The sequence below is a fragment of the Mixophyes fleayi genome, chromosome 1 (assembly GCF_038048845.1).
Source record: "Mixophyes fleayi isolate aMixFle1 chromosome 1, aMixFle1.hap1, whole genome shotgun sequence".
NCBI classification, from domain to species: Eukaryota; Metazoa; Chordata; class Amphibia; order Anura; family Limnodynastidae; genus Mixophyes; species Mixophyes fleayi.
In genome coordinates, this window is record NC_134402.1 from 374,742,488 (window position 1) to 374,886,666 (window position 144,179).

General features: G+C 40.6%; 1 protein-coding gene and 1 long non-coding RNA gene across 3 annotated transcripts; one reads left to right on the forward strand and one right to left on the reverse strand.

The window, feature by feature from the left end:
* Nucleotides 1-1,124: 1,124 nt before the first annotated feature.
* Nucleotides 1,125-83,379, reverse strand: SRFBP1 (serum response factor binding protein 1). 2 transcript variants are annotated; one of them, XM_075179217.1, is made up of 10 exons: nucleotides 83,240-83,379; nucleotides 47,101-47,189; nucleotides 37,538-37,610; nucleotides 24,859-24,930; nucleotides 12,237-12,318; nucleotides 8,857-8,973; nucleotides 6,972-7,094; nucleotides 5,741-6,509; nucleotides 4,523-4,560; nucleotides 1,125-1,450 (listed from the first exon to the last, which is right to left on the reverse strand). In XM_075179217.1, exons 1-10 carry the CDS (start codon nucleotides 83,270-83,272, stop codon nucleotides 1,272-1,274), a joined length of 1,575 nt encoding a protein of 524 aa, XP_075035318.1. In that variant the 5' UTR covers nucleotides 83,273-83,379; the 3' UTR covers nucleotides 1,125-1,271. The 2 variants fall into 2 exon arrangements, with proteins under 2 accessions (XP_075035318.1, XP_075035308.1); XM_075179207.1 differs by having other exon boundaries at nucleotides 8,809-8,973.
* A 30-nt stretch (nucleotides 83,380-83,409) lies between these two features.
* Nucleotides 83,410-84,120, forward strand: LOC142097429 (uncharacterized). The gene is made up of 2 exons (XR_012678182.1): nucleotides 83,410-83,495; nucleotides 83,939-84,120. It is a non-coding gene; the product is annotated as an uncharacterized LOC142097429 (long non-coding RNA).
* The last annotated feature ends 60,059 nt before the right edge of the window (nucleotides 84,121-144,179 follow it).

Genomic DNA, 144,179 nt, shown 5'->3' on the forward strand with positions numbered 1-144,179 from the left:
GAATACAGCGACGTTATGGATATAACAGCTTCATTCCACTTTCATATATATTTTTGTTTTAGGCATTTTCGAACTCAACTCTATCTTATCTATAAGCATTTTCTATATACACTCGCTAGCACAGTTTATATACCAAAGTACTCAGTATCTGTTGTCCAATCGTCGCTGGCACCAGCCACAGTGAATCTTGACCTTGCCGACATCATCTCTATCTGCATTGCTCAGTTCGAACCCAATGACTGAACCAGTATTGAGGTAGGAGCTTCAGGACATGCAAGTGCTGTATACACTCTACTGCAAACGGTGACAGACAAGATGGGGCCTATTTTGCACATATAATCCCAGGAAAAAAAAGCTTTCATGCTTATATTGGATATTTAAAATCCATATAATGATAAATACTTAAAAACAAGAAAAGTTCATCCCTAAAAAACATACATTATACTACATATAAATGTGGTGGGAGAGGTAGGATTTCCAGCCCTTCTCTCTGAATGAATATTTGTGCAGTAGGAAACTGTATTGGTAAATGTTTTAAAAGTATGAGTGATTTCCTCTACTTGTACAGTTGTCACAATACTCCCATGGGAAATAAAGGAACCCTTCATATAAAAGAAAGGGGGTTTCTTTTTGCGAGTATGGACTAAGTTGTCCGAGTGTTTTCCCTATAGCTTAGTAAAAATAAGAAGCCACTGTCATCAAAATATATGCTTTTAAGTGTTTTTTTTTAATATGTGTAAGAGCAGGTAAATGGGTATGCGTAGGGGACCCACTTACTTGCATTTACCAGTGTACCCCCCTTCGACCACCAGACTGCAAGTGTTTGTTACCACCGCATGTCAAATGCAATTGAGTTTGACATGTGGTGTCACTGACGTTTAAAGCAACGCCAGCGAGTAACCAGCTTTAATTGCAAAGTATTTACAATGTAATGTCAGCTGACAAGGTTATTTAGCAACGATTACCAATGTGGGATATGCTGTAATACAGATTGAGTTTATTCCAGTTGACAATAAAGGAGTTGTGGTTTTCCTGCTTGATATGAAATTGTAATCACATTACTTCTCATTAGTCATCTATATCTGCACAGCATACCAATTAGCCAATATTAGACCAAACAAATCTTGAAATTGTGAGGTTAGTTTATTGTTTCTGACACTCAATAAAGGATACAGAAATATGCACAATTACTTTATTATTATAAGACACGTTTAACAGGAATGAGCTGTCCATTTTATTAAAATAAATCTAGGCTAAACTTGTAAAATAGTCTAATCATCGAATACTATCTTCTTCCCCTGGAATACTGCAATCTGCGACTGTTCTTTGCGTTTCCTGCTGGCTTCCCACGACGGGTGAAGAGTCTGACCTTGCGGTTTACTCTGTTGCCTGACAGCTGCACCTCTGGCAGGGTGCGGGTTCCGTAACAACGTGTTGGCCTGTGGAACAGCTACCAGAAACAAGGAGAAGTTATACATAGTTCTAGACACACAATCAAACATATCATGTTGGTCTAAATAAATAAACAGATTAGAAAATGTTTCACCCAGTTAAAAAAGCTAAAACAGATTGTTTCATGCGGCAGCATATTGACCTAGGAGCATTTTGAGTTGACTTGGTGTTTTGGGGGAGATTTTAGATCGGTGAGATAGTTCACACAAACTAATAACATAAATGTGCAAAAACAACAGCCAATGTGGCGCTTCACTATGTATGCAGCCAAATAGGTTTACCTGAAGACCCACTGATACTTCAACGTATATTAAACAAATGGATACCTACATATAGCGCTGCCTTCACGCACACAAGGTATACGCTGGGGGATGGATGTTTGAAAGGCAAATTTCAAATGTTTCTGTATAGCATTGCCTCCACATGCACTTCTAGAAGATTGTGAGCGAACTTGCACAATGACTGTCCTTAACAATTCTCTGAAATATATGGTATTTGCATAGACAAAAACAGAAAGAAATGATAGTGCAGTCTGTCTGACACAAAGCATCAAAACATCAAAAAGACATATGTCTTAAATGTCCATAAGTAATCCCATGTGCAATAGTGTTACACAACACCCTGATTTACACTCGTGACACCTCCCTTTCGGGTATGTGCTTACTCGAACACAGCTGTAATCTCGCTCTCAAACAATGAGTGGATCTCCTCTCGTCATCAGACTCCCCACTGATGATCAATATTGATAAATATTGGAGGACAGCGGGACCCGACAGAGTGTGAAAGACGGATGTCACTCGCGGCGGTGAGAGGATTCTGATGTAATATACTCACCTGTTGTATGCAAATTCATCATCTTTCCCCGGTACGGGTTCACTTTTATGTTTTTACCCTCATTGTTTTAATAAAGGGCAATATGCTAGATTTGCTTCTTTTATTTTTGAGTGAGGAAGATCGTCAGTGGGGAGTCTGATGACGAGAGGAGATCCACTCATTGTTTGAGAGCAAGATTACAGCTGTGTTCGAGTAAGCACATACCCGAAAGGGAGGTGTCACGAGCGTAAATCAGGGTGTTGTGTAACACTATTGCACATGGGATTACTTATGGACATTTAAGACATATGTCTTTTTGATGTTTTGATGCTTTGTGTCAGACAGACTGCACTATCATTTCTTTCTGTTTTTGTCTATGCAAATACCATATATTTCAGAGAATTGTTAAGGACAGTCATTGTGCAAGTTCGCTCACAATCTTCTAGAAGTGCATGTAGAGGCAATGCTACACAGAATCATTTGAAATTTGCCTTTCACACATCCATCCCCCAGCGTATACATTGTGTGCGTGAAGGCAGCGCTATATGTAGGTATCCATTTGTTTAATAACATAAATGACTTGGTTGCAGACGTGGCAACCACTTTTTCAGATAACCTGTTTATTGTCAGGTGTCTGTAAATGAAACAACATAAAACCGAGGCGCAGATAAAAGTGTAGTATATTAATGTAAAGGCTACCATTCCTGGGATGTGATATTTATACCCATGAGCTTACCTGTAGGTAAAGTTGTTGTCACTGGATCTCCTTTATGGTGTAGATGTCACAGTGATAAAATCAAGGGATACATACCAGCTAAGTGACCATCATTGGGACATCTTCACCATAATGGAGATCCACTGACAAGAACGTTACTTACAGATGAGCTTTACAGCTAAGACTATGTAGAAATAACCTAAAAGACCACTACACCTAAAGTTGCATAAAAGCAAAAAGGCCTTTTTTTCATTTGTACACCAGACTTCCTTTCAGTAAACCCTATTGAAGGACTATGCAGGGAACCTTTCTGAGCGTAACATGGCTGACAGAGGAAATACAGCTTGCAGTGAGGTCAAAACAAGGATATATTCTATGTCAAATTTTTATTTTTCACTTTTCTGAGGACAAGCCCTTCCTGCAACTAATATACACTGTTAGTATAAATGTTCAGTTAACTGGTTTATGCCAATGCAGGATGAGAGGGAGGGACAGATAGCTTACTACACAAACATGCTAAAGTCTGAAAAAAAGAAAAAAATATGTGCAGTATTATACACAACATACATAGGGTTCAGATTTCAGAGAGAAAAACAAATGTCCTGTTTTGTTTTCCCAAATAAAACTAATCTAACACCATTCTGTGTACTGTATGATGCCCCTATTGTACAAAGGAGGAGAGTCTAACCCAGTGATTGTCAGACACAGACATCCATGTGTTTCAATTACATAGGGCCTGATTCATTAAGGAAAGTTAAGCAAAAGTAAGTAAGGCAAAACCATATTGTATTGGAGGGGAGATAAATTTAAAAGGTGTTGGCAGATTTATATTTGGGGTAGGGCATGTCCTAGATCAACTTTAAATTTCAGTGTACAAATAAGCTATCAAGTATTTGTGTGCTTCATGAAAAAACAGACAGTATTTTCCTAATGTGCAAAATAATAAACTCAATTGCACCCCTTGCATTGCAACATGATTCTGTCCAGAAAACTTGAGTAAGAAAATGTACTCAATTTTTTGCTTAACTTTCCTTAATGAATCAGGCCCAATGTGTGGACACAGAAACTCAATACCGAAAAGATTCCCGTGAAAAGATGAAGACTGTCATTTAGGTAAAGTCTGTGTAACTCTGTTTTGGAGTTCTGAGTAGCGAAAGCTCATATAATACAAACTACTAGTCACAATAAATTGGGCACAAGGACAGTGTCATGTTGGGCAGGTTAAACAGCCACCAATTAGTTCAGTTAGTGTTGTCTCAGAGTTTGAGTCAGTTTGCCCAGATTGTAATGCTAGGTCTTTGCATGTATCTGTGGTACCACAAATATTATACCATGTCTACAAAGCATTGATAAATTAAGTCAAGTGCCAAATATTTCCTAGTGCTTCATATGGTAAATACAACAAGCGGACTGTGTAAAATAACACCAAAAGTAAGCAGGTCACAAGCTTAACATTAAAACACTACTGACCATGAGGAATACCCCTACTCATAAACATAATATAACATATGTATAGGACATAGTACGAAACATCTCACATACCGGATTTCTTATTTCTGACAGGTGGAAATTTATTTTCTCTGAAAAACAAAATTGTAAAGTTGTGTTACTATGGCAATATAACTAACATAAAGATCAGTCTGTCAATATACTGCATTGACCTCACCGTGGTGTTTAGCACCAAACTATTTTCATCAGGGTCAAGGTTACTGTATGTAGTAAAAGTTGAATGTATTGGTATGGGGAACTGGAAGACTCCAACCCTATCCCACCCACATTCTTGTGGCAACAGATCTAATAACCAAGAAATGTAGTATATGAATAACCATGACTACAGCAATGCTAACTGCATGCACACAAGAATTGCAATTCCCATCTGTTATAGAGATGAACCAATTCCAGAATACTGTGAAAAACTTAATTGTATTTAGCAAGAATATGTATTGGATGAATCCGTGGGATGTGGCCAATCAGATCCAAGTTCTGACTTCCCTCAGAATTAGTGCACAAGTCAGAACATTTTCTTCCAGGAGCTAAAATTGCAGATAACTAGGCCCATCCTTCTAAAATGAACATGTAAAAAAGAGGTTGGTTTGGTTCAGTATTTATCAGCATTTTTACTAAATCCCTTCCCAATAACAGTACTTTTAGTACCATAAGTTTCAGGGTGCCGGCACTTACATGTAGCCGGGACCTCTGCCGCCAATCATTGGAGCTTCTTGGCTTACTCTGTAGCATAACGGATTTAATACAGCTCTTCTAATTGAAAGCCAGAATATAGTAGGGGCAAAAATGTCAATGTGCTTTATTAACAGGAACATAGCAAATATCATCCTGCAAGTTATTTATTTTAGTAGCTACTGTAATTCAGGTCATTCAAACTGCCTGCTCCCCATGGCATAAATTAAGCAACTGAAATCGCCATATAAAAAATAAAAATAAAAATGACATTATAGAAAGATACATTCAAATACACATAATGTATATGAAAAACTGTCATTTAAGTATATTCTTGATGCAATGCATGTGATAAAGCTATAATCTGAACAACAAATTAGGTTTTCTTTTTATTGTTTGCTAGGAATGAAATGAGAAGTCAAACCTTCCCTGTATGGTGGTTTTCTAGTGTGTACTGTTGCATATGAAGTAATGTGATGGAGTTGTTGCAGCTTGTGTGGCCAGGGATGATTACACTCTATGCTTCATTGCAGTTTTCACATTGTATTCATTTTTAAGCAGACTATTAATACAATTTCTTACCTCTTCATATAGGACGACTTCTGTTTTGTTTCTGATAACGATTTGCAAAAGACCGATTCTAGTTTTCCAGCTTTAGGAGCGGCCCTCCCTTTCTGCTCGTCGGTACTGAGAGCGGTGAATTTTGTACTTTCTGGTTGTACTTTGTCTTTTTTCATTTTACTGTCAGAACCATTTTTATTTGACCTCTTTTTTTTAGTTCGTCTTACTTTTCCAATAAAAAAGTCATCCTCGCTGTCACTATCACTGTCGTCAAAATCAGATGGTTTCTTGTAAAATCTTTCCTCTGTGCTATCATCAAAATATTCCTTATCTTCTTTGTCTGACTCTTCAATATCGCTGGAGTCAGGTTCATATACAGAGGGAACTTTCTTTTCTGAGATAATTTCTACTGTTTCTTTTTCACATCTATTTTCTACTGCTTTTATCTCTGGGATACTTTCTATTGTTTTCTCTGCAGTATTGGTATCTTGGACAGATTGTGAAGGCTGTATTTGCACAGTCTTCTCAGGACACACATCATCTTCATCATGACTTGGAATCCTACCAACAAAATCTGCTTCTTTACGTAAACTGCAAGAATCGTCCAAACTTTCCTTTTTTTGGTCTGTTTCAACTGCTTTTTGTTCCTGCTCTGCTTTATTTTGCTTACAGTTGTTCTCTGCCTGTGTGCTCACAGTTTGTGTAGGTTCAGATAACGTGCATGATTGTTCTTTTTCACCCTCTTGAGCGACAAGGTTTTTTCTGGCTTCTTTAAAAGTCTTCACGGTGTCTGAAAAATAAAGATGTCAAAGTGAGAGTCATACATTTATGCAGATTTATTAAGAAAAAGGGAGCAGACACAAAAATACCACTGTAAGGAATGGAAACAGTCAGAATAAATTAGTAACATATATATTAATATTATCTAATCAATATACTGTGACTGACATTTTTGCTAAGGTAATTAATGTATTAAAGCTTTTCAAAACAGAAATATAAAAATAAAGACTAAAGGGTATGTAAATGTTTTCTGGGATACTTTCTATTGTTTTCTCTGCAGTATTGGCCCCTTGGACAGGTTGAAGGCTGTACTTGCACAGTCTACTGAGAACACACATCGTCCTTATGACTCGGAATTCTAGCAATAAAATCTGCTTCTTTATGTAATCTGCATGAATTGTCCAACTTTTTTTTTTTTTTTTTTGTTTTGTTTCATCTGTTTTTGATTCTGCTTTTCTTTTCTCTTTCTTACATTTGTTTACTGCCGGTGTGTTCACAATTTGTGTAGGTTCAGATGGCAGCTTGCATGATTGTTCTTTTTCACCTTCTTGCTCTACAAGGTTTTTTCTGGCTTCTTTAAAAGCTTTCTTGGCATCTAGGAAAACAGAGAGACCAAAGAAGTTATACATTTATGGAATGGAAACAGTTGAAATAAATGAACAACCCTTTTCTTATTAATATTATCTAATCAATATCTATGATTGAGATTTCTGGGCTATCTAATGCATTGAAGATTTCAAAACAATATAAACCCCCTCCCCCACAGATTAAAAGGTATGTCAGCTTTCAGACACCCCTCTTTCCAAGCAGTGCTGTTTATCCATATATAATATATGTTGCATTTAGGGAGGTAATTAGGGGTATTCCTCCACTGGGAAATCTGAAGTTACCTAAATATTGAAGTACTCGTTATATTGTTAACTAATCCAGGGTTTCCCAAACCCAGTCCTCAGGGCTCCCCAACAGTGCAGGTTTTCTGGATCACATGTGACATAATTATGACCACCTGTGGATCTGTTACAATGTATCAGTCAGTAATGAATACACCTGTGCTCCAGCAAGGAGATATGGAAAACCTGCACTGTTGGGGATCCCTGAGGACTGGGTTTGGGAAACCCGGAACTACTCTATCAAATATTCTTATATATTCTAATTATGGAAAAATCCATATGTATATAATTTAATTTTATATAGTTTTGGAAAGGGAACTATATTGATATACATTCAATTTTGTGTATGTATAAAATTATAACAATAATGAGAAAAAAGAGTTTCATTAAAATCAGAAAGGCTGAAGAAGGAAAAATAAATCAGAAAACCATAGAAAAAGAGACGTGACATAATCACATGAATAATTGGAAGATAAACCCTACATTAAAATAAGCTGGAAAGAAAGGAGGATTGCTCATGGACTATAAATTGAGCAAGCATTCAAATAAAATTCCAAAGAAGGCAGCATGCAGTACGTGAGTGGAAAAAATGTATACAGGTTATGACAGACAGGGACTGAGAAAAAACAATAATTATGGAAAGGAAAATACAAAGATGATACTAACGGAGGTAGGAGAGGAAATGTGAATATGCCAGGAGACGATATTTTATATTTATTTCTTTAACAAATGTTCAAAACCACAGTAATGCCCTGGCAAAGTCTTACAGACATGTAATAGTATTTTATGTGGGACTATGAACTTATTGTATGTGTGAATACAGAAACAGCAAGTGCCAAAAAATATTATAATGCAGGGCATCACGGTGGCTAAGTGGTTAGCACTTCTGCCTCACAGAGCTGGGGTCATGAGTTCAATTCCCGACCATGGCCTTATCTGTGTGGAGTCTGTATGTTCTCGTGTTTGCGTGGATTTCCTCCCACACTCCAAAAACATACTGGCAGGTTAATTGGCTGCTATCAAAATTGACGTCTGTGTGTGTTAGGGAATTTAGAATGTAAGCTCCAATGGGGCAGGGACTGATGTGAGTGAGTTCTCTGTACAGCGCTGCGCAATCAGTGGCGCTATATAAATAAATGGTGATGATGATAAATTCTACTGCCATTGTATAGCCCAAGCAGTACAATTTCTCTATGGGTTACGTTCACATTAAACACTAAACCATTATTTTACTTGCAATATTATGGCTAACTGCATGGTTTGGTGTTGAATCATTGTATCATTCTACAGCTAAATGGACTACGACGGATCAGTAAAGGTTTTTTTTTTTTTAAATTCAATAAAGTGGTAAACTAGGGATTTTGGTGGTTGCTTAATCAAGTAAAGTTTATTTTAAAATTATGTGCTATTTATTATTACTCTTTGTTTCCACTGCTTTTTGATTCTGCTTTGATTTATTTTGATTACAGTTGTTCTCCGCCTGTATGTTCACAGTTTGGGCAACTTCAGATGGCTTGCGTGGTTGTTCTTTTTCCTCTTGCTCTACAAGGTTTTTTCTGGCTTCTTTAAAAGCCTTCACGGCATCTGAAAAATAAAGATGTCAAAGAAACAGTCATACATTTATGCAGATTTCACTATGAAAAAGGGACCAGACACAGAAGTACCCCTGTAAGGAATTCTTTGGATACAATGGGCAAGGCTGTTGGGGACCTAATCATGCTAATTTCCCATGTAAGCATAGCCAAGAAGGGTCAGCCTGAGCCTCAGCTCCATCCAGCGTGGAACTGGAGAACTCTGGGAAGGGAGTCACACATTTTTTGCTCCCTCCATACTGCAGTGCTGCATCTGTGATCTGACTGGAGACAACTCATTTATTTAAGATTTAATGCAAACATAATAATTTGATTCACACACCACAGTGCGCATGTGTTACATACTTTTAATTAATTGATCAGTCATGCGTAGTATGACTGTCACAGTGCCATCTTGTGACATAAACATATATTGCAGGGACTGATGATTAATTAAGTTGTGCTTTGCTGTTACTTTAATGCTTGCTACATCTTTGTATTATGTAAGTATGTGATCTACTATGCAGAATGCTGGAGATTCAGATTTTTCTGCAATGTGATTTTCTTGATTTGGAGAAAAACACATTTTTAAATATCACCATGCTTTAAATATACATGCTTCATATATCCTAAGGCGCATTTAAAAAGTACCTGTCTTTGCCTCTGCCACTACCTGTCTCACTAAATTGTTTTGCAATGCTCTTAACAATTACTGCAGGAGATGATCTATGCCAATGTATGTATGATATTATCACCAAACAACAGTAATCCTTGAAAAAAAAAAAATCCTGCTATCCTCTTCTTCTCCCCACTCTGCAATCTATCCTCTTGAATCTATCACCTCATAACTCAGTTGATTGCTGTCTTTTGCTCATCCCTGCCTTAAATAACATCTGTAATCCTCTCTCCCCACTGGTATCTTTCAAATCATTATTCAAGCATGCGGTAATTACTCCTAATCTGAAAAAACAAAACAAAAACTATTGATACCCCCTACTATCTCGCTGATTACTGTCCAATCTCTCAACTCCCATTTCCATCTAAGTTTCTCTTACTAGAGTCACCTCACACACTTTGTTTACTTACAATACCAACCCTCTCCAGTCAAGCTTTCGTTTTCAACACTCAACAGAGATTGCACTGTCTAAGGTGGTCAATGGTTTGATCACTGTTAAATCGAAAGACTACTGCTCAATTCTAATTCTCCTGGACCTCTCTGCTGCATTTGATACTGTTGACCACTCTCTTCTCATACAAACACTACATTCCCCAGGTCTTCAATACCCTGTCCTATCCTGGTTCTCATCCTATTTATCAAACTACTCCTTCACTGTTTGTTTCTCTGGATCCACCTCATCTTCACTTTCTGTCAGTTTGAGTACTACAAGGTTCGGTGCTAGGCCCTCTAGCCTTCCCTATCTATACCACCGGAATAATAAGACCATTGGGATTTCAATATAATCTTTATTCAGATGATACCCAAAATTTACGCTCTCCAGATCGCACACAATGGACCACATTATTGAATGTCTCTCTGCCATTTCATCTTGCCAACTCAAACTCAATCTTTCTAAAATGAGCCAATAATGTTCTCACCAGACAATATCTTTAGACAAACATAAACCAATCCCCTGAAACACGTGCCCAAGTGTCATCCTTTACTCAGAACTGTGCTTTGTTACCCACATCCAATCTATATCCAAATACTGTTGGATACACCTAATAAACATTTCCAGAATATGCACATATCTCACACAAGATGCAGCAAAAACATTAATTCAAGAGGACAGAAGGGAGAGGAGCAAATCATGATAATACTAGAGATAAGCATTAATAGAGAATGGAGAGTCTAACAGAAAGAAAGGACGGTGGCAGGTTAGAAATGAGGTAATGGTGATAAAGGAAAAAGTGAGTGAAGTTGGATACTGTAGAGATAGCAGGAGAGGAAAGCGGAAGAAAAGAGGTAATAGGATCAGCATGGAAATGGAAAGCAGTGACAGGAGTGGAGAGGGCCTATATAACATTAGGCAAATAACATTAGGCAAAATGGAAGGTGCAATGAGCTACATGTGTATGATCACTGGGCTATGGGGAGCCAGTTAGAAAATCAGGGTAAGTGGAGCTGCAATCGTCTTCTCCTGCACCAATTACTGTCCTCTCTTTCTTATAGGTATTCCCATACCAGACTTTAAACCATACAATCTATTTTGAATTCAGAGGACAGACTAATTTTCTTTGCATATTCTTCTACTACTACTCCTCTATGTCAGCCCCTAAACCGGACACCTGTATTTTACAGACTCAAATATAAAGTACATTTCTAACATTCAAAGCCATTAACTGCACCAACTTACACCTTCTCCCTCGTCTCAAAATCTCTCTCAGTTCAAACCCTCCACTCTGCCCAAGACGTATGCCTCTCATACACAGTCAATACCTGCTTCCATTCCCGATTCCAGGACTTTTTCTGACTGTACCAAATCTGCAAAATCCCCTCCCTCGTGCAAAAAAACTTTATATGCCTCCAAACCATCAAGCATTCCCTGAAAGCTTACATCTGTAGGCAAGGTTATTAAATTCCTGAGCCATCTTAACTTCCCTGGGTTATTCTTCCCCATTACCACCATTCTACATTGTTTACTCAAACTGGATCACATAGCATCACTATGCACTTTTTTCCATTCCTATATGGCTGAACTAAAATCATACTTGCCAACGCTCCCGAAATTCCGGGAGACTCCCGGGAGAGCTGACAATTCTCCAGCATCTGCCCACTTCCTAGTGATATGGGCAGATTTCAAGCCTCCATGATGCGATTCTCCGGGAATCGCATCATATTGGCCCTCCCTGGTGGTAAAATGACACGTTTGCGTAATTACTTTGCAGGGGGCAGGGCCAAAATGACACGATTTGCGGAGCCCCACCCCCTCACCCCCACCTTCACATCAGTCTCCCGGAGACCAATCTTCAAAGGTTGGCAACTATGATTGAAATGTAATAAGTGGCACTTATCCTCATGTATCAAACTCCTATATCCCCATATATTGTAAGCATGTGAGCAGGGTTCTCTTAACATTTTGTGTGTTAATACCCAGTGTTGCTTTATTACTGTGTTTGTCCCCAATTGTAAAGCGCTACAGAGAATGTTGTATATGCTATATAAATATAAAAACAATATTGTTAATAATAGATAAATATCTTCTACCTCTGCTGTAATTTGTGCAAAGATGTACTGTAAAAATGTCATTAACAGATATTTTAGTTCCTATGTCTTACCTTTGATAGCCGTTATTTTCTGTTTCAGCAAGGGGTTTGTGGCTAGTCTGGCTATTGCTCGAGTTTCAGGAGTGCTGTTTGCCTAACAAAGAAATAGCAGAAGAAAGCTAAGAAATATAATATATAAACCTCCATCAATAGGGCAGATGCAAAGACATAAAACAAAATAAATGTAATGTAATAAAAACAACATAAGTACTAGCAGTGGTTGAAATGGAAATTTAGGAGCGGCGGTATGAAAAATGCATCCATTTCGAAGCAGTGAATGAAAAAGTTCATCACTTTAGGTAGTAGCCCGATATATCAGCTTGACTATAACAAGTACATTTTAGGAAGTTACAGTTACGAACCATCCTAGCTGACAAGCTTAAACTATCCAATGTTGCATATGTGTACATATTTCTGGTTGGTGGTATTAGTACTTGAAAATCAGAGCGTCAATTCAATGAAAAAAATGTAACAATCATTGCTTGTGTCAAATTATGTATTAAATTTACTGTGCTAGTGTGTCTGACACTGTGGTGCAGATTTAATTGGACGCGTTACTGTAAAAAATGTGCAGGCCACGTTACTATTAATTATTACAGTAAATGTGCGCTTAATTAATATTACGGTAATTTCAATGCCGGCTCAGGTAGCCACGAGCAGGGCCCTGGTTAAATTTACCATAATAACGGTAGTACATTTATTGCAGCGCTATTCTGGGGGGAATTGAATTCCCCCCCCCTGTGTGATTCTTATATTATAAAGAAGGACTGAAAAAAATACCCCGTTATGGCATAACCTTGCCACTGAAGTGTGTGTTTCTTATGATCACTTTTCTGCCTTTTGGCTAAGACCTAGTATCTTAACCGTGCTTCAGCTTGCAGCAGTTGAGCTTGTGTCGTTGTAAGGAAGGTTTGTATAATAACTGAATATTTCTATACAAGCAATAGCTAACAAAAACTTGGTGAAGAGAGAGAACATATGAATAACCCTAGTAAGAGAATATGCATAGCCTCACTCAGAGAGCTGAGACTTCACTTCTACAGTAAGAAACCTTTAGCCCTGAGACTGGAAATAATGGTTTCCACTGCTCTGGCCTCTGCGGCTGGCTAGAGAGCCAAGGATCTCTCTGATGCAATGAAATTGTGCCCAGCCACCTCACCGTACTCAGACCCTCTAATGCCTGCAGACGGTGGTCCTGAAGCTCAAGGTAGTGGATGGAATCGCCTAATTTTAGATGCATGCAACAGATGTTGGGTTATAAAACACACAATATAATGATACATTTTACTCCCTTAGATTTATAGCTCTGTAACTTTGGTCATGCCGGTTTCAATTCATCCTTAGGTAGTGTTTAACACTGCATGTATGCTTCTGTACACCCGGTGGGACAAATAAAGCCATACACTAAAATATATTCTGTACTGCAAATTTTGTTTAGTTTTATCGGTTTTCTAGATGTGTTTTCTGCTTTTTGTTCTTGTTTTGCTGAATATAGTCCGTGTATGGTAGTTTGTACATATTTTTGTATAGTTCCTTATTTACTTATAATGATACACTAAAAACTTTGTATACCTAGAAGAAGAAAAATCTAATAGAATCGTTAATTTAAATTGAGGTTTCCCTTTAAAATCTTGCCCAATGATTAGATTATATAACATATTAATAGAAAAATGAATTTCAAATCAAAGTTGGACTAAACTTGAAAACATCACACTAATTTATTGCTCCATTATGTCATCAAATCCATTCCCTGTAATCGCCTTAGTCATAATGACAAAACGGTTTTCTACGTTTTTAAACTTGGAAAATACAATTTTGCCAGACAATAGTACCTTATGTTCTGTCCAGTTATACAAACTAGACCTGCACTGTCTGGCAGAGTCAATACACAAACAGCACATACTGTAAATAAACATGAGGCAATGTCTTCCGACTGCTGCAAATGAACAGTATTTTGTGCTACACAGCAATATATTCTTAGAAATAGACAGATTAACTTGCAGATGAATAGAACAGTATTGGGATAATGAGTATACAGCGTATACAAAGATGATATTCATAATTCTAAATATCCATCAATCAGGTTATATGTACTAGCACACTGAGGTGGTTTATAAAGCAGGTCAGTTTGTTCTTACATGCTCCCTTCATATCTCTTCAATAGGGCACATTGAACAATTTTAAACAGAAGAATATCAAACTGTCACTGTTGCTTACATGGAGTAGAGACAGTCCTTTTGTAAGCTGAACGTATGCAGGTTATTGAATCATTAAGAACTAGTGACATTATCAAGACATGAGCTGACGGGAAGACTTTAAAGTTGCTTTATGGTAATGTGGGTCAACATACATGATTAACGTAACTTAACTCTATATCGAACGCAAATCCTAAAGCCTCCCCTTACCATATAGTTACTCTTTTCGGTATAATGTAAGCATGGTTATAACGCTTCTAAGTGTTTGCTTGGCTTATAATTTCAATTCGTAGTCAAATCATTGCTATAGCTGGAAAATGACTGGGAAGTTGCAAATGAAATACACAATTTGCCTGTAAATTTTAGAGTAGGAAGGGCTAAGTTATTGATGGGTTAGTTGTATTTAGTGTGGAACATGTTAGGGCTATGAACTGGGTCCCCAGTCGTCTGGACAGTGTAAACATCACTTTCTCGAGAGAGAAAGAAATTGTTACTGCTGCATGAGATCTATTCATGTGGTTACTTGGTATGGAAGTTACTTATACAGAGCAAAAACCACAGGTTCCCGAGAACTTTCCTTGGTAAATAAAAAAAATAAAATAAAAATAAAATAAAAATGGGTTTACATAAGGATAACTGCCTGTATCAAATAGATATATATATATATATATATATATATATATATATATATATATATATATATATATATATATATATATATATATATATATATATAAAAAAAAACAGGGATACTCTGCACTCTCCAAACACATAATCAATGCTATACCAAGTACTGTTCTATATTAAAAACAGGGAATGTTAGTTCCACATATTGCAATATATGTTTAAGCTGACCAACTCACGCCAAAGTTAAAGCTTAAACATATATTGCAATATGTGGAACTAACATTCCCTGTTTTCAATATAGAACAGTACTTGATATAGCATTGATTATGTGTTTGGAGAGTGCAGAGTATCCCTGTTTTCTTGTCTATACAATGTGGGCAACCACCTCTTGCACCCCAGTTTGTACATGGTGAGTGCAGAGGACCTAAGTCTGTCATATATAGATATATATATATATATATATTTTTTTTTTTCAATCTCCAGAAGTGGGTAACGCAAGACATAAGAAACAGGTTCCACACATGGAAATTTACCAGTAAGAATAACAAAAAAAAACTTTCACAGATTTGATATTGGTTTATAATTTTAAATTTGGAGCTTTTTATATCAAAACTGGTAAGAAAATAACATTAAAAATACATTATTGTAAAGCCACCCCTGGCATTTTTATTGACACCTCCCAGTGACAATGTGTATCCCCGGCACTTGGACCCAGAGGAGACATTCAAGAAACAGTTGCTTAGCAACATAACGCTGGTATGAGCCCAGAGGAAGTGTGTGGTGAGAGAGTGACAGACAGGGAACCAGGACAGAGGGGGGAGATTCTGGGATCCCCCAGCAAATCTGGGAGCTAGTCCGTGGCCTGCATTACATGGAGAATATGAGAGAAATGGGTGCTTAATTGGTTTATTTAAAAAATGGACCCTAGTCTGTGTCATTGAATTTACACTGTAAGCTCTAATTGGGACAGGGACTGATGTGAATCACTACATATCCTCTGTACAGTGCTGCATAATATGATTGCTACTATATAAATAAATTATAATAATTGTGGTATATATGCTGTAAGTAAATTTAAAGGTCCAAGCACCATTTTTAATCAATATTAATCTCCTATATGCTCATGTGTTCCCAGTTTCAAAGAGGTTTGGGATAGAGCAACCTGTAGCCAATCCAATCTGAATCTAGATAATTTGTAGTCTGCGCTTCTTATGAGTATATATTGTTTCTGCTGCTTCAAAAGAAAGGGGGTTCCAAACCCTCCAATAATCAAGACACAAGGAAAATCCCAAGTGCAACGTGAGTTTGGTGCAAAGGAGCGTGGTGTTTTATGGCAGTGTACCAGGGGGAGGAAAATGTATTCTCCCTGTGTTAGCTAATATTGTGTGACGAGCCAACTCGGGAGACGGCAGAGGGCTGGGATTTTTGGGAACAAGTACCTCCAAGGGAAAGAGTATACACCCCACTCCCCGTGTTCTATACTTATTCCTTTTTAAGAAACTGCATTTGAGGTCCTATTAGCAGCAGACGTTATATTCACGTAAGGAATAGGTGTCTATACAAAGTAAGACTTTGTTGTGACAAGAACTGCTTAACAACCACGAGCGGGAATGACAGTCGAATTGATATTCACCTTCACGATTTGAGCATCTGGACCAAAAGACTAACACAAATCAACATCAAATTTCCAAGTCCGATCTCAAGAAAAGGGGAAAGAAACTTATATGGTTTTGGAACTGGTTTATGCTTTTCTCCAGTGAACAGAGTTTAAAAGCATTTGGATTCATTTCATTTTTCCCAAACTTTGATTAGATCTCCATACAGGGGTATTTTCCTACAAAGGTTCATAACAACCATTGATATATGTCACAGTAATCTGTTTATGCCAATGCACTTACGTATGTGTTTTGTTCTTTTTGGAAAGTACGTGGTTAATTCATATACAATTGCAATGGTATTTTACGTTTATACCAACCGTTCATTAAATAGAATAAAATTAATGTTACAACACTTTTAGTAAGAAGAACCACTGATCTGAGACACAATTTACAACTGTGACATTTTCTTGAGAACACCTGATAGCCAAACATCTCCACATCTTCCAGATCACCTGAATATTTACAGCGGCACAGATTATTTCAAGAGATGAGTGTGTTGATCTTGTGGGAGGCAGAGACCTGTTCAATGGTGTGATTGCATAAGTGACTATAGGAACGCATGATGTGAATGGAGATAAGCAGGGAGCCACAGACTGAGAATTGAACAGTAAAAAGTGCATAGCGATATAAGGGTTTCATGTCAAATCGATGCTAGCAGATTTGGTTGTTAAAACACCTCTACAAGAAATTAAATGCATACATCGAAATTGATTTAGGATACTGGGTGACATTTATAACACAGTATTTTGCACACATGGTATCACAAGACTCCTTAATCCCAATTTAATTTTCTGCTTTAATAAGTTCTTTAGAAAGGTCTTCCCATCGATGAGGTGGTTTCCTCCTCAACCATGATCATAAATGCAGCTGCCGTATTCGTCTACGGCCTGAAAATGTACTGTATTTGCGTGGCTACATGTCTTTAATGCTCATGTTTTACGAAGAAATTACCTCCTCCAAGAATCAAGTTAATCAAATAATAATATTGAACAGCATGTTAAATCTTGAAAATCAATCCAATGTTAAATTTCTTTACGCTTGTAAAAAAAAACAAAAAACCCTAAAAGCAAAAAAAAAAAAGCAATGACCATGGCATTCCTAAAATAGCAATGAATTCAAACAAATGATTTACAAACTACAAAAGACTATTGCTGAGAATAGCAAGTATGTGACTTTTACTTTGCTGATACATAACCTTAGCACTCTGACCCCAAACATAATCTCACATTGCAATCTAGTCAATCACCACCTGTGGTTATTTACAGATTCATAAAATTGGACTTGTCTTGAAGGCTAACCACTTACCAACGGATAACCATTTATCTATGTCCTGTGAGATTTTACAATTCCTTAACATAAGATAAATGGCAGCAGTGCAGTGTGTTTAAATCATGCTGCAGTGAGTCATTGAGTCTTCAACCAGACGCCATTCCATGCCGTTTCTGGTCTCACAATCGTTAAAACACAGCGCTCAAGCTGAGTGCGTGTTTCTCAATACTTACTCTAGTTGCTGTTTAATCACGGAGACATCATTGTGACTACTTTTCCCTTATACAAACAATATAAGACTAGTTTAACCCCTGTCAAATATGCCGTAACCGGTTAATTCGTAAGAACAGAGATGTCTGGGCTAAGTAGATTTAAAAGAAACTGATTTATTTCTCACACATTACGGTGGGGAGAGAATTTGTGAAAGCTGGGGAGAAAGCTGAGGTGATGAAGTATCAGACAGCCATGTAGTTCCAATTTCTGTCAACAGTTAATAGTGCTGTTGCCTTGGCTCCCAAATCTTAAGATCACATCAAATAATCAATGACAGCTTGTTGTTGGGTGCTGGAAGAGATGGGTGCAGCAGGTATGGAAGTGCTAGTGCATTAGTAATGTGCTTAGCAAAATGCCCAATGTAACATTAAAAAGGCATCTTGCTTGCTCACACTTTACTAGAAACATTACAGAATACATAAGAACATGTATTGAGCTTGGCACATGCATGGATACTTTTTCTAACAGATTTGGCAATTTTTAAAGAAATACTCCATCATAAAGGGCAGAATACGTCCTACAGAACATAATACGTAGACTGCAGCCATCTCTAACTGCTGTCCGCATGCTGTAATATGCATATCAGGTTTCTGATCTACTGCCAACATCTTCTCACAAATATAAAATCAGTGGGAAATGACAAAGTGGAGCTGAGGAAGGTCATTATATGAATGACGGTGGTATTTAGAAGATCTAATACATCTCAGATTAGCTGCTGGCATCAGTGAGTTCAACAGCCATTGCTATTGCCATTTGTGGATCTCCACAGCCTACCTGGTGGCAGCAGCTGCCGCCGCACACATGTCCGGGGCTCTGCTTCTAGTAGCAAGCATGACAGTAAAGTAAGACACCAGGTTACTCACAGCTACTCCAAGCTACCAGTTAATCACAAGAGTGCCCATGCAGCATGAACACAACCAGAAGAGAGGATGAAGGCTGGTAAAGGACAGTTATGCTGTAAAGGACAGTTATGCTTGACAGCATCTTCTGCTGTCTCTCCTTGTTTCATCCATAATGAACCAATGGTAGCTGCACAGAAATGCCATCCATCAAGGACTGCTTTACTATTGGCGGATGATAACGCTGCTGACTTTTAATACCAACACACACTTTCCAGTCCTGTAACTAGAACTGTTATTCTGCTTCCCCTACAAGTATCAGGTGTTTCTCAAACCTTGTTTCATGTCATTGTATGTAATTTGTTTATGTTCTCCTCGCAGTACAACAATGCATAGTATGGGAACTCTTTATAAATAACACTTAATAACAATATTGCACTGTGTGGGTAACATTACATCTTAATTATTCATAAATGTATACACAAAAAGATCCAGCGCTTCCTGTTGTAAACATAAACTTGCACTTATGTTTGCAACAGCAAGTGCTGAATCTTTTTGTGTACACACTAAAGGGAGGGAAAACAGACAGCAGGCACGAGAGTAATCTGTATGAAACACAAGAGAAGCGCGCACAGGAAAGAGGTAGAAGGAGAAGAAAGATGGAGAAGGTTAGGTGGATGGCTTTGAGGAACTGATGGGTTTTGAGTGTCCGTTTAAAGGTGCTCAGATTAGTGGACAGACGGATGGAGAGAGGCAGCATGGGAGAATATTGGGGTTCCCATTTGGCCATAAACAGATGAATCACTGGCAGGAAGGAAAACTCAACACGCCACAAGGAATCCACACCAATGCCTGAGTTGTATATATTGGCCATGGCACTTTATATAATACTTCTTTACCAAATCAAGCCTGTTAAGTAGTCACCATTGCACCAACCTGCTCTGTGCTGTGCACAGAATAGTAAATATATTGTTTTCCGTATGTCCCAGAAACATTATGTTGCCACTGTAAGCTGGCCATTGATAGGTTGGTATGCTATGCAACCATTAAAAATGATAGTGTTATCACTAGAGAAAATACACTGCAATAAAACCAAACTCTTTTAGCATAGCCAGACCCTTAAAAAATTCTCCAATTCACTTCATGAAAACACTCATTAAACAATGTGCATTGGACAACATTATCTGGGCATTTGGAAATCTTTTGAGAAAACCACATCAGCAACACAAGTGTGCTGTGAATCTTGCCTGTATCATAATAATATGACTGACTATGGGCAGAAAGACATGGGGGAAACTCTGGATTGTCCCACCTTGGGCTAATGGGGGAGACTGCAGTTGATAGTTTAAAGTAAGATTTACCCATGTTCCATTAAGATAAGCAAAATGTAAGGGAAGGGAGAGAATGTAGCTGAGGTGGCCTATGATGTTTAGGTAGTCCCAAAATAGAAACAAGATAATTAGACTGACTAAATTTAGTTTCCAGATCAACTCATGTGATGGTATTGCATGAAGCAAATGTCTATTTGGGTCAGATGGGCCGTCAAACAGTATAACTTAATATCAGGGAAGCCTCCCCTATTCCTGGGCTTCTTAAGTATAGAAATAGAGATTCTAGGGAGTTTAGCATCCAAATACATTTAAGGAAAAAATAAATGTTAAGGAAGATTGTAATTGTTTAAAGATTGCACCAGCGACTTTGACTAGTAGGGCATGAAATAGATACAGCAATTTTGGACCAGGTTAATTTATACGGCAATTTTCCTACCCAACCATGAAATAACATTTACACCATGTTACCAAATCTGATTTTATTGTGGCACTAATTTGGAGGAAACTTTCCTTATTAAGGTATTGTAGGAGGATGGGATATAGACACCTAAATATTTTACATGTTTGCCACTTAAGTTTAATATTGGCCTGGATATTTTCTTTAATATGCATTGGGGTATGCAATAACATGACCTCTAATTTAGAAAAGTTGATTTTATATTCATAAAAACTGTCAAATGCATCTATTAGTGCATATAGAGTGGAGAAGGAGGTCTGCAAGTGGGTGAGAGACAAAACAGATATTATCCATAAATAATGAGTTTATACTATTTGCTGCCAACCTCCACTCCGCAAATGGATTTCCAGTTTCTAATTACACTGCAATGGGCTCTAATGACAGGGCGAACACCAGAGCCAAAAAGGGCAGCCTTACCTAGTCACATTAGATATTAGGATAGTATCAAATGGAGAGCTGTTAACCATTACTCTAGCTATGGGGGAAGAATAGCAGTGATTCCTGTAAGGAATTTGCCATTGAATCAAAATGCTTTTAGTGTTTGGAACATGAATCACCAGGATATTCTGTCAAAGGCTTTCTCGGAGTCTAGCGATAAAATGACTGCCGGAAATTGTCTCTTGTTTTTGATCTGTATTAGATCACTTTCTCTCCTTGTATTATCTCTGGCCTGACGCTTGGAACAAAGCCCTCTTGGTCATAGTGGATCAACTCTCGCAGGATTCTATTTAGACGATTAGCTACAATCTTAGCATACAGTTTGATATCATTGTTAAGCAATGAGATGGGTCTATAACTCCCACAATCACATGTATAACCACAATTCGATCATCCAGCATAGTTGGGGAAGTGGGATCCCTGGAGTACAGCATTGAACACAGACTGGAGATGGGGAAGCAAAGCATCAGCAAACTTCTTATAATAGGTTGCGGAGGAATCATCCGCACCAGAAAACTCAGCTGTTTTCTGGTCTTTGATAAACTGCAAAGTAAAGAAGATACCGTCGCACAGAAAATAGGGAGCTTCCCTCTATGTCATCATCCAAAGATAAACTCGTAATAGAGAAATGAGGGGTGCTATCTCGAAACAGCAAGAAACTGAACTGTGTACATAGAAGATGGAAGATTGTGTTTTTAATGGATGCACAGCAGCTCACCTGAGTGCTAGGATGTATATAAGATTTGTAGGATACATCAGGTCTAAAACTTAACTTTTATTAATCAAATAAAATAAGTAAAATAAATTAGCGAAAATAAAGTGAAAGGTATCTGCAAAGTGTTAAGTGAATGAAAATACGCTGGAAGCACTCCTTCGAAGTTCAACTTAAGGAGCTTTTCAAGTGGTATGATAGGTAGAAAGATAGAGCTTCAGACTTATGATTAATAACCTTATATCCATACATGAAGCCAAACTCGGACAGTTCCTTCAATGAATTAGGAAGGGAGGTGAATAGATTGGTAAAAGTCAAGGGGGCATTAAAAAAAGAGCAATTTTATACTGTGATTTACTGATGGTAATGCCCGATATGTCTGGGTTAGATCTAATTCTACTAGCCATGGGTTCGATGACCAGGGTAAATATCTGGGGGGACTTGTCTAGTCCCATTTGCTAGGCTAGAAGAACTGGACATCAAATGATTGGTGAGAACCCTAAAGGAAAGCGCTTATTGCATGCAAATATGCATCTCCAAAGCCCATATATGACTGGCCCATAAGAACATGTCAAAGGCTTTCTCTGCATCCAGCGCTAATACCAATGAAGAGATTTTTACTTTTTGTTGATATAGTGTAAACAGGAATGGTGCACCTACCTGAAAGGGACAAAGCCTACCTGATCTTTAACAGAAATCTAAAGGTCAGTGCTTAGCCGGGAGATAAGAGCAGACCGAAGCATCCATCTCCAGTTTCAGAATACTATTATCTTTACTCTAGTTGTAACCGGGTGAAGGCTTCTCTATTCAGTATGCGGTTAAAGACAGTCTTCTTGTAGGGGAACAAGGGGAGCGTACATCTTATAAGAAGACATAAGAAACATGTAGGTGGCCAAAAATTTAGAGAGTTTTTGAGATTTTAAAGGGTCTCCTATTTCCTTTTCCGTGATATGTCTACTCGGATATAGTAGAATTAACTTTGAGCTGCTTATTCGAGAATTGATACACGGCAATATCAGAAAGGGAATTATCCAGTGGGTGAATTTTGTGTACAGTACATAGTTCCTCATAATATTTTATTTTTAAATTGTGTTTAATTTGTCCGGATCATATACGGATCTTTAATTTATTGAATTGCATGCAATGCTTTATAAGATTTTAACTTATTTGCTAGCATGGCGTCAGCTTTACTGCTTTTTCCTAAAAGGAACAGCGCAGTAAATTTTTTTTGTCCCCGCAAGGATATTGTTAAGCTCACCCGTAACCAACAAACGTTTTTAGTAAATTTTGTAGAAGAGTTTTACTTGTGTATATTTTCAAGAGTCTGTGTTTTAATTGTGAGATATTCTATTTTATTTTCCTGTTCATTGTTACAGTGAGACACATAGCTAATTATGATTTAGAATTGTTTTTTTAATGTGATTTGTGTCATATTTGTGTTTGCTATTTTTCACTTGCATTTGATTTGACATCTTAGAAAATTATTAAAGAATATCTTAATACAGGTAAAAGTATTAAATACATAAAAAGGGTGTAGACAAAAATGACTTTTTTCCCTTTTTAAAAAACTCAAATCAGCATAAAAAATTAACGTTGCGTGTGTATACCTTCTAAAGTGTATAATTACATTTTGTCGGTTGTACAGTATTTATCATTTCAAAAGAATATTTGTAAATTATATGAAATTACCATTTGAGCTTCTTACTGTTCTCCAGGACAGTAAGGAACATTGAATTTAACTGTGATCAGTGGCCAAATTACCATAAATTACAGTCATTACACAGCCTACATAGACCTTCTACGTGGCTTTCAGCATGTCTCTTGCAGCTTGTTCAGACATGTAACAATGCAAAGTGTATTTAAGGTTATGCCGTTCGTTACACTCAGTAAAGTAATAGTTGTTATTTAAATCCATATTTAACACAGTACATTTTAAAACATATCTCTGATATGTGTATCATTTGCAAGCTAAAACATCTGCAGAAAAACCTTTCTTCTGAGCTAAACCATAGTGTATATTTTAAATGCCATTAAAAGCAAATGAAATACCTATGCTGCATTTCCTTGGGATTTGGATGAGAAGAATGAGAACAAAAGGAGAATAAACTATGGGATGGAGATGGAAGGTAACATGATACTATAGGAATGAAGCAAGAAGGATGATAATATAGGGATATGAATAAGGAGAAGAAGAATATTACTGCTCTAGGAAGGAGAAGAGAGGAAAATGATATAGGGTTGGGGTCAAAGCAAAATAAGAATACAGGAATGGTGTAATAGGTAGGATGTTGGTATAAAATTTGACAAGAGAAAAGTGATCATATAAAATTGGGCTAAAAGGAAGGATGACAATATATAATTGGGGTAAGAGACAATGGTGAAATTGGATGGGTATTGGCGGAAGTATGCTAATATAGTAAGGGGGTAAGACAGAGGATGGCGAGCTAAATTGTTTATGAGAGGAAGGATTAGAATATAAGAACAGGAAGGAAAGTGGAAGGATAAAGATAAAGGGATGGAGATGAGATATAGGGATAAGGGAAATCTGAGGATGGTGCTAAAGAAATGGCATAAGGAAAACCCGTATTATTTTAGGCAATTCATATACAAAGCATAAATGAATCATTGATGGTATATGTTTGTATGAAAAATAAGCACATACTAATGGTGCTGGAATTAGAAAGCTTGATGTTTATTACAGCCGAATTTATATAAATGCAAATAAATGTATTAAATCGCTACTAAAAATCACAATGGGTCGGCAACATCACAAGTTGAACAATAACCACTTTAGAATTAAGGTGAAGAAATTAAACAATGAATAAGAATTATTACCTTGTTGAACACTTTCTCAAAGTTGATCTCTTTTCTTAAAGCAGTTTTTGTCACATCATCTGGTCTCAGTTTCTAAAGGTAGAAAATAAATTACATTAACACATTTTAAGCTACATTTACGTATGATATTAACAGAAATCGCTTTTAAGATATTCATTAGAAGTAACTGACACTTAGAAAGTCCATAAGTAGTTATGTAGAAGAACTTTTGCCCACAAACTTACATTGTACCTGTAATACATAAAATACCTGTCTTACAATTTGTAAGTGTTCTTTCTGTTCTACCACACTAACGGATGTTGTAAGATGTTGTTCATAAGTTAAAATCACCCAACATTGCCAAAAATAGTCAATTCATTCCCCAAACTCTCCCACTGACTTAAAAATATATTTTTTTAAATCCAGGTGATTTTGAGTGATTTTAATCTTCAGTGGGCACAAGTGCAGGGAAATGAATTGCTCAATGAAATAAATGAGTGCACTGAACAATTATTCATCTGTCTGAAACCAGCGAGTTTGCAAATAGATTCCCCTTGTTCTACACTTTGCAACATGGAAAACCTATGATTTATGTGACTGTGAGGTATGATTTTTCTTTGGGGGGTGGGGGGAATTGATACCTGAGCAACACTCTCAGCAGGTGACCATCAGACACCCTTTATTTAACCTGTTGAGAGCATAGAAAATTAATTTTCCTCATGATAAACAATCGGTATACTTCACAGTGGAAGGGGCCAGATATACTCTCCTCACAGCATAGGCAAAATCCTAGTTATTCATAGTAACTCTTCTTTTTAGAATATAAAAAGGCAATAACTTTCCTTTACACATTCATGAGACACAGAAAAAAACTGTCACGGCCGTTAAGAGTTCACTCACCCCATGATTTTTATTCTGCATCAATCTATTCTACACTCAATGTGACAAAACTGTGGGGCTCCCATCAAAAACAACAGGACATTGTAATCCAAGACTTGTCTACATTAAATATGTCATTTCCTAGCCCTTTTTATCATTTTGTCTAAATATTCTGTACTATCCCACTATGTGTTAATAATCCTATAAAAACTATACATAGTTTGGGATCATAAGTGAATATGGACATCTTCCTTAATAAGCAATTAAAGGGCAAGAGGTAGCCCAAGAGCAATATGCTGCCTTCCTTGCTTTCGTCTTCTTCCCCCTGCCCCTTCCTGTCCTATTCTGCATTGGTTCTCTGCTTTTTGCCCCACATGCCTCAATGTTTATTCTCTGCCTTATGAACTGCCAAGGTTTTCTGAACAAGAGCTGGGGCCATAGGTGAAACTTGGCGAGTCATAAGGCAGGAATAAGACTGACTGATCATATTCTTTGCCCAGAGCAGAGGACTTCTGCATCCCATGACCTCCTCTGCACATTCATCCTACTCTGATCTCAAATGTTCTACTCTTTTGTGCAGTCTGCACTACGTGGCCTCCCTCCTTTATCTGTAGGAATGCTCATTAAAGTATGGAATATTTAGGCATTCAATTAATAGTCGATGGACAATGGTATTCCTAGTTAGGAGCAAAAGGTGGATTTGATAAACACGTTCTGTGGAGATGGAAGAACATGTAAAATTTGAGGGGTAAGTGGGGTTTTCGGGCAAGTAGAAGGTAACAGATATATTTTAGGGGAGGTTGAATGGCAAGTGGGTAAATCTGAAGAGTGTTCTGCGTATATGTGGTATCTATTCTAAGGGCATGTGGTGTCTCTTTCTTTGATACATGTATTGTTTAAACTTATTTAGGATTATATCCTTTTTGAAGGTTAGAGAGCAGCACTTTGGCCCTTGAAGTCTACCTGGCACCCCATCACTGTTCGACAGGGTCTTTAGTAAAGGGAATAAAAAAGTCAGACCCCAATATTGACATCTATACTACACCACTGATAACTTTATACTAGTCTGAATATGTCCCATTTATAAGTCCCCTTTGTGGTTTATCCTAGGAAGCAGTAGTTAAGCAGTAGTTAAGCCTGGAAGAAGACATATCTGCTAAGTGAGGTCATGGAATGACAAAGCCAATACATTATCATCTGTAAAACAACATTTCAATCAATAACATTGTATCTAAAAATAAACCATTAATGACTGTCAAGGATAAAGTCTCAACATAATTTGAGTGAGCAAAAGATCATGTTTGAGATACATTATCATCGACACATTAGAGCTTTTGGGCCTGAGTCATTAAGTAGAGCAAAGAATAAAAAATAAGTAACTTAGCACCTGGGCAAAATCATGTTGCATTGAAGGGAGAAGTACATTTAAAATGTGGGGAAAGATTTATAGCTGAGATAGGGCATGTCCTAGACCAACATTAAATTTCAGTGTAAAAATAAAGCTATCAAGTATGTGTGTGCTACATAAAAAACAGCCAGTATGTGCAACATAATAAACTAATTTGCACCCCTTGCATTGTAACATGGTTTGTCCCCGAGAACATTTACTCCTTTTTTTGCCTTACTTTCTTTAATGAATCAGGTCCTTTATGTGCAATTTGTTTTTTTATTCCAGAACCATAATTTTATTCCAGCAATTAATCTTTGGTACAGGACTACATTGAGCCATTGTTACAGAGTGGAATTATCTGTCATGAGATAAACTAATGTGTCAGTTGAGGCAAAATTGTTCCTAGAAAGTGGAAGTTTTAGTGAACAACAATAATTAGTAACATACAGTAAAGACAATGGAGAAAACATTGATCCACTAAGGTGCAAACTGTACCAGAAAAAGTTGATATAAGTGTTGGACAGCCTGTGGTAATAGTGACCTAACTGAATCCAAACATTAGCAGGAGCTAAACTGTGAGCAAATGTAACATGATGGCAAAATTAAAATGATGCACTTGCAAAGCAGATTTTCGGAGTATAGTTAAGGGAGTTTTTCACCAGAATACTTTGGAGCATTATGTTTATAAGCTACTAAAACACACCTAAAGATTACCTTTCGAAAATGTTAAATGTGTTCCTTACAGTGACTATGGAAGGAGACATTCATTGATCATGTTTGTGTATGTGATATATTTTTATATTATTATTACACTGGGTGATGCGCAATTTGAAGGTGCAAAATGTATTCTATTAAAAGCATGAGAAGAGACCTTCAGCATCTCAGAGGTGGTGGGCAAAATTTCTGGGGAGAAAAAGGCTGTGTGTTCTCCAGCAAAGTTTGGATCTCGCCTAAATGAGCATCTCTATCCCATAATCACATTTAAATAAATGCATGTTGATACAATGTACTAGGGGTGTGCACCGGCCACTTTTGGTGTCTCGTGTTTTGTATTCGGATTTGCTTGAGGTTTTGGGTTCGGATTTGTTTCGCAAAACACCTGACAAAAGGTTTTGGTTTGGATTTATTTTGAAAAAAACATAAAAAGTGTTAAAATCAAGTTTTTTGGTTTATTTTCACTCCTACGCTATTATTAACCTCAATAACATTCAATAACAATCATTTCCACTAATTCCCAGTCTATTCTGCTGAATCAGTGAACTTTGTAATATTGCAGCACCAATGGACTTATACTGCAGGATTGTTTTTGGATATTTTTTTAAATTTCTTTTTTTTATAATTCTTTTTTTTATAACTTTTTTTGGACACAGTACGAGATATAGCAGGACAGAGGACCACCTAACACAACCTCCCTCTACCCTGATCAATGCCCGAGTAAAGATGGCGGCGGCTAGCGGGGAATTTATAGAATACGAGTATCGCGAGATCAGACAGCGGGATTATGACTCAGAGCCTCGGTTTGTTTTGCAATAGGCGGGAATACCCGGATCTGTCTCGGATCGGCAACGTTCGGGTGGGCTTGGATTTCAGATATCCGAGCCCGCTCATCTCTACAATGTACTAGTTAGTGAGTAATCCCCATGAGAGGTTTATTCAGGCAAGCACAGAAAAGAACATTCCTAGAGCAGCCCCATTCTTCAACACTAATGCTTTTGCATGAATACTTTTGGGAGGAAGAACCTCTTCCTGGCTAACACCGTTTACATAGAGTTAGTGATGGGTGTGCTCTATTTCTGAGAGATCTATATTAAAGGTGCACAAATATGTAATCAGTAAGGAATGCCCCAGATCTGACAAACTGCTCCCATTGAACGAATCCAACCACAGCTGTAATTGGACAAACTAGTAAAGAGCAGCTGCACTGCGTTTGCACATTTTCCCTTCTTCTTATTTAAAGACCACACAATAATATTTAATACAATGTAGTAATATGACATATTAACTGAATCAATAAGAAAACACATTGAAATGATAACTATTTTTTTGGTGTAATTACTAGACAGTAGTCATTTTAACATTGCGGCTGCATTGTCCGTAGAATGCCAGAAATACTTTTAAAGACTATAATTTGAGGACGTGTACAAAGTAATGAATCCAGCTGGTAGAAACTAGCTACTGTACTATATTAAACCCATATTATATAAAGTCATGTTAGCTCACATTACAGATTTATACACACTAAGCATTTTAAACTAAACTTCTAATTAAAAGATTATTAAGGGGATAGTTCAAATAACATTGCAAAATCAGTGTTTTACTGTAGTCTACGATCAGCAGGAGATTCTCACAGAAGAGACTAGAACCAGGTGAGGATACCAAACGGTACCTCCTCCACCACTTGGGGGCAGAACTACAACCTTCATTTAAACTCACCTTTAACCTCCTCCTCCACAAGTAGTATTACAGGGGAACACAGCAGACTGTGAATGCTGGAAAGGAGTTGTATTAATATTGTATTGGGGTCACCCCCTTCAGTTAACTACTGCTTTTGCTTACCACAGTTCATAAGAACAATTAATCATGGAACAAAGCAGCATGTGGACTGCATATTTGATTAACATGCCCTTTTATCATCACAAACACTTCCCTGTGTGCTATTGCACAAAGGCATACCTGCTGTGCTGAAAGCAGGAACCATGCTGCAATACTTGCATCTGCTATAAGTTTATCATTTGCATTATGGATACAGGCAGCAGAACATAAACAAGAATGTGCACAGACATGTTAGCAGGATGGGGTACCCAACAAGGGTGAACAAAGAATAAAACCACTGAGAACATAGATAGGGATTATACCATAATGACCTCGTCATCATGTGGAATTAGATAACCTTCTTCTAAGCCTGAAATAGATGACCAGTTATATGACAATGATTCACATATTAAATGCTATGTTGCAATGGGATATATTTTTCTATACACAAAAGCATTCCTGTTTTGTTGAACATGAAATAACTACTGTGATTACGTGAATGGAAATAGGTTATTTGACCAGGGCTTCTTATAAAATTACAGAACTGTTACAAACTATGCTAATTAATTTCCTAAACAACCCACTAATTAAAGTGAGAAGGATCCCGTGACCAGGACCCACACAGTTCAAGGGTACTTTTCCCACCATAGTCTCAGATGGTAATGTCTCCCTGGTTCTTGGAATCGAGACCCTCAATGTTTCACAAAATATAATGGGGGTTATAGGTGACATATGATGTGTGGGTGTAGTTATCCTTTACAAGTAGTCAGAAACAAACATGGTCATGAGCACAAGAAAATGACTATTGACAGAACCAAAAATGGGCACTGACATGAAGTGAAGATCTGACACGCAATTTACAAAGACCCAACCAGCTATTCCCCTTGCTGTGCCCAGTCTTCCAGCACCATTCTTTATTGCAAACTATTTTATCTGTGTCAGCCTATTGACAACCAACCAGCTAAGGGTGCAATTCTGGAGAGAATTACCGGAGCTGGATACAAATAAGTATCTACAGGTGAGTGACCAAGTTGTTGGCTGCTCAATTATCTAAACATTTAGTATTATTACATTACATTCTATTTGTTGTGGGAAGGCATATTTTTATTAAGGATGAACACTGCCTTTGACCACACTACTACATAGCAATTTGTAGTACAGTACAGTGTTAGGACCCAGTCAATCAGACCATAGGGGGGCAATGGAGAAAATCTGAACACTAATTTATATGAAAATTTGTAGGTGTCAGACTTCCCCATGTCACTGTGTGCCAGCTATTCTCCATATTATTTTCATATAAACCTGCATTAGATGACGAGCAAGTCACTGTTATACAAACTAAATAAAAAATACTTGTGAACATTTAATACTTGAAATATGTACAATCCTGCACAACTGTACAATTCTCTAAAAAAATTTAAAAAAAAGCCGGATTAGGGAAAATGTAATGCTACTTTTGCATTTTTAATGTGATTAGTGAGAAATCAGAAAACATTTCAATTCTAAAGAGTTCAGCATTAGTGGAAACATCCTGCTTCTAAAAATACAATATTTGAAGGGATGACATCAAACCATTTGCTAAGATTATAAACAAACCAAATGAATAAATACTACCTTCATATTTCTTATTTCCATCTACAAGCAAATAGGATAGTTTTACACATCTGCTATTACAAACCACAGAGGTCAACATGGTAAACTAAAATAGAATAGCCCCCTCTAATTAGCTGTACAGAAGCTGGCCCAGCACATGGATGGCATAGCTGGTTTTCATCATCTAAAGAATAAAAGGTCTCATTCAAATACAATGACTCCATGCTACTAAAATATGCTTCACCACTTAGGATTCCCTTGTTACAATGTAAAAGGATCAGAGAAATTCAAAACAAAATACATAAGGAATTAATGTTTAGAAAATAAACATAATGACACTCAAAATAATCACTGGGAATTAAGCATACAAATCAGAAATATCAAGGTGAAAGAAGTCTGACAAGAACACATAGAGGTTCAGTTACAAAGGGGTTTAAGGTATCAGTCTTCCATATACTTGTATTGCTTCTCACTTGAGCACCTGTTAAGTTTCTGAAAATACTGTGTTGCCCATAACTGATCTGGATAGTAGTTAATATGGTTAGGCAATATTTTCATTTCCCATATAAAATAGCAACAAATACAAAAAAGGTTATTCTAACTTCAAGAAGAAAGATATTACACAATTTTCTGAACACATCAAATTACATTACAATGCAATGTACCAGTGACACCAAGGACAACATTTACCAATTTAGTTGGCCCGCGTGCATTTTATTTTATACTGCATCTTTGATAATATTTTGAAATAAATATCCAAAGGAAAGACAAAGAAAAAAAAATGCATCTTGATTCTATCCTGTTATTTTCCCATTTTAATACCAAGTAATAGACCTCTCAAATTTCTATATGAGGTTTTATTAACAGATATGATTGATTAGCCTGTAAATAAATATATGTATACATGTATTTTTTTATTCCCTTATGATCTTTGACCATGATGTCTATATGAAAGTTTAAAATACTGGAAATACGAATGTTAAGAGGTCTAGAAACTCCCTGGCCCAAGACACTAAAATGAATTATGTGAAAGAAGCAAGGAGATGTCAAATTAACCCATAATGTAAGATTGTATAATTCAAGGCCCAAAGAGCCATTAACAAGCCTATCTTTTGAACATCACCAGTAAGTCACTTAATGTTACTTAATATCCAGTTTTATGACTGTGAATGTGAGACACCACACTTTTCTACATGCATTCAATTAGTACGAGATTGATAAATCCCGTATGCACCTATTACTAAAGCTAGGTACACACTACAGAATCTTCCACCAATTTTTTTATGCCGAACGATTTTACATGCGATCGATGTTCCGTTCGCTCGGTCCATGGACTGCATACACACTAGCCTTGTTTAGGACGATAAAGAGAAGAGCGGACGTCCCGTTAGCGACTTTTTACAGCCATGTTGTCGTGAGCAATGACTGTAATTTTGTACTCACTGTTGTGGATCGGTGGGAAGTTTATACACACTACTCAGCGGAAACGAGATTGGAACGAAAATATTAAACGGTACGACCAACCAAATGAGGCGACAATCGTCCATTTGGGCAGACTTTCGACCATCGTGTCACTGCACACACTGACCCGAGTTTTGAACAAGCGGTCGTATGTCGGCTGATTTAGCCGATTATTGGATGAAAACTGTGTAGTGTGTACCTAGCTTAAGTCTACCCATTATATTACCTAATTTAGTGCCAGGTGCGGAGAGTACTAAGCTCTACCTTTTTTTCAATATTTAGCTATAGATTCCCAATAATTAAACTATTATTCTTCCAATACACATCCCAACTACCTGCTTTACTTTTTAACATACAGCTACTTAATGAAGATGACTTACCCTTGGTTCCTAAAACCATCTCTCTTGCAGAAAAGTAGTGGATATAAGACCATCCATGTCTTCCATATAATGATGTTCATCTTAAAGTTCCCACGTGGCTGTCTGCGAGGAAGATGGCTTCCCTTACCGAGCAAGGGGAACTGCAATAATGCTGGACCAGGGTGAAAAAAACCCCTATATTTTACATGAATCGCTAGTGAGAAATACCCTCTGTTCTCAATATTAAACTTTATTTCAATCATTAATTTTGTTTTCCATGTTTGCATTAGATTTCCAATATTCAAAATGCTGTTTTGGTTGAAGGTACAATTTAAACTATCCAGAAAATATGGCACACGTGTAGATGTAGAATTGCTCCCAGCTGTTTCTCCTTCTGAAAAGGTGAAAAACAGCTAAATATATTTTAAAGTTCAAAGTTGTGAAGGCTTCTGCTGTTGATTTGCCTTTGACTTGGAATTCTCTAACTCTGTCCAGATGAGGAGACATATTTTGGGTACGGATTCAAGATAAAATAAAACTTCTGAACGCATACTTTTAATTGCCTACAGTCACAATTCCTCTACCATAAGTATTGCACACTTGGAAAAGAGAAATGCTCACAGACCACTGGATCTGCCAAACCACAATTGTATAATAAGCTCTATGGATAGCTCTTAGCAAACAAAATGTTCTTCTGGCTTGAACCCAGTGGTCAAAAAGTATCCTATAACTGATCCAAAACAATAAAACAGTTAAGTGTTTTACATTCTCCTTTTAATTCTGATTATGCACCTTTAAAAACACCTACCTACAATTAACTATGTACACAATCAGGGCCGCCTGAACCATTAGGTGACGCTAGGCAGTTGCCTAGAGCACCAATGGTTAGGGGGCGACCAACACACAATGTCATCCACTTGATTTTAATGCTCCTGTGGCATCTCCACATGACGCTGACCACTTCTGAGGGTGGGGGGTGAAGGGTTGGTGCCCCAGCCCTGTGCACAGTACATAGTGAAAAAATTTGTTCGTAGACATGTTCATCTCTTTACCCCTGTACCTAGATCCAGTGAAGGAGAAAGGCAGCAACTAAGTGTAAACTACAATTAGATGTCTTGCTTCTTTGTATACAGCTTAAAGTATAGGTTTATTCTTGTTGGAAGGGAAGATAAATTGTTATTCAAAGTGCTCCTCGCAAGATACACTAGGAAGAGAGATGACGGGAGTGAAGAGAAGCTCTGCATATGAACTGACTGTATGGATGTAGTGCAGGCAGTACTGAGTAAATTGCTAGGGACAACATATACCCTAATAATAAGTGCATTTAATTTTGTATTTAGGATCAGTAACCATATAGGCATAGCTTATCTACATATATGCATTTATTAATTAATAGGAGAAAGTTGCTTGCACTGCTGAAGTTCAATTATTATAGAAAAATTCTGATGGAACACGTGTCTCCAATGCTATGTCTATACTAATACTACAATGAGTTACTTCACACCAGTTGCTAACACGCCATAAACAGAAGGGTGCAGATGTAACATATATGTGGCATTCCTCTGCTTCATGTTAAACGGAAAATGGTTAAAGAAACTGAAAAGGGTGCTCCCGCTCTTTGTACATACTTTGTGATATTAATTAATGATATATTTATATTATATAAATAGTTATTGATTTAACCTTGCTGATCCTGCTATTGAAGCAGGACCAGCACTGGGGTCTCTGGGCTTACAAACATTTTCAATATGCAGTAGTGCAGCATATATCACAGGAAAGCTATTAGGACAACAAAGATGTTTCTCCTTAGCAACCGATGGTCATGGCTGGCACAGCGCCCTCCCTGGTTGGTAGGACTTAATGGCATGAGGGAAGTGATGGTTGCCATAAAGACTGAAGCTCCTGGATAGCGAGTGCCGGAAAATGCAGTGCAGTCAACAGCCAGTGGTTGGGGCGCACATTACAGTAGTGGGCACGCGTAATACATTTTGAACTCATTTATTTTAATACTTTTAATATTTTATTACACATTCTCTTTCTTGATTTTAAAATATTTTGCTAATTTTCTTGTTTTAAATGTTCAATAAATGACTAAAACTGAATACTTTTTGAAAGTTAATTTGGAAAACCTAAGAGTGCATCCAATTTGAGGGAAACCTTTTTCTCTTTATTTTTGTTAAAAGTAAAATTTGTCTCTCTGGAAGCAACTCCTGAAACGAATATATATATCTATATATCTATATAAAGAACAATAATCTTGGAATAATCAGGTGGTTTATTTGATACATTAGGTTCTGAGCAGTGCCATTCTAATATTCTAGGCACACTTAACCCGCCTTTCTTCGACTTGAATTGGCTATAGCCTCGGTACAGGTATCGCCCCTGTAGGTCAGTCTGTCACTGTGTCCCGCTTAGCCTAGAAGGGTTGCGGTTTCTGTAGTGCCCGGGACGCAGGGTCCCGCTAAGGTAGATGTGTGTGCCCAGGGTGTGATTGATTGTCCCCCAGTTGATGAGGTCTCATGTTTAATGCTGGGACTTTTTGGTTCTGCCTGGCGGATGTCGTACTGACTGCTCTTTTCTCAACCACCATATTTATAAATTTTAATTTTGCCACATTCAGGTCTTGTATCATTTATTTAATAAGAAATAAAATAAGTGTAAGAAGGTAAGGGAAGTCAAGATATCAGCTGTTAAGCCTTTCATTAAACACACTGGTACTTGAATATTGCTGTCTTATAACCTACAGCAGCCATCAGTGGAAAGTTGCAATAGTAGTTATTACCATCACATGGCACGAGGTCAAGGCGTATGTAAAGAGGAATGCATTCTGTCTCTTGGCAGCAAAAGAGATAAAGAAGAAGACCACCTTTGGCAAACAAACAAAAGAAATAAGCAGCACAAAGCAGTGGTGTAATTACAACCAACTACATTCCTTCCAATATTTGCTAGATACAAACATCTTTTTGTAAAAAAACAGATTTTTGCCTAGACCATGGCTGTCCCTAGGTGTCAGAGCAGAGAGATCATTTACCATCCACTATAATATACTGCTCATTTAATCAGTTTTGAAAGAAACAGCTTCTGGCACAGGAATTTCAAATCTTGTCAAGTCTATGATAAAATGCAGTGTGGCCTGTAGGACTATAAATCAGTGCTTTCAAGTGTCAGGTTATCAATGAAGGTTTCATGGGAGGGACAAACACACCTTGAAATTATCCAGGGAAAGGGGCACTGAATGGGGATAGCCCATTTAAAAATCATAAGTTGGACATGCACAGAAAGAAAATTATACAGTCTATGGGCCCGAGTCATTAAGGAACGTATCTTTTTTTTTTGTGTGTGTATTGTACGCAATTCCCTTCTGCGCACGCCCAGAACGAGGACAATAGGCCGTCAACGAAAGCAAGTCCATTGCATATACCAACGAAAATGACAGTTACAATGGTCTACAATTTTGGGGAGTGAACGGGGCGGGGAAAGAGTGTGTGCCTGTACTTGATGCACAATATGGGCGTGACAAACTCAAGCGAATGCAGCCGCGTCAAATGAAACTCTGCGTGTGTGAAAGTTTCTTGTTTTTCCACCGTACCTCTTGCACCAGCTAAGGGGCTAGTCTAAGTCCTGATTCAGTCTCGTATGCATGCTATAACATGTGTCTGCAATCAGGTGCAACTGTAAAAATGTATTTTAAATACAGTAAACATTAAGGACAGCCTAATCCTAATGTTTCTCAACGGGACATAATTTTTTTTATAAAAACTCTTTTTTTGTATATAATTTCCATTTGTATATTAATTTCTAATCATAAATGACCATTATTGACAGATAACATTAATATTTTTTTCCCTGTGTGTTCCTTTGAGATTTCATATTCCACATACGTATTGTATGCATCCTGCTGTGTCTGGTCTAGTATACCAGAGTGAACCTACACCCATAGTCAACACCACACGCATCTTGAGTGCTTTTGAGGACAACTGCACGATGCGCTCAGTATGCGTCTTAATGACTCAGGCCCTATGTGTCCATTAGAACAGAGGGAAAAAGCCTTAGAACTACATTTGGTTCTTATCTTCAGACAAGAACGCTATTCTGTCTTCAATGCACTTTCATTCCAAACGCTACATATTTTCCCAAGTTCTGGGCACAAAACTGGATAATGACAACATCTTCTAAAAATGCATAAAGGACTGGCTATAGACGGAGCATGATGTCAACATGAAGTTCTGCTATCCACAAGTCTAGTAACACAGGAACTTTCCTCCTTTTCCTGAGGACTTACAGCAAATACTCCACTCATTCTTAAACAAATGTACATTTAGCTTTGCAAGCACACGTGCCAAATAAGTCAAGATCACAGAAGAAATATAACAAACACATGGAAAATGTTGGATTAAAATAGCTCAAATGTTCCAGATGATTTGCAACTGAAGTCAGAGTAAGTTACAAGTGGTGTAACAGACTGAATGTGAAAAATATATACTACCTTAATAGTGTGAATTTCTTCAAGAAGTCGTTGTGCCCGTCTCCGATTCTTCAGTATTAGTTCATCTGTTCCCCTGATAATGTAAAGTAAAATGAGATGAACAATTTCACAAAATCAGAAAAAAGTGCAAAATCAATTACATCAGTTATAGAGGTACACAAACGAATAAAGTAGCATTGTAGACAAACAGATTTACGCCATATGTTCTGAAAATGTACTTGGCAATAATAAACTGTAACACAAACAAAAACATGTGCAATTGTAGTTGTCTTGGCACTAGCTGCTATTACAGAATGGATGCGATTGGGAATAATTTCTTACAAAAGGAAATATATGCTATATTTTGGCTACCCTGAAATTAAGCTTTTTGTGACATGTGTTAGCATTACTGGGTTGTGTTAATTACTGTTAGTTGGTGACACTGTGGTCTCGCCTTGGTGACAATCGAGAGAACTCTTGAGCTACGTAGTGGTGAGTCGTCCACTGCGAAAGCTACAAAAAAGGCTAGATAATTCAATAAACAGTATATCTAGCAAGCAATTACACATGGGCCATTGGTTACATTTGTAAAATAGATATTTTGGTTTATTTTGCACATTTAACTCCCCCTAACAAAAAGTAGGAGATAAAAAAAAAAAGAGTGAACTGAGCAAAATTTTAAGAAGAGATGGAAAAGTCTAAACTAATTAAGGGGTGTCCAATGAAAAAGTAATGTGGAACATTAAATTTACCATGATAATGGTATAGAGGATATGCTTTAATGTATGTGCACAATGGAAAAATATGCCTTTCCATGTGACCCACATTGTATTGAGAATATCCTCCACTGCAACCTTCTGGTTGCATAATTAGTAAAGTTGAAAAAAGACACAAGTCAGCCAGGTTCAGCCTTTCATAAACTGTAATTCATAAATTCTAATCCAGAGTATTAGAAAACCCCTACTGATATAGTTGTCAAATTAATCTCAGATTGGAGTGGGGAGAGAAACCCTTCATAAACACAAAAATAGCAATTGGATAAATTCCCTGGATTTGTTAATACCATACATACAGTAGTTTAATGTAATCAGCAATTTATATTCCCCTAGACAGAGTACTCTCATCTTATGTACCATGGATTGTTATATGGAACAGCATCGAAGGCTTTTGTGAAATCCAGATCTATCAAATGCACTACACCAAGATCCAGTTTGCCATGACAGAAAGGAAACTCCAGGGGGTATTATTTACTAAACTGCAGGTTTGAAAAAGTGGAGGTGTTGCCTATAGCAACCAATCAGATTCTAGCTGTCATTTTGTAGAATGTACTAAATAAATGATAACTAGAATCTGTTTGGTTGCTATAGGCAACATCTCCACTTTTTCAAACCCGCAGTTTAGTAAATATACCCCCAAATCTATAATTTCCAGGTTCCCGTTTTGTTCTCTTTTTAAAGATTTGCGCGGCACTGACCCAGTTATGAGACAGTGCATAAATAGTGACCCATCAATTTACAAACTTAGTTCTTTTACCACACATGGGTGGATACCATCTGGGCCATATACTTTACCGATTTTAATCTTATTTAATGTAACTGCATCAGCTCCTGTATTAAACAGGAGCGCATGTAATGGTGTGCATAGGCTATCGCTACACAATCTATTTCCTCCTTATTAATACAGATGGAAGAGATCAGTTTCACTTTATCTTTTACAATTATTTTTCCTACTATCCTTCGGAGGGCAAATCATTTCCATTTTTCTTGCTGGTGGTGATTTGAAAACATTTTGGGATTAGAATTGCAAGCTTTTACAATTTGTTTCTCAATTAAAATTTCTGCTGACCCGATATAATTTTACGTATTTTGCTACATTCCTTTTATTTCCATAAGAGAATTTCAGTCCCTTCTAGCTGTAACGTTTTCAAACTTTTCTTTTTCCTTATTAACTACAATACTTTTGTATTGGTTGCATTTTATCCCTAGAAATGGTTGGAGGGCACCACAGCGCCACACTGCCTGGTTGGAGGGCACCACAGCCACAAACAGCCTGGTTGGAGGGCACCACAGCCACAAACAGCCTGGTTGGAGGGCACCACAGCCACAAACAGCCTGGTTGGAGGGCACCACAGCCACAAACAGCCTGGTTGGAGGGCACCACAGCCACGCACAGCCTGGTTGGAGGGCACCACAGCCACGCACTGCCTGGTTGGAGGGCACCACAGCCACGCACAGCCTGGTTGGAGGGCACCACAGCCACAAACAGCCTGGTTGGAGGGCACCACAGCCACAAACAGCCTGGTTGGAGGGCACCACAGCCACAAACAGCCTGGTTGGAGGGCACCACAGCCACGCACAGCCTGGTTGGAGGGCACCACAGCCACAAACAGCCTGGTTGGAGGGCACCACAGCCACAAACAGCCTGGTTGGAGGGCACCACAGCCACAAACAGCCTGGTTGGAGGGCACCACAGCCACAAACAGCCTGGTTGGAGGGCACCACAGCCACAAACAGCCTGGTTGGAGGGCACCACAGCCACAAACAGCCTGGTTGGAGGGCACCACAGCCACGCACAGCCTGGTTGGAGGGCACCACAGCCACGCACAGCCTGGTTGGAGGGCACCACAGCCACGCACAGCCTGGTTGGAGGGCACCACAGCCACGCACAGCCTGGTTGGAGGGCACCACAGCCACGCACAGCCTGGTTGGAGGGCACCACAGCCACGCACTGCCTGGTTGGAGGGCACCACAGCCACGCACTGCCTGGTTGGAGGGCACCACAGCCACGCACTGCCTGGTTGGAGGGCACCACAGCCACGCACTGCCTGGTTGGAGGGCACCACAGCCACGCACTGCCTGGTTGGAGGGCACCACAGCCACACTGCTTGGGGGGGGGGGCACCACAGCCACACTGCTTGGGGGGGCATCACGGCCACACTGCTTGGGGGGGGGGGCATCACGGCCACACTGCTTGGGGGGGGGGCATCACAGCCACACTGCTTGGGGGGGGCATCACAGCCACACTGCTTGGGGGGGGGGGGCATCACAGCCACACTGCTTGGGGGGGGGGGGCATCACAGCCACACTGCTTGGGGGGGGGGGCATCACAGCCACACTGCTTGGGGGGGGGGCATCACAGCCACACTGCTTGGGGGGGGGGCATCACAGCCACACTGCTTGGGGGGGGCATCACAGCCACACTGCTTGGGGGGGGTGGGGCATCACAGCCACACTGCTTGGGGGGGGGGCATCACAGCCACACTGCTTGGGGGGGGGCATCACAGCCACACTGCTTGGGGGGGGGCATCACAGCCACACTGCTTGGGGGGGGGGCATCACAGCCACACTGCTTGGGGGGGGGCATCACAGCCACACTGCTTGGGGGGGGGGGGCATCACAGCCACACTGCTTGGGGGGGGGGGCATCACAGCCACACTGCTTGGGGAGGGGCATCACAGCCACACTGCTTGGGAGAGGGGGCATCACAGCCACACTGCTTGGGAGAGGGGGGCATCACAGCCACACTGCTTGGGAGAGGGGGCATCACAGCCACACTGCTTGGGAGAGGGGGCATCACAGCCACACTGCTTGGGAGGGGGGGGCATCACAGCCACACTGCTTGGGAGGGGGGGGGGCATCACAGCCACACTGCTTGGGAGGGGGGGGCATCACAGCCACACTGCTTGGGAGGGGGGGCATCACAGCCACACTGCCTGCTTGGGGGGCACCACAGCCACACTGCCTGCTTGGGGGGCACCACAGCCACACTGCCTGCTTGGGGGGCACCACAGCCACACTGCCTGCTTGGGGGGCACCACAGCCACACTGCTTGGGGGGGGGCACCACAGCCACACTGCTTGGGGGGGGGGCACCACAGCCACACTGCTTGGGGGGGGGGCACCACAGCCACACTGCTTGGGGGGGGGGCATCACAGCCACACTGCTTGGGGGGGGGGGCATCACAGCCACACTGCTTGGGGGGGGGCATCACAGCCACACTGCTTGGGGGGGGGCATCACAGCCACACTGCTTGGGGGGGGGCATCACAGCCACACTGCTTGGGGGGGGCATCACAGCCACACTGCTTGGGGGGGGGGCATCACAGCCACACTGCTTGGGGGGGGGGGGGCATCACAGCCACACTGCTTGGGGGGGGGGGGGGCATCACAGCCACACTGCTTGGGGGGGGGGGCATCACAGCCACACTGCTTGGTGGGGGGCAATCACAGCCACACTGCTTGGGAGAGGGGGCATCACAGCCACACTGCTTGGGAGAGGGGGCATCACAGCCACACTGCTTGGGAGAGGGGGCATCACAGCCACACTGCTTGGGAGAGGGGGCATCACAGCCACACTGCTTGGGAGAGGGGGCATCACAGCCACACTGCTTGGGAGAGGGGGCATCACAGCCACACTGCTTGGGAGAGGGGGCATCACAGCCACACTGCTTGGGAGAGGGGGCATCACAGCCACACTGCTTGGGAGAGGGGGCATCACAGCCACACTGCTTGGGAGAGGGGGCATCACAGCCACACTGCTTGGGAGAGGGGGCATCACAGCCACACTGCTTGGGAGAGGGGGCATCACAGCCACACTGCTTGGGAGAGGGGGCATCACAGCCACACTGCTTGGGAGAGGGGGCATCACAGCCACACTGCTTGGGAGAGGGGGCATCACAGCCACACTGCTTGGGAGAGGGGGCATCACAGCCACACTGCTTGGGAGAGGGGGCATCACAGCCACACTGCTTGGGAGAGGGGGCATCACAGCCACACTGCTTGGGAGAGGGGGCATCACAGCCACACTGCTTGGGAGAGGGGGCATCACAGCCACACTGCTTGGGAGAGGGGGCATCACAGCCACACTGCTTGGGAGAGGGGGCATCACAGCCACACTGCTTGGGAGAGGGGGCATCACAGCCACACTGCTTGGGAGAGGGGGCATCACAGCCACACTGCTTGGGAGAGGGGGCATCACAGCCACACTGCTTGGGAGAGGGGGCATCACAGCCACACTGCTTGGGAGAGGGGGCATCACAGCCACACTGCTTGGGAGAGGGGGCATCACAGCCACACTGCTTGGGAGAGGGGGCATCACAGCCACACTGCTTGGGAGAGGGGGCATCACAGCCACACTGCTTGGGAGAGGGGGCATCACAGCCACACTGCTTGGGAGAGGGGGCATCACAGCCACACTGCTTGGGAGAGGGGGGCATCACAGCCACACTGCTTGGGAGAGGGGGGCATCACAGCCACACTGCTTGGGAGAGGGGGCATCACAGCCACACTGCTTGGGAGAGGGGGCATCACAGCCACACTGCTTGGGAGAGGGGGCATCACAGCCACACTGCTTGGGAGAGGGGCATCACAGCCACACTGCTTGGGGGGGGGCATCACAGCCACACTGCTTGGGGGGGGGGCATCACAGCCACACTGCTTGGGGGGGGCATCACAGCCACACTGCTTGGGGGGGGGGCATCACAGCCACACTGCTTGGGGGGGGGGGGCATCACAGCCACACTGCTTGGGGGGGGGCAATCACAGCCACACTGCTTGGGAGAGGGGGCATCACAGCCACACTGCTTGGGAGAGGGGGCATCACAGCCACACTGCTTGGGAGAGGGGGCATCACAGCCACACTGCTTGGGAGAGGGGGCATCACAGCCACACTGCTTGGGAGAGGGGGCATCACAGCCACACTGCTTGGGAGAGGGGGCATCACAGCCACACTGCTTGGGAGAGGGGGCATCACAGCCACACTGCTTGGGAGAGGGGGCATCACAGCCACACTGCTTGGGAGGGGGGGCATCACAGCCACACTGCTTGGGAGGGGGGGGCATCACAGCCACACTGCTTGGGAGGGGGGGCATCACAGCCACACTGCTTGGGAGGGGGGGCATCACAGCCACACTGCTTGGGAGGGGGGGGCATCACAGCCACACTGCTTGGGAGGGGGGGCATCACAGCCACACTGCTTGGGAGGGGGGGGGCATCACAGCCACACTGCTTGGGAGGGGGGGGGGCATCACAGCCACACTGCTTGGGAGGGGGGGGCATCACAGCCACACTGCTTGGGAGGGGGGGGGCATCACAGCCACACTGCTTGGGAGGGGGGGGGCATCACAGCCACACTGCTTGGGAGGGGGGGGCATCACAGCCACACTGCTTGGGAGGGGGGGGGCATCACAGCCACACTGCTTGGGAGGGGGGGCATCACAGCCACACTGCTTGGGAGGGGGGGCATCACAGCCACACTGCTTGGGAGGGGGGGCATCACAGCCACACTGCTTGGGAGGGGGGGCATCACAGCCACACTGCTTGGGAGGGGGGGCATCACAGCCACACTGCTTGGGAGGGGGGGCATCACAGCCACACTGCTTGGGAGGGGGGGCATCACAGCCACACTGCTTGGGAGGGGGGGGCACCACAGCCACACTGCTTGGGAGGGGGGGGCACCACAGCCACACTGCCTGGTTGGAGGGCACCACAGCCACACTGCCTGGCTGGAGGGCACCACAGCCACACTGCCTGGTTGGAGGGCACCACAGCCACACTGCCTGGTTGGAGGGCACCACAGCCACACTGCCTGGTTGGAGGGCACCACAGCCACACTGCCTGGTTGGAGGGCACCACAGCCACACTGCCTGGTTGGAGGGCACCACAGCCACACTGCCTGGTTGGAGGGCACCACAGCCACACTGCCTGGTTGGAGGGCACCACAGCCACACTGCCTGGTTGGAGGGCACCACAGCCACACTGCCTGGTTGGAGGGCACCACAGCCACACTGCCTGGTTGGAGGGCACCACAGCCACACTGCCTGGTTGGAGGGCACCACAGCCACACTGCCTGGTTGGAGGGCACCACAGCCACACTGCCTGGTTGGAGGGCACCACAGCCACACTGCCTGGTTGGAGGGCACCACAGCCACACTGCCTGGTTGGAGGGCACCACAGCCACACTGCCTGGTTGGAGGGCACCACAGCCACACTGCCTGGTTGGAGGGCACCACAGCCACACTGCCTGGTTGGAGGGCACCACAGCCACACTGCCTGGTTGGAGGGCACCACAGCCACACTGCCTGGTTGGAGGGCACCACAGCCACACTGCCTGGTTGGAGGGCACCACAGCCACACTGCCTGGTTGGAGGGCACCACAGCCACACTGCCTGGTTGGAGGGCACCACAGCCACACTGCCTGGTTGGAGGGCACCACAGCCACACTGCTTGGGGGGGGGGGGCATCACAGCCACACTGCTTGGGGGGGGGGGGCATCACAGCCACACTGCTTGGGGGGGGGGCATCACAGCCACACTGCTTGGGGGGGGGCATCACAGCCACACTGCTTGGGGGGGTCACAGCCACACTGCTTGGGGGGGCATCACAGCTACACTGCTTGGGGGGGGCATCACAGCCACACTGCTTGGGGGGGCATCACAGCCACACTGCTTGGGGGGGGCATCACAGCCACACTGCTTGGGGGGGGCATCACAGCCACACTGCTTGGGGGGGGCATCACAGCCACACTGCTTGGGGGGGGGCATCACAGCCACACTGCTTGGGGGGGGCATCACAGCCACACTGCTTGGGGGGAGGCATCACAGCCACACTGCTTGGGGGGAGGCATCACAGCCACACTGCTTGGGGGGGGGGCATCACAGCCACACTGCTTGGGGGGGGGCATCACAGCCACACTGCTTGGGGGGGGGGGCATCACAGCCACACTGCTTGGGAGGGGGGGCATCACAGCCACACTGCTTGGGAGGGGGGGGGGCATCACAGCCACACTGCTTGGGAGGGGGGGGGGCATCACAGCCACACTGCTTGGGAGGGGGGGGGCATCACAGCCACACTGCTTGGGAGGGGGGGGCATCACAGCCACACTGCTTGGAAGGGAGGGCATCATAGCCACACTGCTTGGGGGGCATCACAGCCACACTGCTTGGGGGTTACCGCGATCGGCATCACACTGCTGGTTTGAGAGGTGTTCTTGCGGGGAAAGTGGAAGGATAGAGAGAACAGCGGCCGACTGATCAAGTTTTTTCTGGAACCAGTAGCAAAAGTGGCCGTAAAATGGACCACTTCTACTTACAACAGTATTTACTTAAAATATCTATTTTTTTAAATTTAGTTTCTGTGTACACTTTACAAGCTTCAACGCTTCTCCTAGCTAATTAAACAGCGACCTTCTAAAAAGGTATAGCTCTTTTGTACCTCCCTTACAAAATGTTTTATTGAATCTTCAAAGTCCAACATTACCATGCTCTAAAATAAGTTATTTTCAGTAGAAATGTTTTTGTTAGGGGGTTTATAACAAACTCAAATCAGTACTTTACAGGTGTATTTTTGTGTATAAGGACTCTATATCGTCAAAGTTTTCACAGGTCACACACCACTCCCACTTTCCTATCCCTCCTAAACATGGCATATCATGCTAGGTTCCCTGGCCACTCATGACTTTCATCCTGCAAAATCTCAGTTATATCCAATACACCATAATACATAATGTGTATGCTCTACAGACACATTGTTCTATAGCTAGGAAATCTAAAAAAAGTTATACTTTGCTCTCCTTAGCTGGCTCTGTTCCTGATCATCCCAGTTCCTGGTTCAATTTTCCCCTAGCTGTCTAAACATCTTCTGGCCCAGCACAGCTGCACCCTCCCCACAGTATAGTTTGCCCCAACTGCAGGGTCTGTAGCCCAGTTCTCTTAAAGAAAAAAAATCTTCCTATCTACACCACTAAGGTAATATTTCTGAAAATACTACCTCTGTAATCATTGCTTTATGTGGGCAAGTTAAATCCCTGAAATAGTTTTTGAGGGCCACCTTCCTACATCTAACTTTGTAAGTGGTACAAATATGTACCATGACCATCTATGCCCAGTCTTGGACACAGATGACCCTGTCCTGCTAATAATTGATTCTCCTCTACCAGAACCTCTCTGCCCTTCACTACACTCCTGTTCCTATTTTCACTGGAGCAGTGATTCTCCTGATTGCTAGTGGAAGTTCCCTCCTTAACTGACATCTCCAATATCAGTCAATTTAGGTTGTGTCATATCAGTACTAAAGCCAATGACACTCTTCTCTCCACACCATCTTCTTACTATGACCCAGCAACCTTACTCAGGATTCTATTTTTTTAAGTCTTTACCCACACTTCACTGGCTCCAACCAGTGCCTGTCAGTGAGCTGCTAACTCAACTTGGTGTTGCTCACTTATATCCAGACTCTCAGCGTTCAGATGAGCAAGTTGCTAACATCTTGCAGAGCAGTATATTCACCTTCTACCATTATTACAGAAGTGCATGCAAAGCGCAAGACATATACTGTTTGGAATTATTCTACAAATATAGTTCTGAGTATCAGACAACTAGAACTAATTAATACAATGCATAGAATTATAGAGTATTTATCCAGTAGTGTTACAGGTACCAATAGACTACTAACAAATCAATATTTTAAAACAGAGTAAAAAAAAATATAAAAAAAAATAATATTTAATCTCCTGACAGCAATAGGACCTACTATGTGTAAATACATACATAGGTTTGAGTATAATCCATACAACAATAAAATTACTTACTTTTTCGATTTCAGTTTTGCCATGTGCCGTGTCAGCTTGCGAATTGTTAGAACTTTCACCTTCTTCACATCTTTCCGCATCTTCACTACCTATGGAAGTAAAACATAAATATCATAAATAAACAGCAACTGTAACAGAGTACATTTTGCTGTTTAATTTTCCTGAAGGCTTATGAAACGCTAGGTGGAAGCATACAACTTAATTTCAGTATTTACTTCTTGTAGGTTTACTGAGAGATTTAGTAGCCCTTAAGTGGTCAATATTTTTTTCAAATTTTGCTTTACTCTAACTTTTTTTTTTTTAAATGAAATTAAAACTTTAACACTATTTTTATTATTTATTAATGAAGACAGTTACGAATTTTGTGTATAAATCTATTGAGAACCTTAATCAAACTATACAGATATGCTTGGGATGCATCATCTGTAGTCATCATCCATTTCCATAAAAGTTTACGGGAAATTTACAAATGTCAGAAAATAGACACTGTGGTTAGCACTGCTGCCTCAAAATGCTGGGGTTATGAGTTCAATTCCCGAACAGGGCCTTATCTGTGTGGAAATTATATGTTATCCCCATGTGTGCATGGGTTTTCTCCCACACTCCAAAATATACGTGTGTGTGTGTTTAGACTGTAAGCTCCACTGGGGAACGGACTGATATGAATGACAAATATTCTCTGTACAGCGCTGCAGAATTGGTGGCGCTATATAAATGATGATTATAGACAAAACAACAAGGTGCTTTCACACAACAGGGAACCAAATAAAGCAGACAAATGCTTTTTTAACACTTGTGTGTACTTGCTCATCTCATAAAATGATCTATTTTCTAATCTTTTCACTTGTGTTTACTAAATGCAATGAAATGGGTGCTGGATGCTTATATAACTTGCCTGTGTACAGCAAAATATTGAAAATCAGTGTAGTGATTGCAGAATTAAGCTCCTACATAGCATGTAATGTCTATTGTCATTCAGGTAACAAATCACAAGCACCATACTTCTACAGAACATGTAAATCATAGCTAGTATTCCCCGATTAAACATCATCATCATCATCATTTGTTTATATAGCACCACTAATTCCGCAGTGCTGTACAGAGAACTCATTCACATCATAAACATGGCTGGTTTCAAGCAGTTGAAACAATCACAAAATATTACAAATCTCATGACCCAGATTAAAATATCCAAACAAATAATTGCACATGTACGTCAACTTTTTCTGTTTCCAATGAATTTAACAAATTCCCCATTGTTGTGTAAGCACATTGTAATAGAGGGGTAAAGGAGGGAGAAAAGAGTTGAAGAGTTCAAAAAGCCACACATTCTTAAATGTTGCATAATTTGTAACACATTAATCATTTCTTCAAACATTAGTTTTAGATTAGCAGGATTATCCAGCAAATCAACTTCAATTTGTTAAAATGACTATAGCTATAACGAGGTGTTGGAAACAGTTAAGAACCAAGGGATGTATATGCTTTGTAACCAAAGCATTAAGCCTGGCTTCATTAATCTATGATAAAGTTAACCTTTCTATGCCTATCCCTATATGAAAATATATTTTATATATAAATATGTAGATGACCGACGCATCCCTTTAAAAGGTAAAATTCCTCAATTATGGGTAGTGTCACGGAGGCACTTTTCACTTCATGTACAGTCATGCCCAAATGTTTTGAGAATGACACAAGTATTGGTTTCACAAAGTTTGCTGCTTCAGTGTTTTTAGACCTTTTTGTCAGATGTTGCTATGATATACTGAAGTAAAATTACAAGCATTTCATAAGTGTCAAAGGCTTTTATTAACAATTACATTAAGTTTATACAAAAGAGTCAATATTTGCAGTGTTGACCCTTCTTTTTGAAGACCTCTGCAATTCGCCCGGGCATGTTGTCAATCAACTTCTGGGCCACATACTGACTGATGGCCGCCGATTCTTGAATAATCAATGCTTGTCAGAATTTGTGGGTTTTTGTTTGTCCACCCCGCCTCTTGAGGATTGACCACAAGTTTTCAATGGGATTAAAGTCTGGGGAGTTTCCTGGCCATGGACACAAAATTCGATATTTTGATCCCCGTGCCACTTAATTATCACTTTTGCCTTATGGAAAAGTGCTCCATCATGCTGGAACAGGCATTGTTCATAACCAAACTGTTCTTGGATGGTTGGGAGAAGTTGCTCTTAGAGGATGTTTTGGTATCATTCTTTATTCATGGCTTTATTCTAAGGCAGAATTGTGAGTGAGCCCACTCCCTTGGCTGAGAAGTAACCCCACACATGAATATTCTCAGGATGCTTTACTGTTGACATGACAAAGGACTGATGGTTCATCTTTCCTTCTCCAGACAAGCATTTTTCCAGATGCCCCAAACAATCTGAAAGGGGATTCATCAGAGAAAATGACTTTACCACAGTCCTCAGCAGTCCAATCCCTGTACCTTTTGCAGAATATCATTCTGTTCCTGATGTTTTTCCTGGAGAGAAGTGGCTTCTTTGCTGGCCTTCTTCGCCTCACTGTGTGTGCAGATGCACTCACATCTGCCTGCTGCCATTTCTGAGCAAGCTCTGCACAGGTGGTGCCCCGATCCTGCAGCTGAATCAACTTTAGGAGACTGTCCTGGCACTTGCTGGACATTCTTGGGTGCCCCTCACAACTATTGAACCTCTCTCCTTGAAGTTCTTGATGATCCAATAAATGTTTGATTTAGGTCCAATCTTACTAGTAGCAAAATCCTTGTCTGTGAAGTCCTTTTTGTGCAAAGCAATGATGACTGCACCTGTTTCCTTGCAGGTTACCATGGTTAACAGAAGAACAACAATGATTTCAAGCACCACCCTCCTTTTAAAGATTCTAGTCTGTTATTCTAACTCAATCAGCATGACCGAGTGATATCCAGCCTTGTCCTTGTCAACACTCTCACCTGTGTTAATGAGAGATTCACTGACCTGATATCAGCTGGTCCTTTTGTGGCAGAGCTGAAATACAGTGGAAATGTTGTTTTTGGGTTAAAATTCATCTGATTACTCTTCATCACTTTCTGGAGTGGATGCAAATTGCCATCATAAAAAAGCAGACCTTGTGAAAAATAATATCTGTTATTCTAACTCAATCAGCATGACAGAGTGATCTCCAGCCTTGTCTGTGTTAACGAGAGAATCACTGACCTGATGTCAGCTGGTTCTTTGTGGCAGGGCTGAAATACAGTGGAAAAGTTCATTGTCATGGCAAAAAGGGACTTTGAAATTAATTGCTATTCATCTGATCGCTCTTCATGACAGTCTGGAGTATATGCAAATTGCCATCATAAAAACTGAGGCAGCAGACTTTGCAAAAAATAATATTTGTGTCATTCTTAAAACTTTTGGCCCTGACTGTATAAAGTACAGGGTTTATTGGCTTCAAAATTAAATAATTCATTTCTAGGAGTAAAACAGAGAGGATGTCACACAAACATTTTAATCGCTCAAGCGGTTCTCAAAACACCGACAGCGGTGTTTTGGACAATAGTCCAAAGCTCTTAATAATAAAGCTCTCCAATAGAAATACATTATATTTGAACAGATCCGGTCACACAGAGCTTTTTAAGTGCTCATTGTGAACTGAGAGAGTTAAAATACTGCTCTTTCCTAGCTGCAAACAAAAGCACTGTAAAAAATTGGCATGAGTGCTACAGAAGCTGAAAAACCACAAGAGTGAAAAGTGTCTGCTTATAAAACCAGAGTTAGGATGGTATCAAACAAATGCCAAAATCTATATTTTTTAGACAGGCATCATATTCACCCGACTGACCGTTTCTGACCAAACCACAAATGAAAGAGCTGTAAAAGGGACCCTGTAAAGGTAAATGCTTCACCTTTAAGGGGTCCCTTTAGATTTTAATTGTGCAAAAATCTACTCACATCAATATATCCTGTTTAAAAAAACAAAATGTCAAAATTTCCCACTCAATGGCATGTGACAGATTAAACTCCATGATGGCTTTAGAGAAACTTAATGCTCATGACTCTATGGAAAACCCCCATCTAATTTTAGGTCGATACCAACGGAATTAGCTTTTTTATACAGAGATATGTGGGAGCCCACTGAATTTCAGTTTTTAAGATTTACTTTAAAGCTGCACTACCATCCACTAAAAGATTTGATTAAGATACCGTGTCTCCTCTAGCATGAGCCCCATGCACTGTTTCTTCCAGGGTCCTCTGTCCCTCTTACAGCCTCAGCAGAAAACCAGGAAGGAGAGGAATGGGATGTCAATGAAGAGATTGATGCTTGTGATTGATCATCCCACTCAAGCTCTCTCTGCCGCCATTTTAAGCAGGTTAGCTTAATGAGGACTTGATTTTTCAGAATTACAGAATGGAAAGAACCCCAGCTGCATGTAATAGCCTCCGCGTCTCTGAATAGGGCATCTTAGTATAATATTTTACTTTGGTTGTAAATGCAGTTTTAATTCTTATTGTTTCCCTTTTTCTTTCCAGGGCAAAATACTTGAATTTAGGTTTAAAATGGTCTATACTACATAATGCTAATGTAATTGAAACGTAAATAAAACATGCTCATGCAATTACTGTCCTGTCTGAAAAACTTTAATAGAAATACCTGCATGTACTACAATCCCCAACAGTTCATACTTATACCCCATTCATACTGCCTACAAGACCTGGGTTTTGCCGGGGAGAGTCAGAATCTCTGATTATGTTATTATTGGCATTTTCATATAAAGCGAATAGCATTTTGTAAGTGATTAATACAAATACAAATGTGGGAGGTTTCAGCAACAAGGCAGTCATGGCTCCTAAATGCATAATTTTGGCCAACTCTGAGTTATGAAATAAATGAATCAACTTTATGAAATTAAACTTACCCTGCCCCCATTGAATCTTAAGTGAAATTATTTATCTCTTCACAATCACCACAGAGGGGAGAAAAGGACACATCATTAATGTAATGTACAATTTAGTTTCCGTGCAACATTAAAATCAGGGAATGAAGAACAACATTTGCTGGTTGCAGCTCCAGTTAAACGAAGAATGGTTAGCCAATGGCTTACTGCGATCCTCCAAACCTTTTTTCATTGAATGAGAAACTCTGTTAAACGTCACACATGGCTAGGATAGGTATCAAGCATATTGTAGCTAGATACGAAAGAACAATCACTACACAGTAGAGAAGTCAAGATGATCCTGAAGGTAAAAATGTTTTGAATGCATTATTTTTTTAGGCGCACTTGGATTATATATATAAAAAAAAAATTCACACACATACATATACGCAGCCTGAACGAGAAGTGCTACCACAGCATTTTGCAGCACCAGCGGTTCATCATATTAAGACCTGAAACCATCCCTTTCAGGAAAAGAACAAAACAGGAAGCTTCAAATCCCAGAATGGCCACCAGCACAGTCTCCTGACTTACCCCATCAAGCTGGTTTGGGATGAACTGGACAGAAAGGTGAAGGAACTGTAATCTACAAGGGCAACACATTTGTGGGAACTTTTGCAACAATGTTGGAAAAAAACTTCACAAACAATATTTGTTCATTTAGAAAGAATGCCACAAGTGGGTTGGGTGGTTATATCTGCAAAAGTCAAAAATTTAGATAAAAGTTTGTTAAACAAAATGATCCTTTTGATTTGATTTTTGTCTCCAACTGATCAATACCATGCCTTAATTTCAGAGTACAAAGAGACTGCAAAAACTGGAAACACGTAGGTGTTCTAAAACTTTTGACTGGAAGTGTGAGAGATACAGAGATATATATATATATATATTCAGCCAATCAGCCACAGCATTAGCACCACTGACAAGTGAAGTGAAGAACATTGATTATCTCATTACAATGGCACCAGTCATGTGGTAGAATATATTAAGTGAACAGTCAGTTCAAGAAGTTGATGTATTGGAAGCAGCAAAAATGGGCAAGTGTAAGGATGTGAACAACTCTGACAAGGGCTACACTGCGATAACTGGACGACTGGGTTAAAGCATCTCCAAAACAGCAGGTCTTGTGGGTAGTTCCTGGTATGCATTAATTAGTACCTACCAAAAGATCTCCCAAAGTTCACTGATGGTTGTGGGGAGGGAAGACTAGCCAGTCTATTCCAATGCTACAGCAGAGCTACTGTAGCACAAAATGCTGAAAAAAGTTAATGCTGGCCATGCCAGAAAGGTTTCAGAACACATAGTACTTCGCAGCTTGCTGCGTAACCGTAGACCGGTCAAAGTGAACATGATGAACCCTGTCTACCACAGACAGCGTCAACAATGGGCATGTGAGCTCCAGACTGTAAGCTCTATTGGGGCAGGGACAGATGTGAGTGAGTTCTCTGTAAAGTGCTGTGGAATTAGTAGTGTTACATAAATAAATGATGATGATAGAGATACACATATATACACGCACACACACACACAAAGCTATGCATACAACAAGTTTGCAAGTAGAAAGGATCGCTAAATACAAAAATTACATAAAAAGCAGCAAAATCTTCAGACAGATTAGAAATGTTTAACTGTATTTTTGCCAGGTCTCTGGAAAACAAATAGTGCATTCATATTGTCACTTCTCATGGAATGTTCCACCTTTGCTATGCTACAGAAACAGTAGTAGTACAGCCAGGTCTGTGTCAGTCAATACTGTGAAAGCTATGAACTTAGAAGGAAAAAAAAACAACAAACTATTTCTAAGCAGGGGGTGTTTTATAAAAGTGCAGTAAATCATGTGGGCATACAATATTCTACACAAAGACCTACATTTATTTACATACTTACACTTACTAACATAAATGAAAGCTGTTATAATGCTTTTTTATTTATCTTTGCCAAATTAAATATTAGCATAAAAAGTGTCCTCAGACGTATTTCTTCATTGTTTCTCTATATGTGGATAGCACTACAAGAGCCAGCTCACCCTACCACTTAATAGCAGCCTGGGCATGCTGGAACCTGTAGTGCACCACAAATAAAATGGTTAATTAATTAAATCTTTTACATGCGTTTTCATTTTAAATTTCATCCAACTCTACATAACGTCCAATGATCATAAAATTCCATGTGGTTAAACTCTTTAGTTCCTAGGTCATATTTTGTGTAAAGAAAAGTCCTATATACACCTTATTTTTGAGTCTATATAAAGGCTCACGGCTGGTGAATGTTTATCCAAGGTAAGTAACTTGAATTGCAGGGTAATGTGGCATATGGATTACTCCCCTAAGCACATAATTCAATTGGTTTTCAAACGCCCAGTGCAGACAGCTATTGGTGCTGAGACTTTGAAACCACAAATTATGTGGTTGGAGGCGTAGCCAATATATACATTCCTCTAAAATTCAAACGGTTTCCCTTCTCTTTAGGAACACAGACATGTGTTTCACCAACAGACTTCTAAAGGGGTCATAAAGTTTTATAGTCATCCAGATTTCAGTCTCTAATTTTTGATATTTTTCAGCACACTGTGATAGTAATGTACAGACCACCCAATATGCACAGGAAGCAGTACATTCTTTTTTGAACAAACATGCCCAGATAAGCAGGAAGCAGTCACTGGTCAACAAATTTACATGCTTTCCTAAAAACTATCTGTTCCTTTTTTATTTGATCCCCCCAACCCCCCATGGTACTTACTCTATGTGATGCTCCGATAATTTGCCCATATCACTAGGAATACTGCAGTGCCCTCAACTCACAAGTGTTTGAAGAATTATGTATATGCCGACCTAAAAACTCATCCATTACAAAGAATAGCAATAACAGATTATACTCTACCATAAGCATATTTCTGACCACAAACTGGGAATTAATTCCTTGTTCAAACATAAAACTAAATTAATCTTCTGCTACTTATAAATGTTATGAGTATTTGAAACTTGGAAAACTTTCCCTAGCTAGGAACTCCAAGATGCACTGTAATAGATAATAGGAACCGACTAAAGGAGCCAGGCTGGTGTTGGCTTACCATGAAATAACCTTTAGGGAATAGTAGACTATACTGGAGTTGGAGTTACAAACTGTGTACTGGAGGTTATGGCATAAAAAAGTTCAGACAATAGGACATTCATATAGTAGCACTGGTGACACCTGCATTTCCTGTTCAGATGTCACTGAAAACATGGTGCCCGAGCATGAAATGTAAGGTGACACCTGGGCACAAAGCAGTACTACATCCAATATGAGGATGGACTGGTGATTGGCAATCACTGGTTTAAGATAACCGTAATGCTCAGGTTGCTTGAATACACGCTTGTAGAATATGAAAAGCAAAACACCATGAGCTAAATCCCAACTAAAAACAAACTACCAACTTATTTAAACCATTATGCCTACACTTTACATGCACTTGATAATGAATTGCCATAAAGTTTGCAATAAATTATTCATCCGACATCAGCATGCTGGCAATTTATCATATTCCCACAACTGAACAAATAGGAAATCTCTTACTGAAGCTCAGAAAAACAAATTATTTGGCAAGAAACTTGAATTTCTTTCTCTAAACTTAGTTAGAAACACAGACATGTGTCCCACTAACAGAATCCTTAAGCGGCCATAAACAGTTTTAAAGTCATCCAGATGTCATCTCCATTATTCCACATGTTTTCAGCACGCTGTGATGGTCATTTCCAAATCACCCATTATTTTTTGAGCAAACATGCTTATTTATATGTCATGCATATACATAAGCCCCCATTACACTTTTTGTGCATCATTGTATATAAAACTTTTCTTAACGCAAAATATTTACTCACACCACAATGGGTGACCTTTTGTTGCGCAAAACCATGAACAGTTCAATAAAAAAAGAAATGCAGGGTTCACATCTACACTTTTTACAAAGGCAAAACCACCATCTCAGTGACTATGTGAAGTTAACAAATGATTATAAACACAAGCAGGAAGAAATATTGAACTGTGACCAAGAAAGCTTGTTCTGAGCCTGCATTAAGACACCCTTGCATCAACTGGGATGAAACCAACGCAAAGTGGACCAGTTGGACCAGGGTGAGGTTTTGGGGGGGGGGGGGGGGTTAGGGCCCCGGTCGGACCTCCCGTTTGGTGTACACTGGGCAGAACTTTGATCCGGGGGGCCTGTTCTCGGCCTTCCACTACATGGATGACATTTAATATAAAAAGCAAAAACAACACTGGGCAGCCACCTCATGGGTGTGTTGAAAAAAGTTGCTAATTTGCTAACTTGAAGACTTAAACTCGGGCAACGACGGATACTTCAGCTACTTATCCCCTAAAACTCACACAACACACATGGAGAAATTGGGAGAATTTGCCAATAGCACCAGGCAAAACTGATGTTACCATTTTCTGGAAATTCACAAAGAGTTAACAAGAGTTTAAAGACATATGTTTAACCCATCTAGTACTAGACTTAAGAGTATAATCTGGTATTTAAAGTTACTATGCTTTCTAATAGTATCATTAGCAAATGTTTGCCCGTATATAGGATTTAATTCCTCACTCGGACATAAAACTAAAACACACTCCTGCTAGTTTGTCAATGTTCTTAATGTCTGTGAATTAATACTAATTATATATTTCCCATCCATGCTTTTAAATGTTGTGGTGCTCTTACTACGATCTCTTCTCTTAATACTAAGAGGTATATTTACTAAACTGCAGGTTTGAAAAAGTGGAGATGTTGCCTATAGCAACTAATCAAATTCTAGTTGTCCTTTTGTAAAATGTACTTGTCACGAATACGCTCCCAGCTTCCGTGACTTTGGATGTTTGCTGTATGAGGTTACACACAATTCCAGCCCACAGTCTCTCTCTACCTATCACACAAGATATAGACCTACTGAATCGTCCCCACACAGCACTCTCACACCCCCACACACTTCAGGTTTGCCACCACCTATTGAATACGGGCAATAGGACCCCAATATACTGTCCCACACTGGCACACAAGGCTTCTGGCTACCCACAGATTAGCAAGGCCCACCCCAGCAATCAAAGGGTTAAATTCACACCTCCAGACTGTTGCACAAATGTAAATGAAAGCACACACTAGGCTTGTTAGTCAAATGTATTAACAAATTACACACCGGCATTCAAAGGGTTAACTTGATCAAGCTATATTCTTCTTAACAGGCTAATGGATTTCTTAGAGTATCAAGGACGCCACTTATTAAATTCTAGATTTAATATACAAAGGTACAGGGCATTCAGATATAAAAACAATCAATAAATAATTGACATAACATACACAAGCAAAATAGCTTAAAATGAAATCTGTTATATTCAGAGTATAACTTACATGAGTTATATAATCTGTGCCATGGGAAATTGGCTTGGAAGATTGACAGCTTATTAATGTGAATTGATTTTCCCATAAGACTGTTAATTTGTTGTAACTGGCCTCAGCTTTTTAAAGACACCTTTCCCCACACCTCCTGGGGGTTGTGGTCTGTGACACTTTTCAATCATTATTTGCATGTTGCCTGATTTATTACCCAATTCTACTATGTGACCTAACTTTTCTCTGGAGCATCACTCAGACTCAATTTTATTATTAACAGATCCTCTATGAATTTACCCATCTATTAATACCAAACAAATGTAGGTAGTCGGTGTCAGTTTGAGCTTATACTCATTTCCTTAACTTCTCTTTGTGACAGATTTCTTAAATTGACATATGAGCTGTCCTTCATCATGCTATTGAGGAATATGTGGGTGATAACAACTTTTATTGATTTTAAGTGGCATATTTTAAAATGGAATTATTCTTGTCTATATAAAATATAGCCAAGTCAGCATATGGTCTCTTTGAGCCAGATACCATGCTAAGCGGTTTCCAAGTCTAATCAGGTGTCAAAACTCCATCCTAGGCCAGCATATATCTCAACACAGGGGCCTTTGAAGCTACTACAGGTGACACTGCTATCTTCTAGCACTGGGGTGAGCCACCGAATACACACACAACAGTCTTTCTGAGTTCATATTTTTTACTTTATAGCTCAACTTCTCAATGGATTCATTTGATATACCATATTTACACTGCAGTTATGATTTCGGCCTTATTCTCCCACAATTATGTGATGGGTTAACCATTAGAACTGTAAATTCTCTATGTTCACCACAGTACTAAATAAATGATAACTAGAATCTGATTGGTTGCTATAGGCAACATCTCCACTTTGTAAAACCCAGAGTTTAGTAAATATACCCGGAGTGCTGACTATGATAGTCTCTTACTAAGCACATTTTTTTATGGAAAACATAGGCCCCGCCTCTCATTTAGAATAAAAAAATCTCCTCACAGACAAATCCACCACTCCTGTTTGTTTCATGCAACACCTTCTCAACAACTCTCCCGATTCCTCATGTAGTATCAAAACCCCCTCATTAACATTGCCAGACCTCCCGGACCCATTTCTTTTTCTCATGCAGCATATTCATCTCTAAACTCTGCCACTTCTCTTTTCCAATATATAGCTATCTGAAAGAAAATCAGTCCCTCCACCAGAATGTGAGGAGTTGTGGGGGGATATGTGGGAACCAAGAAAATACACTGGAGAAGAAGAAAAATATTTGTATATTGAAAAAAAGTGTACTTGTTAGATGCACAGTTCTATTATGCAAATTGGGAATGCATCCAAGAGATAAGCACCATGGAGATTGCCAATTCTTTTCAAAAGCCCATTAATTTTAACTGGGTTTCCATTGTGTATAAACCTCACTGAAATAAACAAAAAAAAAAAACCCCCAGACATTGCGCCCTGGGTACCCTCACCCATTCTACTTGCCCTGTTGTATAAAGATTTAAAGAAAAAAAAATGCTTGGACCTGGCCTGTGTGTACAAGGATAATGAGGAATATTGCAACTTCTGGAGTGGCAGGCAACTTTGCGAGCATGGGCGAGATGGTGCCCTGAATAGATATGGTTTTGCCAACTCCCTCCATCAAAACAGCACATCCTTGGACATCAGGGCTTCCCTGATGCCCACGGCAGCATTTACTTCCTAGAATGCACTCTGGGTAGCGTCTACACCATTCTTCATGCTCACAGACTGTGACCTAGGACTACATTTGCGGCCTAGACCAGAGCTTAAACTTGCAGCCTAGACGCCCCTAAGACCAACAGCTCTATTTGTGATCCAGTCGCCCTTGTGACAGGTGGCTCCATTTGCAGCAAAGTCCCCCTTGAGCATGGCGCCCCTATTTGCGGCTTAGTCACTCTAGTACCAGAGTCACTTTTTGCCTTCAAATTCCCGTACGCAACCATCCAGTCAGAGCATCGGACCTCCAATAGCTCTCAGTAGGCCATTGAAACACCTCAATCAACACAACTGATCTCTGCAGCTTAGTTCCATGCTTCTAACCAAGCATTCTGAACAGGCCTTGCTGACCACTGAATGCCATTAAGGCCCAGTTCAACTGCAGTGCAGCTCAGCACCCCATTGCCAACTCAAGCTGTATCCTACTGCAAGTGAAATCCCTCTCTTCACCGCTGCCTTTTACGATGCTTACACCGCATGGAAATCCTGGCCAAGACTAATGCTCCCTGGTGACTCCGGAGAGTACCTGAAGATGACTAAAGGAGACCATATATGCCTAAATTGTGCTAAATTAGCAGAAGGGATAAGTGTCACAGCCTGTATTCAGGCTCTGTGCAGACCAGTGAAGTTCTGCCCCACCAAACTCGGGAAACCATTTTTTTGATGGCCCTTGCTTTGTGTAAAGGGACACTGTCATATTGAAACAAGAAAGTGTCTTCCCAACACTGCTGCCACAAAGTTGGAATCACAATTTTCTAGTATGTCATGGTATGCTGTAGCATTAAGATTTCCTTTCACTAGAACTAAGGGGCATAGGCCAATCCATGAAAAACAGCACCAGACCATTATTCCTCCTCCATTAGTTGGCAGAACACATACAGATAGGAAGCGTTCTTCTTGCATTGGCAAACCCAGATTTGCCTGTCAGACGGTGAAGCATGATTCATCAAACCAGAGAATTAGCTCCACTGCTACAGAATTCATTGGCGGCATGCTTTACACTACTCCAGTCAATGCTTGGAATTGAGCATGGTGATCTGAAGTTCCTGTACAGCTGCTCAGCCATGGAAACCCAAACAATGAAGCAGTTTGGAGTCAGTTTGGAGCTCGGTATTGAGTGTTGCAACCGAGGACAGGAGATTTTTACATGCCAAGCTTTTCAGCACACAGCCCTCCCAATCTGTGCGCTTGTGTGACTTACCACTTTGCGGCCGAGTTGTTGTTCCTAGATGTTTCCTATTTGAAATAAACAGCATTTAAAGTTGACCGGCGAAGCTATAGCAGGGCATAAATTTGACAAACTGACTTGTTGGAAAAATGGCATTCTATGAGTGCCATGTTGAAAGTCACTGAACTCTTTGACTATGCTGTTTGACTAGAGATTGGCTGTATGTTTGCTTTTATGCACCAGTTGCAATAGGTGTGGCTAAAATGGACAAACACACTAAGGGGTGTCCACATACTAGTGGCCATGTAGTGAATGTACAGTCATGGCCAAAAGTTTTGAGAATGACACAAGTATTGGTTTTCACAAGGTCTGCTTTTTTTATGATGGCAATTTGCATACACTCCAGGAAGTGATGGAGTAATCAGATGAACTTTATCCCAAAAACAACATTTCCACTGTATTTCAGCTCTGCCACAAAAGCACCAGCTGACATCAGGTCAGTGAAACTCTCATTATCACAGGTGAGAGTGTTGACAAGGACAAGGCTGGATATCACTCTGTCATGCTGATTGAGTTAGAATAACAGACTGGAAGGTTTAAAAGGAGGGTGGTGCTCGAAATCATTGTTCTTCTTCTGTTAACCATGGTTACCTGCAAGGAAACAGGTGCAGTCATCATTGCTTTGCACAAAAAGGGCTTCACAGGCAAGGGTATCGTTGCTAGTAAGATCGCACCTAAATCAACCATTTATCGGATCATCAAGAACTTCAAAAAGAGAGGCTCAATAGTTGTGAAGAAGGCTTCAAGGCGGCACAGACCAACAAAGCAAGCGCCAGGACCGTTTCCTAACGTTGATTCAGCTGCGGGATCGGGGCACCACCAGTGCAGAGCTTGCTCAGGAATGGCAGCAGGCAGGTGTGAGTGCACCTCTGCACTCACAGTGAGGCAAATACTTTCGAAGGATGGCCTGGTGTCAAGAAGGAAAGCAAAGAAGCCACTTCTCTCCAGGATAAACATCAGGGACAGAATGATATTCTGCAAAAGGTACAGGGATTGGACTGACTAGGTTAAAGTCATTTTCTCTGATGAATCCCCTTTCAGATTGTTTGGGGCATCTGGAAAAACGCTTGTCTGGAGAAGGAAAGGTGAGCGCTACCATCAGTCCTGTGTCATGCCAAAAGTAAAGCATCCTGAGACCATTCATATGTGGGGTTGCATCTCAGCCAAGAGAGTGGGCTCACTCACAATTCTGCCTAAGAACAGAGCCATGAATAAAGAATGATACCAAAGCATCCTTCAAGAGCAACTTCTCCAAACCATCTAAGAACAGTTTGGTGATGAACAATGCCTTAATCCCATTGAGAACTTGTGGTCAATCCTCAAGAGGCGGGTGGACAAACAAAAACCCACAAATTCTGTCAAACTCCAAGCATTGATTAGGCAAGAATGGGCGGCCATCAGTCAGTATGTGGCCCAGAAGTAGATTGACAGCATGCCAGGGTGAATTGCAGAGGTCTTTGAAAAGAAGGGTCAACACTGCAAATATTGCATAAACTTAATGTAATTGTCAACAAAAGCCTTTGACACTTATGAAATGCTTGTAATTTTATTTCAGTGTACCATAGCAACATCTGACAAAAGGTCTAAAAACACTGAAGCAGCAAACTTTATGAAAACCAATACTTGTGTCATTCTCAAAACTTTTGGCCATGACTATTTATATAACGCCATTGTTTATGCAACACTTTATTAGAATAGAGGAAAATATAGTATAGTATAAACATGCATTTATTGATTCAAATAGGAAAAGAAGTCCCAGTGTGAGGAAACCAGAGTAATTTTTATTCATTTTCACACTGGTGACTGGTATGCCCGTAGGTCAGTGTTGTCCTTTTTGGAACCTGAACGTTGGTTAATTAAATCACCTAGGCAAATAGTGAGTGAAAGATGCATCCTTTAATTATATCTAGAATAACACACAGCTCACAAAGTATTAGCAAATATGCGACAATATCGGAGGATTCACCACACTCAAACAACAAACTGCTATACTTCACCAGGGTCTTTGTCTCTGTCACTTTGATGTGCAAACCCAGCTGCCTACCTACCTACATGGTAGATAGGCACTAAGCTCAATGTCCTCCTGATTTTTTAAGGTCCATAAACAAAGCAATCTGCGGAGTCTTTAATTTTCACACAGGCAGATCCAGTCTGACAGACCAGTTACTCCTAGTCAGAACTGAAGACTCATTGATGAGGACTTGTCACAAAACAGGCACATATACTGTTGATGCAGAGGAAGACACATCTCACAATCTTTACAGTTCTGTTTTTCTTTTTGTTTAGTTTTTTTAAAAAGTAATTTACTCCCATTTTACACCAACTCTGCATCAGTCCCATTGTGTGCATGTGCAATTTCAAATGTAAAACTTTATAAAGGTTTTTAAAAGTTGCTTCCCTGATGTCACCAAGTGCTGCCATCAGCAATTCCCTACTGAAACTACTAGCCCAAGCAGATGTATAGGAGACTGGAAATAACATTGTCTTACAAAGCCCAAATATTTAAGATTGGATTGGTAGATAGTATTGACATGCAAATCATTCGTAGAAAAATACATATTGTACAAATGAAATCTGCTGCCATTGGGTCGATAATGCAGCAATAGTAGCAGACATGTACAGTGGATATAAAAAGTCTACACACACTGACTGAAATTGGGCAGCATGGTGGCTTAGTGGTTAGCACTTCTGCATCACAGCGGTCATGAGTTCAATTCCCGACCATGGCCTAATCAGTGTGGAGTTTGTATGTATTCCCCGAGTTTGCGTGGGTTTCCTCCGGGTGCTACGGTTTCCTACCACAATCCAAAAACATACTGGTAGTTTAATTGGCTGCTATCAAAACTGACCCTAGTCTGTCAGTGTTTGTGTGTCTATGTGTATGTTAGAGAATTAAGACTGTAAGCTCTTCGGGGCAGGGACTGATGTCAGTACGTTCTCTGTACAGCGCTGCGGAGTTAGTGGCGCTATATACACAAATAAATGATGATGATGAAGTGTTTGTAATATAACGCCTGAATTCAAGATAAATCATGTCAGACCTCTTTCTACCTCTAATCACCCCTAACCTCAATAGATTCTCATACAAAATAGTTAATGTTACATCTATACTAGTAAAAACAGCTATGCTCTCTTAGCTAAAGCACACAGAGCTATAAACACATACATATATTCTTTACAGCTTTTCTCCACTAAAAAGTAATATTTTCCTTGGGTTTCCTTTCGCTATAAACTAGCCCAAAGTTCATATGAAGAATTAGAGCAGTGAGTTATTTGCTGTCATTGGATGTGAAGCCAAATAATGGGACAATAATGGAAAATAAGCTGGAAAAAATAAATATAACCTTTTGGTGTCTCTTTCACATACAGATAATTTGCCAAAACTATCAAGGATTACAAAATAGATTATTGTGTTTAGGAATATAGTATTAACATAAAGTAAGCAAAAGTCCAGCCAAATAACTTAAATGGAATGTTCACAAAGCTTTCGAGGCATTAACCAGATATGAAGCAACAAAGATCACAAATTCTTGATTACTTGTTTGAACTGTAATAGGCTTCATGGAGAAAAATTAAGAGTGACTTTTATTTACTTTCAGATAGAGGACCTGATGCGTCTTTATACTAAACCTATTATTACTGAATCAAAAAGCTTAAACATAGTTCCATGTCTCTGCTAGAGGGATTCTTAATTCTGACCCCCGGAGTCAGATGCAAAAAGAGAATTCCAGCAAGGGAAAACTTTTCATAGGAAACCTAAATTTAGTAGAATTGCAGGGGGTCAACCCTCTGTGATCCCCTACATTTCAGTAGACAGCTCCCCCCAAAGCAACCAATTAATGATACCTGCCAATCATACTTGAAACTTGACCTCACCTCTTTTAATAATACTTGTCATGCTTGGACCAGACCTCCCCTCTATAGAGACTGATGGCATGGCAATGCAAATCACTTCAATATGGCCACTCCCCCATGGCAAAATGCTGCAATCCCACCATCACAACGTAGGGGTCAGGACCAAAATGATGCTATTTGTGGGAAGTAGACAGGGTCTGTCTCCTGGATATTCCCAGCAGAGTAGGCAAGTATGAACTTAATCAGCTGCAATCAACACCCTGTACAATCTGAAAACCATTGTGAACCAGTTGAAAAGAAATTAATAAAAACTTACGTCAAATATTATTTATGTCTGTCATGTTCTCGGAACTGCCATGTACATTTGTGTATGTTACAAGAACACTTTTCATATTGAGTCAACATCTACTTCAAGTTTAATTGGCTTTTAAATGAACACTGACGGATCAGACCAAAACAATTGGGGAGTTAGCCTTCCACAGAACAAAGATCATTTACCAGGAAATGTATTAAGAAATCTTGAAGATTCTTCTTGCGCTGGTAAAATAGGTGACACACTTGAAAATTTAAACACACCTTAATAATGTAATAGTGATGCATTTTAACATGTTTTCCATGCACTTTTGAAGTATTGTGCTTTTAACAATACATTACATTGTACAGGAAGCACACACTCAGGGGTAGCTGCGCATTATTACCGTGACTACGGTAATTTCTCTGCCGATTTTTGCTCGCAACAATCCATGTTGAAATTACCGTAGTAACAGTGATAATGTGTGGCCTGCGAATTGAATCTGCCCCTAATCCATGAGAAATAGTCTACCTAGACACATAGGTAGTGGCAGAAACAAGTCCATAAGCAATTATTCATCATAAGTTTTATGCGGTTTTCAGGTGCTATTTAGTGGCTGAAAACCACATTAATAGAAAATAGGTGTGAACGAGCCGCACGGGTATAAACAGCCTAAATGTTATAAGAACTCTTAGGACTAGATTTGCTAAAATCATTTTCTAGGCAGCGTTAAACTGCTGCACATTGCCTCATTTACCATTGGACAGCTTGAGCCTGAAATGTTAAACCACAGCCATTATATGGCTGTTTCGAAACACTAAGAGCACCAGAAAAAAAAGCCGTTTTTTAGACCTGCTTCCGATAGCTCAAACTACATGCTGTTGAGCTATCTTGCCATTCAGAATATAAGAGAAGGCAAATTTAAGTTTTTCATTATATTAAGGGGCAAAATTGTAAAAATATAATGAAAAATTAAATTTGCTCCTATAAGTGAATTATAAAAAATTGCGCCCTTAATCAATAAGTAGTGATTTCCATATAAGTCATAAGTCAGTGGTGCCTCCTCTTAGGTTTGAATAGCCAGATAGCACAAACAGCATGTAGTTTGAGTAATTTCAGCTCTCAGAACCACCTCTTATCTGGCTTTTTTTCTCTGCGGTTTGTCAGACTGCAGCTGAATAAATCTGACAGTTTGCATTCTTAGGTTACATATTGGGATGGTGATGCTTAATGTGACACTTTGTTAAACTGTGGTTTTCAGGCTGTTTTGTAACAGTTTTGCCTTTAGTAATCTAGCGTGGTGCATGTCGGTTCAGCATGAAATTACATTTCTGCAGAAATACATGAGGCGTTCAAAACAATGCGTGAATCAAGTTTGATTCAGCTGACAGAGTTTAAACATTCTATTCAGGAAAGAATCTTTTTTGTAGGTCTGACATTTTTTCACAAGCTTATTTTATTAGACAATGTGCAAATATCAAGTCCTAAAAAAGTGACAACTTACAAGACAGTTTTTCACAATGATAATGAACTTAGCAATAAATGCTTTAGAAAGAACAAACTCTTGACATTGTAATTGCATCTGCAAGATATAAATGAGTTGGCCGACACTTGAATGCAGAAAGTAATCTGAGACGAAGAACAAACAGAGCAATGTGACAATCACCCAAAAGCACTGCTCAACTCCAGGCCACAGACACGACGTCATTATGCAGTTACATTGCTAGTTCTAATTAAACAATAAACATGGGCAATGTTGAGTTGAAATAACTGTAATGGCTTTGTTGCCAAAGTACTTCTAGCTAAATGTAGATAATTCTTCCTCAAGCCAAACTTGAGCTATTAGACAGGTTACCCAGTGGTGGTAGGAAAAGCCCAGTGACAACGCATGTGGTGGTAACCAGCGCTTGCGTTAGTGGTGGGGGGAGTCGATGGAAGGCACTTCAATAACCCCAGTACAGTCCTGCAGTGAAAGAGTAAATCAAGCAGATAATGTCCAAAAGAAAAGTCAAGTGGAAGCATGATTATTGACACCAGTGGGTAAGGGGCCTTAGGGTGGTGTTTCATGCGTGCTTTTAATGCTAGCACTTTCCCAGATTCAGAAGCACACATGCCCAATTCTTGCAGAATTTGTTGTGCAGCAGAATAAGTGCATCATTTTTAAATCTCGGTTTATAATGAGAGCTTAAATGCTCTGTGTCACAGGGACTGCTCAAATATGTATTTTAATAGGAGAGCATTTTTATTACATTTGTTCATAAGACAGCGGTCACCCCTCACTACCATACATGTCCTGTAACTAATGAGGAGAATGGATTGCCATAAAAAGGGAAGAACTGTCTTCTTATTTACCCAGTGTATTGTTTCTAATCACCTAAAGCCACAGTACGGTGCTAGGGGTGGCAAAAACACTAGTCAAACCTAGGAGGTCGTCTAGGACTTTAAGTTCAATACTTATGCAAAACCATATTTCATATTTTTTTTTGTTAAAATGCTTTTGGAACATAAAACAATATCACGCTAAAAAATATTTAGATTTTCAGTATTTTGAAATAGAAGAGGATTGATTGCAAGTATGAGTACTTTTGCAAGATATTGTATTTATTATCATAATATGCAACACCCCACAAGTGTCCTTAACCTCTGCCAAGCTATAAAATACTTGGGTCCTGCCAATGCATGTGTTTGGAGTCTTAGGGGTATATTTACTAAACTGCGGGTTTGGAAAAGTGGAGATGTTGCCTATAGCAACCAATGAGATTCTAGTTATCATTTTGTAGAATGTACTAAATAAGTGATAACTACAATCTGATTGGTTGCTACAGGCAACATCTCCACTTTTTCAAACCCACAGTTTAGCAAATACAACCCTTTGTGTTATTATTAGTCTATGCTAACACCTAAACTGTAAAAGCTGTTTTCAAAAGCCACTGTAAACCTCTTCATGTTTCTCCTGTTAATTATATGTAAAATCCTGCATTCCCTTTGGCACTATAAAATACAACTAACCTTACTGCGGTACTTGACAAATTTTAAAATAAAAGCACTGGTCACTCACAATTGAAATGGGTATGTACAGTTTGGTCTGTTCACTTGCCGTTTTAAATCCAGATGGCAAAAGACCCATGCTTGATGAATAATACTCTAAACTCAAATATGCCCTAAAACTTCCTGCAAGGCCAAACCATATCCATCTGCTTACGTATTTCAGAAGCTCAGTGACACAAAGGCTGCCGTCTGCTTTGCCATCTTCATTATGAGAAAACAAATGATCCTTATGGATGCATTAATATCACTGCTTTAATAATATACAGTGAATATGCCTGGCAGCAGACATGACATTTAGGGCTATATAACACAAGTACTTTGAGTGATTAACTGAATAAAATGTTCCAATCAATAATGCTCTTCTGCGACAGGGAATTGCCCCTTTAGTTCTACCTGTCATCACAGGAAATTGCGCAGTATCACTTATTTAGTATTTAAGCCACAGTAACATTTTTGCAGAAATCACTAGTCAGCTGTAATTACTGGGTTGGGTATATCTTGCAGTACCCCAGGAAGGTAAAGTGGAGTAAATTAAATTAACTTTAGGAAAAGAGGGGGAAAGCACATTCATCATATTCAATTCTCTGTTTCAATTAATATGCAGCTATCAAGATGACATTTAGTTGTTTTTTTTATATAATGAATACAATATGGACACTGGTTTATCTAGGTTATAGGTTCTTCAATGATATACTGTTGAGCAAACTGTTACCACTGCAAGGGAAGAGAATTTTGCAATCAAATGATCTTTCCTTCCAAAACAATATAAATGAAGGCTTATATGAGCACAAAGATATGTAACTTCTCAATCTGTAACATAGTAAATATATATATATCCCTGAAACACAGGTAATAAAAGAGAAGCACGGACTAGTACACAGTCAGTAAACAAATCCAAAATTACCAATCTCAAAGAAGGTATAAAGCATACCAAAATGATATCTAGGATCAGCATACAGTGTGAAAACCCATAAACATGCAGCAGTTAGCTCTTCCTGTACAGAACCCAAAGTGTGTATGGACAACTTGTATATATCTCGGATGTCTTAGTTATAACCGCAATGAATGCTCAATGAGTAGTACCTAACTTTACATGGTTAGAAAAGTGAAATAAAAATGTTTACTGCAACAAGATGTAATAGTAAAAAATATATTGGTTTCACAGTGTATCATACCTTCTCATTGGGAGCATAGCACATCCACTTTATATCCACTTTACACATAATGGATTCATTTTCACATCAGTGAAGGCTCCGTGGGGACTCCCAAGACATCTAAGAAGTATATAAAGACTCCACAGCATACATTCAGAAGGTATATCCAGATTTCCAAACAGCGGGGATTATGTTTATTGCTTACTATTAAATGTGTTTTCACACTATGTACTTATCGTTAATATAACTCTGGTACACTTTATACCTACAATGATTGTAGCAATATTTATCCATCTGTCAATAATGCACTAGTGGTCTGTGCTTTTCCTACTTATTTCTGTGTTATAGCAATTTAAGCCAAGCAAACTGATGTTAACAATAGGTCTGTCGTGTTGGCATCTATTGCAGCCACACTGACATTGGTTGTCTTAGTGAAACTTGTAATTAATCATAGCCCAAAAATTATGAAAATATAAAAATTGTATTTTGAAAACTGATTAGATAAGTTACATCCACAACCTGACCTTATTCAAAAATATTAACCTGGAAGGTTGGCAAACAATGGAAAGGTTTGTGGTGCGCAGAAAGAGAGCCGCAGTCATTAACTATAGACCTGGTTCTATCTAGTCACTGAAGTCCATGAGTAGTTATTTCAAGAAATATACAACACAGACAACATTGTAGTGACCAATATAAAATACACTTACCAATCTGCTGATCACTATACAATAGAGACTCTATTTTAAAGGCTACTATATAAAATAGGGTACAATTTATATAATTCATAACCCAATCTGGCAGTTAGCACATAATGTCAACTAGTGGTTAATATGCAAACCCCAATATCTGGATGCCAGCAGGGGAAAAAAAAAAGTCCCCTCCCCCAACCAAAGACACCTCAGTTGGGGTAATTTTCAGGGCCTGGGTTCCACTCGCTATGCTTCCAAGGCACTGTTATATCAACCACCAGGCAGATCTTTGTAAAGTGGATGCTAACTGGCTGCAGGAGTGCACTGCACAAGTGGTAGTCGAAGATGTTCCCCTCTTAGATGCCAGGGATTGTACAGCTCTCACAGCTTTAGATGTGATTAGTGGGATGACCCAGAACTCTGCTGTACTTCCTTCCTCTCTACTGACGTCGCTAAAGCAGAGGTGAGGAAAATGTCACCCCCTCCCCCCCCCTCAAGAAATCTGGGAATAAAAATCTCGAGGCGTTGACATTTTAGTTGATTCTGGGAAAAACGTGTAGCTTGACAACCCTTTTTATCTTAAATTACATATGGTCTTATTAAATAACATTATGCAATGAACGATCAATGGATTGTAAGCAGGGCCCCATCACATCCTGTCTCCTTGTCTGCACCTCTTGCATGTTCTGTACAACACTTGTTTATTATTTACCTTATACATCATGTGTTATATACATTTTAGTGCTTAATTTTTACTATTTTGCCTGTTGGTTTCCTACGACTTTGTAATAAGTTATACATGCTTTCCCACTATATGGTGTGGTTGCAGTCACACAGGAAATGTCGGTAGTTAAAACTGTCAACATGAACATTTCATCAGGATAAATGCTGATACTTCCATTCTGGGAACAGGTTGAAAATGTCGACAATCACAATACTGACACTGAAAGACCTATACCGGCATGATAGCTGTTGGTCCCGCCAGCATTGGTCTTTTAATGTCGACATTTTCAACCTGTCCCCAGAATGAAAGTGTTGGTATTTAATACCCAGCCCGTATGGCGGTGCAGATATCTGTGGTGCATTATAAATAAACAATGGTAATAATATTGTTATTATTATTACTACTAAGATATTGTGCAACTCTAGCAACCAATCAGGTATCAGTTTCTGGCTGAGCAATGAAGTCAGACTAGCGAAAGCTTGTTTTTGATTGACTGCTATGGTTTACAGGATGTAGTGCTTGCATTATTGTATTAAATGAGCACTGTAGTATAAGTTCAGATATGTAAAATATGCAGAGTGTATGCTAGAGATTAAAGATAAACTATGCTGTCGAATGTTTTATTTGCTAGCATCCCACACAAGCCATAAAGTGGTTCACTAACACATTAAACTTTTTATTATACATTGACCAAAAGTTGTAATGAGCTAGCTCACATAGTAGACAATTAAACTAAATTTTCATTGTTCAGTAGGGAATGCTTTAACTTCTCTCAAACTGAATTTGTCTGTGGTATCACAGAACTGATGATGTGGCAGCATAGAAACAGCTGCTGGAAACACTCCTACATAGACACACAGATTTTTTTCTAATCTGTATGGTATGATTAAAGAATCCATGGATTTAAAGAGATCCATTCCTAAAATATTCAATTGTAAACAATGTATGTCCTACAGTGCACTTTATTGTTATAAAGTTTATTAAAAACAATACATTATGATGGTGTAGATGCTTGCTCTTTGGGACCTCAAAAGGTTTTCACATCTGTGGATATTCTCCAGCAGGGAGGGAAGACTGCCAGTTAAAGTCTTCATGCTTAGCAATGAAAGGGTTATTCTATTAATGCAGAGCTCTAGCCTTTTACTAGATAATGAAATCCAAACATTTTAGGATATTTCTATAAAACAGCTTGGTGGATGCTGATTAATTCACAAGTGTTTTGACAGGTATATTCATAAAATCTCACCATGCCATTAGTTGCTAGTGAATTAATATACTGCATTTTTAAAATGGCTGGCTCTACTGTGTGGAGGTTATGGGTGCGCCTCAAGCTAACCACACATGTCAACTATGATAGCCAATTTGTAGGTTTTCAACCAAATTTTCCAAAATTAGCATCTGTGTCCCCCAAAATGTACATCCTGATCGCTCAAAAATCCATTGGATTTGATTGAACAGGAGGCAAAATACAGTCAATCAATAAGTGCCTCTGACCACAATCTCCTTTCCTTTACCCTCTCTTTACTTCTTGCCCCCTCTCTCCCACCCAAAGACGCTGGCATGTAGAATCCCATCAACAGCATTGACCCCATCACCTTTCCTTCCTCGAACACCTCCTTGCTCCCATTTCTTCATTATCCTGCCCCAATGCGCTGTCACTCTTTACAACTCCTCATTCTCTGTTGACCTTGACCTCTCCTCTCTCTCCACCGGTATCTTTCCCTTGGCCTTCAAGCATGCTCTCATCTCCTCTATTCCCGAGAAACCCTTCCTTGACACTTCCTCTCTCTCCAACTTTTGTCCTATATCTCGGCTTCCCTTTGCTTCCACAAATCTTGAATGACTTATCTTCAATCGTCTAACTCCCTTTCTCTCCTCCCACTCTCTTCTTGACCCTAACCAGTCGGGCTACTGTCCACTTCACTCTACTGGACCCACACCCGCTAAAGTAAATAACTTATTCACAGCTAAGTCCAAAGGCCACTTCTCTCTTCTCGTACTCCTCAACCTCTTTGCTGCTTTTGACACAGTCGCACATTCTCTTCTCCTCATCACCCTTCATTCCCTAGGTCAGGCCTGGCCAACCTGTGACTCTCCAGGTATTCTGAAACTACAACTCCCAGCATGCTCTGCAAGCTATTAGCTGGCTAGCTAATAGCTAAGCATACTGGGGCTTGTAGTTTCACAACACCTGGAGAGTCACAGGTTGGCCAGGCCTGCCCTAAGTCTTCATGAAACAGCTCTCTCCTGGTTTGCCTCCTATCTCTCTGGCTGCTCTTTTAGCGTCTCTGCTTCCACCCCCCCCCCCCTTTCCTATTGGAATCCCCCAAGTCTCTGTCCTTGGCCCTCTGCTCTTCTCTCTCTACACCACCTCGCTCTGTGAACGTATTCAGTCATTTGACCTTCAATACCACCTCTATGCTGACGACACGCAAATCTATCTGTCCTTCCCTGACCTCTCTCCCACCCACGTATCTAGCGGTCTCCAGGCTGTAACTAACTGGATGTCACAGCACTTCCTCAAACTCAACTTCTCCAAATTCAAGCTCATCATCTTTCCTCCTGCCAATGTTGCTGTCCCTCCCAATATCTCCGTCTTGGTTGACATAGCTCTCTCTCCTGTCACCCAAGCCCGCTGCCTTGGAGTCACCCTTGATTCTGTCCTCAGCTTTACTCCTCATATCCAGTCCCCCCCAAATCCTGCCACTTCCTCCTCCGTAACATCACAGCTCGCCTATCCTACCTCCTGACCATCTTCTCAATCACCTCCTCTTCCTTCGCCTGCATCTCCATTTTCTCTCAATCGATCATATCAATCGATTATACAGTCCCTCACCTCCCCTCACTCAGGGTCCTCTCTACCTATTGTCCCTTATCTGTCTACTGACTCCCTTGTATGTATGTCATGTATTTTGCTGCACTCCATGTGAGTCCCCATAGCTTCTCCCTGCATTCACATTTAACACTTGTGAGACGGATGTGCAGATCTTCATAAGGACCTATGATCCTGTTCTAAAAAGATACTGATGTTATATTCCCTGTGGAGTGAAGGCAGCACAGGTGAACATACCAAGTACAGAAGAAAACCACCTTTGCGTAAGACTTTGCATCTGCGTTTTAGAAGTGTATTTAAGTTGGTTAGAAAGAAACAGTCATAAAATTTTTAGGAGCATTTTCGAGCCCTTCATTTATTGTGAAAGAAAAGAAATACTACATTTATACCTAAATAACTTATTACAGCGTGCATGTAATAGGTTAGAGTGCATTTCACAAGCATTTGTAGACACAGCTAGTGTGCTAACAAAAACCAAATCATATACACTGTAGCGATATCAATTTAGAGCAGATATTCTTTGCTTTTTACGGACACATACAACACTGCTGTGATGCAGGCCTTTGGACTTGTAAACACTTGCTAAAACAGTAACTTTTTCATTTTTTTCTCAATGATGTCGTTAGCTGCCACCATCCCACACTAGGCACAGCTAGAATTCCTGTCTTTTAAGGATCATTGCTTTTTATTATAAACACATTCTCTGAACGCACTAAACTCAAAACCTCAAATGCAACATGTTCTATTTAGGTACATCCTTCTCTTCGGCAAGTCCATGGCACCAGAGAGCTCAATGATCTCTATTAATGACAGATGTTCTAGCTAGGTCCACTGTGTGATTGATACAGTTAACAGCAAGTGTCACCTGGCGAGTGTTGGAGGGGGCATAGTGGCGCATGCTCCCTGTTGCGATTTGCTGTATTGTGCAGTGAGGCTTAACTACCTGAACCAAAAACCGGGAACCAAAAACAAGAATAAAACATAACTAAATTGCTCATTTAAACTTGAGGACAAATTATATCAGTCTACAGCTTTTGTAAAATGGGACAATCAGGACCAAAAACAAGTTTACATTCAAAACATATTCATTACAATATAAATACAAGTAAGAAAGGAAAATCTGCAAATAAACAACATTTAGAACCGCTAATTACTAAGCAGATTGACATTTGCTGATGTTGTGCTGCCATCTAGAGCATATACAGAGTATTCCATCACATGACAAAGATCATTTTACTATTTAGTTTATTAAAAATCACAAGAGAGCAAATTATCTTTTCAAAACCCGTGTTGGTTTCATTGAAACCAAAGAAGTCTCTAAAATGACATCAAATACCCTGAATACCCTAAGATTAATCCAAAACAAATCATAAGCTAATGACAAAGTTTCTGAATAGTGAGTAACCAAAATAATTTCCAGCGTATCTAATACAATCACATTGTAAGTTTTACTTTATGATTTAAATTATTGAAAATATTTTGCAAATAGTTAGGGAAAAATTACAAAATACATATGCATAAATTAACATATGTTTAATAAAAAAAGCATATTTCAATGAAAAAAAACAACAACCTGTTGCAATATAAGCGAATGATTTGATTTATGTTCCCAAAAGGTCACTTAGCCTTTAGTTGTACTATTATGCCCACTTTTTCTTGTGTAAAGTAACCAGCCACATGGAATCATACACACTGGTACAAAAGACCCCAATAATGGTGGTGAAAGCTTTGCAGAGAAAATAAAGCACCCAGCTGAAATAGCAACGGTACAATTCTCTGCAGCCACGATACTAATATCTGTCTCCTAACAAGAAAGGAACAAGAGAATCCAATATATTAATACAGAGAAGAAAATATGATAAAAAAAAAAAAAATCTCCTGCGTGTTTTTGACGGCAATAACACAGCGGGAAAACTCGTGCAATTCAATTGAAAAAGAGGGAACGCTGCCCCTGTGCGTTAAAAATTGTGTTCGCAAGTTTTTAGGGGAGTTTTAACGCGGTCATGTATAACACAAAAAAAAGGTTTTGCATACATTGGATTGCATTACACATTGATAATATCTACATTACAGTACTTTCTTTAACATATTTTTAAATTTACCTATTTTTTACCATAGAATTATCTCTATCTTGTCAAAACACATTACTACATTCATATTTGTACCAAATACATGCAGAAATATAAATATTTAGTGATTTTATTTTTTTTACAAGAAAATCTACTTTTACATGTTAGGCATTAGTGATAAACATAAGTTTAACTTTTTTTCACTTTATTACATGTTTTCAAACACTTTTTAGAGGTTTTTTATTTTTAACACACCCCAAGGAGGCGGCCTATTTAACCCGCCGCGTTAAAAAAACAATTGAATAGCTTTTACCGTGGCAGGTTCTCAACCTCCCTATACTTTCAATAGGCCTTCGACTGGAGCGGGAGAGAACCATTTCATGAAAAAAAGCGCTGCGTTAAAAATGTAATTGAATCGCGGGTAAAGTTCACCCGCTTGAAAATGCCCAAAAAAAAGGCGTTAAAATGTATTAACGTAGCGTTAAAACATTTCTCGCGGTCAATTGAATACTCCCCCTAGTATTGCTTTATTACTGCATTTGATCCCAGTTGGAAAGCACTGTGGAGAACATTGGTGCTATACAAAAATATAATAATAATAATAAGAGATCTGACTTTAAATTTCACGTTTCCCTATAGACATTGATAAAATCTAACCTGCTACTAACACACCAAGGACAGCAGTTATGCAACCTCGTGATACTGTTTTTTTAATTGAAATTGTATTTCTTACCAGAAATGTGATTTGAGTGTACTTGATCACTTTTTACAGCAAAATGTACAGCTTTTAAAACATGTTTTTAATCGTTCGCTATTACAAAATGGATTTTAACAGCAAATACCCATTTGTCATAAAAATAATCGCTGTAAGAGCTGTCTGGGCATATTAAAGGGCACAAAATTAAAAACGATAAAGGACCTGTTCCTCTTCACGTAACCCCCAATAGATTTACATTGTAACATCCTGGTACGCAGATGTCACACAGGCTATTCCAGCCAAGTATTGTACTTGCTTATAAGGAAACCACAAAATAAATGAAACACCACTTTGTGTTTGTTGCTACTTGCAAAAAAGATAATCAATGCTTAGTGGGAAGTCTGTCGGGTTATGGTCATGGAGAAAGTGGGCAAAGCGAGGATGGCATGCATGGTAATTATATTAACGTTGATGATTCAACCTTCTGCGTCACTTCTTTTTGCACTGAAATCTTTCAATAAATCTGAGTATGTTGTGTTATATGTAATATATTAGTATTATATAGGGTGCCTCTTTGTGACAAAAACATAGAACTATGGCTCTATGTACTTAAATACATAGCACTCTTAATCTTAAATGGCTCTACGATATAAATTTGTGCGCCTGCACCAGAAAATACATGTTAGTGTCTCTATTTAACCCAATATTACAGTGTATTATGTATTGAGTTTCCATAAATATCATAGACAAGGACACAGAAGATGCAAAACTGGTGATGTACCTTTGAGGAAAATACAATACAAATTTACATAAGTGAAAATCTTTGTTTTAGAACAAAGCTTTACTTGTAGCAACCACAAAAATAAGTTTAAAAAAAACGTTATTCCGAGTGAACCAGAACATTTGCTATACATGAGATACTCCTGATCTGGGGGTAAATGTATGAATCTCCGGATTCTTCATCTCCGGCGTGTTCAGCCTCTTCAGCGCTTAAATTTAAAGCGGCGCTGCATTGTGTGTTTCCCTTTACAATGCAGCGCCGCTTTAAATTTAAGCGCTGAAGAGGCTGAACACGCCGGAGATGAAGAATCCGGAGATTCATACATTTACCCCCTGATCTGGTTAATATTCTTGTGTTTAATAACAAACAGACATTTAGTATTTCATGTTATATTATAGAAGTCACAGAGTATTACACTTTTAATCAGACTGGGAGCCCTTATGTCATGAAACCTATCTGCCTAACTAGTGTTGCCACATTTAAAAAAACAAATACTGGACAGGTGCAGCACCACAGCAAAGATTTAAATTAGTGCGACTTGCTAGACAAAAAGCATATCCTTATTGTGCCATGTATAACACAGTCCAAAGAGAAAGCAAATACTTTTACAGGGCATGAAATCATTTTTTTTGGATGGCTTGTTGTTGATCATATGAGGCAAGTGTATGGTTTGGTCTCTCAAACAATTTTTTGGTCTAAAAAATGTAAACTTTATATTTTTCATCAAGTGGAAGCCAGTCTCTTACTCATATTATATAAATGTGTATTACAGTTCACTGTGGCTAATGTCAGAAATGTAACTATTGTTGACATTGGCCCAATGCCATGTTTAGACGTCTTACATTAGCGTACACGTGTGTGTGTGTATATATATATATATATATATATATATATATATATATATGTATCGAAATGGGCTGGTATATGGTGGTATGCCATACCTCCACTTGTCCTACTGCCTTCTTTGTAAAACTATAAAAGTCTATTCACTTACTTTCCCATACCCACACATCGAAAGAATTTTGAATCAGTCCTCCTTATAAAACTGTTTCAGTTCTGCAATATTTTTAGTATAGCTGGTGTGAGCCGCTTTCTTCAGCTCATGCCACAGCCTTTCAATTGGGTTGAGGTCAGGACCACTTCAGACGTCCAATTTTCTTCTGTTGAAGCCATTGAGTTGTTGATTTACTTCTGTGTTTTGGATTGTTGTCCTGTTGCATCACCAAACGTCTATTGCTCTTCAATTAGCGGACGGCTAGGTTTACCTTCTCCTGCAAAATGTGTTGATAAACTTTGGAGTTCATGTTTCTGTCAATGAGCGCAAGCAGTCCAGCCCCTGAGGCAGCAAAGCAGCTTCAAACCATAATCCTTCCTCCACCACACTTTACAATTGGGATGTGGTTTTGATGTAGATGTGTTGTTCCTTTTGTATCTACACACATAGTGCTGTGTGTGTTCCTTCCAAACAATTCAACTTTCTTTTCATCTGTCCATAGATCACCTCGCAGTAGCTCTGTGGAATATCCAGATACTCTTTATCGAACTTCAGACGTGAAGTAATACGTTTTTGGACATTGCTGGCTTCTTCCGTGGTGCTCTTCCATGACCACCATTCTTGTTTTATGTATTGTAGACTTGTGAACAGATATTGGCAAGTTGCAGCGATTTTTTTTAAAGTCTTTACCTGGCACTCTAGGATTATTCTTAATCTCTTTGAGCATTCTGCAATGTGTTTTTGCAGTCATCTTTCAGGACGGCCACTCCTATGGAGAGTGGCAACAGTGCTGAACTTTCAAATTTGTGAGCAGTTTTTATAGGACAGGGCAACTCTAGTCAACATCTTCAATCTTGTCTCATTCATTGGACTCCAGGTTAGCTAACTTCTGACGCCAATTAGCTTTTTTTAGAAGTCATTAGCCTGGGGGTTCACATACTCTTTCCAACCTATACTTTAAATGTTAAAAACATGTATTCAATATGGACAAGAAAAGTACTGCGTGCACTAATGTGTTTGTTATTAGTTTAAGCAGAATGTGTTTGTCTAGTCTTGTGGGTTAGGTGACTCTCAAATCACATTTTATCAACAATTTATGATATAAATCCAGGTAATTCCAAAGGGTTCACATACTTTTTTTGCCACTATATGTGTGTGTGTGTATATAACCAGCACACACACTTCTCCTCTGTTATTAATTTCTCCCCAGTCTTCCATTTCCATAATTCATTCTCTCACTTGCAATACATTCTACACTCCTCTCCCCTCCACAATAATAAATTCTCTCTCTCTATCTTGCCCCCCCCCCCCCCTATTTCCCCACTCTCTTCCCACCGCCTTGGCTGTAATCTATTCTCTCTCCAACCCCCTGGTAATCCATTCTCTCATCACCATCCTGCTACTCTAATCCATTCTCTCCTCCCTCCTTTCCCTTGCAATTCATGTTTTTCCTGCCCACCCACTTATCTCATACAGGTGGCAGGGTATGAGATCCCATGCTCTTTCGCCAGGTCATTGATGAGCTGTAAAACATGCTGTAGAGCAGTGATGATGTCACCACAGCCCTCTGCTCTCAGCCAATAAGTGCTCCAACAACACATGATACTTGTATGATGTAAGAAGAGACAGGGAATGGAGGAAAATGAATTACAGAATGGAGAGGGGAGCATCATTACCCCAACTGCAAAAAAAGAGGATTTTTTTCTTGTTTGCAGACCCCATATGCTGTTATATGGAGAGCCTTTAATAAGGATTTCCTGTAGTATCATATATATGACAGCATTTAATAAATGGACAGAGGGCCACACCAAGGGTTAGTCCTCCACCCACAGGCCAATGAGGTGTGCAGTGTATTGTGCTCTTGGGTAGCTATGTGGTCCAGGAACTAGAGCTACTCTCCCTTGTCTCTGAGGAAATCACCTGCGGGCGATGGAACGCGTAGGCCTAGTTGTATGTACTACTAATAAAGCCTTGGATCACTTGCTTTTCTGACGAACTTTGTCTACCAGTCATATAACTATATCATCTTATAACTACTGATTGTTGTAACTTATACAAGCTACAGACTGAATCGTGTGCAATATCGAAGGAAAAAGAAACATCAAGAATTCCCCTGTACAAGGGGATCTAGGAGAGGGAGACGCTGCAACTATCAAGTGGTTTGCAGCATGTCGGCATATCCCCTGGTCCCACGGGGAATACAGTCTCAGCTCACTGCTGACTCCTGTGACCTGGTAATATCATCTGGCTGTCGATGAACATCTGTGGATCTAATATTATTGAATATTTTCTTCTCCGACAAAGCTTCAAGTCTGGCCAATTGATTTGGGATAGTTGCTGTTACAGAATACAGCCCGACAAAGATGGATAGTATACTTGCAAGCAAATTGAAAGTTCTATTTTACTTAATATTGAACTTAGTAGGATCCTGTATTGTATATTTTGGTAGTTGGGTAAGAACATCGATTGCTGGCCAAGACTGAAAGCACAGCAGATCATTAACACTACCAGGCTAGAGAAGAAAGAAATGGCATATATTTACAACGGTTCACCCACTATCATTGGATCAAAAATTATACGAACCAACAAGAAAACATTATTACAGGGGCTGGTTTACTTTTAATGGACATTATGAGAACAACAAGTCAATAAATATAGATCAGGTAACGAGTATAGTCACGAATACAGGTGCACTTACTTAGCCAGCAATTTACATACAACCTAGCAAAGTACTGATTCATGATATACGAGTCTTATCATGTGTTTTTAAGAATATTTCTTAATTGTATGAGATGTAAATGAATACTATGTTTTAGATGAATATATGATTTTTAAATGCTTAATAAAAGGTTAATCGAAATCTGCAGTCCACTTATATGTTTTCTGGTTTGAGTTTGCTAATGCAATCTTGTTTATTTTCAGATATTCTATTTTATTGGGGACTAGCATCTTCAATCACAGCCTTATTAAGCGCCAAAAGGTATTTATCATTTTTTATTGTCATCCTAGATCAAGACAACAGGAAAAGTGGTACAGGACAGAGATGGGTCAATAGGGCAGGCCAATCTAGGAATACAAAGGCAGTGTTCTCCCCAGCACCTATTTCCCGGGTGCTCCAGTCAGGTGTTTTAACTTGTCACTTTGGTCTTGGAGCCCAACAGAGTCCTATTATAATAGAATAAACCATTGTTTCTCCTATTAGGACAGGCACTATGTGAGCACTACAGCCAGCAGTGTGTGTTAGACCACTAACCATCAGTCTGACCAGTCCTGGCAGGTATGGGCAATAACCTCCAACATTTTTCAATATTATTGCAAAGTATTACACTGCCCCCATGTGGCTACTTCTTAATGCCATTCGTCTGGCTAAATTTTCTGGGGAGAACACTGCAAAGGGAATGGGGTTTACTGGAAAAAAGATGGATGGGGCGGGCAGGTCCGCCATCAAGGGGGTACATTTGTGAGGGGCCTGAAATTACTAGGGGGCGCGGCAGTTATTCATAAAAATGTCTGTGCTGTACAGGCAGGATGTATTGCCTAGAACTCCTCCTTTGGCCCAGGGCCCTGTATGATTCCTGCAGCTGGTCCCATCTCCGGGACCTGCCACCTTACTTTATGCTGTTGTTGAATCACATACAGGCAACACTGGAAGATCCTGTGAACCAGGAAGTCGTGGTATGCGTTACACAGTGGAACGCATACCACAGATTCATTGCCAAATGATGCGCTCCTGTTAGAAGCAGTGGTTGGACTGACACTTATTGCTTTAACATATTCGAATTGTAAGGACACTGTTTAGGACCACTGTACAATTTCTCACAAAGTGGCTAAGGATCCAGGAGCAGAAGAGGAGGACTCAGTAACTAGTAGTTAATATTAGGAACCACTGAGGTTTGCACATCAGAATATTCTGAATCCTGGACAATTCTATACGGAATGGGACTTATATAAGAATCAGACTGTGAACTTGTGTAAAGAACCCTAATCCTCATAGTCCAGACTTATCAACCTTTATGTCCTTTAATAAATCTAGCTGACTTATAAGGCTCTTGAATATTAGTCCCAAGTCAGCAACTTGAATAATAATGACCTAAACCATTCATACATCAACACAACAAGGTGTAGCGATAAGTTATCCAGCTCCCACCCACACAAAACTGCAGCCCAAGCAGGACTTTTCTTGCAGGTCCACAGACCCTCTCACCATACTTCATGTGACTGCAGATCGTATGATCCATTTCTCCCACCTCCTATCTCTGTCCGACATCTCACAAGGGACATGCATCACATGAAAGGCGCATTGTCCCATGTGTGCAGGCTTCAAGAGAGGCAGACAGAAGAGTCTGTCTCTCCAACACAGCACTGTGAAAGAAGGTAAGTGTGAGGGAAAGGGGGGGGGTTATTTTAACGCGGAGGTGGGTTAATTTAGGTTAGGAGGTTAATTTAATGGTGGTATGAGGGTGCAAGCTAATTATTTTATGGTGGGTGCTTTTCATTTATTTGTTGGTGATAAGGGGGCTATTTAATTTAATACGGGGTGCTATTAATTTAAGGTGGGGTGATGAGACATTTAGTGTAATGCTGGGGTGGTTTGGGGGCTATTTATTAAATGCTAAAATGAATTATTTAATGTCAGGATGGTTATGGGATATTTAATGTACATGGTATTAATTCATTGCTGGGGTTGTTTGGGGGGGGGGGGGGATAGATTTATGTATTAAAAGGAAATATCATTGATTTAGTATTGGGGCAGGTTGTTAAACATTAATAAATGTGGGTGGTACCGATTTAACACCAGAGCTGGTTGGGACTTTATATTTCATGCACTTGTCTTTTTTCCAATTAGGGCCCCAACATTCCAAGATCCACTCAAGCAACAAATGAGCTACGGACTCCACTAGCAGTCATAGGAAGTTAAAGCTGCAAGAACAGGTAGGAGAGAGCAGGACAGCCTGCCACTTTTGCGTCAACCTGTCCAAGGGAGATGAGGTCGAGGAGTAGGAGGGGGCCCCGACTGTTCATTTGTACTGGGCCCACTTTCTGATGGCAGCCCTGGGGGCAGGCTAAGGTTAGGGCCGGTAGAAAATGATCATTTATTTGCTTTCAGCAGCAACGTATACAAGAGCATTTAATATGGGCTTCCAGCTGCAACATATATGAGAGGATTTAATAAGGGCTTCCGGCGATGACTATAATATATATATATATATATATATATATATGTGGAGCATTTAACAGAGGCTTCCAGCAGTGTCATATGTAGGAGAGCATTTAATAAGGGTCTCCATCAGTGACAGCACAGTGGATTAGTGGTTAGCACTTCTGCCTCACAACACTGGGGTCATGAGTTTGATTCCCGACCATGGTCTTATCTGTGTGAAGATTGTATGTTCTCCCCGTGTTTGTGTGGGATTCCTCCGGGTGCTCCAGTTTCCTTTCACACTCCATAAAACTTAATTGGCTGCTATCAAATTGACCCTAGTCTGTGTTTCTGTCAGTCTGTGTGTATGTTAATGAATTTAGACTGTAAGCTCCAATACTTCCAGCAGTGTAATATGTAGAAGAGCAATTATCAATTGCTTCCAGCAGTGACATATATAAATAAGCATGTAATAAGGGTTTCCAGTACAGACAAATATAATAAAACAATGATCCTCCCCAGAAATATATATCCCCTATCTCCACGCGTTAGTAGAAGCAGTACACGAACAAACTAATCTACCCCGACGCTGGCATTGAGCCGTCACACTCGCCCTCACCTCGTTATTTAGGTTTAGCACCGGCTCCTCCATAACGTCCTGAGTTTATGGGTCAGTCTGACAGTAAACTAGCTGGAGAGTCCTCATGCACCGGGACACACGTGTCTTCCTGTATCGAAGGAGAAACAAACACAACACGCATGTCCTGCTACGGAAGCCGCAGAGGGGAAAAAACACACCATACAGTGAAACTGACTGTAACTATGCAAGGCGAACCAGGGCTATCTGTACAAGCGTGTTACAGTTTGGAATGGATGTGTGTATTTTGATTGGCAAAACTATTTTGAAGCGTAATTACGGAATAGATCTATAAGTGAGGTCCATCATAAGATTTTAGGACTACAGGATCAAGTCAGTAATCATATTTCTATATATACGGTACTATTAGATGTATTCAAGGTATACTTCCTCCAGTTAAACTGAAAAAAACTTTAATAATTTAAGCTATATTACTATCTAGGAATACTGTTGCATAACCTGCTACCTTCCCTTACCCATTTCTCCCACTTTCCAGCAGAGCCCCCCAGGGAAGGCGGTTACATGTAGTATCTCCTGGAGTTCAGGTTAGGGGCAGGGACATAGTCATTGATGGTGGTGTAGCTTTAAATGACAAACCTGACAAATCTAATTGTCTTTTAGTGACAATGAAGACTCCAGTGGTGAACTCTACTAATTATATTGGTTGGTCTCTCCTTTTAGGGTACATTGGAAGTCCAACGGTGGTCCTAGGACAAATGGCTCTTCTGGTCAGCGTTCCCACCTTGCAATTCCAGATTTCCCTGTCGTGACCTGTTTTTTCAAGTGTGATATATATGTTCGATACTTACACGATTGACATTTATATGGTCAACACCATAATATAGACACAAAGCTAAAACTTCTTATTTGGCCAGTTTCTTATTCACTTCTTACTAATGTTCCAACTACTTATTCTGAAAACTATATTTTTGAAGGATTAAAACAAGTTGGTTCACAGATTTAACATTAGATTAACACCAAAGGGTATCCCTTATATAAACTGCAATTGTATTTAGCCTGGCCCAACATGGGTTTAGTCCAGGGGAGGGCTGACAAATTTTACCCCGGGGGCAAGACTCGACTAAGCAGCCTATTAGGAACATTTTAAAAGAAAAAAATAGCAGGTAGCCCAGTGACCCAGCCCAAGGTAGCCCACTATGGGACCAGCCCGGGGGGGGCAGATACCTCTCAAACCCAGCCTGCCACTCTCTATAGCATGAAATCAGGTGGCAAAGTGGGCACAGTTACCATATTTTATCATTTGAATAAGTAGCTGTAGTTATTCAATGGTTCTGTCGCGGGCATTAGGAGTTTTGACCCAGAATTCACCAGATGTAACTTTACTCACCAGAGGCGCGAAGTCTAACACAGTGGCTGGTCTTCTCCAGGAACTCCCGCAAGGAAGTATGGGTTTTAGCGACTTCCACTGTGCAGGTTGCGGCCCTCTGGGGAGTATGGTGAATATGCGGATACAGCTACACACAATAAGTACACGGATCTGCTTAAGCTGAATGGAAGAAGGAATGTCAACGATATATATATATATATATATAGTCTCTGAGCAGTAGAAACAATGGTAACCCGGCAATATGATGAGCAGTAATAATAGGAGCAGAGAGTTCCAAAGTGCCTAGCACGCAGGTAACTTGAAATAGGCAGATGCTTGACAACTGAAGAAAAGTCTATACGAGCAGCCAATAATACAGTGTAGTAGAAGAGTCAGCGACTCGCAGCTATCACTACAGAGGCACAATAGAACTTAGTTCCGAAAATAGATAACATACAATGTAGATAGAGTAGGCTGCGACTGGCAGGTATTACCACTAGCATGAAGTGAATACTTGTCCAGGGGCAGGTAGAATACAAGGTAGCATGGAGCGGTCTGCGGCTTGCAGGTATTACCACTGGCGTGAAGTAGAGACTTGTCCAGGAGTAGGCAGAATACAAGGTAGCATGGAGCGGTCTGCGGCTGGCAGGTATTACCACTGGCGTGGAGTAGAGACTTGTCCAGGGGCAGGTAGAATACAAGGTAGCATGGAGCGGTCTGCGGCTGGCAGGTATTACCACTGGCGTGGAGTAGAGACTTGTCCAGGAGAAGGTAGAATACAAGGTAGCATGGAGCGGTCTGCGGCTGGCAGGTATTACCACTGGCGTGGAGTAGAGACTTGTCCAGGAGTAGGTAGAATACAAGGTAGCATGGAGCGGTCTGCGGCTGGCAGGTATTACCACTGGCGTGGAGTAGAGACTTGTCCAGGAGCAGGTAGAATACAAGGTAACACCCAACTCTACTACAATCCCTCCACAAAAACTACAACATCACTTCACAAATAAGATACCTATATACACCAAAGAAACATGACATCCCCTAACACAATACTCTGCATTATATGCCACCAATCTGTATTGGAGACACTAAACACTGTGCACTCCACATGTAAAGTTTAATAACTGCACTAACTAAAAAACAAGTGCTTACATCAAAATCCCCACACCTTTTGAGCGCTCCATACACCCACTCAGGGTAACTATGCCCCGAAAGACACGGAAGGCTAAGACACAGGACACTCTACATTAAAAGGTCACTGAAGCATGAAATGGTCCATTGTCTTGACCTTCCCATGACATTTCTCCCGTGGATAGCAACAATCTTCGACATCACTATGGTTCAGGTTCCCCTTAATGCAGATCCTCCCATGAAATGCAACCCAAGTGAGATCTAAACTTTGAAGGAATCCTCTTGAAAGACTGTTCAAGCACATATCACCTGGGCAATCCTTTAGTAACAGAGGCGCTTCAAAGTGGGTGTGCAAAATCCTCCTCCAAAACATTACTAGAGAAGTTTTTGCCTCACCCACCCCAACCTAAGATTTCCTTGTCACCTTCAATCCCAGAATCACATAGGCCAGGAGGTATCCATGCTTAACGCAAATATTTTTTACGGGACCCCCATCCAACCATACGTTGAAAAAGGGATGCTCCCAAACTCGAAAGCCAGCTACCCACCGAGGGGGAGACTCCAAAAAGAGACTGCCAAGATGAAGCTTCAAGAATGCAGTACTAAAGAACAGCACTGGGTTTACCATTCCCAGGCCACCTTCATTCTTTGGTTTGTATGTCACACTCCTCTTGATGAATTCAACTTTTATCCCATGACAACTGAAAGAACAAGGAACTGACCTTGACCTTGGTGGTTCTGTGCATGCGCAGATCCACAGACGGAGAAAGAACCGGCCGGCTGGATCAACGCCGGTGAGAGCCCCCGGGGAGCCGCTGCAGACGACCAGAGGAAGTGAGCTGGCGGGGACGGAGCGGAGGAGTAGCAGGTAAGTGCGCCGTCTCCCGGGCAGACTTCGCAGGAGACCGGCGAGTGGCATCTGAATTGCTTTGAAACTGAGTGGAGGTGAATATATAAAATCAAATATTATATTCACTATAGCAAGATTTAAGGTCTCTGATGTCACGATATCCACGGGAAGTAACTGGATCCTTGCAGTTCAGCTGGGATTGATGTGACTTCAACTAGGGGCGCGGAGTCTAATAAAATGTAAGGTATTCGCCAGGGATCCCCACAAGGGAATTTGGACTTCGCAGCTTCCACTCTGCAGGTCGCGGCCCCCTAGAGAAGTTCCCAATGAACCGTGAGAGAAACAGAGAGCGAAGGATTTACGGGTATTCGTCCACGGAGAGATGATGAAGAAGTAGTACAACAGTGGTGGTCTGTATCTGGTACCACTGAGACGAGGAAATGGAGAGGATCTGCGGTGCTACCACTGAGAAGTGGAATGTAGAGATGAACCGTGGTGTTTCCACTGAGGAGTGGAATGCTGCGATGATCTGCGGTGTTACCACTGAGGAGTGGAAATGCTGCGATGATCTGCAGAGTTACCACTGAGGAGTGGAGTGTAGAGATGATCCACGATGTTTCCACTGAAGAGTGGAATGCTGCGATGATCTGCGGTGTTACCACTGAGGAGTGGAAATGCTGCGATGATCTGCGGAGTTACCACTGAGGAGTGGAGTGTAGAGATGATCCGCAATGTTTCCATTGAGGAGTGGAATGCTGCAATGATCTGCAGAGTTACCACTTAGAAGTGGAGTGTAGAGATGATCCGCAATGTTTCCACTGAGGAGTGGAATGCTGTGATGATCTGCGGTGTTTGCACTGACAACGACAGGGGGAGAGACAGGATCACCAGGACGCCACACAGAGAAAGACCCAGGAACAGGCAGGAATCACTAGAAAGAAGTAGTAGCCAAAACCCATGGAGCTGCTTCCAGCACAGAGGTTATTACTGACTGACAGAACCAGTCCTGAATCAAAGGTAGGAAGGCTAGATATAGGGGCAGGTAAATAGACCAGCCAATGACAGGCAGAGCAAGGGAGGAAAGGCTGGTGGTTCTGTGCATGCGCAGATCCACAGACGGAGAAAGAACCGGCCGGCTGGACCAACGCCGGTGAGAGCCCCCGGGGAGCCGCTGCAGACGACCAGAGGAAGTGAGCTGGCGGGGACGGAGCGGAGGAGTAGCAGGTAAGTGCGCCGTCTCCCGGGCAGACGCCGCAGGAGACCGGCACGTGGCATCTGAATTGCTTTGAAACCGAGTGGAGGTGAATATATTTTGACTCGCATATATTCGCTATAAGAACTTATTGGCTATAAAATCATAAATTAAGCACGAACACACGGCTGAAACTTTATTCTATTGTATTCTAGCAACAGTATTAAATATTATCAACATTTATGGTGTAACTGAATTATAATCACTGTATCAAGAAATGAAGTTTCAATACCATTTATTATTTATTTATGTGAGTAGTGAGGTGGTTGGGTAACGAACTGCTGCCATTTTAACAGTGGGTATATCTCAATACATTACAATAGTTTCACAATATTTTGCTAGTTCAGAGAATATATTGAATTCAATTGTTAATAATTCTCCATTTTTAATGTATATCAATAAAGCAAATATGTATATTTTATATTAATATTCAAAAGAATAAGTCAATGAGTACCCTGAACACACACACTTCCTGTCTTCCTCTCTTTACTGTGAATTACAAAAATGTATGGGTGCACCGCCTCGGTATGATTGGATATATATATAACGATATTAAACTAATTAAAAGAAATTGAGGGGTTTATTGGTTTTCCCCAGTGCGGTGTGAAACTCTTTTGAGTAACTACCACTCTCCCTACCATAACTGTAAGAGGTGTTAAAGCGAAGGAGGTGATGGACTGAGGGATCCTCCGGAAAGGCCAAGGAGGTATCTTGTCAGTCATGCACTTCTTCTACTCTGGCCTATTGTCTGGGAACGTACTTATCAGAGAGGGGATAGAGCTGTTTCTGAGGAGTGTGCCTGATATTAGTGGCCATCAGCCTTCTCTTGGTCTTTTGGATTCTGAGATAACAGAGGATAATTTCAGGAGGGCGATTGATAGTTAATCGAAGGGTTACTTCCTCCCTCCATGATGCAGTCCGCCCTTATTTTGTTATCCAAAGGTATCCATCCAGGATTGAGAATTGGTGCTTCATTGTCCGTCTTAATTCATATAGGAAGATACTGGCAAAGATAATTTTTAACACAATTATTAAAGAGTCAGGCCTGAAACTTCCCCTTCTCAGCACTGTACAGTGAAGGGTTGAAGCATTTTTTATGCTATCTATGGCATCCAGGAGGCCATTAAATGGTGCAGGGCTATGAAGTGGGGTAAGTACCTTCTAGTGCTAAATCAATCTAAGGTGTTTGATTGTGTCAATCATGAATACTTGTGTGCACTTCTTGAGAGGTATGGTCTACCGGTGAGGGTGGTTGATTGGCTATGTACTATTTATAGACAGGTCAAGAGCTTCCCTCTAGTGAAAAATTGGGTGGGCCTTACATTTGGGGTGTCATCTGGAGTCAGACAAGGTTGTCCTTTAAACCCCTTCCTCTATGTGTTTGTGATTGACCCATTTATCAAGAGGATTAAGAATGGTACAGTGAGAGGTGGATAGCTGGCTGTGGATGTTCCCTTCTAGGTAGCGGCCTATGCTAATGATGTCATGGTCGTCCTGTCAGACATGACCGAAGTGCTTGGCATTGAAAATCTGATCTGTGAATATACTGAGGCTTTTGGCTCAGAGATATACCAGCAAAGCAGTGAAGTTCTCTGGTTAGGAGAGGAAAAGCGTCAGTTTGTGTTTCTGGATGCGCTCCCTTAGGCCAGTCATGAGGTTAAAAAAGGAATTCAATTTGGTTTAGTTGATTTTGCCCAGCAAAATTGGGAATTAAAACTGGTAGATGCTGCCTCTAATGTGGAGAACTGGAAGAAGTGGAAGCTTTGATACAGAGAACAGCTTGATTTGATCAAGAATTACTTGATTCCAGTTTTTTTATACGTCAATTACATACATCTGTTGCCAGAATCATTAAGGGTCAAGGTCAGTTCCTTGTTCTTTCAGCTGTTATTGGGGAACAAGTTGAACTTCATAAAGAGGAGTGTGGTATACAATCCGAAGGATGAAGGTGGCCTGGGACTGATAAACCCAGTGCCGTTCTTTAGTACTGCCTTCTTGAAGCTTCATCTTGGGAGTCTCATTTCCCCCATGGTGGGTAGCTGGCTTTCAAGTTTGGGTGCAGTCCTTTCTCAATGCATAGGTGGATGGGGAGCCCATTAAAAGTCTTTGTGGTTCAGGGTGTGAAGGTGACAAGGAAATGTAAGGTCGAGGTGGGTGAGGTAAACAACTCATCTAGGAGGGTGTCTGAGAGAAGGATTTTGCATACTCACTTTGATGTGCACATGTTACTAATTGTGGGTATCCACAGGAGGAATGTCATGGGGAGGTGGAGACAATGAACCACTTCTTGCTTTAGTGTCCTTTTAAAATAGAGGTTTACAAGGGAGTGTCCCGCCCCTCAGGTCTTCCATGCCTTTCAGGGGTTAGTTACCTTGAGTGGGTGTATGTGAGCACTCAATAGGTGTGGGGATTTTGATTTAAGCACTTGTTTTTTTAGTTAGCTCAGTTATAAGATTTTACACATGGAATGCACAGTGTCCATTAGGGGCACAATCCTTCCCTGTAGTGAGATGGTAAATAGTATTCTTAACAAGGTTTGGAAAATAAGGGAAATGGAGAAGGGTTGGATGGGTGCTGTGAGCTGGGGTAGACTCTGGTGAAGTATGAGACCTACCTAGGTGGCAGGTAAGATCTAACAGTATCTCAATTCTTGGCTATCTATTCTGTTATTTCACTATTAGATTTTGTTGAAATCCTTCGTATTTTTAGTAAGGTTTAAATATATTTTAAGTTTGTTTTCATTTCTTGACCGTAAAGGGCTGTTGTAATGCAGAGTATTGTGTTTGGGGATGTATAGTTTTTAATGCAAACTGTTAACTTACTTGTGAAGTGATGCAGTAGTTTGTGGAGGGATTGTAGTAGATTTGTGTGTTATGATAAGGTGAATTATCGTTCATACTGGTCCTTTTTACCCTAATCCTTCTATAGTCTATTTTATTTTGGACAAAGTGGTATGGTATTTTTTGTTGCATTTTTGTAATAAAAACATTAACCATTGCAAAACTACAGATACATGCTATCTGTGCCTACTTTGCCACCTGATTTCATGCCCAAAAACCTTGTTGGTCCAAGCAAAAGACAAGTAGGTTATATGTAACTGACCACCCTCTGTTGATTCCCCCAATCAAATTTGTGGACCAGCAGGATCTAACCCTTGCAAAACTACAGCTACTTATTCAAAATGATCAAATATGATGACTGTACCTACTTTGTCACCTGATTTCATACCCTAACCCATGTTGGGCCAATTTGTGTAAGGGATACCCTTTAGTGTTTATCTATTGTTAGTTCAGTGATTCAACTTTCTTTAATCCTGTAAAAATAAAGTTTTCTGAATAAGAAGTTGGAACATGAATCAGAAGCGAATATGAAGGTGGCTGAATAAGAAGCTAACTTCAGCCTCGTAAAATATAGACCAAGTTGGAAAGTAGATAATAATGACATTGACAGTCTTATTAGGTCGATAATTGAAATGTAGACAGTAGTATTAGCTCGACGATTCAATGTACAGTATTATCCGGTCGAAAGACCAAGTGTAGACAGTATTATTAGGTCAACAATAATATGTGGAACCCTAACACTAACCATATAATAATGTCTTCATTCAAATTGTTAACCTAATAATACTGTCTACATTTAAATTGTCAACTAATACAGTCAACATTCGAATTGTTGAGATAATAATACTGTTCACATTTGAATTGTCAACCTAATGTCAATTTGTTGAATGTCGACTAAATGAAATTCTAGCTATTTATTCCTGGTCAATATCTGAAATTCTCTGCAACTCCTCCCCCCCCCCCCCCCCCCTGCCCAACTCCCGTCCATTGCACTGCAATAAATGCTTCCAAAGCTAAATTTAACCTCAAAGCTTACATAACAAATATTTTTATCAAGAACTTCAATTGGAAAGTTCTGCAATTCTCCAGTATAGTGTTCCAAACCAGTAATTGTTTAAATATCTCACAAACATCACATTCCTATATGAATAATGCAGTTATTTATTCATATAGGAAAGTTCTTTCAATTCTTGCTAAAATTATTTTTGGAGATCCTGTAAGTATTTTTTATTCTCTCAAGAGCATGGATACCATTGGAGATATATACAACATAGACTGACTAGATTGACAGATTACCATTTAAATTGTGACCGCACATATTGTGTCTATATTAGTATCTATGTTCATGGTGGAACTTTATTTATTTTATATTTTATTGAATAACATTAGCTGCACCCTTACACTGGAATGACCTCCCTCGTTCCATCCGTCTCTCTCCCAACCTGTGCTCCTTCAAACGGGCACTTAAAACCCACCTATTCCTTAAAGCCTACCAACCAGCCACCTAACCCTCATCCACTCTTTTCATTCTCCCTTTCTCCCCTAGCCCCTTTCTTCTCTTCCCCTGCTTCACTGGCTCCCTTTCGTGCCTGTTTTTGTTTCACCCTCCCTTAGGGTGTAAGCTCTTATGAGCAGGGCCCCCCTCCCCTCCTATCTCCATACCGGTTCTTCTGCTCTGTCTTTACTCCATATGTCTTCCTGGAGTTCTTGAAGCATTGGTACTTTGTGTTTATTGTTCTGTACTTTGTCACCCTGTTTTGTACTACTGTTTGTACTGTGTACGGCGCTGCGGAAACCTTGTGGCGCCCAACAAATAAAGGATAATAATAATAATAACAAACTGTGATTTAAGTGATTTGTGGTTTTTTAGATTGTTTTTTAAGATTTGTTTTTTGATCTATAGCACTGGGTTCTGTTTTACTTTTGTTATACCCATTTATATGAGGGATTACAGCCCTCTTTCCTATAGCAGCTGAAGTCAAATATTTAGCACCTTTCAATAGGGTTTTGAGTGTTTTTATGGTATAGTTGCTGATGCTACTGCTTGATTTTTCTTTCCCCCCCACTTGCTGTCCACTCTGGGCCTCTCTGCCTGCTCTCTTCCAATTGGCTTCTGCAGGAAGAGCGCAGACGGGACACTATTTATAGAGCAGAGTAGCGCGGGAGTCGGACACCCCCATTCTCCCCCCGCAAATGCACTTTATTTTACCCACTCTCTCCTTCCCCACCTGCTCTCCTCTGTGCCTCACCCCCTGCTCCTCTCACCCCCTTACCCCCTGCTTCTCTCACTACGTCCAATTCCCCCTACTCCCATCTATCTGTACCTGTCCCTGCTCCTATATTTCCTTCACTATTGAATTCTGAATCAGGAATATATTATAAATGTTTTAGATTTTCACGTTCTCCCCCAATACCCACTTCACAGCCACTACATGCTTGACTTTTTTTAAAATTAAAATAACTCTTGCCTCCTCTTCGCTGCTGTCCTCTCTCCTACCTATTTTTGAAGCTTTCTCTACCTGCGATTGCTGGTATCTTAAGCTCAGTTGCTGTTTATCTGTAACCTGGAATGTTGGTGCTCTATTTGGAAAGAAGACAGGTACATGAAATATAGAAAGCCCCAACAAACCCTGGCGTTAAATCAATAACGCCCACATTTAAGAATTAGGACTCCCTCCCTACAACCAGCCCCAACTATTAAATACAATTAATAGGTTTATTAAATGTCAATGTGAATTATTTAATGTCGGGGATGGTTGTGGGACATAGGTATATTTATTAAATGTAAATGATATTAATGAATTACCAGGGATGTTTGAGGGGAGGAAAATATATGCATGTATTAAATAAATGTGAATACTATTAATTTAATTTTTGGGCTGGTTGATTTAATTACATGCTCTTGCACACAAGGGGTCCTACAAGTAAGGAGAGTTGAGAAACAATACAAGGAGAAGGGTGTGTGAAATGGATTGGGAAATAACCGGTACTCAATGTAGCGGACAAGGGCGACCCTATAGGCCTCCCAATGTACAGGCATAGTCTCTGCTGAGACTAATATTTGTCGACTAATACCGTGTCCAAGGCGGGTGTTTGATTACTTTTAACATAACAAAATTCCTGAGAATAAGCTGAACAATCCTTTACTTATAGAAATCCAAAAGGAGTGCCATCCTTCACTACTTATCTACCTTATTTCTTTCTGCAGCTTGTCTATTTCATCTAAACGCCCCCTATATCACTTTTATCTTCCACAATATATACGTACAACACTTTTTTCCTATAAGAGCACAGGTTCCCTCCTCTAAGGCCAGAATATGATCCAAAGCCATAATGCCATTTAACTAGTTTGTGCAAGCTTTCTAACTCATCTTATTATCTGGCAAAAGTGTAATACCTACTTAAGGAAGGAAACCTTATTAACAATTACTAGTGGGACCCTCAGTGGGAGCAAATATACCATACATCTGTTAGACACATAGGCACGGGGAACAAAACTCCCAATTAATTTTTATAATTTCTCCCCAAGATAACGGAATTGCAACTATGGGAATACCATCCCTAGCATTTAATGGCAGATGTGTACAAACTAAACACTTTGACTGGCATATGGGTTATCTCTGCAATCTATGCCTGGGGTATCTCTGTTTAATATCAGTTTTCCTGTGGAATGATCTCCCATGCCCTATCTGGTTAGCCTCATCTCTCCAATGCTTCAATCGTACCCTTAAAGCTCATTTCTTTATTCAAGCTTGTCAGCCTTCCTCTTAACTCTCTTGCCTCTATCACCTCATTCCCCCACCTCGGTGCCCCCTTTTCTGTTTTCCCTTCCCTTTAGGATGTAATCTCTCAGGAGCAGGACCCTCTTTCCCTGTGTCCTCTTTCTATGATTGCATCACCCTCTGCAACTCTAGGCCTGCTTCTCTAGCCTTGTTTTCTTGAGCCCTCGTCTACTTCACGGACATTACCTTTAATCTTGTTCACCATAAATAACTTGATCTGCATTAGCAAGTTATCTGTGTAACCAGTTTACTAGTAGATGTCTGATCCTTGTATTATTATGTTTAGTTTAATACTGTATTGTGACAAAAGGAGGAATTTGCCACAGGCATCTAAGAGAGGAATTAGGGGTTCAACTGACAGTTTGCAGGTAAAGGCTGCAGACTGGGTTACACACATGTATAGCATGGCACCTAGGGTAAGGTATACAGGTGTAAGACATGTGTGACAAAGTAAAAGTATTAAGTGGAATTTAACTTACATACTTTGAAACTGGTTTGAAAGTGGCTTTTCCACGGCTAACAGAAAAGCTGACAAGGTTCGTCTGCAGTTAAGAGCAGATACAGAACACCTGCAGAGAACTCCCTTTTAAAGGCAAGATGGGAGTGTCGCCTGTCCATAAAGCTAAGGCTGTGTGAGGAGTCTCAAGTATAAAAACTTGTATTGTGCTACTATGCATGGCGACCAATGACAAACAGGGCTGGTGACTAGGCAAGAAATTTATATCTAGTCAGTGTTAGGTTTCCTGGTGTCATCCTGACAAAGTGTATGCTGTTTATTGTGATGGAACAATAAATGTACTATTTATACAACAAGTTGTTGTCAATGTGTGCATCACCAGAAGGGTCACAGTATTAAGTGATATACTATGGATTATTGCTGTCTGTGTATTGTATACTATGTATGGCACTGCTGACCTTTTGTGGCGCACAGTTATAATTAGAGGATGAACACTTGTGTTATTAACCCTAGACATATAGCTACATTATTTTCCAAGTCTAGATATACAGATTTGTATAGCCGGGGCATATAGCTATATTATTAGATTAGAAATATGATAAATTATGAGAAATTATCCTCTAATTAATGTGGGCAGAGTACATGACTTTGTGAGTATAATGATGGGGAACTTTTACTTTGTAGAAGAATGACAGTTATTTGCTCCACAGGGAATATTGATCATCCGTTTATGTGGTTCTGTATTTCATGCTGGGCACAAGATGATGGAGCTTAGCATCGTGTACTGCTAATCAGATGTATAGACTCTGCATTGTATTCTGATCACAGGATGATGGAGCTCAGCATGGTATACTGCTTACCAGATGTTTAGACTCTGTATGGTACACTGATCACCAGATGATAGAGCACAGCATGGTATACTGCTAATCAGATGTATAGACTCTGCGTACACTGATCACCAGATAATAGAGCTCAGCATGGTATACTGCTAATCAGATGTATAGACTCTGCATAGTACGCTGATCACAGGATGATAGAGCTCACCATGGTATACTGCTAACCAAATGTTTGGGATCTGTATAGTGTTCTGGTCACCAGATGGTGGAGCTCACCATGGTATACTGCTAACCAAATGTTTGGGATCTCTATGGTACGCTGGTCAGCAGACGAAGCTCAGCATACTGTCCCGTAAGATAATTAGTCTATTCTGGTACTGCTGTGTTGCATTTAATTATAGCTGTTTAAAATGTCAATTTGTCACTACTTTTAATGTGCTGTAAAATACTCCTGCTTCCAGAAAACCACACTGAGGCAGCACGTGATAGGCCTGTCATCATTTTCATCTCCTACCCCTCTACTCTCTGTTGGTATCTTACAAATTGCTGTCAGAAACCAAAGAAGGCTGACAGCAGTTTTCTGTGAATATGGATACACTGACATATATATTGTGACATTGGCCATATGGCCTGAAATCAAAATTGTGACTATCAGATAGCATATAATCACTTTGATAGTATGGGAAAAGCCTGTAACACATCCTTTGAGTAATGGTGATGGCCAAAAATATATTTTATATCCATTATTCCATGGCGCCTGTATGAAGATCCTGTTTGGTTTTGTGTTGACATGAATAAATGGAGGCTATGTCTGTTTTTAGGTTGTTTGTCACTGGAGATGGTATGCTAACTTGAAAAAGAGCAAATGCATAGTAACCTGTAGGAACCAACTTGGTCCACTGCAAATTATACTAATATGCAATTATCTAATTATTGCTTCTGCCCATTGACACCTGTATTAGAAAATGAGTAGTCACTGATACAATCTATTTTCTTTGCTTTTATTTGAACTAATCTCCTGCAATACTTAGAATAATCTTAACTTAAACAACAAATTATAGATTTGTGGTGCTAGGAAGGAGTAAGAGATTTTTCAAAATGAGTGCTTACTCAACCAAAGTATTAAAATTTGCATTTGCCGCCAACCAGTGGTCTTTCATATAACCAAGTTATAGTAAAGCTCCCTTGCAGCACTATTAATCATTTACATTATTATTATTATTGTTATTTATTTATTTATATAGCGCCAATCAGCTCTACAGAGGATATGTAGTCATTCACATCAGTCCTTACCCAAATTGGAGCTTACATTCTAAATCCTGAACACAAATACACTCTAGGTTCCATTTTTGTTAGACGCTAGTTAACCTAACAGTATGTTTGGGTTTATTTTGGACCATAGCACAATTGCTTTATAGTTGTTTGTCACACAAGCATACACTTTTTAAGTTATTTAAGGTTTAACAATTTTAAACTAAAAGGTTAAATGACTTGAACAATTAATCCTACAAGCAATGAATTTTCTTCTGTCATTTACTGTATTTCTTTAACTAATAACATTACATTTATATAAATAAAAATGACAAATGCTTTCTAGTTGAATTAAAATATCTGCAATTCACAAATAAGACAGAAGATGGAGCTGTTATCTAGGAGAAAATATGTAACTTCTATTTTAAGAAATTTTGGTTATCAATTCCATTTAGCACTTTTAGTTGGCAAAATGATAAAAGACAACAATGTAAACATGTTATGTAAAACTTTTGTGCTTTGTTAGTAAGGTGTACAGACAAGCTTTTGATTTGCATAATTTTCCATCTGCGTTTTGCCCAATTTAAAGCCCAGGTTGAAGGGAATGCTTTAAGTATGCACTGAGCGACTGCTGTGTCTGGCAATGTCTGGCACACCTAATTAGGACAGGTGTCCTGCTGAATGGATATCTTGGGCTTTCAGTATGTAGTGTATCTCATAGGGAAAAAAACATAAATATAAGCTGTATTACTTTGCCATGTCAGTATAATTCAGTAAATAAATAGAAATGCACAATAGGTAAAGTAAAAATAAACAGCTATTGCTAGAATAGATTTTCCCATGAGTTAAACTGGTTCTTTTTGACCTTGTGCAAGTTGTATTTTTTTTCTATAATTTTTTTCAATTCTCTTTCGTTGTGATGTTTGTAATATTTTTATAATCAAATGATTCTAAAGGATTGATTTTTTATATAGTCTGCTTTATACAATGTAGCATTTGTTGTCAGAACGCTAGGAATATTAAACCAGTCTACAAAATAGCTTTTTTCTGCAGGGTGAAAATGATATTTTATCACAAGTTGAACAACAGAAGTGTAATATAAAATAGAAGTACATAAGAACAGTATTAGGACTGTCTTAAACATTCTCACATCCCCTTACTACAGATACAGGACATCGCTGGTGAAAAAGTCAAAATGGATAAAGTGCAGTTTTTTTGTATTGTTTTTCTTTTCAATCATTCTAATAAGATCTTTTACACCGTTAACTTTGAATAGATCTGCTAAAATAAATCAATAAAAGTTATATCTTAGTTTGACATAAAACAATGTAAGTGTTAGAATATTAAAGTCTTTAAAAATTTGCACCAAGCCAATAGGAACCAATCACACGCTTGCTTTCATTGTCTAACAAGCACTAGACGGATAAAAGCTAATGTGCTGATTGGTTGCAATGTTTCAGTGCACATTTTGCACCTAAGTGCAATGGTTGTAAATTATCCCTTTTAATCTCTGAACTAAGCACACATCACCTTGTAGTAATTTACTTTTATTTGAGGCCCAAAGACTAATGTGAAAAAATCCAAACAAAAATTATCAAAAAGTGAATGCAGCATATAAATTCTTTGGAATATGAGTTACTGAAAAATATATGTACACTGTTTTAATGCTAAACTCTAGATGATCCATCACTGCAAGAAATGAACAAAACAGTATAGTTCATTTAGCATTCAGTATAAACACTGTGGGGCTCATGTTGTACCCTTTTCACCCCAAAAATTAACAGGAAAAGATGCACACATGTAAAAAAAACGATTTACATGAATATTCTGATAGACAAATCCTATGCGTCCAACAGAATAAATAATTAGAATTTAAGGCACGGATTCTTACTACTATGTTTCTTTTTTTTTCTAGCTGTAATGTACAGTACAGTATACTGTAAACAAGTTGCACAGCTAGTGCTGTAGGCAATGGATTCCCATTGGCTGGTGGCCGCACTAGGGTTAAAGTTACTGATTAGTAAAATGCCTCTGGGAAGGGGCCAACTGGAGTTTGTATGGTATTGTTTATAATCCACAGTGAAATTACTGTTGGAAAATCAGCACCAAGAAATGTGATCTCTTCCCTTAATAATGTGCAAGACTTAGTGCCAAGGGTAAAAAGCCAGGAAATATTTTGTCACCAACTTACCTGGCTTCCTATGTATGCACTGCCAATTCCATCCATCTCAGTGCAGGTGTCAGCTTTTCTGGGTTCGCGTAGTCCTGTGACTGTGGCTGGGAAGCAGGAAATTCAAATCCGCAGCACATATAATGCTTGCTCTGACACTGCAGCAAATGGTATCCACACCAGGTTGGCTGTCTTGCTGCTGAACTTGGCTACTCTCTATGACTCTTCCTTGAATTGCTTTTTTGCCGGATTAACCCCTCATGTACCAGTTTCTTGCTAGTTTGACTACTATTATTCGGAACCTGATTCTCTGCCTCTCTGTCCATCAGTGTACCAGTCCTCGGCTTGTTTGACATTCCTCTTGGTTTCTGATTCTGTACCTCGCTTCCTCCAGTGTACCAGTCCCCAGCCAGTCGACCTGCTTTGGATTTCCCCTATCTCTACTCTAGTCCTCGCTGTGTTACTGCAGTGGCTGTCCAGAGGGCAGCGAACTGAGAGTTTCCGGCTATAAAGTCCACTCCGCCGTCCGGTGGTTCTTGGTGAAGATCAGGGAGCCCGTTAGACTCTGCGCCTTTGCTCGGCCAGGGACATACTTGGTCGACACGTGAATCCAACTCATTGTTCGCTACAGTCTCTACAATTTGCGCTGACACATCTCAATGGATTCCATGGACAATCTCTCTCTAGGGTCCTCCTAAAACACATGGTCAGGATAGTTGAAAAGCAGGAGGCTAATCAGGAGCATTTAATAAAGTTTATCCAGGGTCTTTTCTCCCACTTATACAGATACCTTCACAATACCTGGTGGTGTTCGTACAATTCGCTCTACCAGTGTCCTCTCGGTTGCGTATTCCTAACCCTCCTAAGTTTGACAGGGAGCTCAAGTCATGTAGAGGATTATTAAATCAATGTGCCATTCAATTTAAACTCCTCCCCGGAACTTCTCCAGAGAGAAGGCTAAGGTGCCTTATATTATATCACTTCTCTCAGGCCAAGCACTAGCCTGGGCATATCCCTTATTGGAACGGAATGATCCTCTACTCCATAACTGTGCTAACTTCCTAACCACTTTTAAGAAGATTTTTAACTAATCTGGTAGAGTTTCTAATGCAGCTGATGAGATTCTGCACTTACGCCAGGGCTCACAGTCGGTTGGTCAGTATGCTATTAAATTTAGAACTATGGTCTCTGAGCTACATTGGAATGCTAAAGCCTTGATCGCAACCTTCAAGCAGGGGCTGTCTGACGGATTAAAGTCGAAGTGGTATCCCGAGAACTTCCCTCTTCTCTTGACGAACTTATTTCCTTGTGTAACAATGTAAATCTACACTTCAAAGAACAGATTCAAGAAAAGGGTTAGTCTCGTTGGTCCATCTCCTGCCTCACTCTGCCACCGTTTCTAACACATTTAGGAATAAAGCCCATTCATAGCAGTTGTAAAACGCATGGGATGGTGGATATGGCATAAGGACACTTCCCAACCCATCTATGCTTTTTCTATCTTCTCTTTCAAGACCAGAGTTTCAGAGTCTCTAAGTTGTCTGAGACATTTTTTTGTCAGTAGTGTGAACTAACACTGAGTAAGGAGGCAGGAACTTTAAGATAAGCCCAAGGCCACAATTAGATGATGATGTTGCTGTCACGAGCTGCGGCCGCTCTGGGCACGGCCGCGACTCGCTCCCTGCTCTGGCCCAGCATCCCGGCCGTCATCATGACGACCAAAACGTCACTTCCGGTTTGTCCCGGTCGTTGCCAAGGCAACGGTCGGGACGCTCTCTTGTTGTAGCGCCGCGACCCGGCATCCAGGGCAGCCGGGTGCGTGCACAAATGGCCACTTAATCATCAGCCCCCTATGACTGATGATTCCTGCTGTGCCCCAATGATTCCATTGGTTGTCTGTATATTAGGCAGGGAGGGCCAAGCCTCCCTGCCGGTTATAGTCCCTGCTTCCTAGCATACTCCTCCTGCTGTGTTGCTGCTCCTGTTATCTATATTACTGTTGCTGACCCCTTGCCTGGATACTGACACGGTTGACTTGCCTTTGAACTCGGACCCCTTGCCTGGATACTGATGCTGCTGATTTGCCTGTGAACCCTGACCCTTTGTCTGGATACTGACGCTGCTGATTTGCCTGTGACCCTGACCCCTTGCTCGGATACTGACGCTGCTGAATTGCCGGTGACCCTGAAACCTTTGCCGGGATCCTCACTCCACCTCTTTGTTAAACACCTGCGCTACGTTCTCAGGTTATCACTCCTACTACTAGAGAACAAGACCTGGGGGCATCCGAGTACCTGTGAGCGCGTCTAGCTCTACGGGAAAGGCGGCTGCTATAGGCGAAGACCTCTGAAGTGGTTCTAGGAGTTGATACTTGGGGCGTGAGTCTTAACAGTTGCAAACCAAAATTATCAACTCATTATACACAAGTGATGTTAATTTATATATAAACTCCTGTAAGTTCTGTCTGTATTTACAGTGATTTCATTAAACAAGCTTACCTACAAGCTTATCTACAACCTGCTCACTTTTAATATATATAAATGAATATCCACATTTTAGACCTAGGATCACAGGAAACTACTTTTGTTCCTAATGGAGAATAATGGAGATATGCCCCAAATCCACCAGCTGTTAAACAATATCTATAGATATTTATAAAATCTTACATAGTTATTTAGTATTTAAAAAGTACACTATTAGACCACAACGCGACAATACAGCAAAGCAACAGAGCGACAAATATTGAAAACATAATTTTTGGTTGTAAACAATTGTTTGTCTGATGTAAGGAAACCTCGCCACAACACGACATAACAATGTGACGAAGCAACAGATCTTATTTTCTAAATTGCCTTTTTTTGGTCTATTTACCAAATAATTTGCTAATCTATAAAAGCTGCTACACATTACAAATCGTACCCACGCAACGCCGGATGGCCCTGCTTGTTGAAAGATAAAAGGATAGGACTAGGTCCCACATTAGAAAATGAGAAATGGAACTAAATTTACAATTTGACCTTTGTTGATCATACTCCATCCCCCATCCACAAGGAATCCAATTGCCAGCCCCTAACAGAGAGGATACATTCAAAAATGTTGGCTCCATACTACAGTAGTGCCCTTTCACCCCTTGAGAGCCATATTGTGCTTAGTAAACAAAAATAGACACGAGTCGAGAACACACTTATGGTTTTGTGCCCATATAATCGCACCTTGCATTATGATCCCCATCATCTAAACTGCAAAGTTTATGTTGGCAATCTTGACAACAGGACACATTTAAAACAAGTTGTTGACTACTATGGTCCTTTACATAATGTGTGGGTGGCATTTATTTATGCTAAAGATCCCAGAGATGCAGCTAATGCAGGAATTAGATGCACAAACTATATGCGCGTGTCTTACTAGAGTGGAATTTTCCCAGGACATGTTTTATAAACCTCAACATAAACACAGATGTCTCTGTTCATCGAGAGACTGTAGACAGAAAGTAGTGTTGCATTGCATTTCATCCTAATTTATGATCACCTGGTTATCTACAAGTGATTGGAGAAAAATGTAGCAAATTTTTAAATTGGTATATTGATTCATGTACTTTTTGAAGAATATCTTTTATTTAAATTATAAATTGGCTACATGCAGCTGCCATAGTAACTGTTCTTAGAAGGTAACTGCTGAGACAGTGGCGTGAGATAAGAAGGCAAACCGACACTGATAGTTAATTGTTGTTTATTTGAAAGCAAACAATAAAGATTTCTTTGTATGTGTATGAACTTACTAGGAAAAAATGACAGGGAAATTAGTTCCTCTGTTAAAAAATCTGGTGAGGGTATATATACTGAGAAAAACATTTCTTTGTACATATTACCGCAAAAGAATTGTAAGCTGTAATGTTTCTTGAATGTCACAGCAGTCTCAGCTGTTTACTGTGAGGTGACAGCATTTATGTGATGGAGGTTCTGCTAGCCAAAATTAAGAGGAGCAGTGACTTCAGGCTTGCCTGGGGAAAGCATCTTCCACATCTAAGGCAGGGGCTGGCTGGCAATTTTTTTCCCTGGGGGTGAGACTCTACTCAGAAGCCTATTAGGTTAGTTTTAAAGGAAAAAAACTGCAGGTATCCTAGAATCCCAGCCCAAGGTAGCCCACTATGAGACCGGCCCTACCTCCCCAGGCCAGCCAGCCCCTGATCTAAGGGGCTCCCTCATGTGACTGAAGTGGAGAAGATTAAGATTGGGTACACTCTACAGTGTTTTCTGCAGATTATTGGGCCAATCAGACGATAAACGACTGATTGGCCTAATATCACAGTAGAGTGTACCCTGCAACGAGAAACGATAATTTTCTAAAAAATAAATAATTTGTGTTTTTGTTTAATGAATAATCTATCATTCCCAGGAGGTTTTTCAGTAAACTATAACATTGATAAAATTTGTGTTCAGTCTTTTCATTTTTTAGCACAGTTTGTTAAGAAATGTAGTGTGTGCACTTATGGTTAAAAAAAACCTGATATTGAATCATACATTAGATTATTGTCTATCTACCCAGATTATATTAATATTGTCTTTTCAATTTGAGAATACATTTTATTGCGACTGTTGACTCCTATGGGTTGCTCGTTACCATGTTTTTATTTATTTAGTTAGCATTTAGGATATCTGAATTGGTGTCAAGTATGTTATGCGCGTTTTGTTGCTATCCAACAACGATTGTCGAATCTCGATTTGTGTTCCAAAGCACAAAGTAATTTATTATCCAAAAGTAGCAGAATAATTCAAGCGAAATAATAATAAGTACAGCCGTTACTTATCGCAGGCGCTCTGGATCCAGTGAACAGTCATTCAGGTCTGAAGACTGTGGTCAAAGAAGACTGGTCACTAAGCCCAAAGCTCCTGCTTACATGCAGTCAGAAATACAGTAAAACAATGCAGATGGTGTGGCTAACTTCTATTGGTCCAGGCTTCAGGAAGGTCCAGGGTACTGCAGGTCATAGGCCAGTTCAAACCAAAATGTCCAAAGGTGAAGGTCATCTCTCCAGGGGATGTGCTCCGAATTTCCCGCCAAGACTCCAGGTTCAACTAGTCTATTAGCATTTTATAGTCAGTATCACTTTAAACATTTATACCCTAACATCACTAACTAGAGTATGCAATGTGCGATCTCTTCGGCGAATGAACTGGACAACTGCTGATGAATAGGAGATTAAAATGATACTAAACATAACACAGTTCCTGCAACCTGAACCTTGTGTTTCACTAAAATGCATATATCTTATCTTATTAAACATAAATACTACTATATCTCGACATAAATAACTATGTGTTGCAAGTACAATTAATGTGTACTATTTACAAGTGTGTGTATTCGTAAAAAAGTGAGTAAAATGTAAAACATTGTTATTGCCACGTGTTGCGGCTGGATACGCCCTTCCACGCCGTAGCGTGCTCTACGCATAATTTCAGACAAAGACAACCAAGTTTGCTCGATATTAATTGAAATTACTTTATCCAATTTGCTGACTTCGACAAGTATTAAGGCTTCACTATCAGGTGTAAAAAGTAACTGCGGTAAGTAAATGTATTCAGCAATAGGATTTGATTAATATTATTATAAAAAAATACCAAAAAGGTAGAGGTAATTAATCCAACTAGGTAAATATGGGAAGAATCAATTATGCTTAGACTGAATATTGTAAAATTAGACCACCCATTAAAGCTCGTTATTTGATCCATCAAGGTGGATCACATCTGACCAGTTATGAATTTGCTCGTCTGTGATGAAGTGGACAGGTGCAGCGTTAGAATGGGCTAAAGTCATCATATGTCGCCTAGCTCATATCAACTTTATGTTCCCTTACACAGAATTCCAAGTGTATAAGTTCTTTAGGATTTTCCTCTTACAGGCGTGTATATATGGAAGGCGCATGGTTAGGTATTGTAGAAATATTTTAGTGCATTTTTCTGCAGTGAGGTTAGATATTTTAATATTGGTTTGCAGTGCGCATTAAGCAGCCTTTTTGGTGGAAAGGCTCATCATCTTATTTATGTACTAAAAGCATACTTGCCAACTCTCCCGAAATTCCGGGTGGGTCTCACGGACTCCCAGGAGAGCATGGCAGTCTCCCGCATCTGCCCACTTCCTAGTGAAGTGGGCAGAATTAGGTCCAAAATGCAGCGATTCTCTGGAAATCACTGTAAAATGACGTTTGCGTCATTACGTCACAGGGCGGGGCCAACATTTTTGGAGCCCACACGCCCATCTCCCCCTGACAGCTCCTGGATGCCAACCAGAAGAAGTTGGCAAGTATGACTAAAAGGCTCTACAAGGGTTATCCTGAATATAGGACAGGGCAGACTCAGATTATAAATATGTTAAATATAGGCTTAGGTTGGAAAGCCTAAGAAAGAGACTGACCTGTTGATTTCTACGTAGTGGCAACGCATTGATGTCACAGCAGCTGAAATCACTGCAGTCTCAGTTATTTTAAACGCCATGAAATCCCATCTGTATCAAATACATTCATGACAGAAATATCTGGGAGGGGCTTCAGCTGACTGTTATGGAGTTGGGAGCTAATACATTCTTGGCAGAGCTCTAATAGAATTGCAGGCAGTGAACAATGCATTATACTTTTATTGACCGTATCTGAAAATTACTCATGGACAACAGCTAAACATATGCTTTAAAAGATGAATTTTTTACCTATTTGTATCTTTTGGTTAGATTGTATTCATGACAATTGGTTTGTACTTAGAGCTATTTATGGTTTATTGAATCTTGTTCAAATCTCCACTTCTTCAGTTCTGAGGGCGAGTGGACTCGCCCTCTACATATAGCGGTGTAGTTGTTACGAGCCATGGCGGTACTCACAGCCGCGGCGGCTTGCTCCTAGCGCCCTCTAGCATCCCGGCCCTCACCAGGTTGTCATTTCTGGAACCTGCCCGGTTGTTGCCAAGGCAGAGGACGGACGCCTCTTGTGTAGCGCCGCGTCCCGGCAATGTAGGAAGCCAGGAGTGCGCACGCAAATAGTTGCAGCCTGTGGGCTGATTAATGTAATTATTTCTGGCCTGTGTGAAATTCAGGGCTGAACCCTGATTGGTTGATCTAGATATTTAAGGCAGTGAGGACTGAGCCTCACTGCCGGTTATAGCTTTGCTGTCCCAGTCTTGCTGACCTGCTCCCTTTGCCTTGTTCCTGTCCTGTGGATACTTTGTTGGATCTCCCATGTATGACGCCTGCTTGGATTTTGACTCTGCCTGTTTTCTCATGACCCTGACCCTTCTGGCCTGTACCTCGGACCCTGCAACCTTGCCCATGACCCCGACCTCTGGCATGTTAACTGACTACCCTGCTTGCCTGTGACCCTTGACCTTGGCTATCGTTTTGACTACCCGCTGCTTTCTACCAGTCGCCTGGCCTGCCGCTGTGGTCCTGCAATATCAACCCACACTACATCTGGAGCTAAGTCCTGGGGGCATCTGTGTACCGGTGAGCGCATCTAGCTCTAAGGGAAAGGCGGCTGCTAAAGGTGAAACCTCCGTCCTCTAGTTTTGTGGGTTGGTGATCAGGCCAGCAGCCTAACAGTAGTAGAGGATTTTTTTTACTTTTGACTGCATGGTAGGATATTTAAATGACACTTTTCATTGAGAAAATACAGCCTCACTTATTTCTATTCATGTATGGCTTGCGAGTAGATAAGAAACTACATTTTCCAATTTGAGGTAATAAATCTTCCCAAATACTGAAGCTGTTGGGATACCTGATCACAGCTTTTATGTGTCAAGATAAATATTTTGCCACTATATCCAAAATAGAAACACTTATTATGAAATGCAGAAGTTTGTATTTACAGTACAAGCATGACTTTAAATAAAATGATTACTCACTCAAAATTACTTTGCTTCATACACTTATGTTCATTTTCTGTGCTTTTTTGTCCTTGCACAACCACTTCTTTACTGTATTTGCTCAACGTTAGAATGCCACCTTCTTCCTCTGTCCCACCTCTCCAAGCACAGACAGGCATTAGTGCCAGAACTGCACAACTCTGTATAGGAGCATGTGTGCGCATCCTCTTCCTGGTCATGTGTAAAGTGATTTCATGCAGGATATGCTGCGCAAACTGGTGTATGTCCCACTCTGTATCAACCCTTGAGTGGTTATATATCCTTTGACTGAGCAAAAGGATAGGAAAGTCTGGGTGCTGAGTACTTCAGGAGTACTTAGTAGCCACATCTTTAGGGAGAGTTTTTCAACACTGACACCACAGCTTTTAATTCACGTTACACTCTCTCATGCACCAATGCAGTCTGCTTATTGAGGCAGAGTGAACCAAGAACAGCGAGTCTAGAACTATGCAGTATGCAATACTGTCTCAGTATGTTTTGGACACCATGGCAAAAGTGAATGATTAGTACCTCTCTGTTAGGCTGCTGGCCTGATCACCAACCCACAGAACTAGATGACAGAGGTTTTCACAGTCAAGGTAGCAAGGTCCAAGGTACAGGCCAAAAGGGTCAGGGTCACGAGAAAACAGGCAGAGTCCAAAATCCAAGCAGGGGTCATACACGGGAAATCCAACAAATTATCCACAGGACAGGGTAAGCAAACAGGAACAGGTCAGCAAGACATGGTCTGAACGCTATAACCGGCAGTGAGGCTTCAGACCTCACTGCCTTAAATACTACTGGCAGCCAATCAGAGCCTAGCTCTGAAATCATCCACAGCCCCCTGCTTAATTAATGCCATGCTGTTTAATCAGCCCACAGGCTGGGACTTCTCCTGCACATGTGCATGGCTATTCAGTCTGCCCTAGCGCCTAAAGATAGTTTTCCGAATTTCCGGAAGTGACGTCTGGTCATCATAGCAACGGCCGGGACGCCAGGAAGAGGCACAAGAAGCGAGCCGCGGCGGCTGTGAGTACCGCTGCGGCTCATAACACTCTTTTTGGGACAGAAGTACTAATCGGTCATTTTGGCCATGGCTATCCACACAAAGTAATGGGGAGAAGTGTTGGTAGGGCATATCTGGGAATACTGGCCCACTTTGATCACTGGGGATATTGATGTGTGTCAAACTCTGGCCCATCCTGCACTCACAGGCACGGTCCATCGTCTGTTTTCTCTGTATTTTCCTACTGTAGAGCGCTGTCCCTTCCAATGCTTGCCATTTCTCCTATTTTGTACAAGGAGTCAATGCACATGATGATGTGGTGCAGTGACTCTTAGTAACTGATAGGCTGTTATTCTGATGTTGTGATGACCTTGTCATCTCACAGCACGTCCCCGGTCTATCATTGACTGGGAGCTGTTGCCTCAGCTGACTAGTCGCAGGAACTCCCTGTGTGAGGTAGGACAAGTGTCAGAAGGGAAAGTGAAAGTGCTTCCTGCTAGGGACTCCAGCTTCACTTCTGTCTGTCTGAGAAAGGTAAGCAAAAGGTGTGTGTGTGATGATAACGGGTCCAGCAAAGTGGGGAAATTAAAAACAGGTGTGGGGTAATGAAGTGAGTAATTAAAACGGGGGTGAGGTATTATTAGCACCAGGTGGGGTCAAATAATTGCTAGTATAATAGTAATTATAATAGTAATGTACAGATCATGTGCATACCATAACTGCAATGTATAGTTTCCTTAACATGGAAAACCTCAAATTCCCAATGTGTCTGATGAGATGGAGGGAAGTAGTAACTTGGTAGTGCTTGGCTCTTACTGCTGGCTAATAAAAGCTTAGCTTCCAAGTCTCAACTGTACTGAATAGGCTTTACTCATTATGCTGGCTATAGATGAACCAGGTGATAAACTCAGATTGCTCTTAAGCTGGGTACACACTACAGAAATTTCTACCAACTTTTTATGCTGAGCGATTTTACATGCGACCGATGGTCCGATCGCTCGGTCCATGGACTGCATACACACTAGCCTTGTTTAGGACAATAAAGGGAAGAGCGGACGTCCCTTTAGCGACTTTTTACAGCCATGTTGTCGTGAGCAATGATTTAAATTTCGTACACACTGCAGCGACATTTGCGGGAAATGTACGAGATACCAAATTAGCATAAAGGGGCAGAGCTTTCACTATAGCTAACTCCCAAAACAGCATAAAAACAGAAGGCTACACTGTCTCTTCATTCTTTCCTATTTGTAAACCTACAATTGCTACAGAAGAACAAGAACAAGCAACTGCACTTCTCCTGCTTGCTGTGGCAAGAAGACTGCTGGTACGGAACCAAAGAGAAAGAAGGAGAAAGAATAGGTCTTGTTGGAGCCAAGATTGGTTCAAGAGGAGAGACACGTTCTCTCATATGCCCCTGCTACAGGAGATACGGACAACAACCCAGATGATTTCAAGAATTTTCTCCGTATGAATGATTCAACTTTTCAGGAACTGCTCCAACTAGTAACCCCTCTCATCCAGAGGAAGAACACCCATTTAAGGAGACCCATACCGCCAGAGGAACGACTGGTGGCAACACTACGATTTTTGGCAACAGGGAGAACACTTTCAGATTTTAAATACAGTACGGCTATTTCACCCCAAGCTCTTGGCATGATAATACTTGACACCTGTGATGCTATCATCGAAGTTCTCAGTGACCAGTATATGAAGGTTGGTGAAAAGCAATAGTATTTATTGTGAAAATAGCGGTTTACATATTAACATATATAACATTGTAAAAATACATTTAACTTGGAATGTGCAATTCATAGATAGTTTGGACCAGAGCAATAGTTTCTAATTGTTGGTAGTGCAAAATTTCGCTTGTGTCCATACCAGATGTGTCGCCTGCGTAATGTGGCATCCTTCCTGATGGTAATGGCGTGGATGTCATACAAGGTTGAGACATGCCGCTTTGTCCACCCATGGTACCATGCTGCAACTGTGCTGTCTGAAATGTGTGTGCTTGTTTGTGTCTATGATTAGTTGTGCAAATAAATGTGTCCGGCCACAAATCTTCAGCGGTAGCCTTACACATGAGGTCGCACAGCAGCCGCTCCATTTCACCTTGTATGCGCTTGCTACTACTTCTCATTTTGCTAGCTATTGTTGCTGCAAGCAAATCAAATGTGTCCTGTTCCTTTCTTTGTGTTATCAGACTGTTAGCGCAATCAATCATCTTTTCTGCTAGTGCATCAGTTTCTTGTATTTCATTTATTCTGCATCTCTGTCGCTTCTGATTTTTTTTTGCTGGGGTATCAGCTTGGGTCACATCTTGCCTGTCAGCAGTTAGCTGGCTTTCACGTGGAGTGCTATTAATTGTTGTAGCATCCTGGTCTTCAACTTCCAGCAAGAGCCCATCAGACAGTAGTGCAGGCTGAAACAGAGCAAACGAATGAGGGAATGCAATTGCATGCATGTTCAAATGTAAACTATTTACACATCTTTATGTTTCAGTTTCCATCGACAGAGGAAGACTGGAAAGTGATAGCGGAAGATTTTGAGAGACTATGGAATTTCCCAAATTGCAGTGGTGCTATTGATGGCAAACATGTCCGAATCATGCCACCATCAAACAGTGGATCTTTCTACTATAACTACAAAGGGTTTTTTAGCATTATTTTAATGGCCATAGTAGATGCGAACTATGAATTCCTATTTGTGGACATTGGAAAAAATGGAAAAGTCTCAGATGGTGGTGCATTGGAGCATACCACCTTCCATAAAAAACTACAAAACAATGCCCTAAACCTTCCATCGCGGAGTAGCACAAAATATGGACTAAACTTTGTGTTCGTGGCAGATGACGCCTTTGCATTACACAACAATGTTTTAAAACCGTCCGCTCAAAGAAATATGACCATTGAAAGGCATATATTTAATTACAGACTGTCACGTGCTCGGTGTGTAGTTGAAAATGCCTTTGGGATTCTAAACAACAGGTTCCGAGTTTTTCATTCTACAATAAACCTGCGTTTAGACAAAGTCGACAAAGTAGTGATGGCCTGTTGTGTTCTGCATAACTTTCTGCGGCGTAAAAGCAACAGTGGACGTACCACACAGGTCAATGTGGAAAGTAATGCCGAGAACATGGAGGTAGTGGGCTTGACACCATTAGAGTGTGGACACTCTAAAAACAGTAGTGCATTGGCAAAATTAAATTGTGAGGCGTACCTTACGTATTTCAACGGTGATGGTGTCGTGCCATGACAGAAAGATTGCTTATGACTGTTTATATACATGTTATAAATTGTTATTGTGTTGTTGATTGTTTGAACTTGAATAAATCTGTTACATGGCAACATCATAATGTACTGTACTTACTGTGCCGATTGCAGGTATATTATATGCCTGCTCTACCTCTGTGGATGAACTGCTGTCTGTGGGCATGCTGCTAGTGGATGTACGTGGTGTTTCTTGGTCCCTCACAAAGTGTAACATATCAAAGTACCATATCTTTGGCACATACACGTCTTCAGCTGCAGCTCCAGATTTTTTTGCTGCTTCCACTTTATTTAATTCTTTTTTAAACACAGTCCTAAGGTTCTGGATCTTGCTTTTTGCCCATTCAACAGTTGCTCCAGGGTGATATGGCAGACATCATTTTACAAGCTCTTGCATCGCCATGTTTCGCATCATTCTGTTAGAATACTCTTTGGATTTGGCTTTCCGCAAACATGGGTGAGCCCTGTAGGTCTCAATAAAATCCTTCATTAGGTCAGCATTTCTTTCGTAAGCCATTGTGTTCTGTTTGGGTATAATAAAAAGAAACATAAGTCCCATCTGTGCTGTACAATAAACCAATGCAAGTACACATGTGTGCACCAATCACAAAGAACTTACCGTATATGTGAACGAATGTACAGCTCCGAAGAATCGTAAAATGCCTTTATATGTAATGGTCATGAATGGGTTACAGTTATAGAAAAAAAAATCGATACACAAGGTTATTATACATGAATAGGCTTCACCCACAATGCTCCGTTCTCTAAACAAACGCCCATGTCTGAGTGTATAAAATTATAGAGGAACCTGTCTGGCGCCGAGGAACGTGAGAAGATGGCGAATGAAGAGAAGGTGTTAGTGGGGGTTGAGGCAATGGAGACGGAGACGCAGTCACAAATGGTGCTGGAAGGGCCAACAAATGTTGGAAAAGTTAAGGTGGGGGATGGAGATGCTCAAGAAGAATGTACTGCAGGTAAAAGAGCAAAGTCAATGAGCCCAAGAGAGATGGAGATGATGGTAAAAGTACTGGACCAGTACGACTACGATTGTCAAAAGCGAAAATACAGAAAAGTGAATAATAGAAAAGAATTGATAATGCAACAACTACTGCGATTACTGAAGGAAAAACTTGGAAATAAAATAAATAAATTCCAAGTCCAGAAGAGGTGGTCGGACCTTAAAAATAAAGAGGCAAGGAGACTAGAGCGAATACGTAAAAACATAAAAAAAAGTGAGTAGCCCGTGTAGTCGTGTAGTGTACCTGTTTGAAGGACTTATGTATTTCATTCTACTGTCACATAAACCAATGCAAACGTATGATTATTGTTTTGTCAGAAGCAAGAATTAACGGTGACAAGGCCATTGTAGATACCATTGATTTAATAACACCTGTTATAAAACAAGAAAAAATAAATGTGCCAGAGGGACCACAACACAAACTGATCTTGAGTAGTGTGCAAGGTGAGCACATTTCAGGTGTTGGAATAAAACTTGTATTAACTTTATTACAGATATAGAAACTAAGTGGTAAAACATTTTTATTTTCTTGCTTCATAGATACCATCGTCATATCCGATGAAAGTTCGGAAGAAGAAAAAAATGTTGCCAAGCTCAACGATTATTTTAAAGAAATGAACGGAAATATTGCCAACATTAAGAAAAAAATAGAAAACCTTGATAATACTTTTGATGACATGTATATGCTGTTTGCAGCTGTTGTGCCACAAACCAGTAGCACCCTTTCACTGTAATACTAATTTTTTTTTTACATTTCATATTGTACTATACAAATTTTATATTGTTATTTTTTTTACCTGCAATAAAACTGTTGCATTAACACTGTGTGGTTTATTCAGAGTATTTTATAAATATTATTTAATAAAGGTTAATATGACTTAATAAAGTTTAAAAACTATGAAAGTTATAAAGGTTATATAAGAAATGATTGCCAACATACATGCAAAGGGTAATAACACACATGCTTTATACACGTGTAACGGTCTGCAGCCAGACAGGTGCAATACACATCGATACAAAACACAAGTCTGTGATGTGCGGATTCTGCATCACGTGGGATTTGGATTGACATAAAAAATTAACATACACACGCCCCCCAGGTCGAGGAAGTATCGGATTGTCGTGGATCGGTCGGAAGTTTATACACACTACACAGCGGAAACAAGATTGGAAATATTAAACGGTACGACCAACCAAATGAGGCGACTGTACACACTGACCCGACTTTTGAACGAGCGGTCGTATATCAGCTGTTTGAGCCGATTATTGGACGAAAACAGTGTAGTGTGCACCCAGCTTTACACAGAAAGTGTTCTGGCCTTATCTATGAATACTATCTATAAATACAACACTAGCAGCTCTGAGAAATGTATTCGTGAGTGAAGTGGCAGAATCCCCTGAATATGGATAGATTTAGATGTATATGTGTGTGGATGTGTATCTATACATATATATATATATATATATATATATATATATATATATATATATATATATATATTTATATATTATTGACAGATATTTGCATAACAATGCATCTAGTTTAAATGTAAGCGGTTGGATGACATATTTGTGATTTACACTTACATGTTTTGTAATGGTTTAGAGGGATCTTCCACAGCTAATAGCAAGCTGACAGGGTATGTCTGCAGTGAGAGCAATCAGGCAGAGCACCTGATGAGAACTCCTTTATAAAGGCAAGGTGAATGTATCACCTGTCTATTAAGCTAGGACTGTGGGAGGAGTTTAAACTATTTAAACCTGTCTTTTTCATTGTTCATGTGTGATTGATGCTAGTGTCGGGTGTCTAGGGAACTGGTCTCTGTTAATTTAGCATTAGGGTCACAAGAAAGTGCGTGCAACTTGTGAAAGGCACGCCAAGCAAACAATGCTGACACAGGTATGCTAAACCACTTTGCTGTAGTTCATTCAGGAATGTCAGGATGGTAGAAACAGCAACTCTTGTAGTTCCAGCAAATCACAAAAACAAACCAAAGTATTTACAATTCCATGCTACCCTGCTACTAGCTAGACACACAGTCCTCTCACTAATCATTGGCCACTGGCTTGCATCTATTGCCCTGTCCACAACACAAGTTCAGCTATTTAAGCCTCCTCCCAAGCACTAACTTGCTTAGCCCTTAATTAGTCACACCCATATGCTCCATCTGTGATTCTGTGCTCTGTGTGTGGGGAAGTGGATAAGACAAAAAGGGCCTCTGTTAAGACAACAATATGATGATGCCTAGGATTAGAAAAGGCAATATGACACTCGGGCAGTAATCTGTTCTTTCAACCCAGGCGACAAAGTATTAGTTCTTGTTCCCACCCAGGAAAAGTAAGATCTTTGCACACTGGCAGGGACCTTCTGAGGTCATAAAGGCGGTTGGCCCAGTGAACTATAGAGTCCACCAGCTGGGTAGAAGGCAGGAGAGACTAATAACACAGTGGCCGAAGTGGAAATTTAGAAGTGGCGTTATGAAAAATGTAATGGGCATGTAAGTGAAAGGAATTAGATGTTCTTTACAATGATGGTAGTAGGAGAAGTGACAGTATGGTATACCACCATATGCACCCCCATTTTGACCTCTATATAGTGTGACACTGGCACCCTTATGGTGATTCATACACGGACAACTTTGTGCTTGAAATAAACGGTACATGTATTGTTATATCACAATAAACAGCATATACATTGTTAGGATGACACCAGGGGCAACCTATCACTGGCTTGTGTCAGTTTCCCTCTCTGGTCACTGGCCACTAGCTGGCATCCGGCGCCATGCACAAATGCACTGTACAGGTTATTATAGTTGAGACTCCTCTCCCACAGCCTTAGCTTGATAGTCAGGTGACACTGTCACCTTGCCTTTAAAAGGAAATCTTGAGTGCTCTGTAATTCCTGTTCACTACAGACACACCCTGTCACCTTTGCTGTTGCTGTGGAAAAGACACTTTCAAAGCATGTAAGTTAAAGATATTCCATACTTTTACTTTGTCACACATGTCAAATATGTAACTGTAGGGAGTGATAATTGATTAACCTCTATTGAAGGTTTTTATCTGCGCGGTCACTGTAAAGCTTGCAATTTTATGCATAGAGATTACCCCCTTTTTGCAACTACTGCGATTATTACTATATAGTCTCTAAGTTTTACTTGGAGCGAATGAGATTGAAAAAATGACATCTATTGTATGCATATGAGTATAATTAATATATCCCCCAGAAAAAGTATACTCAAAACACTTATCCTATAATAAAATATGTACCAGCATTGGGGAGGAGGAATGAGGTGGTTATTTTATTATCGATGTGGGTTAATATAATTGTTTTATTTATTGATGTATTTTACATTGATAATGGTTATTAATCTTTTTTAAAAAACAAAACTTTATGTCAATTTGTGTACATGACAAATGGTGATGCAAATATTAGATGATATTCATTGGTTAGTGAAACTGTGTTGCCCTATAAGAAATCGTCTAATGCATTTTGGACATACTCCTCCTGACAAAGTCACTGAGATGAAACGTGTAGAGGGAGTAGAGGCCGGATATTGATTGTGAGAGCTGCTCGGACCTGAATCCGAGATGAAAGAGTTATCCGACTTGTGATCTTGATATGCTGTATATTATTTTTATCTCTGTTATGTGCATTATTGTATGTTTTAAGAAATAAAACTTTTTATCTTGGATGATACACTGTTTAACATTTTAGATTTCTGCCTTTCCCGTGAGATCGGGTTCTGGAAGGAGTGGATGCGTGGGATCTGTTGGTGTGGGTGACTGTGTGGAAAAATAAAACCGGTCTGGACATTGATAAGCACAATTGCTATAATTGAGACTATACTGATTTCAGTAGCTGAATGCAATTTATCATGGTGCGCACTGTGCACTATTGTATTCTTATTAGATATTCTGTATTAAAAAGTGTATCTAGCAAATTATTGTACATAGTATAGAGGTTATGTTTGTACATTTAACCTCTAAAAAAACTAATTTAAAGATGTGCTTCACATAAGAAAAAAACACACAAAGAAAGGAAATTGGTTTGCTAACTTAGCCCTCATTGTTTGAAAATCTCACTTTTACTTTTCAGTAACATGTTACAAAGACTAGTTAGAGCAAGAAAATCATCAACCGAAATAAAATAAATGCTCAGCAATCACATCTCAACAATCTATTAATAATTGATGTAAGTTAAAGTGTAAATGTCACTGTTCTATAGAAATTAATGGCTTAAATAGATTGCATGGTTTAAGGTGTCAAATTTAGTTTTTGTTGTTTTTTCCATGAAAACATGGCCACCACGTAACAGAATGACTGCCCGAAAATGGTAAATAGCTGAACGTTAGTCGATGCATACACTGTTTTTTTAATTCAAAATAAAACTAGGGGAAAAAGCTTAAAAGTTACAGAGACTACAGATGTTTTCAGAGTGCCAAATAGTCAAAAGTAGATGAAAAGTCATTCTCATTGTATAAACTACATAAAACACAATTTCAGTCTTTGATGAATAGATGAATAGACTCCCTCGTTTGGTTACAGTACAACTCCTATTATTGTATTGTTCCCCATGGAGTTCTTTATTGAGTGCAGTAGCATTAATGACACCTACAGGATATAAAAACAGGGTAACTAAAAAGCATGGCAAAATTTACAAATACAATTAAAAGAAAAGTTCAGTTATATTTAAGTTTATTCAACATATCAAATTGTATACTGATGATACTTGTCATTTAATTAAAAATAACCCTTGCAAACCTGGACAAACAGGGTTATAAAGGGAAAGGTAGTATGAATATTAGATAAGTATATATATTGATTGTTTTTATTTAACACATGATTGCATGCACCTGTGTAGAAATGATCCCACTTTTAGTATATACTAATAATGCTACTGCTAGAAATAGCAAATTAAGACAATATAGAACTTGCTGCTATGCCAATTTATTTATTTCGTTGTGCAGTTCTTACAGAAGGAGATTACAGCTCACTTAATACATTGTAAATAGCATGCGGCATTGATGTCATTAGCAGTGCAATAATGACTTGTTAAGTCAAATATTCAAACTCTATTTTATGTTATACTTTTTTAAAGCTTTTTCACAGCAGTGCTAAGGAATAATGTTTCAATGCCGAAGCATAGTTAAATATTTATTTTTATTACACAACCACTTTAAGACATTTATATATTTTTTGCAGTAGCAAACACCAGAAAATGTTTATATTAATCCTAATGCTAAAAAGCAAAGTATACTAGCTTGAACAAGCTCTTAGTAATGTTCGTAATAAGGAGTTGCTGTGCAATATATGTTGGTAATTCACCATTTCAATTGAATAGTTTACTATCCAATCCAATATTCTGTTACATATCAATTTAAAGGGGTTTTCTACTTTATTTATACCCCTTCCCCTCCCAATAAAAGTATTTTTAGCTTTCTTTAGCAGGGTCATGGTGCTCACATATAGCCGGGACCTCTGCCGATCACCTGTGTTGTTTGGTTCTCTTAATATCGGTAGAGATCCAACCAGTGGCGGATCCAGGGCAGCGGGACAGCACATTATCACTGCCGAATGGACCTGCACATACTGTGCAGCCGCCGGCAGCCTTAGAAGTTAGAAAGGGGGTGGGGCCTAAATCACCCCCCCTATATCGCCCGGGGTAGAAAAAAATTCTAGATCCGCCCCTGGATCCAACACATTAGTTCTAAAGGCTTTCAGCTGAATCTGGCGCATGCGTGAGAGCTAAGCCGTGCCGCTGATTACTGACTGAGTTTCTGGCTATATGTGAATGCCAGGTTCAATATGGCATATTAGCAAAGTTCTATTAAGGGGAAGGTTGAAGATTAAATAATCTTAAATAAATGAAGTGGAACACCCTTTTAAGTGAATATTATATTTATCAAACAAGAAATGTAAAGCAACAGTAATTTAACATTGTGACATGTTGCTTTTAAATATCTCATTTGTTCAATGCTTCTGTTTAAGACTCTTTATATTAGTTCAACTTATTCATGATCACAAAATGCTGAACAGAAAATGGAAAATTGTGGCTATGTCTTTTTTTATTTCATGTGTCATTTGTCCTTGTCTAGAAAGATTGTATATAAGATTGTACATAATATATAAAAGATTAATAGCCACCTCTTTTGTCATTGTTGCCTAGCGCATAAATATATTGTTTTACAAGGTAAGTGCTCCATTTCTTTCATTATTTAACAGACTTCCTTATCAGGGAAATAATACACAGTTATAAGGTATGATCGCTGTGTGGATTGTAGTCTACAATTGTATTACATATAATGACAACTTAAGAGTTTCTGTGGGGATATGATTCAGTGGTGCCCAGTTGTAACAGTTTATTTTCATCTCGTTTTTCTATTATTATCCTACATGTGTTGCTTTATCATTCCAAAGGAGTAAGAATGCTACAGTTGATCTGTTATTGCATTCTGTATTTCTGAATTTTAAAATATATTATCTAGGATGAAAAGGCAGTTTGGTAGCACAATTTATGGTTTGGAATTAAAAGGGAGATTCTAAATATAATGGAATGGGTGTCCAATGTAGCACAGGTTTACATTTTTTGACCCCTTTGGCAATCCTGCTCCCCTTTGTACACCATTGTCTCAGCACTCCATGACTCAACCTCCAACACATTTGATTTGTATAAAAGATATAAAAGTATTATACTGGTGACTAGAAATTTATATTTTTCCTGGCAGACATATGTGCCGCAGCACACTCAGAAGTAAATGCATGCATGTAAATTGCTATAGAAGGGAGCAGCCTATCATCACTACAATTCCACCTTCTAACCCTAGGTTGTCTTTTCACAACACTTGGCATAGTCATGTGGCAAACCACTCAGCAGTATAGGATAGAGGTGCCAGGGCGCTACATCCAAGGTCTGTGTAGCTGCCCCACCTCAGAAACTCTGCCCCTAGACCCTCATACTTTTTACTTTGTGATGAGCAAATGGGGGTAGGGGAAGCAACATATTCTGCTTGTGTCTGAATAGATGTGTGGAGCTGGGCCGGGCGTCATATCCCAGTGCTACACTCCCAGACCATTACAAGTATGTAGTAGTTGGCTGCTTCTCCATGTCTGCAGCCAGTGCCTAGTGTGAGAGTGCCACGGAGAGATTAAAAAATACTGAATGAGTGACATTACACTGGCCCAGGCTATAGCCATACCTGGGAACTCTCAGGTGTGCATCCTCATACTACAGCTTTTTAGGTATGTCTCAGAGTCCCTATTTAGGGCCTCAATTAGAGTAGGCCACAATTTTGCATCCAGAATATAGGCATATACCTATGGGGCTAGTTTCACATTATAACAAAGGTACCTCACTCTGCGGGCCTATCTGTTTTTCTATGACCAGTCCAGCTTGACATAGCCTGGGCTGTTTGCTGCTTTTGCAGGAGATCACCACACACTCGTTTGCCTCCTTCTTTACTAATGTAACCCCCTGTCACTGTGTGTAGTGTGGGATGCAATGGTTACACAGTGCACCTCTTTCTCAAGCCCTGGCTACATGAGGGGCATGGGTGTAAATGACCAGGGGGTCCCTGCACATGCAGGTGTTTCTTTATGAGTAGTGGGACACAGGTGATGTCACTTTGTGGTGCAGTGCAATAATTCATAAGTCACAATAATTTGGGCTCCGGATCATCTCTATCACAAACTGAACTCTTTATTTACACTCCTCTTCCTCTAGCACAATAATCATAATGGTTGCAGCGATAAAAAAATATATACAGCTCCTTACTCCAGCACAGTTCTTAATGAGCAATATGAATATGGTTGCAAGTACTCTCTGCACACGTCTTAATGTTATCTAGATGTAACTCTCAACTGCAGCTCACCCCTCTGTGGGGATGATTTCTCCTTTGGACTCTGACACTTTAATCTGTGTATGCACAGCCCCTGGCTCTGATACTTCAGCTACCATGCCTCTTGCAGCCACACTCAGTCTAGGATCTCCTCCATGCAAAATGTCCCCCTCTCTCTTGGGGATCTCCTTAGTGATATGCTCTTCTCCAGCATCACTGGGATTAGGAACTCCTCCCCTCTGTATATGCAGCCACACTGCATTTCTCTTTTGGGGTCATCCCCCTTATTGGCTCCCCCACTGTTACTTAGGGCAGCTGTTCCCAAAGTGTGCGCCGCGGCTCCCAGGGGTTTTGGCATGCTGTAGAGGGGTGCCGTGGCCAAGAAAAAAAAACCACACCTGACATTCAGTGAGAAGCGGCAGGAGTGAGGAGAATGCTGGGTCCCAGGCGCCGCCGGATTGGTAATAGGACAGAAGAAAAAAACAGAAGAAATTGAAGAAAGAAGGCCAAGTATTGTAAGTAAAGAAACGGAAGGGAAATAGGGATAGGAAACAGCAATGGAGGGGCAAAAGAATGAAGGAGGGGACAGAGTGAGGAGGATGAAGAGGGGTAGAGTGAGGATGAAAGGGGCAGAGTGTGGATGAAAGAGGGCACAGAGTATGTGGATGAAGGAGGCCACAGAGTATGTGGATGAAGGAGGGCACAGAGTGTGTGGATGAAGGGGGGCACAAAGTGTGTGGATGAAGGAGGGAACAGAGTGAGGATGAAGGCGCATATTGTGATCATGAAGGGGCACAGTGTAATGATTTTTGTACATGCTATTGTTTTATTTTGTTGATCTTATTCCTCTGAATATTAGCTGTAAATTATTCTTTGACAGAAATAAATTTGAAAGAAATATATAAAAATGTTCTTTTTCCTTGGATTTATGTGTATTATTTTTGCAAACAACTTACTAAGTATTTCTGTCCTGACCTAAATACTTATTACGTTATTTTGAAATAAAGGGAAGAGCGGACGTCCCTTTAGCGACTTTTTACAGCCATGTTGTCGTGAGCAATGACTGTAATTTCGTACCCACTGTTGTGGATCGGTCGGAATTTTATACACACTACACAACGGAAATGAGATTGGAACGAAAATATTAAATGGTACGACCAACCAAATGATGCGACAATCGTCCATTTGGGCAGACTTTCGACCATCGTGTCACTACACACACTGACCCGACTTTTGAACGAGCGGTCGTATGTCGGCTGATTGAGCCGATTATTGGACGAAAACCGTGTAGTATGTACCCAGCTTAACAGACTGGGCAGGGTTATTACCATAGCAACCAGCTTGTGTCACTTTTCACAAACGCCTAACTTGCCCTCTAGGTGACCCGTTTTGTATTCACTGGGGTGCAGGGTTTACTAAAACACTTTTAGGGGCGTTACACTAAATAAATTATTATTCTCTTTTTTGAACAATAAAGTGCTAATGGTGTTGTAACAGTTGACTATACTGGAAATAGATCCCTAGGTTCTGCTGAACATCTCTAGGCCCACCCACGGGCGCGGAGTCTAACAGGTAGGTGGTTTTCACCAGGAACCACCGCAAGGAAGTATGGTCTTAGCAGCACCGAACCTGCAGATTGCGGTCCCATGAGTGAGTGAACAGCAGAACGATCCAGGTGATGCAGCAAGTAAAGCTGAAACCCACAGTAAGTGGTAGAGACACAGGAACAATAATAATATATGCTGATGGTCACTGAGGGAAAGGGAAAAGAGGAGAAAAGTGTTCAACAGCTGATAAGTCACTGGAGTAGTAGGTGCTCTGCAAGGTAGCGATGAGAGAACCAAAGCTGTCACAATGGTGTACTCAGGATTGGTAATAGAGATACTGGAGCAGCGATAGTTCAACACAGGCCACGAGCTGAGAGCAGACTGAAGTAGCGGAGGTAACTCAGAGCAACAGCTGATGAGTCACAGACGTGGTAGCGGCTCTGAGTGGTAGCGATGAGAGAACCGAGGCTGTCATGATGAAGTACTCTAGAGATGGTAATAGAGGTACTGGAACAGCGATAGTTCAACACAGGCCACGAGCTGAGAGCAGACTGAAATGCACGCAATCCACAAGGAGGACAGGAACCAGAACCACAGGCTGCAGGAAGTGAGCTTGAAGGACAGGCATCAGACAGGTGAATCCAGGAGGTTTAAATAGTGCTCAAATAACACTTAGCAATGAAACAATGAAAAAGAGGGAGGAGGTCCTGAAGTGCAACAGACCTTGCACCTGCGCAGATCTGACAGCAGCTGAATGAATGGAGTGAGTCTGGCGCTAGAACATGCCAGTTTCCAGATCAATGAGATGCAGGTAACGAGACAGGTACCTGTTTGTGGGACCGGAACGTGACAGGTGTCATCCTTATTAGCATATATCTTTACACCATGCCTTCGGTAGCCGCAACAGATAACCTATAGCTAGGCCGAATCTTAAGGGAGCATACTATATTTACCAGTGCCGGATTAAGGGAATGGAGGCCCCCTGGGCTAAGGGGGCCTCCATTCCCCCGTGAGGGCCCCCCCGTGATCCGAGCTGCCCATGAGATCTCCTCAGTAAGGAGACTACAGCGCGCCGGGGAAGGACTGCAGGGAAAGTGCTCAGCCCCCGATCAATACTGCTGCTGAGCACTTTCAAGGGCCCCCTGGATGCCATAGGCCCCTGGGCTGTAGCCCAGTTAGCCCTATGGTTAATCCGGGCCTGATATTTACGTCTGCATGCCGCTACTGTACATAACTTACGCTTGCAAACCAAGTTTAGGCATAGGTGGCCAAAAGTGTAAGTTGTTTCACAGCTTTACTTACGAGCAAATGAGATCCTTATTGTTTATCTCTAATTTTCTTCTGTTAGATATATTTTTTGTTTGCAGATACAAATTGCGATGTTTCTGCTTATTTCACCTGTATTATCTTTATTTTACTTACTATAAAAACTGATTGTATGTAAGCACTGTACATTAAGATCATGCTGATTTAAATTTAATGTAAATTTTTTTTTTCTTAAAACACATTTTTATTAATGATAAATCCAAAACACGCAAAAGCCAACATTTTACCTTAAATTACCTTTTGTCTCGTTTTCAGATCTGACTTTGGTGTGAGAAACCAAATCAAGACTCAGTTCGACTCTGTACCCCAAAATTCAGATCTGTCGGATTTGTTCCACTCCGAACTGCTCATCTCTACTATAAACTATTGTTTTAGGACCACAGATTCAGAATATTGATCTTTTTCTCTTCAGATCAGTGGTATCTGCTTTACACTGTAAAGTGTTTCAGGTTCAGCTTCTTTTGAAAATGTCATTGCTTATATGGTATATACATGAAACCCTGCAGTGTATGACTAAATGGATCCGTAGTTATCTCCCTCCTACCATTTGTTTTCTGGGGATTAGATGTATCACTGAAGAACCATATAGCTAGATTTAATTATATTAATAGCATATTAAACAAAGATTTAGGCGTATCAGAATCTAAAATTAGTGCAAAGTTCTTTCCTCAGCAACACTGCAAACAATTAACTATTATCAAAAGAATTGAAGATAGATGACAAGTTTTTGGGCATGCCCAGTCCTACAACCCCTGTGTTTAGAGGTTTTCCAGTTGTTGGTAAAGGTTTTTAGATATCCTACAACTCCTTCCCCAGAGCTTGCTTTGTTACATCATTATCCCCCCTCTGTTCCCTCCTGGGACAGGTACGTGATGGGCCAAGTGCTCATTGCAACCAGAGCTGCTATAGCTCAGGCCTGGAAACAACTGTCTCCCCTGTCTTTGGCTAAGGTGATATCTAAAATGAACTTCAGCTTTGAGATGGAGACCCTAGGAGTTCCGTATTCCATGGCAGCTACTTCCCCATTAGTGAAATGGCGTAGCTGGCATAATTACGTCACAGACGGAGGTGGGGCCCCATCCCAGTCCCCCCATAGGCTGGATATCTCAGACTCAGTGGCTCGTGCCTTGATCTAAGAAATATTTGCTTTTGGGCCTAGGTACAAGGATGGAATGGACTAGTCTCAGTTTTGTAAAGTTAAAGTGACTTATTGTCACGGGCACTAGGAGTCTTTATCCAGGGATCACCAGATGGTAGGCTTACCAGAGCAATGTAGATGGTAATAGAGTACTCTGGTAGCTGGGTGATCACGGAACATGAAATGATGGCCGATGAGATGCTCAGGAAAGTCTATGACTAGCAACACTGGTAATAATGAGGTAATAATACACAAGGAACTGTATGGACAAGGACACGTGAAGGTAGTCCGTGGTCTGCGATAGCAAGTTGTACCACTGCTATAGTGAGGAGGAATGTCCAACAGAAACAAGGAGGTGATGAGAGTCAGCGGTCTGCGGGTAGCAAGTTGTACCGCTGTCTGAGTGAAGGAATGGAATCCAAGTGGAGGTATCCAGGTAGTCAGTGGTCTGCGGTAGCAAGTTGTACCACTGCTATGTGAGAGGATGATGGAACAGGTGATACCGGAAACAGGGATCAGTGGTCTGACATCAGCAAGTTGTACCACTGAATATATATGTGAGGAGGTGCACAGGGGAAGACTGCAACACAGGAGATACACAGGCACCTTATACACGATCCACAGTAATATGCACAATATAGATATATATATGGATATAAATGACTGAGCAGGTCTGCAATCTAGAAAGTCTCTTGAAGTAGTCCAGCACAATGATAACACAGTCAATGATGGCAATAGACTCAGCGGATAGCAGACTCCAGAGAGAACCAAACACAGTCCAGCAAGATATGCAATACACAGCACAGTCAATGAGAAGTATGCATACCGTGGTTCAGCAGTAGCAGTCAGATGAGATTGCAGCGGTACCTGAGCGGCTGGAGGCCGACTGGATAGGAAGTCCCTGGATAGGTGAGGCAGCGGTCTAGCAGGTGCAGCGCACAGGTGAGTAGACCGACAGGGACACGAATCCACAGGAGTCAGCAACACGTGGAACTGGACTCATAGGGGACCCAGGAGAATGGAGATGATCCAGCAGAGGGTAGTAGATGAGATACAAATCCAATGCTGACAGGAGGGTAGAGACCAGTGGAACACGTGACGGCGTGGAGAGTGGATCAGCAGGAGATGGACGATAGCGCTGACCACAGCGGCAGGGCTCAGCGGCACACGGAGGTAACCAGTAGCAACCACAGGAACCAACAGCGATGGGAAACAGGAGTGCAGCGCAGGGCAGGAGCTGTTGATCACGAAGTGTAGCGGATGGTCATGAAAGCGGCAGTCTCGAGGAAGTCACAGCAAAGATGAGATGAGACAGTAGTGCACGGAGGCAGCGGATAGTAATCAGCTGACAGTCACGATGTTGAACACAGGCGAGTTGCAAGCAGGAGACTGTAGTGCACGGAGGCAGCGGATAGTAGCCAGCTGGCAGTCACGATGATGAACACAGGCGAGTTGCAAGCAGGAGACCGTAGTGCACGGAGGCGGCGGATAGCAATGAGCAAACAGTCACATTGATATAAAATAACGTTGAAGTGGTTTAGAAGACTGTAGTGCACGGAGGCAGCGGATAGGAATCCGCAAACAGTCCTGATGATACAGTTGATGGTAGAAGTGGTTTAGAAGACTGTAGTGCACGGAGGCAGCGGATAGGAATCAGCAAACAGTCCTGATGATATAGTTGATGGTAGAAGTGGTATGGAAACCACAGGAATAGAAGTGGTTTGGAAACCACAGGAATCAGCAGCGCTGAATACACGAGGAATACAGGAACACCTTCAGAGACTCATGAGGAATGAGACTCCAAGATCAGGCCACGTGGTGTTGACCACAGGTGCTTAATATAGGGAGGTTGCCTGATCTGCCAATTGAGTTAAAGGGGTATACACTGAAGTATAGAAAAGGGCTGCGCATGCGCAGACCCTCAGGATGGTGGACGACCACGGTTCCTAAATGTCCGGGAAGAGGCACTCACGGTCCGGTGAGTGACACTTATGTTTAGAGTGCCAATCTTTAGTTTTACTTGTCAACTGACTATAATTATATTTAAATACTACAAAGTGATACATGTCTAGATTGCTGGTGTTTTATCTTTATCTTAGAAAATTCAATAAACTTTATTTCAGTTAAAAAAAAAAAAAAAAAGATAGATGACAAGGATTAATAAACATACACATCCTCTGATTAGAAACACAGGTTATAAAACACAGCCTACAATAAAAAGTCATTATCAAAACTGTCACAATGCGGTAACATATGGTGGATACAAGGAGGAATTTAATGTTTGGCATTTCAGATCTAGACAAGATGTCATAAGGCCAAAATTTCATCTTCCAAGGAGATTGAATAAGTGTAAATGCTTTATAAATGTTAAAAACTAATATCAAAATGATGAATAGTGAAGGCCCATTTTGCCATTGGCTAACGTTAGGAGCAGACTTATTTAGCAGTTGATCTGGCTGGGAGTTAGCTGGGTGGTTGGCCCCTCCAAAGTGTCAGGTTCCACAGTGCCATACATTATGTAGCAGCCAGTTTTCACATACAATATAGGTATTTTTTTTAAACAAACCCAAACACTTATTCAGCTACTCCTGCCATATACATGAATATCATGTGTTAGTGTTTTACCTAGTGTCTGAGCATGTTAGATAGTCCAGAAGCAATGTGTTTATTTTAATAACCCTCCGTTTCTTTTCCTACACACAGGGCCTGATTCATCTTTGGACGTAAGTCCCTTTGTGTGCTGCATCTTGCGTGAAATAGCTCCCTTTGCCCATGCTCACAAACTGACATTACGCCAATGAATACATTTGCATGCAATTCATACTTGAACGCAAATAACACTTACTACTACCTACGACTTGTAGGGGGATAAGAGCCTGATGAACGTAAGCAATGAATAGTCAGGGCATGCTGAGGGTGTGCCAAAGAGCATGTGGCTGATTCATGTTCTTGGTGATTCATGTTCTCTTAAGTATGTTTTATTTTTAGCTGTATTATTTGCACCTCATACGGGTCAGGTGTATGTGCTGACTGATAGTGATGACTACACATATGTATGCCACTTGATAGCACAGCAATGTGTATGCAAGTAAGAGAAACTAACTATAAACTTATTGTATGCACCTACTTTGTGGAATTCCCTCCCATGCACAGTAAGACTTTCCTCTAGTCTTCAAACCTTCAAGCGTTCACTGACAACCCACCTCTTCAGACAAGGTTATGATATTCCTCAACCATCATCTTAATTTCCCTAGATTACCCTATTACTATCCACTACACTGCTAACGCAAGACAATAACCTTCTGACCAACATTGCAACACACACAGCCCACTCAATACTTTTACCTTTTCAGTCTGGCTCGTCTATTGTGCAATATGATGTAGCACATGCCCTCGTGTTTCTAACTCCCATCTATAGATTGTAAGCTTTCGAACAGGGTTCTCTTACCTCTCTGTCTGTATGTATTACCCAGTATTGTCTTATTAATGTTTGTTCCCAATTGTAAAGCGCTACGGAATTTGCTGGCGCTATATAAATAAATGTTGATGATGATGATGAACACACTGTGCATTAAGAACATCCTGATTTATATATGTAATGTAAAAAATATATGTATATTTTTTAAAACACATTTTATTAATGTTTATTTTTGCATGTGTTCTGATTGGATTTTATTTTGTACATACGCGTGTACGTATCCTGCAGTCTATTCTGTCTGTTAATGTATGACAAGTACTGTTTAGGCAGAGCATACTTAGACGGGGGGAGGGGGGGGGGTGACGAGTTGCTGAGTACAAGAACTCTGGAAACAGTAACAGCAACAGTACAATGTCTATTGCTGTCATCGTGACATCTAGGAGATGCAGACTTCAGCCAAAAGTGACAAAGAAGAATTCCAGCAAGACTGCTATAAAGTGCGACAGAAGAAGATGCTGGCACTGAGATTCACATAATTTAAAATAGACACAGTTACATTGTTTCTATTAAGAGGGCAATGCGATGTCTGTGGACATTATAGAGCCACAGATATAGTGTATTAAGCCACACTATATTTTGCATTCAGTCTAATAAGGAGAAGATGTGTTTGGGGTGTGACGTGTTTGGGCTTTTCTGCACTAAGTGGTTTTTCTCAAAAAGTGTTTTGAAAAACTCTGTGGCTTTTACTCTAAACTCACAGGGCCTGAGTCCTTAAGGAAAGTAAGGCAAGAAAATGTGTAAATGTTCTCCGGGACAAACCATGTTACAATGCAAGGGGTGCAAAGTAATTTATTATTTTAAAAATAAGGTAAATACTGGTTGTTTTTTCATGTAACACACAAATACTTGATAGCTTTATTTTTACACTGAAATTTAAAGTCAATCTAGGACATGCCCTACCAAAACTGTAACGATCCGGTCCCGCATACGAGCACCTGTCTCGTTACCTGCCTCTCACCGATCTTGAAACTGGCATCTCCTGGCGTCAGGCTCACACCATTCATTGATCTACAGTCAGATCTGCGCAGGTGCAGGGTCTGTTTCCCTTCAAATCCTCCTTCATTTTCCTTATTGGCTACCTCTCAGAGCCGCTACTACTTCTGTGACTCATCAGCTGTTGTCCTGAGTTACCGCCACTACTTCAGTCTGCTCTCAGCTCGTAGCCTGTGTTGAACTATTGCTGCTTTAGTATCTCTATACCATCTCCAGAGTACTTCATCGTGACAGCTTTGGTTCTCTCACCGCTACCTCTCAGAGCCGCTACTACTCCTGTGACTCATCAGCTGTTGTCCACTAATTATAATTACCTCTGACCCTTCTCAGCTTCTGCTCGGCATAGAATCACAGCTCTTCCAAGTATGTCAGTTATCACCTTCTGAATACTACTCCGTGTCAGCATTGGTTCTCTCTCTACTGCCGTTCAAGCTTCCATTGTTCCTGGGATTCCCCTGTTGTAGTCCTAATTATCCATTGCTGCTTTCTCCTCAGTGACTATCAGTATTTATTACCACTGTTCCTGTGCCTTTACCACTCATCTGCTGGTATCAGTGTTACTGCTTGCATCTCATGGCTCCTCCACATCGATCTGCTGTTCACTCACTCGCAGGACCGCGACCTGCAGGTTTGAAGCCGCTAAGACCATACTTCCTTGCGGAGGTTCCTGGTGAAAACCACCTTCCTGTGAGACTCAGCGCCCATGGGTGGGCCTAGCCATGCTCAGCAGAGCCTAGGGATCTATTTCCAGTATTGCCAACCGTGACACAAACTATAAGTCTGTCCCCACATTTTAAATTTACCTCCCAACATGGTTTTGCCCAGGTGCAAAGTTACTTCTTTTTATGCTTTGCTCCAGTGGTGGGATTCAAAAAAATTAACAACAGGTTCTATGTCCTAATGACCATTTTAACTATACCAAAAGATATACCGAAAGGTAGTCTAACAAATCACGCATTAAATACTGCAATAAGAACAGTAAAAGAGGTAAAGACAACTAGATTATGTGTAACGGAAGATTTTTAATATTAAATACCTCACAAACAGTTAGTGAAGATATTTCTATATTGCTGTTTGATTGGCGTCCTCACTTGCAATTTTCTTTGCTTTTATCCGAGCATCATCAGCTGTGTGATTTACACTTAACCTTCTTTGCACTGTAGGAGTAGGATTCCATTCCTTCAGCGGTAGGCCGGTAAGACCTGCAGTGACAGGCTCAGCACATCAGCATCATCACGGTTACTCACCCCAGATGCCGACGGTCGGCGACGGTGAGTGACCCAGTAATGTCCGTACTCCAGGCCCGGGCTGCCTGTCTGCTCTGCTCTTCTGCGCTGCCGCGTGATGGCTGATGGTGGCTCCGCGGCCTCAGCCCTGGGCTGGATCTTCTTCTCGCATCTCTCCTCTGCACAGTCTGTTGTGCGTTCAGGACACGTGTAGGGGGAGCCAATCGTTGCAAAGAACAAGGGAGGCAGGGTGGGGCTTACATGATGACTGACAGCCTGAACAGCCCTGCACAGCTTAGAACAGCAGAGCCAGGCCGGTGTGAGCTATTAAACTGATTTGGGATCCTTGTCCAGGCCAGCAGGGCAAGCTGCAGTGCACAAGGTGTAAAAATTTAAAGCAGCCGCACACAGAGCTGGATTAAGGCTTTGGGGGGCCCGGGGCACTTAAGACAGGGGGGCCCCTAAGATCTAAAATTAAGGGAATAGTGACAGATGCTGCATTACATCACCTACAGCCCACAGTATGACACTTACAGCTCTCCCAGAGGGCTCGCCAAGATTGTCTGCATAAGAAATATCATTGTTTCCACAAACTAAAATACTGTACATTAAAATAATCATCAAAACACCACATTAAAATTGGTATTGACACTACACATTAAAACTAGCAATGATACCGCATATTAAAAATACCATTGATAATGCACATTAAAACTAGCAATGATACCGCACATTATAACTAACATAAAAAATAATATATATATATATATATATATATATATATATATATATATAAAATGTACTAAAATTTTATTCAATATTTATTCAAAATTGCTAATGGGTGTGTTGATGCACCCTCCTACAGACCAAAAAACCTGCATTGTTGTGTACACCATTGAACGGTCACCAAAAATTAGGATTGTCCCACTAGAATCACAACGTTTCACAGACTCTGGTCCTCTCTCCTACCTGTTCTTCTTACTTTCACCCCCTGTGCTGCAGGTTTTTTTAGTTGCGGCTTGTCTGGATCCTGGAATGTTGGAAGAACTATTTGGAAAAAAAGTGGGTACATTTAGAAAATTACAGCCAGCCCCGAGGTTAAATCAATACCACCCACGATTAATAATTAGGCCTTTCTCCAGCCCCAACATTAAAATAATAGTATTCATATTTAATAAATAAACCTATTTTCCTCCCTACAAACAGGTCCAGCAATAAATGAATAGTATTTGCATTTCAGAAATATACCTATTTCCCGAACCTGTCACTGCCATTAAATAATTCATAGGCACATTTAATAGAGACCTCATTCTCCCCAAACTCACCCCCAAACCACCCCATCTTAAATTAATAGTCCCTACTATTGTGACTCTCTCCCCACCTTTTTCCTTATACTGTGCCTCTCCCCCGCACTTTTTCCTCATACTGTGCCTGTCTCCCCATTTTTCCCTCAATCTGTGCATCTCCCCCCTTTTTTCTCATGCTGTGCCTCTCCCATCCCCCCCTTTTACCTTACTGTGCCTCTCTCCTCCCCGTATTCCTTACTGTGCCTCTCCCCTTATTCCTTACTGTGCCTCTCTCCCATTATTCCTTAATGTGCCTCTCTCCACCCCTTATTCCTTACTGTGCCTCTCTCACCTCCTTTTTCCTTACTGTGCCTCTCTCCTATTATTCCTTAATGTGCCTCTCTCCACCCCTTATTCCTTACTGTGCCTCTCTCACCTCCTTTTTCCTTACTGTGCCTCTCTCCCATTATTCCTTAATGTGCCTCTCTCCACCCCTTATTCCTTACTGTGCCTCTCTCACCTCCTTTTTCCTTACTGTGCCTCTCTCACCTCCTTTTTCCTTATTGTGCCTCTCTCACCTCCTTTTTCCTTACTGTGCCTCTCTCACCTCCTTTTTCCTTACTGTGCCTCTCTCACCTCCTTTTTCCTTACTGTGCCTCTCTCATCTCCTTTTTCCTTACTGTGCCTCTCTCATCTCCTTTTTCCTCATAGTTCGCCTTTCTGCTTAATTCCCTTTTTTCACTTACCTTTCTATTAGCTTTTCTTTTCTTCTCCTCTCTTCTGTCTTCTCTCTTCTTGCTTCCTCTCCACGCTGCTCCTCACTGAATGACAGGCGTGACTTGATGACGTCACGCCTGTCATTCAGCATTAACAGAGCAGAGAGGAAGGAGGGACGCCGGCGCGCCGCGATCAGGTGAGTAAATCTCTATTTATTTATTTTTTGCTCCCCTGCTCCCCCCACCAACGAAGAGGAGCAGCCCAGAACCCGCCCGTAAACCACCCCCCCCTCGCCGCCGCCGCCGCACAGCAGGCCAGCAAACGGTTCTGCCGAACCGCAACTAGTTTAGGAATCGGTTCTATAGAACCGGTGCGAACCGGCTGAATCCCACCACTGCTTTGCTCTCCTTAATTAGTCAGGCCCACAATGTTTCACAAATTTCTTTTACTACTTTCATGGCTTTATCTTTAGGACTATATCTTTTACCCTTCCTGCAACACAAACATTAGTCCACTTGGCCCCTTCATTACTCCACTCACCCAAAGTTAACACTGAACTTTTTGTCCTATTTATTTTCTCTAAATGGAACAGCCTCCTCCTCTCACCAGAAAATGCACGCACACACTCTACAATCCTCTTACCTATCTTTCTCTCTCTCTGCTACTATTAACTGGCAATATATTTCCTAATCCAGGTCCCCCTCACTCCTCCACTACACATATATCTGAACACTACCGAAATCCTGCAAACCTCAAATGCACCAACTGTCTCCCTTCTCTTCCAAAGCCCTTTAAATGTGCCCTTTGAAATGCATGCTCTGTTTGTAACAAACTTACCTCCATGCAGGACCTCTTCCTCTCAAACAACCTCAACCTTCTGGCAATAACTGAAACATGGCTCACACAATCAGATACTGCCTCACCTGCAGCCCTTTTACATGGTGACCTCCATTTCACCCACACCTTCAGACATGGATGTAGACAAGGAGGTGGGGTTGGACTACTGTTCTCCTGACAATGCACATTCACAGTTCTACCAAATGTCCCCTCACTCACATTCACATCTTTTGAAGTACATGCTATTCAGATTTTTAATCCATTATCTATGCGTGTTGCTGTCATCTATCGCCCCCCTAAAGCGCACCAACAATTTCTTGAGGATTTCTCTACATGGCTCCCTCATTTCTTATCTTCTGACATCCCAACCATCATCATCGGTGAATATCCCTAGAGCTAATCCACCTTTCAATGCTGCTTTCAAACTACTCTCTCTAACCTCCTCACTTGACCTCTCCCAGTGAATTGAATCCTCTACTCATCAGGATGGCCATTGCCTTGATCTTGTTTTCTCTAGATTATGCTCAGTTTCTGACTTCCATAACATGCCTTTCACCCTCTCAGATCACCTTCTCAGCTACACGCTCACATCCAGTACTTTAAGTTCTCTGCTTTTAAACTCTACCAAGCCTCATCATACCGCAAAACTCTAAACTCTATTAATCTTCAACAGTTTACCACCTTTTTCCAACATCTTCTCTCCCCAATTTCTACATTCTCATCTGCTGATAGAGCAGTACTTCATTTTCACTAATATTCATACTTCATGTCTACTTCAATGTCAACCGTGGCACACTAAAGTAACACAAAGCTTTCAGAAACTTTCCTGTAAAGCAGAACGTCACTGGTGTAAATATCAAACCTCTAATGAATTCCTCACATATACTTCCATCTACCATTTCTATCAAAATGCTCTGGACACTGCAAAACAATTATACTACCGATCTCTCATCTATGCTCAGGCTTCAAATTCCAAATGCCTGTTCAATACATTTAAATCTCTTCTCATCCCTCCCACCCCAAACCCTCCGCAAACTATCAGTGCCCAGAACCTTGCTTCCTACTTCAAGGACAAGATTGATAAAATCTGGCTAGAAATGGTATAATCCTTCTTGACAAGCAATCAGCTCTACTATTACCTGTGTTTTTTTCCAAGCTACATTATAAGTTGGGGAAAGTTTATGCACAGACCAATAGCTTCCTATTGCTCTGTACTGTGACACCCAACGTAGGCTGTGTGCCCACCTTTTGCTCCCATCTATTTTTGGGGACCCTTTGCATTTCTGTGGGAGGGGGTAAATCCTGTGAAATGTCTTCAATGCAGTGTGACCTAGAGCTCTCAGGGACATGGTTTGTTTGGTAAATTAGTGGCATGATTATATTACTAATATTGTAGGAAAGGGACTTCCTACAATAGGGAGCAACTTATTTAATATTGCTTCATATTGTGAAACACATGATATTTTGATTGCAACTATGGATTTTATATGTGGGAGGATATCTTTATTTTATTTTTTTTCCTTACAGGGAAAGAAAGAACTGGACACACTTAGCCAATGCACATATTTGACACGGATATGGTTACAACAGTCCATATTGTTGTATATGTGTATTATAATAGATTGCAGATTGTTTAGTGAGTATGTAGAACAAAGCATTATATAGAATTTATTCTGCTTCGATTTCTAAGTTTCATACATTGGTAAAAGAACAATAAGGTGATCATTATTTGTTTTAAATTCTATGCTGTAAATCAATGGTGGGCAACAGGTGGTCAGCAGAGCCTGCACCTGCTGACCTCCAGACCCCCAAACTTATTAGAACAGGGTAGCCGACTTCTGCATCTCCTGACCTGCTCTGCACAGTGCAGGAGTTCATGCAGCATACACAGAGGGAGAGGGAGTGTACTGAGTTCTCCCCCCTTGCTCTGTACAATCCCTATTTGATGTTGCCTATCACTGGTGTAAATTCAGTAGATTTGATTTGTTTTTAAGATTAATAAATAAACCTATATATGTTTTTACATTAAACTAGTAGTGTTTTTTTCATACAAAGAGTGCCATTTTATTAATTAGACACTTATTTAAATTTGTGTCAACACTCATGTTTGTAGGTGGGTGTTAGATTGTTAGTGAGAGTGGGGCAGGTCCTCGCCCAGTAAAAGCGACACAGGTATATCTGACCGTAAAAAACATTGCTTTAAGCTTACTGCTTGGCGTTCCAAAATTTTAGCAGCTGTGTGTTTTCTTTTCTTCGTATAATACAGACTTGCTTGTGATCAAGTTATAACTCCCCTGCTAGAGGAAACTGACAACTTTTACCTTTTTGTTTGTTTGTTTAAGCATAGCAATGTATTTTCAATTATTATACTATAAAAATTATCTATAAATTGTAATTTATTTTGTTTGTATTTGCTTACATGTTTTCAGTTTGCCATTGTATGCACATATCAATGAAAGGAGTCTTGCAAACTTTTCCATTCCAAAAACAATTTATTTTAACTAGGAACTTCTCTTTCTTGGCATGCATTTAGATGTCAGTTGAAGTGAATGTCCCAATTATTTATGGCTAGCATGTTAAACATCATTCAAATTATCTGTCTTGTCTGAGACATCCTGTAGTCCTGTATTGAATTCACCTACTCAATGCAAGCCAATGCATGTTCTTTATTAGTTGAAATGATGTTCTAATTATCCTGTCAGCACTGCTATCAATCCAAGCATTTTATTACCAATTCTTCTGCCATTTGAACATCAAGTTTTATAGTTTCTGCTTCAATTGTCTTTTTACACTTTCTTCTTTCTTTACTTACTTTTTCTGTCCTTGTAATTTGTTAATTATTTTTACCATAATTATGTTTGTTTTTGTTTTTATAATCTAGCCATGTCCTAGTAACATGATGCATAGTTAACTTGCACTGCAAGATTTCAAGTTAAAGTGATTATGATTTGTTGGGCTATCTATCTAATCTTAATAGGTTAGGTTAAGTTTTCAACTTCATGTATGTGTCCTCTCCGAAATGGCCAATAATCAGATGAATATCACTGGACAATAGAGAGATGACCATCTTTTTATATAAATATTTATCTATATGATACGTGCAATGGTATTCAGCTGAATATTGGCTGTTTTCAGAGCCGACAAGTACGTGCAATTGAATACATTTTGCCTTACCTGATAATTCATGGTTAGGATCTCCAAATTGCTTTGCTTCATTTGCTTAATCTTTGCTTAATCCCTGATCTTTAAGCCCTAGTTCTGTATTTAGGTGGCAGCAAGTATGTTCATACCCTGCAGTGAAATGCCTACACAGAGCTCCATGACCCTGCTAATTTTTACATTATATAATGAAAAAAATCTAGAATTTTTCTAATTTATTTTAAGAAAATTACGCTGTTCGAAAAAATAACCCCTATTATCCCCAGTAGGCAGTAAGTATTTAGTAGGCATTTAGTAAAGTTTTTTTGTTAGGTTAGTTGAACATGTGTTTATAGCTAGTACAATGCATGCAAATGGTGGTGCCATTGGAAACCACCATTTCTGACTTCCCATACACATTTGTTATTGTATTTGCAGTTGGGAGCAATGCACTGAGAATTACCCATGACTGGCTAATTGCATCTTCAGACCAGTCATATGCCACCTTCACCCAAGATGTCACAGCACCTGTCACGCTTCAAACTCGGTGTCGGGTTGAGGGCGTAAAATTAAATGTAAGGGCTCCAAATAAAATATTAATCTAATTGTGAGGACTCCAGGTTTTTAGAACCGAAGTTCACTAGGTTACCAAGTTTCCCCTTAGGTTCAGAAATCACACAGGCAAAGAGGAGAATGAAAGATACAACCCTATCTTTACTTTTCATATAATAAAAGCAACAGTATATATAAAACTGCACACTTTAAATAATAGGTCAGCGGATCACCAGTGTCAAAAGGAGTCCCAGCAAGGTTCTCACCCACGTTAGCCACTCAAAAGTTCCACAGGCAAAAGAGTCTGTCAACAGACGGTCCAGGGAATTGTGGTATCTTGCTGTTCCCACTAACTTGGCCAACTCTCCACCAGTGTGGTGGAGCTCTGAGTATCAATCTCCCCACTCCTGTGAGCACACCAATTTACCCAGAACCTGGCGAGTATCTCCCGATGGAGTGAGATGATGATGGGTTCCAAGATGGGGCACCAGCCTACTTCCCCGGTACAGGACAGCGATTATCACCGGGTCTGGTAGTAGAGAACAAAAACTCAACACCAGTCAGCCCCACACCTTCCAGGAATCAATCCTTAGAATGAATTCCTCCTCACCGCTGAAGTGGCTCCTTTTATCCATGGTCAAATTCCCACAATGTTTTCCTCTCCGCTGGCAAACTTCTGGATCTCTCCTTCATAAAAATTGGTGGGTGCTGGGCCAGGGAGTTGGAGTGGGAGTGGAGAGAGCTGGCCTCCCACAGTGGCCCCCTGCTGTGTCTCTGTCACAACCTCTGGGCCAGACCTGTAGAAGATAATGGTTAATACTTATCATTCCCCACCTCCAGATCTTGGATAACACACAGTCCATCCTGAAATTAACCTATTTGATGCTTTTGTTACGTGTCAAGACTTCCAGCTGTCCCTCACTTCCTGTCCCTTCCTTCTTACTCCCCCATGTGTCTGCAAAAAGTTCTGCTACTGTCCATCGTGCACAATGTAAGAACTGGTGACAGACCGGTGGGAGACGTTATCTTGGCAGTGTTGCCCTGTGCCATCACACTAATAAATAGGAATGTACATGATCTTCCTTTTAGACAAAATATTTTAAAACATTTGGTCAATTATCCCAATGGGAGGTAATTAGGTTCAGCAGACATTCTGTCAGAAAACTAACTTAACATATGAAGATCACATTGCCTTGATCCTGGTTGCCATTTCCTATTTAGAGTGGACTTCCTTTAAGTAGGTATTATAAAAACAAAGTACACCCCCAAATGAGAGTCTTGTAGGCAAATGCAAATGAAGACTACCCATGTAGCTATATAGAAATATTACCGTCAAAAAACATGCCTTCATATTTCATATTTTTTAAATCAGTGTGCCACTGTAATCAAGGGCAAAAACTGCACAAGGGTTGTGAGGTATAGATACTAACTGTACAGGAAAACCACAGTACTCGCATGTCTTTTTGAATGATTTTTTATATTGTTTTAGTTTCTTCATATTTGGTACGTAAATGTTCAGGAGGTCATGACTGGTTTATTGAAGGGGGAGTTATGTCTCTGGGATATGTCTGAGAAAAGTTAAGAAAGGGCAAAACTTTTGGAATATTTTTGAGTAAACCATAGTTGACAACAGGGGACATTTCCTCCTTCACATTAGCACAGCGATGGCCAACCTGTGACTCTTGAGCCATATGTGGCTCTTTGAGCTGTGAAGTGTGGCTCCTGGCCGGGAGCATCAAAGTAGCATTGTCCAGACAAAGGCAGATTGTAAAACATTCAGCTGCTCTACTGACCACCGCTTCTTGTAACCTCCTCTGAACAATGAAGTGATGTCACAATGTGACAGACAATCCAATCAGGGAAGTAGGAGGAAAGAGTGTAGTGTGCTCTTCCTCCTTCCTCTGCGTGGGCAATTAAGGGTCATGTGAGATCTGATGACATGAGAAGAGGCTAATGGGCAGGTAAGGAGATGTGATGGAATGTGTGTAGGTCTGTTGGGATGTGGGGAGGTTTATTTGGCATGTATGGAGCATGTGGGGACATCTGTGGCAGGTATGGTTCAATTTGGATAGATCTAATGGCATGTGGGGAGGTTGATGGGCATGTAAGGGGCATGTGAGGAGGTCTGATGGCATGTATGGTGAATTTGGGTAGATCTGAAGGCATGTGAGGAGGTTGATAGACATGTAGGGGCATGCGGGGAGGTCTGATGGCATTTAAGGGGCATGTGGGGAGGTTTGATGGCATGTATGAGAAATGTGGGTAGATCTGATGGCATGTGGGCAGGTTGCTGGGCATTTAAGGGGCATATGTGGACATCTGAGGACATGTATGTAGAATTTAGATAGATCGGATCACATGTGGGGAAGTTGATGGTCATGTAAGGGGCATGTGGTGAGATCTGGTGTTATGCGGTGAGGATGATAGGTATGTAAGGGGCATTAGGGGAGACTGATGACCATTTAAGGGGCATGTAGTGAGGTATGGCATTTAAAGGGTATGTGGGGAGGTTGTTAGGCATTTAAGTGACATGTAAGAATGTTTGCTGCCATGCTGAGAGGCTTATGGGCATGTAAGGGCATGTGTTGAGATCTGGTGGCATGTGGGGAGGCTGATGGGCATGCACACACATATAAGGTAAAGTTGTTGTCTCTTTGCCGTATCTGTAGATATTCTTTAGCTCTTAAGCTCCGACTGGTTGGTCACCCCTGCATTAGCGTATACGCACGCTGCTCCTGTGAATGCTGTGCCATTTTTGTTTGCTTAAAAAGCTTGGATATGAAGTGTCAGATTGTCAGTTCTTGGGGTCTCAATCTAATTGAAGTACTGTCCATCTCTTCTGTCTGTCCCAGGTAAGCATAAGTTTATTCTCTGTAATTTCAACCCATTATTGTTATTATTATTGTAGATTTGTAAGGCACCACAGTGCTCCGCAGCCTTGTACAATAAGGAAAACATAAAGAAGAACATACAGAAAACAAGAACATAAAAGGCAGACAAGATAAATGCAGACCACAAAGGGCATGGAGGACCTTGCTCATTAGAGAGTTTACACTCTAAGTGGAAGAGGGCACAGCTGAAACAAGAGGAGCAAATGTGGCTCAGAGTGGAGATTGGGACAGTTGTGAGGGTGCATTAGTGTGAATAGTGTTATCAAGGATAAGGTCACCTCTAATAAAGAGATGGGTTTTCATAGAGCATCTAAAGATTTGAAGGCTGAGGAAAAGTCTGATTGAGCGTGGTAGTGAATTCCATAAGTTGGGAGCAGCACGGGAGAAGTCTTGTAGTCGGGAGTGAGAGGTGGTTACCAGAGACAAGACAAGGCAAAGGTCAGAGGTAGATTTATGTTGGGGATGGGAGAGTATTTTGTTGTTGAGGGCTTTGTAGGTAAAGCTGAGTAATTTGAATTGGATTCTGGAGGACATATGGAGTCAGTGTAGGCATTTGCAAAGCGATGCTGCAGTTGTGGAGCAGTGAGAGAGAAAGATCAGTCTTGCAGCAGCATTTAGGATGGATGAAGTGTGGATATATGGGTGTCAGGAATGCGAGTTAACAGGATGTTGCAGTAATCAAGACGGGAGATGATGAGATAATGGATAAGAGTTTTGGAAGCATGTTGAGTAAGAAAAGAGTGTTTTCTGGCAGTGTTTTTAAGGTGGAATCGACAGGACTAGGAGAGAGTCTGGATGTGAGGAATAAAGCAGAGTGTGGAATCAAGTGTGACACTTGGGACACTGAGGAAATGTCGGTGTTATTAACAGTGAGGGGGATTTAGGGAGGTGGTGATTCTGGCAGGAGGGAGGATAATATGATCTGTTTTGGATATGTTGAGCTTTAGGTAACGTTGGGACATCCATGTGGACATAGCTGAAAGACAGTTGGTTACACAAGATAGTACAGAATGGGAGAGGTCAGGGAAAGAGATATAGATTTGGGTGTCCTCAGTGTAGAGGTGGTATATGAGGTTAAATAAGCAAATTAGTGCCCCAAATGAAGAGGTGTACAATGAAAAAAGTAAAGGGCAAATAGCAGAGCCTTGTGGGACCCCAACAGATAGACAGAGTGGAGGGGTGGATGTATTAGAGGTAGAAACACTAAAGGAGCGGTTCAATAGGTAAGAAGTGAACCAGGAAAGAACTGTGTCACAAAAGACATTGGAGTGAAGGGTGTGTAGGAGTAGAGGGTGATCAACAGTGTCAAAAGCAGCAGAGAGGTCCAGGAGAATCAGTATGGAGAAATTACACTTAGATTTTGCAGTAAGTAGATCATCAATCACAGTCCAGAATGGAGTGAGAGAAGAGAAAGTGAGACAGGCATTTCTATATTAATCGCTCAAGTAGTTTGAAGGCAAAGGTCAGGAGAGAAATAGGGTGGTAGTTGGAGAGAGAGGATGTATCGTGAGATTGTTTCTATAGAATTGGTGGAATGAGCGTATGTTTAAAGGAGAATGGAAATGTGCCAGTGGATAGAGACCGGTTGAAGAAGTGAGTTAGAGGAGGACATGCAGTGGAGGAGAGGGAGCAGAGAAGTTGGGAGGGAATAGGGTCGAGTGGACAGGTTGTAGGGTGAGATGATGAGTGTAGAGACTTCATCTTCAGTTACTGGAGTGAATGAATTAAGGGTGGATTGGGGAGTGTAGGTGAAGGTGGGTAGAGTAGGTAGAGTGTGTGGAATTTGGCATGAGGAAATATCTTGTCAAATGGTGTTATTTTTTTGAAGTAGGAGGCAAAATCATAAAATCATGGGCTTTATGGAGGGAAGGGGAGGATGTGCAGGTGGGCAGAGAAATCCCATTTGTTTTTATAACAGTTATGCATTTATTATTTGTATGTCAATTGTCATCTGTTTTTATATCCAAATGCCCTGTACCTTTGTATAGTAAATCTATAATGTAATATGTTTTGTTCTTGATATGCTAAGGCTGGGTACACACTACAGAAAATTTCTCCCTATGTGATATCGGTAACGATTTTACTAACAATTGAAGGTCCTGATCAGCATGCCGAATCATGTGTACACACTATACACGGGGCAGCACGGTGGCTAAGTGGTTAGCACTTCTGCCTTACAGCACTGGGGTCTTGAGTTCAATTCCCAACCTCCTTATCTGTGAGGAGTTTGTATGTTCTTACCGTGTTTGCGTGGGTTTCCTTCGGGTTCTCCGGTTTCCTCCCACACTCCAAAAACATATTGGTAGGTTAATTGGCTGCTAACAAATTGACCCTAGTCTATGTGTGTGTGTGTTAGGCAATTTAGACTGTAAGCCCCAATGGGGTAGGGACTGATGTGAGTGAGTTCTCTGTACAGCGCTGCGGAATTTGTGGCACTATATAAATAAATTGAGATGATGATGATGTTTTAAAACATTTACCTTCAGTTCTGTTATCTGCATCTATCATAATCATCGAGTGAAAAGATAAACTCAGTGGAGATCTGCCTATCCTGCTGGTTGTGAGTGAATATACACTTCAGAATTTGATAAAATGATATAATTTGCTTTGGAACAATAAAACATGATCTTTGGAGCATACACACTAATTCAATATCGGACCTAATGGTCGTTTATTATGTGAGGGGAAAAACCTGTAGTGTGTTCCCAGGCTTACAAATACATCAGCCTTTTATGAATAATATCACTTGACCATGTTAACCCTTTGAATGCTGTTGTGTGAATTGTTAATGCATTTGACTAACAAGCCTGGTGTATGCCAGAATGTACATTTGTGCAACAGAGTCTAGAGGTGTTAAATGTAGGTTGGGATGATTAATTTAATGTGGGGGTCATTTGGGCGGCATTAATTAAATGTGTGGCAGAGTTTTGGAAAAAGCATTGCTACTTTTTAAAAGTGAATGCAAGTTATTTAATCTATGGTAGAAAATAGGTTTATTTAATAAATGTGATTACTATTTAATGTTGGGGTTGTTAGTGGGAAATAGGTATTTTTATTAAAGGTTAATAAAATAATTTTACAGTTAGGCTGGTTATAAGAAAGGGGCACTAATAATAAAACATGAGTTGTTTTGATTTAATGTCAGACTGCATAGAAGCAGGGAGGCCTACTGTGCTCACTCATTGCTTGTATTTCTATATCTCATGTACCTATTCTATTTCCAAACAGGGAACCAACATTCCAGGATCCAGACAAGCTCAACTGAGCTTAGGACCCAAGCAGCAGCAACAAGTATTGAAAGCGGGAAGAACAGGTAGCAGAGAGCAGGACAGTCTGCCAACTTTCCTGATTCTGGTGGGGCAGTGCTGAGTTTAGGGACTGAACCACTCAGTCAGGACTTTGTCCCGACTACAGGGACAGTTGGGTGGTGTGTCCCACTTCACACTGCTTTGCTCATGAAGGGGGAGCTGCATGCACCTAACAGTAGTGCACGCAGCATTGCTCGTGTATTTAAAGGGGAATTGGAAGAGTTGGAGAGCTACCTAGCACTGTCTAAAATTATAGCCACTCCCCCATGCATGCTGGTCACGCCCACTGGTGGTGTGCAGTGGAAACTCCCCTCCTCAAATCCTGTGTTTGCCCCTGATATGGTGCCACAATATCTACACATCACCTTTGTGCATATCTGACAAACAATGTGAGAGGAACAACAATTTTAGACTTTATAATACAGTAGGATAGAGAGCTTCCAGTATAATAATTATTTCGCTTCAATACTGCAGTTTCCTTAAACACACTTTTGAACCAGGAGTAAAACGTCAGTGATATATAAGACTAGTCAGAGCAGGAAGTAATGAGCATATAATTAATTACAAGTTTTGTTTATAATCATATTGCAGACGATCAATTTGTAGATATTTCTTTTGACTATGATATTCAAATCTTACATCACAAGAAAAAACTTTATTTGAATGTTATTGACCTTTCCATTTCTAGAGTGTTCTTGAACAGTTATTCTTACAGTATTTCATGTTATTGCTTATCCATATTGCCAGTCTTACACTATGAGCTATTTTGTGCTATGAAAATAAACTGTTAATTAGTATAATAAAATTGACTGTTCTTATGTACTTATATATATATTTTTTTTTTAAATATATTTTTCTAAGATATCAAGCAAATATCTTACATACTGCATTATTTGTGTATTGTTGCCACTACTTGCAATTAATGTACTGAAAGAGATATATGAAATCTAGAAACATTTTGTATTTGATTCATGTAGAGTGCAACAAATTAATAAAAGCAGCACTGAGATTACTCTATAATTATTATTATTATTAATATTATTATTATTATTATCATCATTTATTTGTTAGGCGCCACAAGGTATCCGCAGCGCCGCACACAGTACTAACAGTAGACTATACAGGGTGAAACCATACAGAACAATGAACAAAAAGTACCAATACTTCAGAAACTCCGGCCAGTCATATGCAGTAAAGACGGAGTGGAAGAACAGGTATGGAGACAGGAGGGGAGGGGGCCCTGCTCATACGAGCTTACATCCTAAGGGAGGGTAAACAGACCAGGCACAAGAGAAGCCAGTTGAGGCAAGAGGAGAGAAGGGAGGATGAGCAAAAAGGGAGGAGATGGGGGTTAAGTAGATGGTTGGTAGGCTTTGAGGAAGAGGTGAGTTTTTAGTGCACGTTTGAAGGAGCACAGAGTAGGAGAGAGATGGATGGAACGAGGGAGGTCGTTTCCAGAGAAGGGGGGCTGCACGGGAAAAGTCTTGGATTCTGGAGTGGGAAGAGGTGATAAGAGTGGAGGAGAGGAGGCGGTCGTTGACCGAGCGCAGGGAGCGGGCAGGAGTGTGAATGGAGAGGAGG

Excerpts from the sequence above, each read along its gene's own strand:
- SRFBP1 (XM_075179207.1), bottom strand. The coding sequence starts at position 83,272 with ATGGAGGAGCCGGTGCTAAACCTAAATAACGAG. Across the intron at positions 24,931-37,537 it reads AAGAAATTCACACTATTAAG|AAACTGAGACCAGATGATGT; the intron begins GTAGTATATATT and ends TTCTACCTTTAG. Across the intron at positions 12,319-24,858 it reads TTGAGAAAGTGTTCAACAAG|GCAAACAGCACTCCTGAAAC; the intron begins GTAATAATTCTT and ends TTTCTTTGTTAG.